At 34.7% G+C, this 144,179-nt stretch overlaps 7 protein-coding genes, 1 long non-coding RNA gene and 1 pseudogene across 9 annotated transcripts; 5 read left to right on the top strand and 4 right to left on the bottom strand.

The window, feature by feature from the left end:
- The first annotated feature begins 12,381 nt into the window (after positions 1 to 12,381).
- LOC142636247 (CSC1-like protein ERD4) lies at positions 12,382 to 17,773 on the top strand. The gene is made up of 6 exons (XM_075810399.1): positions 12,382 to 12,775; positions 14,480 to 14,625; positions 14,974 to 15,255; positions 15,637 to 16,481; positions 16,846 to 17,101; positions 17,208 to 17,773. Exons 1-6 carry the CDS (start codon positions 12,505 to 12,507, stop codon positions 17,547 to 17,549), a joined length of 2,142 nt encoding a protein of 713 aa, XP_075666514.1. The 5' UTR covers positions 12,382 to 12,504; the 3' UTR covers positions 17,550 to 17,773.
- LOC142636248 (uncharacterized) lies at positions 14,472 to 24,911 on the bottom strand. Of its 2 annotated transcripts, XR_012844284.1 has the most exons (6): positions 24,228 to 24,911; positions 23,621 to 23,734; positions 22,399 to 22,471; positions 20,708 to 20,813; positions 19,673 to 20,208; positions 14,472 to 14,560 (listed from the first exon to the last, which is right to left on the bottom strand). It is a non-coding gene; the product is annotated as an uncharacterized LOC142636248 (long non-coding RNA). The 2 variants fall into 2 exon arrangements; XR_012844283.1 differs by lacking the exons at positions 14,472 to 14,560; positions 19,673 to 20,208 and having other exon boundaries at positions 20,271 to 20,813; positions 24,228 to 24,900.
- Positions 24,912 to 31,964: 7,053 nt separating this feature from the next.
- Positions 31,965 to 33,967, bottom strand: LOC142634402 (phospholipase A1-Igamma1, chloroplastic-like). The gene has a single exon (XM_075808689.1). It carries the CDS (start codon positions 33,845 to 33,847, stop codon positions 32,270 to 32,272), a length of 1,578 nt encoding a protein of 525 aa, XP_075664804.1. The 5' UTR covers positions 33,848 to 33,967; the 3' UTR covers positions 31,965 to 32,269.
- A 21,936-nt stretch (positions 33,968 to 55,903) lies between these two features.
- On the top strand, positions 55,904 to 56,749 carry LOC142635443 (putative protein phosphatase 2C 80). The gene has a single exon (XM_075809596.1). The coding sequence runs from the start codon at positions 55,904 to 55,906 to the stop codon at positions 56,747 to 56,749; it is 846 nt and encodes a 281-aa protein (XP_075665711.1).
- A 13,197-nt stretch (positions 56,750 to 69,946) lies between these two features.
- On the top strand, positions 69,947 to 72,398 carry LOC142635444 (CSC1-like protein ERD4). Its single transcript, XM_075809597.1, has 4 exons — positions 69,947 to 69,953; positions 70,914 to 70,992; positions 71,674 to 71,934; positions 72,254 to 72,398. Exons 1-4 carry the CDS (start codon positions 69,947 to 69,949, stop codon positions 72,396 to 72,398), a joined length of 492 nt encoding a protein of 163 aa, XP_075665712.1.
- A 5,601-nt stretch (positions 72,399 to 77,999) lies between these two features.
- On the bottom strand, positions 78,000 to 79,820 carry LOC142636896 (phospholipase A1-Igamma1, chloroplastic-like). The gene has a single exon (XM_075811180.1). It carries the CDS (start codon positions 79,704 to 79,706, stop codon positions 78,135 to 78,137), a length of 1,572 nt encoding a protein of 523 aa, XP_075667295.1. The 5' UTR covers positions 79,707 to 79,820; the 3' UTR covers positions 78,000 to 78,134.
- A 25,610-nt stretch (positions 79,821 to 105,430) lies between these two features.
- Positions 105,431 to 106,276, top strand: LOC142635445 (putative protein phosphatase 2C 80). Its single transcript, XM_075809598.1, has one exon. It carries the CDS (start codon positions 105,431 to 105,433, stop codon positions 106,274 to 106,276), a length of 846 nt encoding a protein of 281 aa, XP_075665713.1.
- Positions 106,277 to 109,794: 3,518 nt separating this feature from the next.
- On the top strand, positions 109,795 to 120,690 carry LOC142635446 (hyperosmolality-gated Ca2+ permeable channel 3.1-like; annotated as a pseudogene).
- On the bottom strand, positions 117,224 to 119,224 carry LOC142636968 (phospholipase A1-Igamma1, chloroplastic-like). The gene has a single exon (XM_075811256.1). The coding sequence runs from the start codon at positions 119,104 to 119,106 to the stop codon at positions 117,535 to 117,537; it is 1,572 nt and encodes a 523-aa protein (XP_075667371.1). The 5' UTR covers positions 119,107 to 119,224; the 3' UTR covers positions 117,224 to 117,534.
- Positions 120,691 to 144,179: the final 23,489 nt, after the last annotated feature.

Genomic DNA, 144,179 nt, shown 5'->3' on the forward strand with positions numbered 1-144,179 from the left:
GATGCAGCTTCAATACAAGGACGAATGCTGGCGCGGCTTCATGGTAAAGACTCTTGATGTGGCTACGTTGCAAAGATTCTTAATATGGCTGCGTTGCAAAGACAAGTGTTGATACGGCTTAAATTGCCAACACTAGAGCTAGTACGACTTCAAAGATGAGTACTGGCGATAGCATTCTTGCCTAGCTGAATATCCTTATGGAAACGTTGTTGCATAGACAAATATTCTAGAAGATCGTTAATGCAAGAAAAGAATGTAACAACATGAAGCCATACATCACTACAAGAACGTTGCTATCAATGAAGTACAAAGCCACCAAATGAATGCAAACACTTCTATGGGAACGGCAGCGTAAAGTTTGATGTCAAAACCCAAAGATCAAGGAAATTGTGCTGCAAAACAAAAACAAGCAACCACAAAGAACTTGTCAGAACAAAATCTCATGGCACGTCTAAAAAAAAAAAAAAATCAACAAAGAGAGAGAGCTTCAGTTCCAATCTCTAGCCTGTCAAAAGAAAAAAATAAATAAATAAATCAATCAATCAAAAAGTGAAAAAAATAACAACAATTAAATAAATTAAAAAAAAAGAAGAAGATCTCTACACTTGTATTGTGTTACCCGGGAGATTATGCTTTGATAACTTCATGCATGCCCGGGGGCTTTATTTAGAAAACTTCTGAGATAACAGACAAAAAAAAAAGGAGATTTGGCAAGCCATGAAAATGCTGCCACCAAACGGATATTATTTGAAGTCAGATTTTGCAACTCAAAAGTATTCAAAGTCAAAAAAATACTGCACTTAGTACCCAAAAGAAGATCATGTTGTCAGAAAGAATTTATTGCATTAGACTTGGGATAAAGTTCTAGTCCGCATATTGTTCAAGAGTAATGCTACCGCCACAAATTATTTTACAACATTTTTTTGATGTGGTCAATTTCTTGTTGGTTTGTATAAGCCTACCATTAATATTACTTTTTCATACCAACAAACTACTTACCACATTAGCATTTTGTAAAATTATTTGTATCTCTAGCATTATTCATGGTTCAAACTGACTGTGCTACCGACTTGAAAGTCTGAGATTTCAACTATGTCAGAACCACAGAGAAGACTAAGATGGCAACCAATCCAACAATGCCCGCCGTCTCCTCTTCTGAATTTCTAAATTCTCTGACAAGATGCCACAAAAATCCTCTGAGGACTTCAAACAAACAAGAAGATAGTAACAAAGTCCAACAATGCTTGCTGGCTTCTCTTCCAAATTTCCAAATTCTCTGACAAGATGACCCAAAAATCAACCCTTGAGAACACTAGAGGCACTCAGTGGTTACCATGAACCTACGTCCTGTCTGAGTTTCTACATGCTGTCAGAACGACCACCGCCAAAATAGACCAAGAGGATTACAGGTCCAACAATGCTAGCGGACTTCTTTTTCAAACTCGTGGGAATCCAGACCTCATTTCACAAAGCTGAATCCACCAAGATCTCAAACCAACAAAAATCGACAAAACCCAAAAATTTCAGGAGCAAACACTCTGCCACGTGCCTCCACAAGCTTCAAAGATCGCGGCCTACTCCTTCATATTTATACAAATCCAGACTTCATTTAAAAAAAGTGGCGTTACCATTCGATCCAGCGGCCTTAGATCGACAAGACCCAAAAATTTCGAGACCAAAGAAGTTGCCACGTGCCTCCACGCGCCACCTGATGCTTCGGAGATCCAAACATCAAGATCACGCGCTCCCACGCGCCACCCTCTCCTTCCACGCGCTCACACGCGCCGGCAAACTCTCACGCGCGTGCACGAGCCACGCGTTGACGTGCACTCCAGCTCTATGACGTCATGGATGATGTCATCCTCCACGAACCGGTTCGACCCGGTTTGACCCGAAAAACCGACCCGGATTCGGACCGGCTGAAAAAAAATGCTTTGACAAGTTGGAACTTTGACTTCGACCAAAAAGTCAAAATTTTCAAAACGGGCCTGTCCCACTCAGTTTTTCGCGTACTTTCCAATTTTGGGATCCGTTTCTTCAACTGAGACTTGAAAATTGCACAACAGTCCAATTTCTAAAAAGTTGACTTTTCTACAAATCTTGACCAAAAGTCAAAATTTTTGAGATAGACCTGTCTTGCTCAATTTTTCACGCACGTTCCAATTTTGGGGTCTATTTATTCATTTGAGAATCCAAAATTGTTCAAATAGTGTGATTCTACAATTATTGGCTTTGATGTAAACTTTGACCGAAAATCAAGATGTTCGAGCAAAGCTTGTCCTATCAGGTTTTCACAAAGATTTTGATTTTGAAATCTACGTATTTTTTTTGGACTTAGAAACTACCAATCTAACCCACTTCTCCGAAGTATTAGCAGTGTCCAAAATTTAAGCTCTCAAGATCATAATTTGAGATCCATCCATTTGGTCTGGATTCCCTTAAAATTATCCTCCAGACTTGATCAAGGCTCCCCTTTCAAAGAACAGATGAACTCTCACAAGTATGTCTTGAAATTGAAATTACATTGGGTCACTACTTCAGCCTACCATTTTCGTCGATGCCTACCAGTCTCCAACCCACCATTCCCATTCGGTGCCTACCGTTCTCATCCACTATTCTCACCAAAAGGTCTCGTCCGCCGTTCTTAACTACCGAACTACCGTTCTTCATCTCTTCGCTATAAATAGAGGGGCCGGATTCACTAAAGCCCACCATGAGAAAAAAAAACACACACACATACACTGAATCATGAAATGAAAATTTGCTTCTTTCAAATTTTCAAATCCTCCTTCTCACAGCCAGTTCTCACTATGGCCTCGTCATTCTCAATACCTAGCAACCAAAATCGCTTCATAATCAGTTTGAAATCAACCCCTTCATGGTTCAGTAGTAACCCTTCTCACAACATCATCACTGTTTTAGGATTCAAACAAATTTTGTTTCCTTACATAATGACCACGTTTGTTCATAAAGTTACTCATAACAAGGTCTGCATCGACCTTCCATGCTTCCTTGGACTTGGTTGGCCAGGAAATCCAAGTCCAGCAGAGACACCTGTTCCTAAAATTAGGGTTTCTGTAGTCTCTCTTCAACTGTTTGGTCTCCCATCAGAAGCAGTGGTTCGGAACAAACAGCAGCTTGGCTGGTTTCTAAAACCAGGATCACAAGTTAGCTCCACCTTTCATTTGTTGTGCTTTCCCAACAAAGTTGCATTAGGTGAAGGTGGTAAAAAGTGTTGGGGGTATCCTACAAATTGTCTCCCATCCAACACTTATGATGACCTCCAAGGTACCAGCTCATCAGAAATTAGCCTGTGGTGTCGACGAATGGTCGCCAAAGCCTCATTCCATGTTTCCACCAACGCGGAGCCCAAAGGTCATCATTGTTGCTACCACAAAACACACTTTCTGGAATTACTCCAACTTAAGATCAGCTTGAAGAATTTCAGAAAATATACTTGTGAAATTACTTCAACTTAATGTCCGTCAGCACGGTCCAGTTACACAAGCACATTCAACGACTTGCTGTCGGACCTCATTCAGCATGCAGCCAGTCCCACATCTCAAGGTGTACTTCCCAGAGACATCTACGCCAGAGAGTCCCCAACATGCATGGTCAGGGCCATGGTGTCATATGTTTCACACATTCACTTTGCTTCATCACCATCTTCTTCACCATCAATATCAACAAACCCAAAATACTCTTCTGAAATTACCTCAACTTAACCTGAGTGATGCAATAACACATGCACATTCAACCACACTCCCACATGTTCTATCTGTGATCCGAAGTATACCCTTCAGATATAACTTCACCAGAAGTTCTTAAAAATAAGAGGCTAGCTCCAGAGCTCTGCATGCTGTACCCAGCCAACATTCTCACATCTTCTCCATCTTCAACACCCTATGATTGCCACCAACAATCCAAAATACTCTTCTGAAATTACTTTGACTTAACCTCTGCTGAGAAAGCTCGGTCACACGAGTACATTCAAATACTCGCAGACCCCTTCTCGGTCTCATCAAAGCCTTTCATATGGGTGGGTCTACTCTTTTGCAATTACTTTATCCTGTTAAAAGCTCCACCACCTTCAACTATTTCACTAGAAGAGTCAAGTATAAAAAATCCATTTTCTTTCAAGACTCATTCACTCACCACACTCCAAAACTGTGTGCATGAACGAGTCTTGAGGGGGCATTTGTAGAGAGGGAAAATTCCCGACCTATCACAAGCTGACACATTATACTACCAAATCCACAAAATACAACCAATTACAAAGCGCCATGCACTGCTGCTAGGTTTTGCCATCACTATTTAGAAACCAATAGAAATTTGCCAAGTGTCATTGAAATAAAGGCATGAAACTGTATCAGCATGCGTAAGCGATGACACAAGCAATCCAGCACGTGTAAGCGATGACATAAGCGGACCAATCAGGCTGTGACATGTGTCACCAATCAGACGCCGCCACGTGTCACTCACCCACCCCTAAACTCCTATAAATAGAAGCCTTACTAAGACATTTAGGAGGACACAGATAGACGGAGGACAGACGGAGGAAAAGTGATCTTAAGTTCAGAAATCCAGAAGCTCTGCCGAAATCAAACCCCGAAGCCTCCAAGAATTTCAAGAACTTCAACCTCGAATACAGACAACATTCGAAGCAAAATCATCCAAACTACTCGTCCAGGTCTCAAAGGTCATTGGAATCAAGCTCAAAAGCTTCCAGAAACCTCAACAAACCACAAATTGGTGAAGCTCTACGGATTCAAGCCTCCAAAGCCCCTAAGAACTTCCACCACAAACCTTCAAATACGAAGAACAATCAAAGAGGAATCATCCAAATCATATTCCTAAATCTCAAAGTTCACTAGAATCAAGCTCAAAAGCCTCCAAGAACCTTAACACACCATAAATCAACGAAGCTCTATGGAATCAAGCCTCTAAAGCATCGAAGAACTTCCACCACAAACCTTCAAACACGAAGAACACGAAGAACACACGAAGAACACAAAGAACAAAGAATTTCTAACAAGCACATAGCCAGGGATTCGTTGTAATTCCGTTTCAAAGATCTTCGATCCATTCCTCAGCCCAATTGAAAGATATCTTGTGTTCAAATCAAAATTACATTACCACAATTCCAATCAACAAATCTTTTAAGGAGATCGAATAAGAGGATTACTCTTTTGTAATCATAGAGAATTGTACCACATATTCATCAATACAAATTCGCATTTGTGAAACTATTTTACTTGTTTGATTTATTTCGAACTAAGAATTTAGTCGTCTACAGCTAGTATATACGATGAGGACCAAAAAAATGAACACATCCCATGCACATACAAAATAATAGTTTTGGTGTTCATTTTTTTTTGCTAGTTTCATATTTTTTTGGATGGATTTGTTTAAAGAATTTTTTTAATTCAAAATAATAGTAATTATTTTCTGACTTTTTAAAATAAAAAATGATAGTGGTGAACGTGGGTAAGTATCCCATGAGATCGAAGTGAGAGTGAAAAAAAAAAATTGTAATAATAGTATAATATTGTACTTCCTTTTTTTTTTTTTTTTGAGAAATAGTATAATTCTATACTTAGTTAGTTACTACGTGATAGAAAAAAAAAAAAAAAAATCTACTCCGCATTTCAAATTATCTAAAAAAAAGCATTCTGTTATCAAAAAAAAAAAAAAAAGCATTCTATTTTTTTATAATAAAAAAATTGTTTTATTTTTAAATTTGAATTTGAAAAAAAAAAACGGTTTTCAAATTTATCTAAAAATTAAAAAATAATTTTACAATCCAAGGCTATTGTTTAAATTTTTAAATAACCACCCACTAGTATCGGAATGCTGATACAGTTTTTTTTTGGAAAGCGCTGATACGGTTATTTTGCATGTATCTCTCAATCATTGGATTTTTTTTTATAACCAACTGCTATTTTATTCGGTACCAAATATTTTTTTCCCTCGAAACGATCGTACTTTTGCTCAACTCGATCGGCTGCACAGAAATTTGCAATGTCAGAGTCCTCTGCTGTTCCTAAGATCTCTGAGAAGCGGGACTGTCAAAATGGTTTGTGTTTACTGCAATTATATGTTCTATTCGTGTTTGTTGGGCATGCAGCGGTTGTTTCTTCTTCTTCTCAAAAGCTATATTTTTCATCATGAATTATGGTGACCGTTTCATGTTTTACCTGACAAAAAGTTTTGCCATTTTGAAACAGATGAATTGATGGAAATCGTTAAAAATGAGAGCGTGGAGAAGATGACTCCAGATTCGTGCAGTCATAAGGACAAAACTCAAGAAATACAGGGTCAAGGTTTATGTTCAAGTCATGTTGTTTAATAACTAAGGCTTGGTTGTAGTTGTTTGAGTAGGCACTGGTTGGCTTTTCTTTTTGATTATTAGTATTTTTCACTTTATAACTTGGTTTGTAATAAAATGCAGGTAAGGAGTCAAAGGTGATCAAGGAGGAGCATATTCAGAGTGCTGACACAAATGTTGGAGATGATGACAAAGGTCATGTAGCGGTGAAAGATGAACCTGTTGACCCAATTGGGGTTCTCTCACAGAGTACACCAAGACCCACTGTCTCCAGTTTGGTGGCCACAGAAGATCAATCTTTTCTTGTATGTTATTCATTGATTAGCCTATTGAGTATTAGCATTTCTTTATGTTGTTACTATCTACTTTTTAACTGGTCTTACATAACTAATTTGATCTTGATCAACCATATATGTTGTCACAAATAGCAGTCGTTGCGTTTTGTTTCAGTTATCCTGTTATTCTTCCTAAATATTGTCATTCCTATTGCTGATAAGGGGCATCTGGAAGTTATATGCTTCTTTATAATCAATTTTACTGTTTTGACAGAATTATGTAACTGACTTTTGTTTTATAGGTTGAATTATGTAATTAAAAAATGAAAAATTTAAATCTTGTTGGTGGCATGCTTTCTGGAATTTAATTAGAAAGATTTAAATCATACCTTTTAGTCAATAAATGGAAACATTAACACTATCATTTGAAGAACACAATATGTAAACGAATGCGCACATACAAATGTGCGCGTATTGATTTGAAAGTTTTAAATACAACCTTTTGATCAGTATATGGCATGGTGTTGGTGAGTCTTTCTGTATCTACTGATTTATTTTTACCTTCCTCAAACACATAATGCAGGAGTTGCCCACATGCTTGCCAAGTTCATACAAGGGAAGAATGAAAATGGAAAGGAAGGTTGTCTATCTGCGAGATTCAGCTACGAGAATGTGGCCAGTCCTCTACCATGAGAGACCCAATTTCAAGATATTGACAAGCGGATGGAAAGATTTTAGCAAGGCAAATCTCATTCAACCTGGAGATGAGTGTGTTTTTAGCCTTGAAATTGACCTTGAGGCTATTTATGGTGTCCATATTGCCCGAAGGTGAAGAAAGCTGGAGTTGTTTCAAGCCTCACATTGTATAAATTCACCCACTATGTTTCATTTTGTGAAGAACTCTAGGAATTATATTAAGTTTGTTTGTAGACCCTTAAACCAGAATTCAGTCTAATTTTAATGCTCGTGTCTTATTGAGTAGTCATATTTTTCATCTTTGGATTTTGAGCGTTAATTTTTAAGATCTTTTTATAATGTGTCTGGAGCAAAAGCTTGGTTTATGATGTTACAAGAATGGTAATTGTAAGTTGTAACTCAGAATGTTATTGGATAATAGGTGGCAACATGAATAGGTTAAGAGTAGGATTTTGTATATTTTCATAGGCACTCCAAGCATCTTTCATGGTTCATAGAGAAGCGGCATTAATAAAATTTGAGAAACTGCACTTTAGCTTTTCCACAATTTTTCCCCTTACAAGAAACCCAATAACATTTCCTCCATAAATGGACTTCCTGATCAATATATCTACACAGTACACACACTTTTTGCACTGAAATCATGATTTGAAGTGAAAAATATATATATATATATATATATATATATATATATATATTATAAATGCTTCTAAATTATGAGTTATATATGGCAAAAACAAATAAAAATTAAAAGAAAAAAAAGACCCTAATACTTTTTCTTTTTAATGAGAATAAGCCCTTAATACTTTAAATGAGTGTTTGTATATTTTATTTGTTTGTTTGTTTTTTTTTTCAGCAAAAAAAGTAAACTGGGTACGAATGTGAACCAACATTTTAGAATTCGTTGTACGAATGTGAACCAACATTTTAGAATTCATTTTTTAGTTTTCTTTTTTTTCCGCAATTAATTCACCAAATCTTCAAATTTGTTAGTTTTCCTTATGGTCGCCTAAAAAAAAAAATCCTTGTGGTTGAGTCATGAGTGACACTATTGGACTCTTTCACGGAGAAAATTCAAAATTTGGCATTGAAGTTGAACCCCCTACTCGATGTAAAGTGGGGGAAAAAACATTTTTTTTTTGGGTAACATGAAATTTTTTTTTTGAGAGATGCTACGTCCACAACATTTTTACAAAATTTTCCCAACAAATCACAGGTGGTTAGTTGTTATTGGTTCAAATTTGAACCTAACACTAAGATTACTATTTTGTCCCAACAATAACAATCAGTAACAACTTGCCACTTAGGATTTGTTGTAAAAATATTATGAAAATGTTGTAGACATATCATTTCTCATTTTTTTTCAACCATATAACAAGGGGAAAAGTGATATTTGAAATTTTAGTGTGAAGAAAACGGATTTGATTCGCAATTGAAAACCATATAACACATTGACGAAAACAATTTCAAGGAAACTGTTGCAATTTAATTTAAGGTTAGGTGTCATGCTGGCTCTGTGACTTCGATTTGGTGAGTCTTAGAGCTTGTTTGGTTTCTAAGTTCAAACTCACATTTTTACATTTTAAACAATTATACACACATTTTCGCACACTTTTTCACTTACACGTATTTTAAAAAACTATAAAAATTTCATCTCAAACTACTCTACCAAACATCCCTTAATTTCCTAAGTTTTAAAATTTTCTTTTTAGCCCCTGAACATTTTCATTTTAGAAAATAAAAATAGATTAGAGTTTCTTGCTCATGATCTGACAAAGAATCTGAGTTGTCTGGTTATCATTAGGAGGAATTGAGGCCTAGTTCAGAGAGCATAAATGTTCTGCCATGGTGAAGGTATTTTATGAAACGGTCTCATGAGATATCTTTCTCAACACATATGATACTCACATGTGCGAGACCCACACATATAGGAGTAAATTTATAGTAAAATTCACCATGAATGTGAGAGGAAAAAACACTATGACATGGTGCTTTAGAAACATCCAATAATTTTTCTATATGTTGTGAGAGAAATATCTTATAAGACTGTTTCATTAGATAAGTTTTAGTAACCCATCACTTTGGATACACCATACTTGACTTTTTGTTTCTCTATGAACGTGGCTGAGTTATCACCCCTAAACAAGGGCGGCTCCACTTGGAGCCCAGGGGTTCAAATGAACCCCTTGCACTGAAACCAATCTCTATATATGTATATAATGTTTTATTTTATTTTATTTTATTTTTTGGTTTTGGCCCGTAAAATAAAAATTTGAACATCTTGACCCTAGATTTTTTTAAGCCCAGCTGAAATAAGTTTGAATATGATTCTCTTAACAATATCTTGGTATTTTTAAACACAAAAGGAAAAAAAAAAAGGAACTAATTTGGTATAAAATTTGGAAAAAAATTAATAAGTCCAACAATAAAAGTAGAGTTAAATTTGTTAATCTTAAACCTTAGAAAAAACTCATTTAGATCTTATTAAATTTGAAATAAAATCAATCAAATGGGAGATCAATTGATGAATGTTTGTTTGGCTGTGTACATTGAAAGAGATGTAACTTGTAAGATTGATAATAAGGATGTCATGCAAAAATTTCAAAATATGAAACATCATAAAATGCAATTGTAAAATTTTATATATTTCAGTTTTTTTTTTTTTTTTTTTTTTTTTTTTTGGTTTTGGCCCGTAAAATAAAAATTTGAACACCTTGACCCTAGATTTTTTTAAGCCCAGCTGAAATAAGTTTGAATATGATTCTCTTAATAATATCTTGGTCTTTTTAAACACAAAAGGAAAAAAAAAAAAAAAGGAACTAATTTGGTATAAAATCTGGAAAAAAATTAATAAGTCCAACAATAAAAGTAGAGTTAAATTTGTTAATCTTAAACCTCAGAAAAAACTCATTTAGATCTTATTAAATTTGAAATAAAATCAATCAAATGGGAGATCAATTGATGAATGTTTGTTTGGCTGTGTACATTGAAAAAGATGTAACTTGTAAGATTGATAATAAAGATGTCATGCAAAAATTTCAAAATATGAAACATCATAAAATGCAATTGTAAAATTTTATATATTTCAGTTTTTTTTTTTTTTTTTTTTTTTTTTTTTTTTTTTTTTTTACGATGATGATATATTCAAGTTCTCTTTTGTTTAAAATTTTATATAATTTATATTTCTTATTGACTCCCTTAAAAAATAATCCTGGAGCCGCCACTACCCCTAAAACTGTAGTTGATATATGCATTCTATAATGTCAGCTACTATACCTAAAACTACATTCACATGCCTTCTATAATTTCCGTCAGTTAATTATCATCAGTACAATAATAGACAGGGCACTTTAAAATTCTGTTATTGCTTTTATTTAGTGCATCCAAAGGATTTTTTGCTAATTTCTTCATGTCACCAGCCTCCGTTGTTGTATACTTGTATGCTTTCAAAGCCCAATCAGCAGTCATAACAGCATGGGCAAAGCTAGTAATTTTTGTTTGGAGATTGAGTTGTGATTTATGGAAAATTAAATCTCGCTCAACCATGTTTTTGAATTTAAATGAAAAAACTACTATATGACACAACACATAAGGAATTGTATGTAAATTTTACTCATACATATATATATATTTATTAGAAAATTTTATAAGAACTTATTATGTTTTAACAACTAGTATAAAAGAAACCTGTTTAGTTTGATATTAAACATATACAAAAGTATGTATAAAAAGAAACTTAGTGTCTCATATTAAAATTATATTTGATCATGATCTTTCACGTGGAGTAATATTAATCTTTTACTATCTTTACCGTGAAACTCTTCAGATTTTTATTTTCAATATAAACTATCAAAATGTCTACTAAATTTAACTATAATAAAAAACAATAATATTTATGAATTCTTCAAAGAAATAAATGAGATACAGTAGCAAATTTTATAACAAAAAATGAAAATTGAGACAAAAAAAAGTGCAATTGGCCAGTCTATTTTTTAAGAGCAGTATGTACTAGCTCAAATTAATAATTTGGTGAGAGGGAACTCCTGTTTTTGTAGGTAGTTGTATATTTTAAAAAGAATTTTTAAAATGATAAAAGTTAGGTAGGTGCTACATCCACAATATTTTCACAGTATTTTTACAACAAATTATAGGTAGTTAGTTGTTATTGGTTCAAATTTGAACTTAACACTAAGATTACTTTTTTGCTACAATAATAATAACCAATAAGAACTTGCCACTTAGAATTCGTTGTAAAAATATTGTGAAAATGTTGTAGACATATCATTACTCATTATTTTTTAGGTAAAGTAAATTTGGCAATTAAATTCAAACTTATAGTTATGTGAGTAGTATGTACTAACTCAAATTAATAATTTGGGGGAGGGGGAACTCCTTCTTGTAGGCTTGTATAGTTGTATATGTTAAAGAAGAATTTTTAAAAATGATAAAAGTTAGGTAGTAAAATTTTCAATATTATCTTTATTATTTTTATAAGAGAATTATCTATATTATAATTAAATTCAATTTATCTATTTAAATTTATTTGAAAATGTAATGTACACTAGTGTATTAACTATTAAGTATAATCTATATCATGCATCTGAGACTAACTCCGACCTCCACGGCTCCACTTAGCTCGATCCTCGTCCAACCTCTGCAACATATATGTCCTCCATCAATGTCATGTACCTCAGGGGTGTCTTCGATTGCGGCCGATTTATCTCCATGACGACCTGGCCAACGCGTTCTTTGCCATTAGTTTTTATCGCATCACTCTCCATCGATCCTTCTGCAGAGTCTACTGCTTGCTAGTCACCTCCACGTACCTTTACCTCCACAAGACTGAAAGAAAAAAAGCCTGAAAAAGCAAAGCAAAGCAAAGAGTACCCCACATCTCCACAACCAGCAAATCATCCTCAAGGCATTTTTTCTTTTCTTGAGCTCTTTATCTTTCAAAAGAAGAATATGGCATTGCTTTTTTTGGCAATGAATCGTAACTGCAACACCTCCTCCAGTCAATCTTCATACTTACAGTACAGTATCTTCTTTCCTCTTTATCTTTTGCTTTCCTTCTTTAATGATGATCAACCCGCTTTTCCCATTTCCAATACACTCGTAAACCTTCTTTTTATTTTTGTGAGAGAGAGAGAGACAGAGACAGAGGCAAATTTAGATTGTTTGTTTGAGTTTTAGAGAGAGACCCAGATGGATTTCAGTTCGTTCTTGACGTCCTTAGGGACGTCCTTTGTGATATTCCTGGTTTTGATGCTGTTGTTCACATGGTTGTCGAGGAAGCCAGGGAACACCGTGATTTACTACCCGCGTCGGATCTTGAAGGGTTTGGGTCCATACAAAGGAGGGTCCAGTACCCGGAACCCGCTTGCTTGGATCCGGGATGCTATGTCCTCTACGGAAAAGGAAATCATCGCCATCTCGGGATATGACACTGCTGTCTACTTTGTGTTCTTGAGGGCTGGTTTGTCTCTGCCTCCCTCTCTCTCTGTCACTTTCTGCATGTAATTTTGGTAAAGTCCTTGTAGGACTACAACAGAATTCTATGATCACAATCTTTTCCACGATTATTCTATGGGACTGTTTATGAATGATAAAAAAAAAAAGTTGTAGTTTAATGTGAAAGTGGTAGATTATTAGATAAGGTAGTTACGGAAAGAAAAAGTGTGACAATAATTGTGGTCATAAGATAACTCGTAAAACTACTGTCAATCGAGTTTTCCTTTTAGCAGAATTCATGTGAATTCTTTTTCTTCTTAGAACCATGTTTGAGTTAAATTGTAGACAAATTAATTACGTTGGTTTTTGTTTATTTTTTTGGGAAGGATTGTTATAAAGCTATTGTTTAATATTTAATATTATATGATTTTAAAATTAGAAAAAGTTTAATCTACTATTCGGTAATTGAAGAGATCATTCATATGCAGTGTAACTTGTTTAAAAAGTTCACATAGATAGTCTTATAATTTGTCATGTAATGAGTTGAAAAAGATGTATTAGACTAGTTTGTAACCAAACTCTGTCTAACAATAAAGCAATAGCATAGGGATGTTTGTGGGAGGTGATTCAAGTAAGGTTGCAAAAGATATTTTTGGAGAAGTCAAAGTGTGCTATAGTTGCAGATGTCTACCTAGGATTACAAGATACAATCTTTTGATAATTTCCCTCAATATCTTAGTTTGACTGTTCAGATTTTTAGCGGGCACAAATGTTGTGATCTGTATTGATATTTGAGGAATTGGAATGGTAGAATAGCTTGCAAAAGCACATCATTGTGTATGTAATTTTAGAATGTGTCATGGGTTTAAGTCAAAATTAGTCTCTTAAAAATTGAGGATAAGATTGCCTACCAACCACCTTTTCCAATCCCATAAAACTAGAATCTTTTACATTGGTATGACATTTAGTATTTGGTTATATTATTATCTTTTCAAACAAGAAAGGGATAAAGGAATTTCATTTTCAAATAAGAAAGGGATGAAGGACTTTTATTTTCAAATAAGAAAGGAATAAAGGAATTTCATTAGTGGTTAATATAATCTATCCTTTTGAGAGGTGCTATGAAGTGCAGAGCCTCCTCCATCAAATCATAAAAATAAATAACCGAGTGGCAAGTGGACATGTTTAATCATAAACTTGTCACTAGAACGTTTGTCTTGGCGTGTGACACTATTGCAATTAGCCTCACTGAATTTTTTTTCTTGTTAGAATGACATACTTACAGACATACATTTGTGTGTAATATAGGTTAGTACGTATATTTTGAAATCTTTAAGTAAAACCACATTGTATACCCATATTTTAACAAATGAATGACTAAAGTTATTGTTAGTTTAATTGAATAAATGATAATCTGAAATCTTTGAAACATACAAATGATATGAAAAATGAAAATCCTTAAGATAAGATAGATAATGAAGCATGTAGTTTTTCAATGTTATGCAATGGTTAGGTCATTTTATGGTAGTGTTAAACATCAGTTGTTCCTAATTCCTATACAACATTTCAACTTAATGGGAATGAGTGAATGTCGCTTTTGCTGTCCAAACCTTAAACTAAAGGTTGTATTGATATGTTAGCCATACATTACTTATGTCTCAAAACATGTTACCTTTTCCAGAGAAAAGAACAAATTTCTTATATTCACCTTTTCCCAATTAATCTGCAGTGTTGGGAATCTTGGTTATATCTGGCATAGCGCTGCTGCCAGTTCTTCTACCAGTTGCTGCCACTGATGATAGCTTGAAGTCTACAGCAGCCAAAACCAATGGGACTTTCACCAATCTTGACTATTCATACATGGGAAATGTTAAAGTATTCTACACTACCTTTCATGATCTGGATGAATAGTTCTATTTCTTTTATTCTCTCAGCCTCAGGACATAGGATATCAAATGATCAAGAGGACTTAGATATTTATTAATCTTGTCAAAGTCCAGATAGTAAATTTCTCAACCACCAAATAATATTTCATGCATGTCAAATGAATACGTTCAGGGAATCAGGGGCACAATTTACAGAGCTGGTGGTGCCATCAAACTAATCTATCGTTTCTTAATGAATTCAAACTATTAATGGCTTTCTATTTTGTTTGTTAGTTAGCTATCTATTCCTGATCATTTCTTCTGAATTCAGTTTTCTGTGTTTCATTGTAAATGGCAGGCGAGGAGTCCTCGCTTGTGGGCATTTCTGATAGCCACTTATTGGGTATCATTTGCCACATATTACCTGCTGTGGAAGGCCTATAAGCATGTCTCTGGACTGAGAGCTGATGCTCTTATGTCTCATGACGTGAGACTGAAACCAGAACAATTTGCCATTCTTGTTAGAGACATACCTCCAATCCCTGCTGGTCAAACAAGACAAAAACAGGTTGATTCATACTTTGAAAGTATCTATCCGAAGACGTTTTACAGATCAATGGTGGTCACAGACAACAAAGTGGTAAGGGATTGAGTTGCTATATATATATATATATATATTTTGCATTAATTTGACTGTTAAATATTGCACAGTACTTATAGAATTGTTTACATCTATGCACTTTTAAGTGATATATTTGTCCGGGCAATTTACTTTACCATAATTTATCAGCTTTCGGTGATACTAAGTAAATTATTATTATAATATATGGATATATCATATTTGAAGGTTCAAATTTAAGACAATATTTCATTTGAAACTGAATTGTGCTAGCATTCAAGATGAATTAGAATATATACCATGGGTCAGATGATTAATCTCATTTGACTTGAATAGTTTATGGTGTGTTTTTACATTTTTGGTGGTGGTATATGCTATTATAACATTGATTGATTCTGTTAGGTGAACAAACTTTGGAAAGAGTTAGAAGGGTACAAGAAGAAGCTTGCCCATGCTGAAGCAGCATATGCACAGTCAAAGAGAGCTGGCAAACCAGAAGGAGCAAGGCCCACTAACAGAATTGGCTTCCTTGGTCTGATTGGTAATAAAGTTGATAGCATAGAGTACTATACTAAAAAGATTAAAGAAGTAACCCCAAAACTGGAATCAGAACGAAAAGTCACTCTCAGAGAGAAGCAGCAAAATGCTGCTCTGGTCTTCTTCAAGAGCAGGGTGATTGCAGCTTCTGCAGCTCAGAGTCTACATTCTCAAATGGTTGACAAATGGACAGTTACAAATGCTCCTGAACCTCGCCAAGTGATATGGACTAATCTTAAAATCAAGTTCTATCAGAGGCAAGTACGACAATATGTCGTTTATGTTATTGTGGCCTTGACGATAGTTTTCTTCATGATTCCAATTGGATTTATTTCTGCTTTAACAACATTGGAAAATTTGAAGAAATATCTACCATTTTTAGAGTCAATTGTGAATTTGGACGCGATCAAGACAGTGTTGGAAGCTTACCTCCCTCAGCTTGCACTCATTATTTTTTTGGCTTTGCTGCCCAAGTTCCTTCACTTTCTCTCCAAGGCTGAGGGAATACCCTCTGAGAGTCATGTAGTAAGAGCATCTTCAGGGAAATATTTTTATTTTATAGTGTTAGATGTGTTCATTGGAGTGTCGGTGGGTGGAACATTGTTCAGTACATTGAAGACCATTGAGAAGGATCCTAACTCTATAGTTTCCTTACTAGGGAATAGCCTGCCACTTAATGCGACGTTCTTCCTGACCTATGTGGCTTTGAGGTAAGATTATGATTTTTGCATTTCTTTTGTTTATGGTTTCTTTTGTATTCTGTAACACCGAAAAAAAAAAGGTTCTTGTTGATGAGAAGGCTGTTCTTTTGATCATGATCTAGAGGAATAACCATTTTTTGTGACTCAAAGGTTATGGAAAATAAATGGAACTATATTATTTCTACTGGTGCCAATGCACCCTTTGTATCAAAATCTGGCTTATCCCATTTTTTGGGATCAGGATTTTGATGAGATAGATTGTCTTCCTGATTTTTTTTTTCTTTTAATACATTATTTGGTCTTTTATTTTTGCATACCTATCTGCTTGCAAGTGGTCACTTTTCATTTAATTTAATAATTCTTTGTTTCCCAGGTTCTTTGTTGGCTATGGTCTTGAATTGTCCAGAATAGTTCCTCTAATTATATTCCATTTAAAGAAGAAGTATCTTTGTAAGACCGAGGCAGAGGTGAAGGAAGCTTGGCTTCCAGGAGATCTTAAGTATGGAACTAGGGCACCAGGTGACATGTTGATTTTCACAATTGTCCTCTGCTACTCTGTTATGGCTCCTATTATTATCCCATTTGGTATAGTTTACTTTGGCCTGGGATGGCTAATTCTTAGAAATCAGGTAAAGTTAATTTATTTTTTTTACCAATCTCTTTGCATGCTCAACTATTTGCTTTTTTTTTTTTTTCATGTCAATTTAGTTTTCTTTCTTGTGTTTTATTTGACAGGCACTCAATGTTTATGTTCCATCTTACGAAAGCTATGGAAGGATGTGGCCACACTTGCATACACGCATCCTTGCAGCTCTAATATTACACCAAGTTACTATGTTTGGTTACTTTGGGGTGAAGAAATTCTACTATGCACCATTCCTAATTACACTCATCATACTGTCCCTGATATTTGGCTTTGTCTGCCACAAGAAATTCTACCGATTTTTCTGTGATACACCTCTGGAAGTTGCTCTCCATGATTCAAAGGAAATTCCTAATAATAATATGGAAGTAATTTTCAAATCTTACATCCCACCAAGCTTAAGTTCTGAGAAGATTGATGGTGTACCAGTTTGAAGACGCCTTGTCAAAAGTTACAAGATCAGGGTCATTAGTTTGATGTACATTTGTGTTTGTTGGTGTTTGTAATCTGGTTAGCAAAACTTTTTTAAATTTAGCATATTTGTTTATATGTTAAGCATTGGGAATCATGACATTGGGTTGTCTGTAATATATTATGTTAATTTGCACCAGTTGTGTGGAGTTATATTATTTAGTCCTGTTTAATCTTTCACTGTCAACTCAAAATGATATCATTGAATTTTCCTGGATTAGCAACTGTTGCTTACATTTTAGGTTATTGCATTATTCTGTCATACAATGTCTTCGATTTGGTGAGGCTTATTTTCCTAGGTTTTAAAATTTCCTTCTTAGCCCCTGACCATTTTCATTACATGAAATAAAAATAGATTAGAGTTTCTCGCTCACGATCTAACAATGAATCCAAGCTGAGTTGTTATAATTACTAAGAATCGAGGCCCAGATCAGAGAGCAGGAAACCAAATTGTTCACCTAAACTACATGTTCTGCCATGGTGTGCCATCACTTGGATTTACCAGACTTGACTCTTTGTTTCTCTATGGCTTAGTTGTCAGTTATCTCGCCTAAAACTACAGTTGATGCGCATTCTATAATGTCAGCAATCATATCTGAAAATACAATCACATGCCTTCTATAGTTCTATATTGTCGTTGTCTTCAACTAATCATCAGTTTAATACTAATGACTTTCTATGTACATTATGACACTTGATTTCTATGTGAATGTGAACAATGACATGGAATTGTCTTCAAGTGGAAAGAGTTATTTTCTTTATCTTTCAAAATTTTAGAGTGTCTTATAATAATTTCTAGTTTGGTTGAATCTTATATTTCTGTTATTGTTTTTCTTTGGTACTTTCAAAGGAATTTTTGCTCATTTTTTCATGTAAGCAGCCTCCATTGTTGTAAGCTTTCCAAATCTAATAAGTTAGTCTAGACAAACCCCCCACACACATACAACAATACATGCATATGTGTACATAAACCATAATATTTTTTAATACTATAATTAGTCATAATTCATTGAATAGAAAATTAGGTATTTTTTTAGGTACAAGATAATAGGTAATTAAATTCAAATACATAAGAGTCTGTTTGGGAACTGCTTATTTAGTTGAAATTGAAAATTTTTTGTTAAAAGTATTGTAGATAAAACTAAAAGGTAGCTGAAATAGTATAGTAAAACCATAAATAGTACAAAAAAGTATAATTGGATCAAATAATAGCAAAAATAAGTTGAATAGTAGCAAAAATAAGGTAAATAGTAAAAAAAACTGGCTTTTTAAGTCAATGCCAAATACAACTTAAGTGTATGTATGTGTGTATATTTGCTTAAGTGATGTTGTATTAACCAATGAAGAACAAATGATATATTTTTTTTCCAAGGACAATTAAATTTGATACAACTATGTGTTTGAATTCAAATAGAGAACCTATATTGTACCTAAGTTAGTTTGATATGAGACATGTATATATATATATATACAAAAAATTTTGTGATACAAAAATTCTTTTACAATATTCATAATGAAATTCTTAAATTTTTATTTTCAATTTAAATTACCAAATTAATCGTCTACTAAAGTGAATAAAAAAAATAATGGAATCAATGAAGTCTTCAAAAAAGACATAAACAATTCAAAATTTTAACAAATACAAGAAAAAAATATTTACAATTAAAAAATTAAAATTAAGAAAACAAAAAGTATCAATTGGTCAATATATTTTTAAGAGCACTATGGAGTACGGACTAACTCAAATTAATAATTGGGAGGGAGGCCAACTCCTATTTTGGTAGCCTATATTTTTAAACTCCTTAATAATTGTATATGTTATAAAAAAAAATTGAATAATTTTATGATAATATTACTATTTGACTCATATTTTAAAAAAATATGTTTGCATATATAAGGGTATTTTGGGAGTTTTAGTTTGAATATAGACACAGTGTGAGATATAGTTTTCTAAGTGCACTATATTAATTTATTCAATTGAATTTGGATACATGATTACATTGATTAATAAAGTATAAACAATATTAGTTTGTACTAAGAACAGTTAAATTCAATTAGTCTAAATTAATTTAATTGGAAATCTTACCTCAAGAACTCTATTGTACAGGTGAGACCTTGCATAGCTAGACCTCCACTGCAATCCCTCTAGCTCCAACTTTTGCAACATTTGTCTTCCATGAATGTCACGTGCCCCAAGGTTGTCTTCGATTCATCTATCACTACAAAAAAAAGGTTCTATAGCCGCGTTTTTAAAACGTGGCTATAGCTTAGAAAAACGTGGTTATAGGACAATTTGGTCTATAGCCGCGTTTTTTTAGGCCACGTTTTTAACAGTGGCCTAAAATGCGTAACTATAGGTTTGAAGGGTCTATGGCCACATTTTTTTAAACGCGGCCACAGTTGTGGGTTAAAGCCGCGTTTCAAAAACGCGGCTTTAGGCTAGGATTATAGCCGCGTTTTAAAAACGCGGCTTCAGCCCATCACTATGGCCACGTTTTTAAAACGCGGCTATACCCCTGAATACTTCACAGCTGCTCTACACCGTCAGGTCCTCTCTTGCCTTCAGCTATACCCCTGAATACTTCACAGCAGCCTACTCTACACCCTCAGCTTCTCTCTTGCCTTCAAGAAGATCAAAAGGAACACAATTACACTAGGAACATTTTTTTCCTTTGACTTTCCTACACTTTCTCAGCAATGAAACACAAAATTGATGCCCAGAGTTCAAACAGCAGGATATAACAGTCATAATAACAACAATATTTCAAAACATAGAGACTTTCTAGTTTCCACAAAGCATCTATACACTGAAATTCCAAAAATTTATTTGCCTACATCACAACAATAATGCTATTTTTGTGAAGGCAAACAGCCTCCCAATGTACCAAACCTAGCATAACTCATCAACTTTATATGAGAGGCAACTTGAGTTCTTTTGTATCTATTATTATTTTTATAGGCAGGATTTTGGAAGACATCCACAATCACTTTGGCATCTATCTCAACAATAAGACAAGTGATATTTAAGGTAATTCCAACAAATATAAAGGTAATTCCAATCAGCACTGAAAGCCAATAATCACAGATCTGACAGTATAACAGTATCAACTATTATCCTTACCTCCAAAGTGATGACTCCACAAAAATGTCTTTCCTCTTGCTTTTTGGTGTACCCAAGCTGTAAAATAAATGAGAGTCCAAGAATGCGTATGGATAAACCTGCTCTCCTATGCCAAGAATGATTTTTCAGCCAATCAAAAAGAAAAATATGCTCTCTATGTAGTTATATGTTCCCCAAGAATAAAACCCAGTGATATAAGGCATATCTGATTCGTGGAGAAGAGTTTTTTTCTTTTTATATATTTTTTTATAAGTAATAATGAATTTCATTAAAAGAACTCTGAAATGGTTTCCAAAAGAATTACAATCTAAGATTTACAAGATCCATGAAAACTACTAAAGAATTTACAAGTTATCCCACCAATTATAATACAACATTCAAATAAAGAATGCAAAAATCATTTTGAATTATACCAAGTTACAAACTAAAATCTGAGAAATATAAAGCACGGCTTTTATATTTGACACCTTTCTTTATAGCACCTGTAGTTTCAGGTGCTTGTTTCTTCTTTTTCAAAAGGTCATAAAGTTATCCCGTTCTTCCCTTGTTTCAAGTGCACTTAATTTAAATACTTCCAAAAACTAGAGAGTCCAAACCTAAAAGAGACAAGTAAAACAAATTGATGTCATCTATAAATTATACACCTTGATAATATTTTAAGTTTTACCTCAACAGCAAAACTAAATTTATTTCTGTATTACAAGACCAACTTAAAAGTAAACATCCTACAAAATAGAAACCAGTGTCATTGGACATAACAAACTACCAAGCTGATTAATTCTTTTGAAGGATAAGCAACAAGTTTTTTATTGGTTTGCTGAAAGTGGGTAAAAGTACAGTTGTATCAAGAAAAAAAACAAGATTTCAAAAAGTTGTGCATAAGCAATGGAACTAAAAAGCTAATCTAGATGCAAGCTTAAGTATTTACTAAAGAAGCAGAAAATAACCAACATTTACTCAACTCTATCTCTATCAAGACAAAACCACTCTGCATAATAGAAATTTGAGTACTGAATAAGCCAAAATGGACCAAATATTCTAAATTGGACCGAAGTGGCTGAATTGGTCCGAATAGACAAAATGAACCCAATGGACCAAATTGAGTCACCAATGCAGTTAATAGAAAATTCTAATGTAGAGCCATATCTAGTCACTTGCCATTGCAACCAAAAGAGCCAATGGTGCCTCTCCAAGTGGCATCTTTATTGTTTTCACCAAAGCATTAGCAGATTTTTTGGTGTGAGCTAGAAAACATTCAAAAGAACTATGAGATTTTTGTTTTCTTTTTGATAATTAATTTGTTATAAGGATTGGCTTTTGTCATCTGGTGCTAACAGTATAACTAAAATTCTTTGAATCTAGAACATTCCTTCTACAATGCCCACAAGATTTTGCAAACGTTCAAAATAACAAGACAACGGCAAAGTCAAAATAAATATATAACAAGAATTAGAGAAAAAAACAATGTCCTCAGGACAATACCAACATGCAAAATAATGAAACAACGTATGGTTACTATAAGTAAGACTTACAGGTTAAATATTCAACTGAATTCATTCAGAATAGTGAAATGAGTAACAAAGAGAGCCTCCTTAGATGATAATGGGGGGTTAAGCTACACTCCTAACTCTTAATGCAGTACATCAACTTTACCAAACACAAAAAGAAGTTCTGAAGAATCACAAACTTACCCATACACCTCTCTTGTGTGCTCCATGTCTTTGGGCCGTCAAGCTCTTCGTATCTGGCAGGGCATAACTAATCCTATAAAACAAAAGGCCAAAGGCAAACAATCAGCAACAAAGTTTAACAATATGAAATCCAATTAAGTGAATTTCAATCCAAATTCTCAAACAGCAAAATGGACAATAAGTAAATATATCGCTTCCAATACGATTTCTCTCTAGTAAACCTCTCTAATTCTCTCCTTAAATCATTAAAAAAAAAAAGCATAAATTCCTACGTCTAAAAAAAGAAGCGTAAAGATAATAGTGGTTTGTTATCAAAGAGTTTGTGTTTGATTTAAATTGGGAAACCAAGTAGCATAATCCCCTAAAAAAAGAAGAGTAAACTCCTACCCCTAAAAAAAAAGCGTAAATTCTTATTACCTAACTGCCATTGAAGTTTAATGCCAACATTGACTCAGCCAAAGGAAAAAAAAAAAAAAAAATATATATATATATATATATATATATATATATATGTATGTATGTATGTATGTATGTATATAACATAAAGTAAAAATAAATCTCACAAAAAAAAAAATGATACATGGCATATTTACTTGATTGCTTCAATTAAATTTCACCAAGAGACTTCTAATATTAATGAGAAACTTAAAAACAAAAATCAGGTAGCACAACAATCAGCTCCCTTCAGTTGGCTGGTTGGCTCCAAGAGGTTGATAGCAGCACCTATTTGAAATTCATTGAGAAGTTTTCTCAAGCACCTGGCGTACATTCCTTTTAAACCCAAAACAGAGCCACCCATTAAAAGAGCAAGCCACCACCATTACAAACAACCAAATAAAATCATACAAAATCACAAAATCCAACAAGACTATCCCATATTTTGGTTCTCAACGCAACAAGACTATCAAACTACCCATTGAATTCCAACCACCCAATAAGCTATCTATCCACTCCTGCCACCACCAGCACTGCCAAAATCTGATTTGGACAACAAATCATTTATTTGTTGGGAAAAATAAGAAAGCATTTGAAACCATGATTTCAATTTCCTACCATGAAATGCAGGCATTTGAAAGCATTCACCTACTATTATCAAGCACATTAATGAAGCTAACGTATTGAAGTAAATAGAGAGCATTGTCTAGATGGAGACAAAAGAAAAATAAGTAAAAAATCATGTGATTTAAATAAATATATAAATAAAATAAAATATCATACCTACCTTTTCTACATATTCAACTACGGTAGAGTTAATCACCTCCTTGATTACTTGCATGGTTAGAGCATGTGGAGGCCCCTCCATAAAAACCACAAGTACATGGAGTGCTGTTCTAAACTAGTCAACCACAACAAAGGATAGTTAAATAGTCATTAAATGATTGGAAGCCACTTCTGTTGACTACTGTAACTCTTCATGGATGACCATATGCAGTTAGAAAACAAAAACAAAAACAAAAAACAAAAGAAATGAGCTTCTCTCCATGATAAAATATACACCTTTTGCAAGACCTCAGAACTCAGACTCAGTGACTATTAAAGCAAACCCCAAAACCCTCATACAATATATGAACGGATATATATATGACCCAAATTATTTAAACTAATCTATAGTACTTATGAAGCACTTAAAAATAAGCCCATTTTAAACAGAGACATTGAAGAACTCCAATCAATGATATAATAACTCATAAATCACATGAATTAATTCAAAGTGGCCAAACCAAACATAAAACCTCCATCACATTACAACAATATGATTCCTTAAATCTCAAATAATTGGAGTAGTAAAAAAAAAAACAAAAAATGTAAGAATCAAATAGTATACATACCAAGGTTATTGTCGAGGGTTTTGGTGAACTGGTTGAGAGTTGGGGGGACCTTGAGCCTCTGCTTGAGGATCCGCTTCTTCCTCTGAAGCTGAACAGTCTTAGGCCATTTGATGAATCGGGTCAGATCTCTCTCCGGTGACAAAGCCCCACCGATCTCAACATCTCGTCCAGATCGACGACCTTCTTCAACAACCACCACCGCTCCGCCTCACCGCCACGCGTCAACATGTACAACGTCTCCCCTCTGTTGTCTCCTTCGATGCGATTCTCCATCGACCACGACCGCTCGATCTCTCCCAACAAATCCATCTCCGTCTCCCCACACGGCGGCACGTCCGGCACTGTCAGCAACCCTCACCACCACCACCAGATCGTGAAGCGCACCGCTCCTCAGAAATGAACCTGTATATGCTCTCCTACCACTCACCTCGAAATTTCCATATACACCCCTCTACCTGGATATATAAAAATCATATATAATCTCTCTTATCAAAGCCAGAGGGTTGAGATCGGAGATGGAGGATGAAGGTTGAGAGATGGAGGCTTGGAGGGTGAGGGTTGAGATCGGGCTTGAGAGGTAGAGGCTGATGTGCGATTGAAGAGGCTAGGGTTGAATTTAGACAGAGAAAGGTTCGAAGGGCTTAGATCAATGCCTTAGGGATTTTTTTTCTTTCCAATTTATAGTAGGGGCTGTAGCCCCGTTTTTCCAAACGCAGCTTCAGGGATGCTTTAGGCCGCGTTTACAAAAACGCAGCTTCAGGCTGACTATGGCCGCGTTTTTAATAAACGCGGCTTTAGGACAAACCTATAGCCGTGTTTTACAAACGTGGCTTCAGCCCATTCTAGAAAAACGCAGCTGTAGAACCAACAAACGCGGCTATAGACCTGGTCTTGGGCTGCGTTCAACACACGCGGCCACAAATCTGGTGCTGTGGGTGCGTTTCAGGGAAACGCAGCTTAACTAGGGTCTTAGGCTGCATTTTTTCAAACGCGGCTAAAAAAAACGCGGCCTAAGACCTGCGTGTTTTGTAGTGTATCCTTGGAGAAATTATACCGTCTTCATGATGGACTACGTCATTTGTTCATCATTCCCGTAAAAGACTTCCATCTATTTAAAATTACTGAGTTAGTATTTAATTTTTATTTAAAACTCTACAATTTTAAACAGGTGAGAATCTTTTACTTACTTATCCACCATGAAAATTTTATAATTTCTCCTATCCTTGATGACCCGGTCAATGCCTTCTTCATCTTCAGTGGCAGTTTTAGGAATTTTTTTTCTTCTAAATTAGTCATTAAATAAGAATTTATTACTTATAATTTATTGTGAAAATATTCTATACTTAACGATACTTTTTTGTTTTTTTTAAACCAAATTCTTGAAATTTTGATCTCAGTATGTTTAATATTTTTCTTGGGATTTTGAATTCAAGGATTTCTAATTATTTTATTTTATTTTTACTTAGACAAAATAGGTTAGTTGATAGATATATAATATTTTTTTGCTAGTCAGGTGTGAACACCTGACTTCAATGTAGAGCTGCCACTGTTGGCCTTTGCTTAATTTTCCAGAAGTAGCTTGAAACATTGAAATAGCAAAGCAAAGAGTACCCCACAATTACCAGGTAATCTTCCTTGAGGTATTTTTTTCTTTAATTTTTCTCTCTTTTATCTTTCAAACAAGGAATATGGCATTGTGTTATCAAAAAAGAAAAAAGAAGAAAGAAGAAAGGAATATGGCATTGCTTTTTTTGGCAATGAATCTAACTGCAACAACACCTCCTCCTCCTCCAATCAATCTTCATACTTACTTGACACAGTCTTTTTTCCTCTTTGTTAAAAAATATACCATCCTAACGCTTACTTTTGCTTTGAGAGAGAGAGAATGAGTGTTTTAGAGTTTTAGAGAGAGACCCAGATGGATTTTAGTTCCTTCTTCACGTCCTTACGTACATCTTTTGTCATATTCGTGGTTTTGATGCTGGTGTTCACATGGTTGTCGAGAAAACCAGGAAACAACGTGGTTTGTTACCCGGAATCCGTTTGCGTGGATCCGGGAGGCTATTTCCTCCACGGAAAAGGACATCATCGCCATCTCAGGAATCGACACTGCCGTCTACTTTGTGTTCTTGAGAACTGGTGTTTCTCTCTTCTTTTGGCCAAGTTCTAAATTCTAACAGAACTATTGTCGAATATCAATCGAGTTTTTGCCTTCTTGGTGGTTTTTCTTTTTGAAGGGATTATTGTAAGCTACTGTTTAAGCTTTACTTCTATCTCTATCCTTTAATAATACACAAAAAGATTTATTTTATAAATCTAATGAGTCTCACAAATCACAATATTTGGATCCATTTCTCTATAATTCAATACAAATTTAATAAGATAAAATATTATTTTGGTCCCTAAACTTTCTTAAAAATTTGTTTTTCCTCCCTAAATTAAAAAAAAAAAAAAATTCATCCCTAAACTGTGTAAAAAAAAAAAAATTCAATAGTTTAGAGACAAAAGTAAGGATGTAAAAAAAACTTTATTCAATAGTTTAGGGATGAAAAACAAACTTTTATGAAAGTTTAAGAACATAAATAAAATATTTTCAATAGTCTAGGAACAAAATGTGAACTTTTTAATTTTTTAGGAATGAAAAATAAATTTCTTAAAGTTTAAGGATAAAAATCAAATTTTTGGTAAAGTTTAAGGACCAAAATAGTATTTTACCCAATTTAATATTATAAAATCTAAAAATATAAGGGTACGTAATAATTTAAAATTTAAAAAATTATGTGGTATTCTCTATATTGTGAGATCCATGAGATAAAACATTAATAGCAAAATTGAGATGACATTATAAAAATGATAAAATTTAGATGATTGTGCAATGGAGAAAGGTCACCAAATTGCCCATGACGCTCGGGCTAGCAGGCTACAACCCACTTGGATAATGGGTTGTCTAGCCCAATACCATTAACTAAGGACTCATGGGCAGTCTAGTAGCCCAATGGGACAGGCCATGGGTGCCTACTAAACTAAACCCATTAGCCTAGTTTGTTGGATGGGCCTATTAGCCCGGTCGGTTAACCCATATTTTTTAACAAAATATTTTGAATGGAGTGAGGATGTGAGAAAGTAATACTTGAAGACAACACACCACGAGGATACTGGAAGTAATTGAGCTCAATTATTTCTAAATATATATTTTGCTAATAGCCTAGTAACTTTGATTTTTTTTTAAATGTTGTACATTTTGGTTTATTAAAAAGATAGGAAAAAAAACTATTTAAAACCTTAATGAAAATAATTATTAGGTTTTGACAGTAAAAAATTTAAATAAGTTTGAATTCTTTGATTTTATCCTTTATGAAATAATTTGAGTCTTTCCTTAAAAAAAAAAGGAAAGGAAAAAAAATTTTAAAAAACCCTTGGATAGCCCATTTGGCCCCAACTTGCTAAAGACAAAATGGGTATTGCCCATGAGTTAAGATTTTTCCTTTCGGCTTGGCCTATCTACTGGTCAATGACTTGCTTGACCCAGCCCACTAGGCCCATGTGCCTAGTAAAAACAGGGTGGGTCAACCCAACCCAGCCCATTGTTGACCCTAAGCAATGGGCATAATGATTCTTTTTATTCACTGTGATGTTTTTGGATTGCAAAAGTTGGGCCTTGCGGATTTGAATTTGGGTGCTTAAATCAAAATACCTTTTTTGGATTTGTAGTTAACAAATGGAGCGTTGGCATTTGCTTTCTTTTCATAGTTGCCCTCAAATTTGTTGGTTAATGGTTGAAATTATTAGCAAGTTTCACACATATTGTTATCTGTATAGCTGTTTGAGGAATTGGAATGGCAGAATAGCTTTCAAAATGCATCATTGTCTATGTAATTTAGAATCTTCATTATTTGGTTATATAAGAGGTCAGTTCTAGGTGTGATGGTATGGCAAGTACCCTTTGCCCAAGCACGGTCATTAGTGGTTAATAGAATCTTTCCTTTTTGAGAGGCAATATGAAGTGCAGAGCCTCCTCCATCCAAATCATACAACAAATAACCATGTGGGCATGTTTAGACAATGTACGTGCCACTATATTTCTTACTGGTATTTTCATGATTGATGCTGCACATCCCGAGCACCAGCCTGATAATGATAAGGTTTGCATCCGCAGTGATTATGCCCATAGAATCTAACTACTTTAATAAAGGGGAAAGTATGGATTACAACTAGCAGAGAGAGAGAGAAAGAGAGAGCGAGCAAGAGAGAGAACCTATAACACATGCAACTATGTGCAAATGCTTAGCTTAAATGTGAGATTCCTCTATGGCAAAACACTCAGAGAGAGGCAGATATAGAGCCTGGAAACCTCTGTGCGAGTGCTTAGCTCAGTAGTGAGATTAAGGACTTCAATTGAAAATCTCTACCAAAATGCTTAACAAAATTGTGGAATCAAGCACTTCAATACATGAAGGGAGATCTGCCACTTCAATTAATCATAAACTTTTCACTAGTATGTTTGTCTTGGTGTATGAATCTCCCACCGCTGAATTGTTTTTCTTGTCAAATTGGCATGATTACCGACTTATACATGTGTGTAATATAGGTAGTATGTGAATTCTGAAATCTTTAAGCAAAGCACATTGTATAGTATACCCCTAGTTTAACAAACGAATAACTAAAGTTATTAGTTTAATTGAATATATGTTAATCTGCAACAATTTGAAACTTGCAAATGATATCAACATGTGAATTCCCTTCTTTATCAAGAATGAAAATCCTTAATATAAAATAGATAATGAAGCATGTTAGTTTTTCAGTGTTATGCAATGGTTAGGTCATTCGAGAATACTATTAAGTATCAGTTGTGCCTTATTTACAACATTTTGACTGAATGGGACTGAATGAATGTCACTTTTGACTGTCTGAACCTTAAACTAAAGGTACCTAAGTATGCATGGATATGTCAAAACATGTTACTTTTGACCTAAGCATGTTAACTTTTCTGGAGAAACACAACAAATTTCTTATATTCTCTTTCCCAATTAATCTGAAGTGTTGGGAGTCTTGATTTTATCTGGCACAGTGCTGCTGCCAGTTCTTCTACCAATTGCTGTCACTAATGATAGTTTGTAGTCGACAAGAGCAACCGCAAGCAATGGGACTTTCAGAGATCTTAACAAGTTATACATGGGACATGTTAAAGTATTCTACCCTACCTTTCATGATCTGGATGGATAGTTCAATTTATTTCATTCTCTCCGGACATAGGTTGTCAAATGATCAAGATGACTTAGATATTTGTTAGACTTGTCAAAGTGCATATAGTAAAGTTTCTCAACCACTAATTAATATCTCAAACATATCAAATGAATATGTTCAGGGGCACAATTTGCAGAGCTGGTGGTGTCATCCAACTAATATATTGTTTCGTAATGAATTCAAACTATTAATGGCTTTCTATTTTGTATATTAGTAAGCTATCTATTCCTGATCATTTCTTCTGAATTCAGTTTTCTGTTTGTAAATGCAGGCGAAGAGTCCTCACTTATGGGCAATTCTTATAGCCACTTATTGGGTTTCATTTGTCACGTATTACCTCCTATGGAAGGTTTATAAGCATGTCCCTGGACTGACAGCTTATGCTCTTGTATCTCCTGAAGTGAAACCAGAACAATTTGCGGTTCTTGTTAGAGACATACCTCCATTCCCTGTAGGTCAAACAAGAAAAGCACAGGTTGATTCATTTTTTAAAATTATCTATCCCGAGACATTTTACAGTTCGATGGTGGTCACAAAAAACAAAGAGGTAAGGCATTTTTTTGCTATGTACTTTTGATTTTGTGCTTTAATTTGACTGGTAGAGATTGCATACTACTTGAGGGATTCCTTATTTTTTATGCACTTTGTTAGGACATATGTGATTTATGTTAGGAACATATGTCAATATTTTATGTAATTGACTAATCTTTTGACAAAACGCACTTTACTTGTATTTGAGTAGATTTAGGATGTGTTTAATGCTTCAAGAAATAAGGTTTCAAGTTCAAGTGTTAAAGTCATGTAATTTTGTCCAAGAATTAAGTGAAGAAGTACTGTTCATTAAAATTCGACAGCTAGCTCGTCAGCCAGTATCTATCGAGGCTTAAAAAGCTGTTTCAGTCTGTGGCTCAACAGTTGCTCGATAGATAGGGTATTTGTCAAGATTTATGAAAAACAGATATTCAGTTCTGATTTTCATCCAATTCGTATGTGTTTGGGTTTTCTTTTCTCACAACCTTTAACATATATAAGGATTATTTTGAGGGCTGTCACAGTGAGCACAATTGCACAAGTGCGAAGCAAAATGTTGTTCATGTAAATTGTGACCGGAAACCTAGTTTGCTCTAATTCATCTTGAAGAAGCTGTTGTGTTTGTACACCGTAGGGTTTTGTGATCAAACAATTTCGAGATCTTCATCGTGTGATGAACTAAAGCACTTTGCAGCTAACATCCTTCTCAAGTTGGTGATCAAGTTGCGTACTGGGATCCGCGCATCTATTGGTTAGTCATGTACTAGGGGTCATGCAATACAAGGAGAGATTGTCATTACAGAATAAGTCCAATTGGATATTGGGGTAAGGGTTCAACTGTAGGTTGGTATAAGGTACTGAGATTTCTTTACTTGTAACCACTTGTTGTGATAATAGTGAATTTTCAAGAGTGGTGACCTTAAAATCACCTGGTGGGTTTTTGCCTTGGAGGTTTTCCCCATTTGAAAACAAATTACCTTGTCAGATTTATTTTTCGCTACATTTTACTTTAGTTGGTGATTTGTTTGTGTTGTCATGTACATTGCATGTTAATTTGATTAATTAATAAATTTGGCTAATTAATCAATTAATTAATCACAAGGGTCAATATATTCTTGGCCTATCACACTTTAAGTAATATATTTGTTCGTGCAATTCATTTTCTTCTTTTAAGTAATTTCTTAGCTTTTGATATGCTAAATTATTAATATAATACATGGATATTTCATATTTAAAGGATCAAATTTAAGACAATAGTGCATTTGAGACTAAAATGTGCAAGCTTTCATGATGCATTAGGAAAAACTACCATATGTCAGATGATTATGTCATTTGATTTGAATGGTTTATGTTGTGTTTATACATTTTTGGAGGTGCTATATGCTATTCTATTTACATTGTTTGATTCTGAAATATTGGATTTGTGCTAAAAACACAAGAGGAGTTTAGACCCTCAAATTAAAAAATTACGGCTCGGTTGATTTATTCTAACTTAACTATGTGTGGAATAGAGTAAATGCAAACGAATAAACAATAAAACTACTCTAAGCCATATTCATCATCAACAATAAAATGAAAGCTAAAAGAGTAGAAAAGAAAGATGCAAACACAAGATAACACTAAGACGTGTTATTGAAGAGGAAATTGAAGAACTCGACGAAAAATCTCTCCGCCGCCCTCCAGGTGGTAAATCGATCCACTAAACAATAAGTTGGGATACACGAATAGCAAGAGACCCTTTAAGCCTAATTTACTCAATGCACTTAAGCCCTCCAAGCTCCTACTCCAACAAGACTTCTCGGAATTCTGTCTTGTCTAGCTTTTTGGATCCCTCAATTTAGCCCGATTGCATCTGCCAACGCTTGGCTTCTTCCAATGCTTCCCAGCAGTACCAAAACCCCACTTTACACTTAGATTGGGTGTGGTAAGTGTTTGAGCTATTAACCACTCAAGGATATGGATTTGGAGAGGTAAGAGTTTGAGGAAAACCATAAAGTATTGTATAGAGGATTGTGGGTATAACAATTTCTAACTTTCAAGTGAGTCTGCTAGATAAGTTTTCTCTCTAAAAAGCACACCTTACAATATGTTGATAATGAAGGTATATATAGTGTGGGCGAAGACATGGTGTAGTAAATATGCCAAAATAGCAATTTAGAATACAATGTCACAAATCGTTATCAATTCAAGTGCCCAACATCCTCAACGAAACTCAGAAGCTTAAAGCTCAAAACTGCTTGATATTATAATTTGAAACATCTATGTATCTACAAATTAATGCAGTTCTTCTCAGATACTACAGATAATGGAGAAGGAACATCTTCAGGTTCTCTACACGGTTTAACCCACCTTCCATGTTTGTTAAGCACAAGCCCCTTGTAAGGCAATTGATACCAAAACTTAGGGATCCTCAACTCCTCAATTAGCATATCTGTTGTCTTGTTCACCAATGCAACATCTCTCCGAGCATTCCACCTAAACTTGCGCTGCTTGCCAAGAAATCCATCTAAGAGATGGAGGTATATCTCCAAATTATGGCTGCCTATCAAATCAGACTCACGCTTTAAATAAGGTGACATGAACATGTCAATTTTCAACTGGCTTCCTACATGCCTATAAACCCAATTGAATTTTTTAGTAACAAAATTAAGCTTATGAAGAATATTGTTACATATGAACCCTGGAAATTTTGGGACTATATCTTGCTTAACTACAATGCGTAGTGTTTTTACCCCTATTTCATCAAGCTTTTCCTTAAATGCCAAGTTCCCAACCCTTGGTGCTCCAAAAGAAATGACACTAATGGGAAGGCCAGGGATTGAAGTTGCAGCTTCATAAGCATTGAGGAGAGCTAAAGCACCACCAAGGCTATGCCCAGTGATGGTGAAGCTTATTTCTTCGCCTTTTGCTTTATAGAACTTGATGAGTCTATTCACTTCTTCCATGACTTGCTCAGAAGCACTCAACTTGTTATACCTTGTGAACTCACTCTTTGATTTATAAATACTACGAAACCCATGTTGGACCTTTATTTTCCCATCCCCAATACGCTCAAGCATTGCCTTAAGATCGGTGAACCATTCAGTTGGAGCAATTGTACCTCGCCATGCCATGACTATGTCTCTTCTTCCAATACTTTCTGATTCTTCATCGTTGCTAACCGCTACATAGCCCATCCAATTGGAATCTTTGCTCCATGTTTCACCTAGATGTGACCTCTCAAACCAACTCGGAACATCTACATGTGACATGGCGTAGATGTACTTGGTAACCTCGTAACCATGATTTGTTAGGCCTAATTCTTCGAAAAGCTTGTGCCGGTTGTATCTACAACTCCCACAAAACTCGGACAAAGGATCAAAGTCAAATCCATCATAAGTAGCCTGCGCAAATTCTCCATATTTAATAATTTCGCGTCGAAGCCAAGGATGGAGAGGGTCAAGAAGATTGTCCCAACTGTGCAAACCATGAATTTCACGCCATTTTGTTGATCTGTTTTCCTTTGGAGACTTGGTGGGAGTCATTAGATCACCCCAATCTATAAAATCTGAAGCTGTGTATGGCAATTGGAGGAGGGATAATAGTGATTTTGTGACATGATGAGAAGCTTTTTTCTTTGCATGTGCTTGTTGAATTGGCTTAACAGCCTCCTCTGCTTGAACCCGGACTAGGGAGAGTTGTTTCATGCTTGATGCACAAGTTAGATGAAAACGATTAAGCTTCATAGTGGATGATGATGCCTTTTTGATGGCCTTCCAAGTTACACCAAACTTCAACTTCAATACCCATTTGGTTTTCTTTGCTTCTTTTTCTTTTCTGACTTGCCTCAATGGTGATACCTCCATGATGGTCTTAAGGGGGTTATGCAAGACAACTTGTAATATCAAATTAAGGAAGAAGATTGAACTGATCAAAAGAAAGAAAGAAAGATGAAGATTGAAGGAGATTAATATCAGCTTGTGTTTTGTTTTTGAAAATCAATGTTAACTTATGTTGGGTATGAATGAGACTTATATATACACAATGATAGTAGGTTGAAGTTTGATAGAAGCCTTCAGTTTGAATTGTTCAAGCTCACGCCTTTGACTGTGAAATGTAGACCTTGACTGTGAAATGGTAGACCTTGGTAGTTGAGACTTGGAGAGGTAGTTGAGACTTGGAGAGTTGGACTGGGTTTTTCCTTTGTGACGAGGTCATGTTCATTTCAAAAGCCAATTGTTATAATATTAGATTTTTTTTTTCTAAATAAAGTAAGTCATCTATATATAATATAAAATCAAATCCTTTGACTTTTTGTTGACAATTTTAAATTTTGACACATCAATTTTACAAGCCTCATCAATTTACGCCTCATTATAATTTATTTTAATTAATTGATTAATTTATTAGTTTAAATTTTTTTGGGGACTCTTCCATATTAGTTTTACATAAGCCCAAAGTAAACTAAACAAACCAATTAATACACAACTATGGGGGGTAAAAATTCCCGAATAAACATTTGAGCTTTAGGCTTTATTAACAGGTATCAGTTTGTTTTTGGTTAAGGTCTCCAAGCCCACAAGTCAGTATGCACCATAAAGGTCCGAGGAGTTGTCCAAGGAGGAATGTCTCCTCAGACTGGCCCGGCAATGACCCTGATACTCGTCAAGAAGGTTAAAGGCAGACTTCTGGAAAAACTGATGGGTAAGAGGGTGATCCAAGCACCCTCTAGACGCAAGGATGTGATAGAAATATCTAGGGAAAAGGCTGCTACCTCCACATTAAAGACCCTGCATCTACCTCCCTGGCCGCATTAATGGGAAAATGACCTCTGAACAATAGAATTGAACCTTCCTGCTATTATTTAAAGACTTCAAGAAGGTGGTGGATGGGACAAGTATCTAAGGGAAAGATTTGTATGACACGTGGATGAACAGTGAAGAGGAAGAAGTATATAAGGAGACGAGAGAGGAAAGAGAAGGGGATCGGCTCCTAAACTAAAAAGAGAACTAAGAATTGTAAACTTTGGCCTAGAAAGAGAGTATTTATACAAATCGTCCTCGACTTACGTCCGAGAAGATCTATTTGTCATATTCGTTCATCATTTGCACAGATTGTAACATTCTAGCTTGCTAATCAAACCTCCAACATCCCGAACCTAGATTTCAAACCCATACTCTACAAATTATATTGTATAAGGCTCATTGGGCCTGAGCCCAACATTCGTCTTTGGGTCCGGGTACAATTGTGCACTTACAAAAACTACTATTAAGTAGTAACATATAAAGAATCTTAAAACCTAAAGCTAAACTCAAGTGAGTAAAGAGCCGCCAAGAGAGAGAGAAAATAGTCAAATACTCTATAATTTTTTTTAATCAATGTTTTTTAGTTCATACTGATGAGTTGGCCTCTCTCCACAAAGATATTGATATTTTTTTCTAATTAATTGTTATCAATTTTTTAGTGTTTCTTATTTTTAGACTACTTCTCTAGGTCGGCTTTTCAATGGGTCCATTTAGTGGACTCATAATCTTAATAATTTTTCATAGATTATGTTATTGTATGCTAAATTTACAGTGTTTTCTTTTGTAGCATGCAGCTTATCCAAATTTGGACGGTTCCAACCCTTTCTATGATAGTCGTGGAGGTTAGCATTTGGCTTTTATTTATTGGTCTATATTTTCTTCCCATCCCATTACAATTTTCTTTCCATTAAAGTTGGATGTCGAATTGAAGTTTCAGTTAACTAATTGAATTTTTTTCTCTCTTATATATATTTTTTATTGTGTCGTCATATATATATATATAGGCACTGAATCTTCTAATTTAGGCCCAGATTCAATTTTCGGTAGGCATATTGGCCCAATTTCGTTGCGTATAGCAAAATCAAAGTGTAATGCAAGTGGCTAGAATACGCTACGCACCAATGAGAAAGGTCACGAAAATCACCACCCAGCTTAGGCAAGGGCCTCGCAATAACTAACTAATATACTTTTCTTTCATGTCTTTATTCGCTCGTGGTTCAATATTTTAGTGTCTTTTTTTTTTTTTGAAACACAATATTTTAGTGTCATAGAGTAACCACACCAATTCATCTTGAACTTGGTGGATAAAGTATACTGTGATGACACTATCATAGAGGAGGTCCTCCGAAGAAATAGCTCAATTCCAAGAGTTCAATTCATGTTATCAACCCATGACCAACGAAAGATGGGTTGGTCCCATTCGATGATAAATTTGAGCAATCGGTGATAAATTTGAATATTCAACCGTAAGATTTTACAAATTTTTTGAATAACTAATATATATATATATATATATATATATATATATATATATATATATATAATTTGGATTCAAATTATACCTTGTATAACTCTAATGCTATGTTTGGAAGTTTTGAGAGAGAGGAGAGTAGAGGGAAGAAGAGTAGTGGAGAAGAGAGTAAAAGAGAATGATTATTCTTCATCTTATTTGAATATTTTTAAAATTAAGTAAGGGAAAGAGAATAATTAGTCTTTTTATTTGTAATTTTGTTAATATAGTAAGGGCAAATTTGGTAATTCATTTGGTTAAACATTTTTATACTCCACTCTTCCTTCAAATCTCTCCAATTTGGGGGAATTAAAAATGAGGGGTTAGAAGTAGTTCAAACCCCTCTCCCTCGTTCCATAAAAAACATCCAAACAAGTAATATAATTACTCTCCCTCTCTCTACTCTACTCCCCCTTCTTCTCCCAACATCTAAACATAGCATAAGTAATGTTACACTATCCAATATTTTTTTAATTAAATGTGAATTTTGATAAATTCACAGTTAGATATATTATATTCATATATTCTCCAAAAAGATTGTTTGTGAAAATATTTTAAGCCAATATAAATATTATGAATGAACAAAGTTAATCCAAAAGAAAATAGATATAAGAAAAAAAAAAAAAAAAACTACAAAACATATCTGCATCTAAACACAAAAAAATTACAGCACTGCCAAGACGAAACAACAGGCACAAAGCAAACAAACAACTAAGCCGCAATAAACCCAAAAGAGAGCCTTCAACAAACACTCTATCCCTCAACACCACATATACATGCATTGGAGACTTAAGTCGGTTAACCTTGCATGACCTTCAACCAAAAGAAATTTACCATACAAAGGGTCTGTTTGGATAGAACTTATTGCTGAAAATTGAAAACTGAAAACACTGTAGCAAAATAATTTTAAAATGTGTGAATAATACCACGTGACCCATTTTTAATGAAAAAGTTGCTGAAAAGTGAAATTTGTGGGTCCGTGAATAGTGCACGGATGCACTGTTCACAGAAGACTGGGTCAAAAACTACGGCTGGAAAAAAAAAAAAAAAAAACTGAAAACGCTGAAACGCAAAACGCAATTTCAGTGGAATCCAAACGCCCTCAAACAATATTAATTTAGGAGGCATGTCCATGTGCACAGTACTACTCCAAGCAAACCACCTCCTATGCTAAGTAGAACTCCAAAGCCAAGACAATGTAGGACTTATATCCTACAAGTATACAAACTTGCTTAATCAAATAAAGTGCCACTTTGGACTCCAATAAATATTGAGTCCACGTGAATTAATTCCACGTGACCATCAAATTGAAGCCACATCAACAAATCTTTACATTAAAGACATGATGCCTACTTCCAACTTCCAAGAGAAGAAACCTTAGTAGGCCCCCACACATCTTTGTGTACAAAGTCAAGTATACCCTTAGTATGATGACCAAACTTGATCCTAGTTTGCTTCTCCAAGGCAGAAGGCTTACAAAATTCCAATTTGCAGGTTTTGGCACTCTCACTCAAAGTATTTTCACTTGCATGTCCCAAAAGTCTTGTAGTATTTGATGCAACCTCCCTAGTTGTATTAGAAATTGTGGTTGCTCCATCTGCAACTGTACTCCCTTTGAGGAAATACATGTTTCTTCGACGTGTGGCTATCAACAATACCAAAGCACCACTTAATACCTTCAAAATTCCATTTTCCATAACAATCTTGAAGCCCTTGGATTCTAATGAACCAAGTGAGATGAGATTACTCTTCAAGTCTGGAACATAAAGAACCACATTTAGAACACGAACTATTCCGTCATGCAACTTTAGCTTAATTTTACCTATCCCTGAAATCTCACAGGTTTGATTATTACCCATGCGGACTGAACCAACTTTTGATTCAACAAGTTTGTAAAACCATTCCTTCTTTGGACACATATGGAAAGTGCAAGCTGAATCCATAACCCACTCATTTGAAGAACTAGTCAACGCAAAGTTAGAGTCCTCATCAACACTATCATGTGTTATATTTGCAATTATATCCTTCTGGTCCATATTTTTCAACCAAGGTCTATTTTTCTTCCAATGCTCTTTTTTAATTATCAAATTTGAGAGAATACAAATCACTCTCTCTCAAAAATATCGGATTGCACCTAAATCAATACCCTCAAAGAGATTTTACCACACACCGTATCCCACAACACCGGTTAGACTTATATAGAAGAGTTAAGTCGGTTAACCATGCGTGTCCTTCCAGCGAAAGGAATTTGCTAATAAACAATTCTCTTTGGAATAAATTTCACGTGCACACTATCCAATGCAAACCGACTCCTATGATAGGTAGAAATCCGAAACCAAGACAAATAAGGACTTCAACCCTAGTCAAATTCGGCCAACTCTCCAAAGCAATGTTACGACTTACATTCTTGCAAGTTCACAAAATTGCCGAACCAAATAAAGTGCCCCTCTGACTCCAACACCAATATTGAGTTCATGTCATGGGAATTAATCCCACGTGACAATTAAATTCAAGTTACGTCAACATTATTAATAGACTGAATTCTTGGGGAAAAGAAAAGGTCATCCCTCTAACAATACTTGAGGACCCTTCTTTATTAGTGCAAACCCATACAAGAGCCATAGCAACTTTGTTACATAGTGAGGATGACAATCTTCACATAGTCCTCTATACAAGCATCCACTAACACGATCCACAATCAGCTCAAAAAACTAACCTTTTTTCCGAAAATGAGAGCTTTACACATGCCACCAACATTGAGTAACTTCCAAGTTAGATGGGAGTCAAGCTTACAGTAGAAAACGTTTGTCCCTAGATTCTATAATCTCCGTAGATGAACTTATAGTTGAAACCTTCTATTGCTTCAAAACCTCTGAACTCTTCAATATATGAACGCCACCAATCTGATGCACAAATCCCAGTTCGTGACTAACTCTTTTGCACAAATCTCAGTATGTGACTCACTCACCAACTTGAGGAAGAAAAATGTTGGCTACAAAGTTCTTCACTTCATCAACAATGAAGATCAAGAAGCACTTGGTTACAAAACCCTAAGGCGCAAAGACGCAGTAGCTTCTTTTAGAGAGAATAAGGTTTCAATCACTTTTTGCATGTGTTCTGCTTATATTCTCATATGTGACGACCTCTAAAATAAGCCATATATATTTCTAGGGTTGTGAGAAAAGAAACCCTACACATACATGTCAGCATGGGCCGAAAATCAGATCTGAAAATTCTGATTTCGTAATTCTTGATAGATAGTTATCTGTCTACAGCTGTCGAAACTTCGATAGATAGCTATCTGTCGGTAGCTGTCGAGCTATTTGTCCAGTTTTAATGAACAGCTTCTCTTCACTTGTTTCTTGGTCCAATCTTCATGGCTTTAATACTAGACTTGAACAACATATTTCTTGAAGTATTAAATCCATTCTAGATCTATCCAATTACAACTAAAGTGCGTTTTGTCAAAGGATTAGTGAATTACATAACATGTTGACATATGTTCCTAACATGAATCACATATGTCCTAACAGAACACTTAAAGAAGTTATGTGCCCAAGTTTGAGAGAGAGAGAGAGAGAGAGAGAGAGAGAGAGAGAGAGAGAGAGAGAGATAGAGGACATTTAAGGGCTTGTTCGATGGGTGGTGAAATTATTTATAAACTTGCCATCATCTTTTGGAGATAACAAAGAATTCACATTAGAAAACATCATTTTGGTATCTTCTAAAAACTTTGCATTTGAGACATGAGCCATTTATCCAACCAATATTTTTTAGTAGGGTCCACAAGTTTTTGTTTTTAAGTATTAAAAACATAATTTAAAAATACTTATCAAACAATTTTACTTTGACACTTAGAACACCATTCCACTCTCAAATGAAAACTGTAAAATGAAGAGAATCATGTTTAAAAGAAAAATGCTAAAACTACAATTTTTTTACAAATTGTTGATACGGTGAGTAGTTATTGACAAATAAAATGGTGATATCAATTGTAAGCTTAAATGAAAACCAATATAATTTATCACCTCAACAATTTGTAAAAAGGTTTGTGGTTGTAGCATTGCTTTTGTTCAAAAACAAAATTAGGGAAAAAAATTGTAATGAGCATTTTTGTTATTGCTTTGTTATTTCCTCTTCTTCTTCTTCGGAAATTGTAATCTCAATTAGAATACAGCAAGCTTTTGAGATGAATTTAAAAATTACATTTATGAAGTTACTTTTTTTTTTCTTCACTTAGAATCCGTTTGGTTGGGGAATGGAAAAATTGAAGAATTGAGAAGGAGATGGAAAAATTAGAGGATAGAAGAGATTTTAGTTTTTTCCCATAATATGTTTTTGGGGTGGAAAAGAAAATAAAAGTAAGAGACTAGAAAATGTAGATTATTTAAATTTACTCCTATGCCCCTAGTACCAAGAAGAAAAAAAAAAGTAGTAGTATATAAGAAAAAATGAAACTAAGAGTTAAGGAAAAAAATAAGAAAACAAAAATATAAAAATGTAACATACCTAAAAGGGAAAACAAATGCAACATTTAAATGGGGGAGAGCAAATGGGTAATTTTCCATTGAACCCACCCCTCCCCCACTTTTCTCCTCAATTTTCTCCTCAATTTGTGGAGAAAACTATATTCTTTGACAATTCTTAAGTAGTTTTGGAGTAGTTTTCTAAGCTCTAACATGAGGAGTGGGCCCTACACATGGGACACACTATAGGCCCCACCCTTATATGAGAGCTTGGAGCAATTTTCTGGGCTATATATCTAAATTTTTTCAATTTTCTCTCAAATGGTTGGCCTAAAGAGAAAACTTCTAAATCCCACCATTTTCTTTCCTCCCTCCCCTCCCCAACCAAACACCATATTCTCTTCTCCTTGCATTTCACGCCAACCATACGGATCGTTAAGAACATGAAGGATAAAAGAAAATTATTACAAATGAAATGACACAAAGTTTACAGACTTGACCCCTTTAACAATCAAGTTAAAAAGACAAGGAATGTTGTGCAAAACAAATCAAACACATCCAAATTCAAAACCCAGCACTATCTTTTTGTCTACTATCTATTCTACTATTCTCCACCAAACTTCTCCAGCAAAAAAATAAAATCAAAAGCATCATCAAACGATACACTTTGTGAAAAAAAAAAGACCAAAACAAGAACAACTATGTGAATAATATCCTTGACAAGTCCACTAGAAATCGTAGTAAAAAACTGCTTCTTAAGATTCCTCATGTGGCAGTCTATTCCCATACCCTTATTAATTATGCTACTTTTTCGGTCGTAGATCATAACATTATTTAATAGTTTTTCTAATCAATTAGTTATACCTCAAGTATGAAGTTTCCTTTATTAGTGGTGATTGGAGTGTTGTGCTAAATTGGGAGACACATGAGATTCTTGAAATTTGTAACCCTTGAATGTCCCAGATGTAGATTTGTTGTTGGGGTTGCATTTCTTAGGAGGACTGTGACTTTATGTTGATAGGAGGCTTCGGTTTGAATTGTTCAAGCACACGCCTTTGATTGTGAAATGGTAGACCTTGGTGGTTGAGACTTGGAGAGTTGGACTGGATTTTCCTTTGAGGTGAGGTTATGTTCTTTTCAAAAGCCAATTGTTACAATATTTGATTTTATTTTTCTCTAAATAAAGTATATCATAATATAATATATAAATATATATTATATAAGACCAATGGCGGCTAATATACAATTTTTTTTTTTTTTTGCCTTTAAAATGGCTACTAAAATTAGTATACATTGACCTTTCAAAAAAATTATTAATATAGATTATATATTATATGTAAAATATCATACAACATAATATCAGATAATATGTCATATATAAGATCAACAGGCCATGTAGGGATAGACCCTGGGAGGCTCGGCCCCCTGAGTCCAAGAAGTTTTTTCTTTTTTAAATATTTTCTGAAATTTTTGGTACTTAGCTTCTTTCCCCATTTTTTAAGCTTCAGTCACTAAGCCCACCACCAGTGAGATACTATCAGAGTCGAACTCGCTATCTTTACATCGCGTTTCTTCTTTTTCTTCGTCCTTTTTGCTCTTTGCCATTGTTTCTTTCCTTTTGCATTTCTACCTGCTAAGAAACCAATGGATTTTGCTGCCAAGTGCCAACTTCTACTATTTTTCTTCTTAAATTTCCTTTATTTTACTTTTTTTCTTTAAATGCTGAGAAACCAATGAGTTTACTGTCAACCACCAACTCTATTTCATCTTAAAAAAACAAACTTAATGGGATGACATTGGACAAGTCTTCAGCCTTCTCTATTTTTCTAATTCATGAATAATTTGGACATGTTTGCATAAAAAAATTAAGAAAATAGATTTTAATTAAATATATTAATTTATATAAGTTGAATATATGTCTATATAGTATATACACAATTTTTTAGGGATCATTGAGCTAATATATATATATATATATATATATATATATATATATATATATATATATATATAAAACTATGGTAATTCTGAAATAGTACACCGGTACAGCATTGACTCTCTCTTCCAAAACCTTAGAACTCTCCTCCTCTCCAATCAACCTAATCAACCCAGCCTAACAGGCAATTGCTCAACTCAAAAAATTAACAAATACAAAAAATAATGATACCAATTTTTTTTTTTTTTTTTGCCTATACTCCGGTTCCCCTTAATTTGAAATCCTAAGTCTATCCCTAGGCCATGGCTACTAATATTGATATATATATATATACTACTTAGTGGGTTGTTTTAGTCAAAGACAAATATGGAAGAGGTCTTGCAAAGAAATAGCTCAATGCCAGAAGTTCAATTCATGTTCTCAACCCATGACCATCGAAAGATCGATGGGATGGTCGCATTCAATGATAAATTTGAATATTCAATCGTAAGATTTTACAAAATTATTGAATAACTACTAATAATATATATATATAATTATTAAAATATTTCATCTATATGCTTGTTTGGTTAAGGCTTGTGAGAGAGACATGGTTCATATTACTTGTTCCATAATTTACAAAATTAGAGGTTACCTACCTCAATGTGACAATTGGAGAATATTCAAACGTTGACCTTATGGAGCAACTAGTTCTAATTAAAATTTGAAATGAGTGCAGTGTGCACCTACCGACACTTCTTTCTACGGATGGAAGGGGGCGGGGTGAGTTTGGATCATGGAGGCCCTGTGTCACACCCTAAACCCAAAAGACTCCCAAGCATGAGAAAATATCTCAAAGGTACCTGTTGATTTTTCCTTTTTGGCAATTCAATCTATAATTCATTATCAAAGTACCAACATCAAGAATTATTATAAAAATTTCATTAATGATACTCCCAAAGTAAGTCAAAACTCTATGCAATAATTACAAGGACTATTGGCTATAAAAGAATGGAAGTTTGAATAAATACAATTACATATCATTAACTTGTCCCATCAGTAAAAATAAAGTTATAACCACTATTAGATATAAAAGAATTAGTCAAGCTTATTCTAGTGTGTTCATCTAATGAGCAACATAACAAAAGTCCAGCCTTCATCAGTAGTTGGTCTAACTATTGCTAGCCACAAAAACCTGTCTCAAAACGATCGTTGCCTACTCTGAAAAGTTTGTAAAAGAATGGGATAGGACATAGCTCAGTAAGTAGCATAATTAATATAGGTGGGGAAAATGCAAGTTTCATGATAATGAGCATTTTACAAAACATACTATTATTTGGAAATTTCCATTTAATTTATGCAAAATCAAAATCATTAACCCAACAGGAATGAAAGAAATAATATAGTAATAAGCTTCCCAAAATAACTATGAAACTATATTTTATTCACTGTGAGCCACAAAAATGTCCAATACCATCTCAAAACCTAAAACCTCACTCAAGGTGCAACCAAGACATCATGCCGCCACAAACAGGTCGGAACCCAAACACACTGGCATGATATGCACCTCTTTTCGCATGTGGTTTATTGGCACTGCCTAGCCTCACCCACACCCACACCCTCAAGGATTTAACTATCCCCCTCATGGGTAGTAGGGGATGATGCACCATGTAGTACATCTTTTGCATGTGGTCTCTTGGCCCTGCCTAGCCTCATCATTACCTGTGTCATGCAAAGTGAGAGCCTCCAACCTGGCTTGTCATCATGAAGACGGGGTAATCACACGTCACAAAGACATTGTCACAAAAATAGGATAATCACACGTGACAAAGACGTTGTCACAAAGATGGGATAATCACCAACATCATAGCACAAGGGCAAACCCACATCAAAAACTCACAAGTTAAATGTATTCAAATACATAGTTTACTTCCAAGTAATTTCATAAGATATTTTAATAACCAAATATCCACAATATTCTCAAAGTTCTCAAAACCATTTCTTGTCAAAAATGTTTTGCATCAACTTTCCCAATTATCAAAGCATATTTAAATTTTCCAATATATCATAAAATCCATGAATTCCATTCTCAAGAATTTAGTCAAAGATGTTAGTATTTTCCTTGTTAACAAATCATGCATTTCTCCATATGCAATAACAAATATGATGCACTTTCAATGCCACATGCATTTTCCATAAATGATAAACAATAATAGTACAAATAGTAAATTTTAGTAAAACCATGAATAATGTTCTAAAATGGTTTTAACCATAAAACAATTGAGTGCAATAATGACTCATTTTCAAAAATCTCATTAAAAAGCCACTTACCTTGGAATCCGCAAAAGCCTTATTCTCCAATCTCTAAAGGAAATTAGCTAGAACTTAAACAATACCAAGCAAACCTATCCCGATAAGCATAAACCTTGACATTATGTCTAGTTATGAGTTAGAGATTGCTAACTAAGCAATTAATTAGGCAATCCTAAGTATTTAATTTCATCAATAATATATTCAACTTCCAAAGTTTTTCAACAAATTAATTTACAACGCATAGACTTCAATTTGTAGACTTAAATCATTCATAGTATTTTCCTTAACATCAAAACCTCAACACTTTATAAGTGGTTCCCACAAGATTTACACCACATCAACAAGAGGCCCATGATATCAAAAATCACAATATCCTCCAAGACTAACAATTTAAATCTTTAACTAGTTCCAAATAAACAATAAAAATTACATTCACCATCTATTTCATATTAAAAACCAAAACCCCCAAATCTTCACCACTTAGATAGCCACCATTGTAAAAACTATAAACCCACTCATCAAATAATTTCACCAACACAAAATCCATATATATAAACACATGAATATCACTTCCAAATCTCATAAATCACATGGGTTTCATTATCAAAGCTTAGATAAAGAAAGCCTCTATCAAAAGCATATAAACCCACCAAAAAGATTAGAAATTTTACCTCAAATAAAAGAGATTTAGATGCCTTAGAGATTTCTAAAGAGTTTTATGGTGATCTTGCCATGAAAAGATGCTGGAGATGGTGGAGGATGAGCACCAGTGAGAGAGTGAGAGAGAGAGAGGTAGAAAGAAGTGTATATGTGAGTGTGTTTGCAATTGTGTTTGAGAGTTAAATAAAAGAAATGAGGCACCCGGCCAAGAGGTAGAGATACTTTGCATAATGTGTAGTTGAGGGGAGTGAGGTAGATGGGGTCACAGGTGTGGCTCTCCAAAAATCTGATCCTTTTTTGTGGGTATTGTGTCGGGGCGTTACACCCTATCCTTATCTCGTCTCCTTTTTGGGGTGATGAAAACCCTTACAAGATGGTGGATGCAAGGGGTCGTTTAAAGGAGTCACCACCTAGTTTTTGCAATAGTCTAGGAACCATATATATATAGCATCCTTTCGAAGAAGGACCTTTTAATCTTAATACCAAATATATAAGTATGGAGTTAAAGTATGGTCTTGGGAAGGTGTTATGCACCCAAAACTACCTAACAAAAGGTTCGCTTCCCATCATTGTGTCTTATGTCTTAACCCTATTAAAGGTACACTCAATACTTGTATCTAACTCACACGCACACTAGCATACATTTAGCAATCAATATGACATCAAACATCCCTAACCATGCATCTATCATGCTTACAAACAAAGCCTACCATACATCTAATCATGTATATCACTTCATCCTAGCATTCATCTAGCATGACATAACATTATCATCATCAAATAGCAACTTATGAATCATCAAATCATAGAAAGGATATAGACAGCAAGCACATCATATCATCATTAAAAGCATTGCATGTACACTTTGGAAACACTTAACCAAACAAGCATGTTCATCTCTATCATCAAAGCAAGACCATAAATGCATGAACATTACAAATGCATGACTTACCCTTATTTACCTTGTAGCAACTCAGCATCTATGGCATCATGCATGAGCATGTGAATGCATGTTCATATCATTGAAACAACAAAACCCTAATTCTAACATGTAAGACAAAGCAAGCAATTAAACATGTGAAACATGGACTTTAAGAGTATAAAAACATGGAAAGAAAAGCTAAAGAAAATAAACATGTGCAAGCAGAAGCAAAATAAGAGAAACAAAATTAGGGTTTTTAAGCAAGTTCATACGTACGCATGAACAAGCACCCGTGCGCATAATCAAGCCTGCGTGCACAAGCAAGATTATGTGCACACAAGTTCCAACCCAGAAAACCCTAAAACACAAACAAACAGAGTAAAACACTTAAACACACATTCTAGCAACCTAATAGACTTTTAAAACATACAAAAATGTAAATCTAGGCTAGATAAACAATGTTAAAGCATATTGCAACAAGAAAGCAAGACAAATATAAGGATTAAAAGCATGAAAAGAGAAGAAAAGGAAAAAAGCAAAGTTTGAGCTAATGCCTCAAATAAAATCTCTTCAAGCTTGATTTTTTACCGTTCTCCTTAGTCAAATCTATTCACAACCCAATAAGAAGGTGATTAGTAATATTAAACTCAAAGATCATGGCTAGAAAAGGCCATAATTAAAAGAAAATTGACTTGAGGATGTTTTGTGAAAAACTCCCTCTTTGATTTACTATTTCTAGTAAATTTTAGTATTTTCCCCTGAAATTTTTGTGTGTTTTAAAAATATACCATGCAAGGCTTTTTATAGTGTGAAAAAGGGTTTAGAATGATCCCCAAATGATATGGGATTTGTTCTAAACCTCGACATAAATGTAGAAAACTTGTCTTGTATAGTTTTTGGAAATTGTTATGAGTGTGCAAGATCTGTCTTGCGTACGCATGCAAAAAGCTGTGTGTGTAGGCTGATTCTTACATATGCAGGCTGATTCTTGCGTGTGCATAGTAAGGGTTTCCTTTGATTTTATTTTTCAAAATTTGATTTATTTGTGTATTAAAGTTATATTTTTTTATTTTAACAATTCTCAAGTCAATTTAACTTTTGATTGGGCCTTAAACCAACATTGGGCTTAGAATTCAGCATTGTTGGTGTAGGGACATTGGGCCCAGTAATTTATAAAGGATGGCCCAAAAAATCTCTTGGGCTAAAAACCCAATCCGAGGACCTCAAATGAGCTAGGGGTTCATGAATGTACCTCGTAAAGAAAAGGCTAGGTGAAGATGTGATAACGTGTGGACAAATTATGTCCGAGGAAAACTTTGTCCTCGGATAGTAAAGCCGAGGTAATAGGAAGAGAGATTTAATATCCCCAGGGTATGTTATAGAAATTCCTATGGCTACGGGAAGACACGGTACACGTGGAGGATAATAGAAAAGGTGGTGGGATGTCTAAGGTAAAGCTGCTACCACCGCCCATACATTAAAGACTCTGCAATTGATATACTGACTACATTAATGGAGAAATGGGATCTGAGCATGAGGTTTGGAACTTGGCCCTTGATCCTAGAGGATTTCAGGGAAATTTGATGGGACAAGTATCTAAAACCAGCGTTATAACCATGAGGTGGAAGATGAGAATGGAAGAAAGAGGGAGTATAAATAAGAGAAAAGACTTTCGGAAGAAGGGGGCTTTTCTTGGAGAAAGAGAAAGAATAGTATAAACCATTGTAATCGACCTTAAGAAGCAATATTATAAAATATCCTCGGATTGTGTCCGAGGAGGAGTTTTCATTCATATTATTACAGATAACTCCTTATTTGTGCCATTGGACCCAAAGCCTTTTCTTTCTTTGTTGTTTAAATCACCTTTGAAATCTAAATATCAAGACCACTCTCTACAAATTTATTGTAAAAAGGCCTTTCAAGCCCTTTCCCTTTTGATTGTGGATCGGGAGTTCGAATTGTGTCCTTACAGTTGGGGAACAGGGGCCTAAGTCGTAAGGGATGCAAAAGCGGTGTTTACAGACGATTGTAGGGCAAGTCGGGTAAAGGATGAGTCGAAGATTTTTTAATATTCCTATTGAGATTATTATGACATATATTGATGAGATAAAAATTAAATATAAATGAAAACGGCAATCATAAGAGTATTGGGAGAGAAGTAAAACACAAGTGTTTTGAAAATATAAGTTAAGTCCTTTCGGTCGATTCGCTCAGGTGGTCTTCCCTTATCTTCCCTAATGTTTAGAGTAATTCTAGTTTGAGAAAGGAGCACAGGCTGAGATTGGTTGGTAAGATATAGGGAATAATTTAGAATTGCACAAAAAAAAAAAAAAACTAAATTATATGTATAAATAAGTTAAACATATATTAAATAAAAGATGGTAAGGTGGGGTGGGTTGAACAAAACCCATCCTCGTCCCATCCCCTATTGAGGTTGGGAAAATCTGCATGGAAAATATAAAAGATAAAGAAATACAATGTCTCACAATTACTAGAAAGATTGTTACAGAATCTTTTCGAGAAAAGTACATTGAATATGACACTATTAAGTACATATTGAAAGTATTTATACTACACAACATTCTCAGAATGATGAACATAAACATCAATATTAACATATACATATACACAAACTAACAAATTAATTTTTAACAATTAATAATTTGTAGAAACCAAAAACAACTATACACACACACACACACACACACACACACACACAAACACACATTAATAACTTAAATTTATATGTTTATATACAAACATTATCAAATAACAAATTTAATGAGTTTTTAATATAATTTTGAATTTTTTTTCTATTTTTAAAATAGTTGATGTAAAATACTAATTCTTATTTACCTTTTGTTTCCATTAACTTATTAGTATAACTATTAGTGGTGTATCAATATAAAAGGTCAATGTTATAGTTACCAAAATCCTATAATTGTGAGCAAAAATATATCAAAATAAATAAATAAGGTTGCAATAAAAGAAAGATAAAGCAAAGCAACTAATAAAATTGTTCGTGTTGGAAAACACAGTTTTGCACCTCATACAAAAACACATAGCAGAAATAAAATAATCTACATCATTCATGTGAGATAACATGGAACATCTATATTTTAGAAACATCACCACCTCCTCAATTCATGTCCTCAGTTCATTGATTTTCTCCTTAATCATCTTATATATATATCTTTTATACTCTTACTGCTACCTTTAATGAATTCATTTGTCAACAGTAGCTTGTAATCCTTTCCTAGCTGGTAATTTGGATTACCATGATGGATTGGACCAAGTGATACCAACTATGGCTCATAATACTCACGGAAATCGTCATGATCTCGTTGCAAGAAGGCATACCTTGATGCAGTAAAATTAAAAAACAAACGAAGATTAAACTTGGGAAGGCTTTCAATCTTTACCCCAATTCCATGTATGCCCAAGATGTGTGGTCTTTTAATCATTTGTATACGTACTTGTTCTCGAGAGTAAGAGAGTGACTTGATAAAATCTATCTGCTTTTCTTTTAATCGTATATATATTACTGCACTTATAGTTAGTTTATTCAATAACTCTTATTAAATAAACAACTGATTATATAATTGGGTTAACCCTTTAAACCAGCCCAATTGCGTTTTAGTATGTGACTTGGGGTGGAACCAAAAGGGACAAATAAAGCTCTAACTCCAATGGGTTTTGGACTAATCTGTCAACTCTTGACAAGTCCAAAGTTACCATTAATTATATTTAATATCACTATATAATTATAATTACATTCTAAGCCTTATTAATAAATCATATCTCAAAACTTTATTATCTAAACATTTAATCCCTTCATGACAATATTCGTAGTAATACAATGTTCAAATGTTCATGTTACTATTATTTTAGATAATAAAACAACTTTATTACTTATAACATAATGTCATACATAGTATTATACAATAGGATTTTAGGGCACTAATCCTAACAGATCAAACGACGTATTCATTGAAAAAACTGTCCGAATGATTTATTCATTGCATATGCACCGCATGGCATTATCTATAGTTTATCCTTCTTATTTATTATTAAAGTTAATTGAATTTTGGATAATGCATACCATGGTAGAAAAATATTGAAGGTATGTTTTACAGGAAGCTTGTTCATTATCAATAGCATTTACGTCTTTCTAAAAAAGAAAAAACTTCAAAGCCATGACATTGTGGAGTTTTCGTAGTTAATATTGGGAGTTTTATTCATGGATTTAATGCAATTACATTCATTTATTTTTTATATTGCACTTTTAAATGAACCATTTCCTTTTTTGTCTTTTTTAAAATCAAAATTATCATATTGAGACATTTTAATATTTTATTGATCTAGTGTAAGTACAGTTCATATGGTTTTGATTGATACAAGCAATGACTTTGCTAATTCTATAACGAAGATGGCTCCAAAGATTGCCCAATATTCTTAGAATGATGGTCATGTTATTAGTCTTTTTCCTCTAAAGAAACACATACAAATGGAAATACATACAATCACACACCTAAACATTAAAAAAAATATAAACATAACTGTTAACATATGTATACACAAACTAACACACTATAACCAATAACAATTAATTTATAAGGACAAAAAATTGAATAAATAAATACATACGTCAATAAATTATATTTAAATGTTCATATACAAAAATTCACGAAGTAAAGAATTGAATGAGTTTTGAAAGTAATTTTATACTTATTTTATTTTCAATATGTTATCTGTGATTTAAAACACTACTACTTATCTACTCATTTGCACAAACTTATTAACATAATTGTTCATAGTGTATCGATGTGAGAGGTCAATGTTTTAGCTAATAAAAGCCTATAATTTTGAAGGAAAAAAAAGAAGAAAAGAAATTAGGGCAAAGGCATGCAATGAAAAAAGATAAAGTAGAGGGACTAATAAAATAGTATAAATTGTTGGAAAACTATTTGCATCTCATACAAATCATGTGCAACATAAAAGAAAAACCAACATCTACTTTTATTATGCTTGAACATATGAGCTTTTGAATTTTCTAATTAGGGTTTATAGAGTCATACCTTTTGTGCATCTACTTTGCATCTACTTTGAAAAAAATCACCAAGAACAAACTCATCAAGAACACTTAATTCATTGATCTTCACTTCAATGACCACATAATTGTCTGTAAGAGTGGACTCTCTTCCTTGACTTCAAAATTCTAGTTGTGTGCTGCTTGGAGAGTTGAAAAATATGATATTTCTTCTCTTTTTCAGTCATGTAGCCAAAGAGGGTGAGAGAGAACTTTTCTCACTTAAACCTGTAGTGTGAAGACTTAGGTTTTCATTAAATGACTAATCTTTTTTTATTTGTTTTTAACGCATAATGGATTAGCTAATGAACCAGCCTATGTGGGCTTTTTGGAGCGTGGCTTGAAGTGGGGTCGAAGGGAATTAAAAACACTAGTTCCAATGGGTCTTGCAACTCCTGTTATCTTATGATAGGCCCATAGATATCATTAACCACAATTTATATATTTCACTATAAAGTTTTGGTTGCACTCTAAGTTTCTATATAATTTTTTAATCTCCCCAAGACTTTATTAAATAGCAATTAATGTGGGGATTGAAAAGGCCAAAAAAATCCTAAGTGTTGTGGGGTGAGAGAGAACCAAATCCTAGCTAAATCCCACATCACCTAGTTAAGGGCAGGGTCTTGTGCCTTATACGGAGACCTTGGACTCCAACTGGTATGAACCTTCTAAAACCATAAGGGGCAACCCAAAGTGGACAATATCATGTCAATGATGAGCTAGGGCGTGACAATTAAACTTTCCATGAAATCATCCATAGTGAAATAAATTTAATGGTTACTATCACTTTATAAATCCCTTCATCTTAAGTTCTTGAATCCTTAGTTTAATCTCTTGATTATTTTTATATTCTTATGAAGACTAACTCTATTGAATATAAATTATAGTAACTCCTTACTAAAATGATTAGACATAATACTCTAAGTAATTAGTTCCAATTAAATCTTTTACAAGGGGATGTTTCATGTCCCTTTTTTCAAGATTATGAATTCCTCTTGAGGAATAATGCTTCCAACACGCTACATGTGATTATCCAATATACAAAGGTATTGACCGAACAAGATCTCACTTTGAAATAGAAGCAATGAAATTTATTTGTTCAAGTAACAGTAACTAGTTGAACAAAAAATCTCATAGTAGCCCAATTCAATGTATCCCAAGCACTTGAGACACATCAACATATCAATCAAAAGTCTCTAATTTCACGATCAAAATAATTATCATAATTGACATGCTATTGTATTTGTAGATGGAATGCCCAAATTTCATAGACTATGAGCTAAGATTTATGAGTTTACAAAGAACTTTTGATCTTCTATATGTGAACATCGTTCTCATACTTAAATCACACATAATGCATCTTATGAAATGCACGTAATGTCCAATAACTTATGCACAAGTAGTCTAAAAAAAAAAAAAACTTTCTTAAGTCCTAACATAGAAGTCATTATAATGGACTAAAAATTCAGATATAAAGCCATACAAAATTTTCCCAAAATAATTTGAAATTGTAATGATTTTAGATTCACATGAAATGACTTCATTTACTTGTGTAGCAAGGTCGAGGAAAGTCATTATTGAGTCAATTTTAAGAGTGATTCTAGGAAGATGATTACGAAATCATTTGAGAAACTACATTGAAACTGAATACGCTCTCCAATGTTAATGCGTTTCATGTTTTTTTTAAGTAGACATGTGATTGAATTTTAAAACAAGTACCTAAGGAACAATACCTAATTAGGTATTTTCTTCTTCTTCTTTTTCCTATGTATGTGTTAAACCCCATTTAGAAAACAAGTGAGAAACTGCGGAACTACAACCACTCCCACTTCTTAATTCTCACCCTTAATTTTAGACTTCTAAATGTTTGAAGAAATTAAATCAAGCTTCTCTCTCTCTCTCTCTCTCTCTCTCTCTCTCTCTCTCTCTTTTCACACGAACTCTCATACTTGTACTAGTACGTGGGCAGAATAGGGTCAGTGATTCCTACTGCTTTGTTGGCAGGCACTGAAATCGGTGTTAAAGAGATTCAATCAGCAGCTGCTTTTTTTGATCATTACAAGCTTTCCATTTACATTGTATTGGTTAGCTCGCCCAAGCTTGATCCTAATGGTACACTTATGTATATCCATTGTTCCTTTAGCAAATTCTGATTTAGGTTTGTGTTATTTTGATGATTGGTAGAGTTTTTGTTTGTCAAGGATTAAAATCATCCATGCTGGTAACCTATTTTCCATGCCCTCTTGGATATTAAGAAAGCTAAAAGTTTTACGTACTTGGATTTCATCGAAGTTGTAGAGTAATGCAAAGTGGGAGTTCACCTGAGTTTGAAATTTTTTTAACAGCTTCATGGATACTCTGGAATTATATGAACACAAAATGGAGAGGAGAAATGCTCCCACAAGCTAAACTAGCTTGGAAGAACACTACAGCCTGCAAGTATGTTGAAGGAAAGCTCTTGACAGAAGCTCATCCTGGTAATATCTACCTACAAACAAATTTACTTAGTAGGGATTGCATTTATTTTTCACAATAATAACGGGTCAGTGGTTGTAACTGATAATGAGAAAGTTACATGACTAGAAGAAAATCAATGGATGATAGCCCAAGCTCTTATTTAGACTTTGCTTTTTTGCCCTGAATTGGGTATTATATGAAATCTTCAGGTGGAATGCTCCAATGCTCAAGTATTGGCATGAATTAACTGAGATGACAATGTTCTCAACGAACTTGGTGACTTAATGAAGATGATTCAAGATCAAGAGTTGAGACAAACTTTCAATAATATTATTTTAAACTACAAAATTCATGTGAATTGGATGTTATTTGCCATTTAATTCATAAATCTATCTTTTATGCATTATTTTAAATTACAAAAACTTGAATTTAAATAATTAATTGATGACATAACTATTTATCTTTGATCACCTTGAAATTTTGCAAGTATGGAGAATAAACGAAGATAATGTAATCTAACGGTGAATTTGTCAAAATTTGTATCCAATTAAAAAATATTAAATAGTGCAACATTACTTAAAGTTACATTAGGTGTAACTTTAACCCATCTTTTATATATATATATATATATATATTCTTGGGGCAAGATGAGTCTCTAACATTCCTTCCATAAGAGTCTACATGATACATATAACCAAAACCGTAGTTTATTTCTACTTCCTCTTTACACCTCCAAAAATGACATTTTCGTGGACTTTTAATCTTGCTCTTATTTTTTCATGGGCTTTTAAGCTTGCTCTTATGTTTTTTCCTGTTTAGGTCCAACATGATCTCTCTCTCTCTCTCTCTCTCTCTCTCTCTCTCTCTTTTCTCTTTTTAATTTTTTTTTAAATTATAAAATTCAAGCATAATTTATCACAAAAATCCAAATCAAATTCTATAATCACACACATATAAAAGAAGGAGGCCGTAATTCTCAATTAATTCCACAAAACTATATTAAATGAAAGTTTGAAAACATATTTAAACAATAATCCATTAATCTTTAGCATATATAATAGTCACAGAAATCGTATAGATTTCCAATAATTAAGAGACTAAAACTCTTATTTGACGACAACAAGAAGACGTTATCAGAAAACAAAGAGGAAAACACTTGAGGAAGAGAAAAAAAGAGATACAGACCACAAGAAAAAAGAAATTAATTTGAGTGTAGTACAAAAAGTTCATGAAAGCACACTTGTCACACCTCGTTATTACAAACTTGTAATAAGACCTTTGGGGAGTATTAGTCCCATAGCATTCCCATTTAAGTGCGGTAACCCACCAACTCTATTTTCTCCACTTTAATTGGAGTTTATCTGTTTTTGACTTTATAGTTTATATTGCGAGGTAAAAAATAAAATGTTAAAAAAAAAAAAAACAAACAAAAGGTTGAGATAGTTTAAAAAAAAAAAAAAAAAAAACTTAAATTGATTGGAAGATTTCCGAATCCCAACAGAACAAGAGTACATGAAAATACAAACATCAAAACCTCATATAAATAAAAGAATAATTTCAATCTAACCGGTCCAATTAAAAACACATTAACATTATCTATTTATATTTTTTGGCTAAATATTAGGAACATTATCTAAATATCAGTAATACTTAGTCTGACTAAAACTAGTCAAGAGAAGGAACAGTCTATATAATTTTAACTCAAACCCTCTATTTCTACCTTTTATTTCTACCTTCTCTACAACTTCAAAATTTCTCGTTGGTTTTTCTCTATTTGCCTCCAACATGATCTTCAAGAAACAATGTGTTGATGGAAAAGTGGTGTTAGTTCCTGTGGTGTTAATTCCTGTCCTGCAGGAACAAGAAAGAGGATGCATGAGGATGAGTTTTGGTGCGCACTACACCCCTAAGGACAAAGCAGGAAACCCTCAATCTGAAGGCGATGACGCTCACTTTATCTGTGCGGAGAAGAACACTATTGGCGTGGCCGATGGTGTTGGCGGTTGGGCTAGATATGGCGTAGACGCTGGAATATACTCACGCCAACTGATGTCGAATGTTGTGACCGCAGTCCAAAAGCAACAAACACCACTCAATCGTATCGTGGACCTAAGACAAGCTTTGGAGGAAGGTTTCTTGAATACCAAGGCTATGGGTTCATCCACGGCTTGTATTGTGACTTTCAAGGATTATTATTTACGTGCTATCAACGTGGGAGACAGTGGGTTTATGATTTTCAGTAACAGTATATGTGTGTATAAATCGCCGATACAACAACATGGTTTTAACTATCCGTACCAGTTGGGAAATATCATGACATGTGATAAGCCATGTTCAGCTATTGTAACAACAGTGGAACGTTTATTACCTGGAGACATTATAGTTCTTGGTACTGATGGTCTTCTAGACAATATGTTCACTGCAGAAATCGAAGATATTATCAGTAAGGGCACTTTGGAAGGTGTAAACACAGAGAAGTTGGCTTCCACTATTGCACACTTGGCATTGTTTAATTCCATGGATAAAAATGTCGATAGCCCATTTGCACTAGCTGCTCGGCTGGCTGGACTGAAGCACATCGGAGGAAAGAGAGATGATATTACGGTTATTGTTGGCCATGTTATTGCATAGATTGAGTTTAGGTGTGTTATTCATCCAAAAAAAAACAAAAAAAAGTTTAGACCTTCCGTTTTGTTTTAGTACTGTTCTTATTTGTAAAAAAAAAAAATGTTCTGCATTGAAACAGTGCTAAGCCTTTTGGCTCTTACCTCAGCTTTGTATTATGTTTTGATCATCAATAATATTCCATTCTTCACTTTGTTGGGCTCGTGGAGTTTAGTTTTATGAATGTTACAGTTTTAAATGGGATATTTTTGTTAACTTAGATATTATACAAGTTAGATGTTAATTTGAAATTTTTTTACTAGAAAAGTTAATTTCAGATTCTGAGTTTGTTAATGTAGAAACTAGAGATTGCATGTTTTATTTTTTATTTTTTTGGAAGTGGTAGAAACAACTATTCTCATTGCTTGTTCCATAATTTATAAAAAGGAAAATCGTGTTACATATTATCATTGTATATTTTGTACGCACTCTTTGCGAAATAGTGAAATCGTGTTTTGAAATAACGAATTAATAGTTTTAATTGAAATTGTGTTTGTGAAAGTACAATTTTAGCCCACGTGGCAATGTGAATTCCACAAGAGCAACTACAAGCAATGGGAATTTCAGAGACCTTAACAAGTTATACATGGGACATGTTAAAGCATTTTACACCTAGGAAGCACGGGTGCAGGGGTGCCGTCGGCGTAGTTGCACGCGCATCTGTGGCTGAGTCCTTATTATTATTATTTTCAATTTGGGTGCCGAAATATGCCTAAATACGTGTCAAAAACAAAAACTTAAAGACTCAGGAAAACTTGTACAACTTACATTGGTGAGTTTGATCTAGCAGTGATTAGTTATTTTGAGGGATTTGAGAGTGAGAAGTGGAGAAGAAATACAAGGTGGCCAACGTAAAATGAAGAACAGAGACCCAGAGAAAAGTGATTTTTTTTTCTCAAATAACATTAAATATCAAAAATTTAGTTAGTTGTCACGTTTCAAAACAATGATGGAAAATAGCATCTCAAGTGTCTAAAACTCGAGTTTTTAAGTCTCGGTTTGTAAGCGGTGGGAGCTGGTGTGGATGAAAAATCCACGTGGAAGCTTTTAAGACTCAAGTTTTAAAAACTTGAGTTTCACCATTCTTCGTCTCTGGGTTTCTTCATCTGCTGGCTTTCTTCAACGTTCTGCTGGGTTTCTTCTCCTTCTTCTTCCTTGCGTTTTATTTTTTCCTTCTTGTTCGTTCTTCGATGGCAGATTTGAAGACTAGATTGTGCCTCTTCAAATCGTCTCTTCATTCTTCCTCTTCAGATCAAATCGTGCCTCTTCAAATCATCTCTTCGTTCTTGCTCTTTAGATCAGATTGTGCCTCTTCAAATTCAAATCGTCTCTGTTCTCCTTCGGACACGAGGTTCTTCAAGTACAAAATCGAGTCTAAGAGACTCGGTTTTGCTTTTTGGAAGTCGACTCTCTAAGACTCGAGATCTATGTAGCATTATATTGCCAACTCACCAAGTGGGAATCGAGTCTTTAACCCTCGAGTTTTAGATTGAAATCGAGTTTGTGAAACTCGAGATGCTAGTTTGCAACATTCTTTCAAACCCATCATAACTTACGATATGCTTCCTCCTCACACTTCTACTCTGAAAATATCCCTAGAGAAAAGTAGAAAGCAAAGAAAGTGGAAGATGAAGACGAGAGATTATAAAGGGGAAGTGGAAGTGTTAGAAAACGTGTGGAGTAGAAAAGGTAAAAAATAATAAAATATATATAAACGTGTGAATGGGTGAATGGTAAAGAGAAAACGAAAAAATAATATAGAATACAAAAAAATGTTGGAATTATATATATATATATATATATATATATATATATAAAGCAGAAACTTCATTCAGAAGATTATGAGGTCCTCCTACCAAGTGGTGCTCTAATTTTGCATTTAACATTTTTTTTACATTTACATCTTTCATTACGTTTTTTTTTTTTTTTTAACCCAAATGTTCACATTAACTTATTTTACTGTTATCTTATTAATATCTGATTAATTGCTTGAGCTTACACCACACCTTTTTCTATTCTTCATATCTTTTAGTACACCTACAATTTTAGTATTTAAAAGAAAAAAGCAAAATAAATAACAATAATTAAGGACTAATAATAACTAACCACATAAGGCCTTGAAGAGAGATAGAGAGACATAAAAATGTTATAGATTGTCAAATAAAACGCACTATTTCACTATATATTACCAAAATAAAATACTTGAGACTGAAAAAACATTTGAAAGAGAGAGAAAGAGTAAGAGTCAGGGTTATCACATCTGCTATACTGGCCTTCCACCACCATCAAGATGCTGGAACCTCTATGGGTAATTTTTTTTCTTTAATCTACTTAAAATTAGGGGCTTAAATATGATTTAGGTTTGGGTAATTTTGTTGGATTGATATTTTTTGTTTTGGGTATATAATTAGAGAGAATATTTGGAGCACCATGCAAAGCCATATTCTACCATGGTTTAATTTTAAAGTATCTATAAGACACATGAATATACACTTGCCCATGTCATGTCTTAATGTTGCACTATCGATGAGTAGAAGATCATGAGAGAATTAGGCATACTTTCATTTGAAAGAGAGAGAAAGAGTAAGAGTCAGGGTTATCACATCTACTATACTGGCCTTCCACCACCATCTAGATGCTGGAACCTCTATGGGTAATTTTTTTTCTTTAATCTACTTAAAATTAGGGGTTTAAATATGATTTAGGTTTGGGTAATTTTGTTGGATTGATATTTTTTGTTTTGGGTATATAATTAGAGAGAATATTTGGAGCACCATGCAAAGTCATATTCTACCATGGTTTAATTTTAAAGCATCTATAAGACACATGAATATACACTTGCCCATGTCATGTCTTAATGTTGCACTATCAATGAGTAGAAGATTGTGAGAGAATTAGGCAAACTTTCATTTTATGATATGAAATATGTGAACACAACACAATTTAGTTGAATTTCATGGTCTTGTTACTTTTTCCATTTATCTTTGGTTTCATTATTGAAAATAAATAAATAAATAAAATAAAAAACTTACCTTGAGAAGGCTACAAATATGCCGTGAACATACTAAACTAATTTTTAATATTTCAAAATGTATATGTTTTTTTACTCTAATTTAGTTTACTTTTTTTTTTTTTTTAAATATATGTATAACATTATCCAAAAACATCTTACATAAAAAAAAAAGCTTGAATGACGATTATATGAAAATATAATTAATAATTTATAAATAAAAATATATTTAATAATTTTTTGATAAATGTATCCTGCCGCATCCGCACCCGCACCCGTACTCTACTTTTTCAAAAATTGACAAGTTGTTGCATTGCACCCGAACCTGAACCCAAATCCGCAAATCCGCACCCGTGCTTCCTAATTCTACTCTACCTTTCATGATCTGGATATAGTTCTATTTCTTTTATTCTCTCGGGACATAGGTTATCAAATGATCAAGACGACTCAGATATTTATTGGACTTGTCAAAGTGCATATAGTAAAGTTTCTCAACCACTAAATAATATCTCAAACATATCAAATGAATATGTTCAGGGGCACAATTTGCAGAGCTCGTGGTGCCATCCAACTAATATATCGTTTCGTAATGAATTCAAACTATTAATGGCTTTCTGTTTTGTTTGTTAGTAAGCTATCTGAATGGTTTATGTTGTGTTTATACAGAGGTGCTATATGCTATTTTGTTTACATTGTTTGATTCTCTTAAGTGAAAAAAATTTGGGAAGAGTTAGAAGTGTACAAGAAGAAGCTTGCACATGTTTGAACAATTTGAAGCAATATATGCAGAGTCTAAAACAACTGGCAAACCAAAAGGAGTAAGGCCCACTAATAGAATTGGCTTCCTTGGTCTGATTGGTAAAAAAGTTGATAGCATAGAGTACTATAATGAGAAGATTATTGAACCAAACCCAAAACTGGAAATGGAACAAAAGGACACTCGTCGAGACAAGCAGCAAGATTACGCTACTGGTCTTTTTCACGAGCAAGGTGATTGCAGCTTCTGCAGCTCAGCGTCTACAAGCTCAAAATGTTTACAAATGGACAGTTACAAATGCTCCCGAACCTGACCAACTGATATGGACTAATCTTAAAATCAAGCGTTATCAGAGGAAAATACCGCAAGATGTCATCTATGTTATTGTGGCCATGACCATAATTTTCTTCATGATTCCATTTGGATTTAATTCTGATCTCATGACACTAGAAAATTTGAAGATATATCTACTGATGGGGATAAAACAAACATGACGGTACCACTACATGTAAAAACCGTTGTGAGAAGGTGACGGGTGATATGACTAAGGAGGACGGATTTGTCGTGGACAGACAGGTAGAGTGGATGCACATAATTTCCCCTGTCCTTCTCCGTGTTACCCCAAGTCATATTATATGATTAGGGCTGACGTGGCCTTGATTGTAATTCACGCCAACGTGTATATGAAGAACTCTTGCGTTACACGTTAAGCCTTAATTGAAAATTCATATAAGGAAAAGAACTCTAAGAGATCCGGATTTTCAGGAGTCACTCTCCTAGAAGGAAAGGATCACTTGACCAAGGCGAGAATCTCGGCCCTACGCTACTATATATACTCCAAAACCCTCACCAAGCGAGGTAGGCACATTTGACTCAACTCTAATACTTTAGGGTTGAAAAGAAATTCTAACTTGACCTTCGGAGGGTTTTTGGCCGGCACCACACCAGTGCTCTCTTTTAGGTCTCTTTGCTTTTGTTTGCAGGTCTGGTTCCAGTTGGAGAGTGCTCGCAACTAACTGGTGACATTTTCGACATCATCAGTTGGCGCCGTCTGTGGGAATCGAGAGTGAAAGGAAAACTGATTCAGCCTTTGCTCTATTCCAAAGACAAAAAGTTGCATGGTACTCACCAGATCAATGGCGACAGTCAACAATCAGAGCGAAGAACCGCATGCTACAGCGCTAGAAAGACAAGTTCAGACGCTTGCTGCTGCTGTTGAGCGCCTCACTAAGCAGAATCACGATTTGGAAGAGCAACTACGGCAGATGACTGGGCGCCAAAGTGCACCACAGGAGGACCAGGAAGCCGCGAGCCCGGAGGGGAGGAATGCCGTCAGGCCTGAAGGTAGCACCGTACCGACAAGACCGGAGCAGCCGGAGACAAACCCGCCATCCGCCTCGGACTCCCGGCCACCTTATATCACAGCCAAGATGCAGGAGATGAAGGAACACATGGATGTGATGATGAATGCCCTTAGAGGACGGGTATCCAGCAACTTGGATGACCTAGTCCATAGAATGGATTCACCTTTCACAGCGCTGGTGAACTCATGCCCCGTTCCTCCAAAGTTTCGCATGCCCCATGTGAAAAACTATGACGGATCCAAAGACCCGTTGGATCACCTGGAGTCTTTTAGAACCCTAATGCATCTTCAGGGTGTACCAGATGAAATCATGTGTAGGGCTTTCCTTACTACCTTGAAAGGGCCTGCGAGGGATTGGTACAGTAGGTTGACACCTAATTCTATCGTCACTTTTAAGGAACTGGGCACACAGTTCGTATCGCACTTTATTGGAAGTCATCGGCACAAGAGGTCTATTGCGTGTATACTGGGCATTAAGCAATGAGAAGACGAGACATTAAGGTCTTATATAGCCCGCTTTAACAAGGAATCCCTCTCGATAGACGAAGCAGATGATAAGATACTTGTGGCGGCATTCACAAACGGGCTACGAGAAGGTAAGTTCTTGTTCTCTCTATGCAAGAATGACCCAAAGACTATGTCCGATGTATATTACAGGGTGATGAAGTATATGAATGCGGAGGATGCCTTGCTGGCCAGAGACGACTATAAACCAAGAAAAAGGGAACGACAGGAAGACACGAAACCAGACAGCAGACGAAAAATGCCAAGAACCAGAGATCGACGAGAAGACCGAAGATCCAAACCACCTTCGGGAAGGTTTACAAGTTTCACCCCCCTCACAGCCCCAATCGACCAGGTGTTAATGCAAATCAAGGATGAAGGAGCCTTGACGTTCCTGGGCAAGTTGAAGGGAGATCCAAACAAGAGGCCCCGAGATAGATACTGCCGTTTTCATCGTGACCACGGCCATGATACGACGGACTGTTATGACCTGAAGCAACAGATCGAAGCCCTTATAAGACAAGGAAGGTTGCAGAGGTTCGTGAGGAAGGAGAGAATGAATCAACACCAGGAGCAGAATCCTAGACGGGAAAATGAACGTCCCAGACCACCAGTAGCAGACATAAGGATGATAATAGGGGGCAGCACTTCAACGGGGTCGTCTAAAAAAGCTAGAAAGACCTATTTGCGGGCGGTACAAAGCGTCCAGTTGAAGGGCTCTTCACAGGAAATAATACGACGGAACAGCTCCAGTATCGAGTTTTCTGAAGAAGAGGCCTGGCGCCTTCACCACCCCCATGACGACGCACTTGTGGTAAGTATACAGGTAGGAGACTTCAACGTCCACCGAGTTCTAGTGGACAACGGGAGCTCAACGGACATCCTTTACTACCCCGCGTTCCAACAAATGGGGATTGCAAAAGAGCGCCTAATCCCGGCGTGCACGCCCCTCGTGGGCTTTGGGGGAACCAGGGTCCATCCTTTGGGATCCGTCACGTTGGCGGTGACAGTAGGAGACTACCCGCAGCAAGTAACCAAGGATGTTTCCTTTCTAGTGGTTGATTGCTCCTCAGCGTATAATGCCATACTTGGACTTCCTACTCTCAACGCATGGAAGGCCATCACTTCTACCTACCATTTGATGATCAAGTTTCCCACTGAACACGGAGTTGGAGAACTGCGCAGAAATCAGGTGGCTGCGCGGAATGCTACGTGGCCATGATGGAAATGGATGACCATGTACAGTCATTGAACATCGAAGAACAGAGAACAGTGGCAGAACCCGTGGAGAAATTGGAAGAGGTACAACTGGACGACTCGAGGCCCGACCGGACCACCAGGATAGGAACCTCGGTCGACCAAACTGTTCGACATGCGCTCCTACTTTTCCTCAAAGAGAACCAAGACGTGTTTGCATGGAGCCATGACGACATGCCAGGAATAGATCCGACAGTCATAATGCACAAATTGAACGTATCACCTTCATTCTCTCCAGTTCGACAAAAAAAGCGCGTGTTTGCCCCCGAACGGGATCGAGCCGCAGCAGAAGAAGTGCAGAAGCTACGGGAAGCAAACTTCATACGAGAGGTGTACTATCCAGACTGGCTGGCAAATGTGGTAATGGTCAAAAAGTCAAATGGGAAGTGGAGAATGTGCGTTGACTTCACGGATCTGAATAGAGCGTGCCCTAAAGACAGTTACCCGCTCCCACGCATTGATGCCTTAGTGGACTCCACTGCTAGACATGAGTTGTTGAGCTTCATGGACGCCTTCTCAGGATATAATCAGATTAAGTTAGAGAAAACAGATCAAGAGAAAACATCATTTGTGACAAGCCAAGGGCTTTTTTGCTACAAAGTGATGCCATTCGGGCTCAAGAATGCAGGAGCCACATACCAGCGATTAATGAACAAAATGTTCGCGCACCAAATCGGCCGGAACGTCCAAGTCTACGTAGATGATATGTTGGTAAAAAGCGCAAAAGTATCAGATCATTTGAGGGACCTCCAGGAGACTTTCAACACCCTTCGAACGTATAAAATGAAGCTGAATCCGAACAAATGCGCATTCGGAGTGACCGCTGGAAAATTCCTAGGGTTCATGGTGTCCCAGCGGGGCATTGAAGTCAACCCTGAGAAAGTGAAAGCAATTATGGAGCTATCTCCTCAGAGGACGGTGAAGGAAGTGCAAAGCTTGACAGGAAAGATAGCAGCCCTGAACAGGTTTGTATCAAGGGCAACGGACAAGTGTCTACCCTTCTTCAGAACACTGAGAAGATCTTTTGAGTGGACGGATGAATGCCAAAGGGCGTTTGAAGAGTTAAAAGCATATCTCTCTGCCCCGCCATTGCTTAGCCCGTCCACTCCGGGGGAGGAGTTGTTCCTATACCTTGCCGTCTCATCAGCAGCGGTAAGTGCAGCTCTCATTAGAGAGGAAGGAAAGATACAAAGGCCCATGTATTTTGTAAGCCGGGCGCTAAGAGGCGCAGAGGAGAGATACCCACGGATGGAGAAACTCGCCTTGGCACTCATAACTGCAGCTCGAAAACTGAAGCCCTATTTTCAAGCGCATACAATAATAGTCCTGACGGATCAGCCCTTGTGGAGAGCAATGAACAATCCTGAAACTGCCAGACGGATGGCTTTGTGGGCTATCGAGCTGAGTGAGTACGATATCCAATACCAGCCACAAACAGCTGTGAAAGGACAAATACTGGCAGACTTCATCGCGGAATTCACTACACCTAATGAGCAGGGGGCAGAAGAGACGCCCACATGGAGAATTCACATAGACGGATCCTCCAATAAGTATGCAGGGGGGGTCGGAGTTGTACTCCACTCCCCGGAAGGAGATAAGGTTGAATGCATGATCCGTCTGGAATTCCCCACTATAAATAACGAAGCGGAGTATGAGGCCCTGGTGGCAGGGTTGGAATTTGAGATAGCGGCTGGGGCTGGGAAGGCAGTAGTCTACTCCGATTCTCAAATCGTAGCCAACCAAGTTAATGGGAGCTATGATTGCAGGAATGAACGAATGAGAAGGTACCTCGGAGAAGTGAAGGGTCTAACAAGCGACCTCCAATTCATAATAGTTTAGATCCCAAGAGAAGAGAATCAAGAAGCGGACCGACTCACCAAGGCTGCTTCGGCCGAACCCATGATCGTTCCAGAACAGGTATTGCCCTTCGTCCAACGTTCATCGCTATTAGATAACGTTCGTATGCAGGAATTAAGCACTAAGGACGATTGGACGGCTCCAATTGTGGCGTACCTTAAGGACGGCAAGCTGCCAAACAGCAAGGTAGACGCAAGGAAATTGAAGGTTAGAGCTGCCCGATTCATACTGATTAAAGGCATCCTCTACAAAAGAGGATTCTCCCGACCGTATCTAAGATGCCTTGGCCATGACGAAGCAGACTACGTGATGAGGGAAGTTCACGAAGGAATTTGTGGAAACTACTCGGGGTTAAGGTCTCTGGTGCACAAGCTACTCCGAGCAGGGTACTACTGGCCGACAATGCAGAAGGATGCCCATATGTACGTTAGAGCCTGTGATAAGTGTCAACGGTTTGGCAATCTTATTAGACAGCCAACGGAAGAACTCACACCCATGACGGCCCCATGGCCGTTCGCGCAATGGGGGGTTAGACATCATGGGTCCATTTCCGATAGCGGCAAGACAACTGAAGTTCTTGGTGGTTGGAATCGACTACTTCACCAAGTGGGTGGAAGTAGAAGCTCTCGCTACTATCACAGAGAAAAACATTCGCAACTTTGTGTGGAGAAGTATTATTTGCCGATATGGGATCCTGAGAGTGCTCGTTTCAGACAATGGGAAGCAATTCGACAACGATGCATTCTGAGATTTTTGTTCTCAGCTGGGAATCAAGAATCACTACTCGTCGCCCGCCCACCCACAGGCCAACGGACAAGTTGAAGTCACGAACCGGTCCTTGTTAAAGATTATCAAGACCCGGCTCGAGGGGGCAAAGGGCATATGGCTGGACGAACTACCAAGTGTCCTATGGGCGTACAGAACAACGGCAAGAACGCCAACGAGAGAGACACCTTTTCGATTGGCGTTTGGTGCTGAGGCCCTTATACCGGCAGAAGTGGGGTTGACGAGCTACCGCGTGGAAAGCTATGACGAGAGCAAGAATGTTGAAGCATTACGTCTAAAGCTTGACCTTGTCGATGAAGTTAGGGCAGCAGCAGCCCAGAGACTGGCACGGTACCAAGACATGATGGCGAAACACTACAACTCCAAGGTCCGGCACCGAGACTTCAAGGTTGGAGATCTGGTGTTACGAAGAGTGCTTGGCGCTATGAAGGATGCATCCCTTGGAAAGCTGGGTCCTAACTGGGAAGGCCCGTACAGAATCATCTCATGGCACAGGAAAGGAACGTACTACCTGGAGACGTTAGACGGAAGGAAGTTGGGCCATCTCTGGAACACGGAGCACCTGAAGAAGTACTACCAATAGTGCAGCAATCAGAAGACGATACCTACTGCCTAATTTTTTGTTTAATTTTTAGATAGTCATAGCTTTTACTTTTCAACTCATGTTTTCTTTTCCATTGACAATCTGGTTTGTTGAACTTATGAGAGGAATTTTTATTTAGAAAATACGGAATGCATGCTGTTGAAAAACCTACGAGTCCACAAAGTGGACGGATCAACCAAAGGATGAGAGACCTACGAGTTCACAAAGTGGACGGATCATCCAAAGGATGACAAACCTACGAGTCCACAAAGTGGACGGATCATCCAAAGGATGAAAAACCTACGAGTCCACAAAGTGGACGGATCATACAAATGATGAAAAATCTACGAGTCCACAAAGTGGTCGGATCATCCAAAGGTTAAAAAACCTACAAGTCCACAAAGTGGACGGATCATCCAAAGGATGAAAAACCTACAGGTCCACAAAGTGGACGGATCATCCAAAGGATAAAAAACCTACAAGTCCACAAAGTGGACGGATCATCCAAAGGATGAAAAACCTACAGGTCCACAAAGTGGACGGATAATTAAAAGAATAAAAATATACGAGTCCACAAAGTGGACGGGTTTCTCAGAAGGACAAAAACCATCTGTGGACGGATCCACTGAAGAGCTGAATAAATAAGCAAAAAAGCGAAATTCAATCAAAATGAACGGATAGTCCAAGACATACTGAAGGTATCATGCAAAGCATAAAACGACGGGTCAAAATATAAACGGATTACCAAAGAAGTATCAATAATACAGTGCAGTTCAATGACAAAAGTTGAACAAATACAGAAAGTGAAATTGTTCCCTATCGCTACAAATTACATTAATCTTTAATTGTGACGGGTTCCTCAGGGCCTTCAGGCAACGGCTGGAAAGAGTCAGTGACGGTTGTCTCCTCTGTAGCTTTACGGACCCCGTCATCATCTGGAACCTCACCAAAGAGTTCCTCTGTCCCTTCAGAGTCGACGGGGTGAGCAGGGGTTCGGGCCTCAGCATCTATGGTTATGTGAGCTAAGTCCAAGTCAGGGAAGGACGCCTTCACCTGACGGATGCAGTCATCGAACCCGTCGCTAAAAGAGGAACCAAGCTCCGTCAGAAGGGCGTCAGAATCTCGGTACTCCCTGACGGCATCAATTTTTGCTTGAAGGATATTGTCGTCATGGGCTTTCACCGTCTTCTTGAGCAGCTCCACCTCCTTCTCTAAGTTTTCGCGAGTCTGCTCGGAGAGCGCCAGCTTCTTCTCATGACGGACCCTCCATAGCTTCATCTCGTCCAGTTCTTCCGCCGTCGCCTTTGCCTTGGCACGTACCCGTTCAAGGGCTCTTTCCTGGGCCAGGCAACGGTCTGACAGGCCCTTGGCCATTAATACACCCTGCAACAGTTCGCATAAAAATAAGTTTAGGACGAATAAGAACGAAACGAAGTGAAAAGGACGGAATGGGCCTATGACGGGAACTAACCTGGGCTAAGCTGTACAGACATGTCTCTCCCATGGTCTCGGTGGCATGGTTCCCCAGGTCTTCATAATCTTCATCGGTTATGATGGAACCAATACGACGGAGAGCGTATTGGGGGTCTTCACGAAGCAGGACGGGGGGCTTCTCCTTGACGGGGTCAGGGTTGGTCATCAAACCCTTACCCTTGCCAATTCCTAGCTTGGGCGTTGGTTTTGCCGTGCCGGACCCCTGACCGGCAGGTAGACCCGTCACAAGTTTTTGCTTCATGGAGTGACGGTCCAACCTCTCAGAAGATGGCCTTTTAGGAGCCGTTTGTGACGGATCCACCTTTGAAGCATCGCCCCCCTGCTTCTTTTTTGCTGCTTGTTGTTTGATGATAGCCCGTCTCTTGGAGTCATCCATTTCTGCAAAAGAAGACGGTCAACAAAGGAAAACATAAAGCCAGGTTATTGACAGAAGGATTCCAGAACTTACGTTTGCGAACACCTGTGTCGTATCTTCTGGCGACGGATGTAGGTTCAGGACCGTCACAATACCAATGTAACGTGTCCAATGTGACAAGCTTCGACCAGGTCCGTTCAGACAACTTTGTCTTTTGGAAAATTCTCTCCAGAAAACCAAACTGTTCGGTTGAGATAGGTGGACGGTCCCTCGCTGTATAAAAAAAAAAAAATAATAAAAAAAAAAAAAAAAGAAGAAGGTTAAGAGAAAATCCATGAAAATGAGTGACGGTTAATGAGTAGACGGACTCATACCAGACGGGGGCATTATACCCCACGTTTTATCAACAGGCATGTAGTCGTCGTCGCCTGGACGACACATCCAGTTATCTCCGCGAAGGAAGAAGTAATGACCCTTCCAGTTACGATTGGAATCTGGGGTCTCGGATACTAGCCTAAGTACCGGACTCCTCGGCACAAAACTGTACATTCCCCTTGACTTTGTAATTTCGGACGGACGGTAACAATGAAAAAATTCTTCCACTGTTAACCGTCTAGCTCCGTCAGACATAACGCCGTACAATACCTCGACGCTCAGGAAAACCCTCCATGCGTTCGGAGATATCTGGGTGACGGCCAGACCCAGGTACTGGAGGAGACGAAGGTGCAATGTACTCAGGGGAAATTGGAGACCCGCTTTTAGCATCTGCTCGTAGACACCAACGTCTTCAAGACCGTAGTAATAGCATTTTTCTGATTTGAATGGTAGACGGATGGATATGGTGTCGGGTATTTGGTATTTTTGCCTCAGCGTGTTGAAGTGTGCTGGTTTGATGGTTGACACAAAGTCATTCACCGTCCATAAAGGGAGCAGGATGAACTCCCTGAAGCCGTCAGGACCAATGACGGATTGGACCGGGGGGTCGACACTATCCAGATTGTCAGTCGAGTCATACTCTGACCCGTCCATATCTTGCCCTTCATCTTCCCTATGGGAAGGAGAGCTAGCCGACGGTTACCTCTCCCCGCTGGAGGTGTCTTGGTCTGCTTGACCTGACGGGAACACCTCTTCATAACCCGCTCCTTTGCGGGCACAAGATTGACTACTTGACGCCTCACTAGACATCTGACACCTACATATGACGGGTAAAGGAAGCCTAAGGCTCTAGATTTATACCGACGACGGGACCAACAAGGGAAATAAGGAATGAAACGTTGTATAAGAATAGCTTACAAGCAGACGGTGAGAAAAACTTACAAGTAGACGGCGAGACGCGCACGACGGAGAAAGTTATCACCACGTTGTTTCCCGGCTTCCAAAGGAGACGGTTGCTCTCTGAAAAGAGTTGACAGTTGCGCTCTGATTAGAAAATTCTCTAAAAAGTGTAAAAATGAATACGGTGGATGATATATATATAGGGGGAACGGCGCGGTAAACGAAGGGACGCCTCAATTCCAGCAAACGACCATTAAATTTCCTCCACGTGTCCTTGAGCATTTAGGACAGCATTCCAGCCTGTCCGTCAGAAATTATAACCGTCATTCCATGAGACCGCTTTGGCGAGGTGACGGTATCATGGAATGAGGGGGCAACTGATGGGGATAAAACAAACATGACGGTACCACTACATGTAAAAACCGTTGTGAGAAGGTGACGGGTGATATGACTAAGGAGGACGGATTTGTCGTGGACGGACAGGTAGAGTGGATGCACATAATTTCCCCTGTCCTTCTCCGTGTTACCCCAAGTCATATTATATGATTAGGGCTGACGTGGCCTTGATTGTAATTCACGCCAACGTGTATATGAAGAACTCTTGCGCTACACGTTAAGCCTTAATTGAAAATTCATATAAGGAAAAGAACTCTAAGAGATCCGGATTTTCAGGAGTCACTCTCCTAGAAGGAAAGGATCACTTGACCAAGGCGAGAATCTCGGCCCTACGCTACTATATATACTCCAAAACCCTCACCAAGCGAGGTAGGCACATTTGACTCAACTCTAATACTTTAGGGTTGAAAAGAAATTCTAACTTGACATTCGGAGGGTTTTTGGCCGGCACCACACCGGTGCTCTCTTTTAGGTCTCTTTGCTTTTTTTTGCAGGTCTGGTTCCAGTTGGAGAGTGCTTGCAACTAACTGGTGACATTTTCGACATCATCATCTACCTTTTTCAAAGTCAATTGTGAATTTGGATGCAATCAAGACAGTGTTGGATGCTTTCCTCTCTCAGCCTGCACTTATGATTTTTTTGGCTTTGTTGCTTCAGTTCCTTTTGTTTCTCTCTATGGCTGAAGGAATTCTGTCGGAGAGTCATGTAGTGAGAGCTGCTTCAGGAAAATATTTTTATTTTATAGTGTTTGATGTTTTCATTGGAGTGTTACTCAATGCAACATTCTTCCTGACCTATGTGGCTTTGGTGTAAGATCATGATTTTGAAATTCTTATATATATTTTTTTGTTTCTTTTTTATTTTGTAACCCCCCCACCCCCCAATAAATTATGTTCTTGTCAATGAGAAGCCGGTTCTTTTGTTCATGGTCCGTAGTGATGACATATTTCATGATTCAAGTCTAAAAGGTGGATGTGCACCCTCATATGATATAGAATATAAATGGAACTATTTTATTTTGTGTCATACACCCTTTGTATCAAAATCTTCCCATTCTTCCTGAGCTGGATTTTGATGATATAGCTGGCCTTCATATACTATTTGGTCTTTTACTTTTGCATTACTATCTGTTTAGATGACGTTAAATTTTTGCTTGGGCATTAGACACATTCTTGTCTAATTATCATCACTATCCATGCATTATCCTAACAATTTTTCACTCTTCATTCAATTTAATAATTGTTTGATTCCCAGGTCCTTTGTTGGCTATGGTCTTGAGCTATCCAGAATAGTTCCTCTAATTATATACCATTTAAAGAGGAAGTATCTTTGTAAGACTGAGTCCGAGTTGAAGGAGGCTTGGCTTCCTGGAGATGTTGGGTATGGAACTTGTGTTCCTAGTGACATGTTGGTCTTCACAATTGTCCTCTGCTACTCTGTTATGGGTCCTATTATTATTCCATTTGGTGTGGCTTACTTTGGCCTCGGATGGCTAATTCTTAGAAATCAGGTGAGGTTCATTTATTTTTATAGAGTTTCTGATTTTTATTTGACCAGGCTATTTTCTAAGCTGTCTCATGCTCAATTATTTGCCCCACTTTTTTTCATGTCAATATAGTTTTCTTTCCTATGTTTTATCTGACAGACACTCATAGTTTATGTTGCATCCTACGAAAGCTATGGAAGGATGTGGCCACACATGCATAAACCCATATTAGCGGCTCTGATACTATACCAAGTTACTATGCTTGGTTCCTTTGGGATGATGGAATTCTACTATGCACCATTCCTAATTCCACTCATCATACTGTCCCTGATATTTGACTGTCTGCAGTAAGAAATTCTACCGATTTTTCCATGACACATCTCGAGAAGTTGCTTGTGATAATTTGAAGAAAAGTCCTAATATGGAACAAGTTTTTAGATCTTACATCCTACCAAGCTTGAATTCTGAGAATAATGATGATGATCAGTTTTAGAAAGGTAGTTTAAGTAATGTCACACGAGTTTAGTAGGCATCCTGGCTCTGTGACTTTGATCTGGTGAGGCTTGTTTTTCTAAATTTTAAACTTTTCTTCTTAGCCCTTGACTATTTTCATTTCAGAAAATAAAAATAGACTATCATGATCGGACAATTAAATCCAAGCTGAGTGGCTAGGAATTAAGGCCGGAGACTATAAAAGCAAGTCGTTCACCAAAACCAAATGTTCTGCCATGGAGTGGCCATCATTTGAATATACCATAGTTAACTTTGTGTTTCCCTATGACCATGGCTCTATCACCACTAAAACAATAATAGTCTGCCTTATATAATGTAAGCTATCATCTCTCAAAATATAGTCACTTGCCTTCTATAATTTTGTTATCTTCAGCTTAATAGATGACTTTTCTAGGCACATTTTCATGAGACATCGGATTTGTGTGTGACAATGACATGGATTTGTGTTCAAGTGGAACAATTACATTAGGTAATAACAAGAATGAACCCTTTATGAGTTAGCCAAGATGCTGGTTAGAACCTCATGAATCTTATGAAGCCTTGGGACCCACTATACCAAACCCAACCATTATTTTTATTTTCACAATTTGAGTATGTCCTATACTTAACTAGTTTTGTTGGGCAGCAAGCGTTAGAGAAGAGTTGGGCTTTGTGGAGCTTAGTTGTGTTTGATTTGGTTTACATCCGAAATAATGTTGTGTGGTTTTTAATCGGAGATTTTTTGAGACTTAGGGTTTCTAGTTGTTTTTGTGAGAGTGAAAAATTGTATGACGCACTTTGTAATTTTTCCCTAATAATAGTGAAATCTCTGCAACTCTGAGGACGTAGGCAAATTAAACCACGTAAGTACTGTCTTGTGCGTGTGATTATTTTTTTTTCTTTATCGTTTGTTTTCTCCATTTTTGTTTCTCACAGGTTTGAGAATTTCGTGTTAATTTCCCTAAAAGAAGGGCAATCACTTATTCATAAAATCAGCATTTTTAAGACTAAGGAGTTGGGTAGTCTCAATGAATCTTAAACTTCTGTCATTGCTTTATGGGTTTGATCCATCCAAAGGAATGTTTGCTAATTTTTTCATGTCAACAGTGTCACGCCCCAAACCCAAAAGGGTCCAAAGCATGAAAAACCGAGCCTTAGATAGATATTGTAGGGGATTTATTTATTTATTTATATAAAGATAAATAAACATTGTGAACTCTCCACGATATAAGTCAGAGCTTTATGAGACATTTACAAACAATACAAATAACAAATGATGCCTCCAAATATGAATGAAATTTCTAAACTCCAAATGCATCAACATATAATCACAATTCTTCCTAGGATAGGCAACCTCAACAATAGAATCTAGGCTTACGATGCCCAAGGCTAAAAAATCTCAAGAGCCCAACCTCCGATAGAATTAGCTATGGCCTCGATAAATTTAGTAAGTTGAGTCACCAACCAATCATAGCATAAATCTCTCAATTAGCATAATGCTCCAGTCACCACCAATAAAACAAGCTCCATGCTCGACGTATGGCAAATTTATCTGAAAAACTGTTAGAGAGTGGGATGAGCTAAAGCCCAGTATGTAACATAATTAATGGGGGTGGGGGAAATGCAAGTTTCATTTTCAATAATAATAATATAATATGACAAGAATCATTGAGTAATGAAGCACAAAGTTTCTCAAAGTAAATACCTTAAAACTATATACTATAATCTGTGAGCACTAACAATATAATTTTCAATACCATAAAATTAACATACGGTAATTTATCAGAAATATACCACACTACCACATAGACTGGTCAGGGGATCCACCCATTCACAACTGGTATGATATTTTCCTCTCTGGTATGCAGTCTCTTGGCCCCATGGACAGTAGCCTCACCTATACCCTCAAGGTTTTTCTCTCCCCCTATGGGCAGTAGGGAGAGTGCGTTAAATAGGATCTCTTTTGCATGTGGTCTTTTGGCCCCATGGGCAGCAGCCTTAGCCACACACAATCAATGAACATCTTCCCCCCATGGACAGCAAGGAAGAATGTGTCATCTAAAGTGAAAGGGCACTGACCTGGATCTGATTTTGTTGTCACAAAAACTACGGAAACCAAATCGGGTGATCATTGGGAAATCACACATGGCATAGGGTTAAAACCACATAAAACTCACAAGTATACATTTCCTTTCAAATACATAGTTTATAACCAGGTAATTTCAGAAAAACCTTAAATAATCTAACTTTCACAAAGTTTGTAAGGTTTTCAACTTCATTCTTGTCAAAAAGATTTTCTATCAATTTCCCAAATAACAAGACAAGATAAGCATCTTTAATTTTTCCAATATACCATAAAATCCATGATTTCCTTATCAAAGATTAAACAAAAGATACTCATTTTTCCATGTCAACAATTTATGCATTTCCCCAAATACAATACCAAATATGATGCATTTTCATATATAACAATATATAATAGGGTCACGACACAATACTTTTAAGAAAACATATATCCATATATATATATATATATATTTTTTTTTTTTTTAAATGTGTTTGACCCAAAAACAACATTTATGAAAAATGGTTTTTTTTCCAAAAATTCCATTTAAAAGCTACTTACCTCAGCAGTCCGATCCAAATTTACCTCAACTGGGCATCGCATTCAACCAATCAAGTTACTAGTTCCATCACCAAGTACCTTGGAACCTAGAAACACAAGTATCAAGCCTATTAATAACAAAGCCTATTAATAACAAGGCCTACTACAAAATTACGCTATCAAATTTGTCTCCATAAATCGGAAAGGATTCCCTCAAAAATCAAACTTGAGGCCCTAAAGCCTAATTTGACCATCCCAAGACAAGTACCCCTACCCAAATGGGAAGCAGACAAGCATACAAAAAACTCATAGGACTACAACACATCCAAAGCCTTTAATTTCCCTTCAGCAAACAATGTGCATTTACCAACTTGATACAACGTATGTCACTACCAAACCATGATAAAATTAGCCAAAGTAAAACACTTTTCAAAGAAAACACATATAAACTTACAAGCTAAACCACACAATAAAAGCCTTGAGTAAATTCCTTAAAGTCTCAGCATCCTAATCACACTTTCAGATAACTTCTATCAGGTCAGCCCTTTTAATAAAATTCATTTGGTCCACTTAGTGTTATCCAAAAAGCTTGAAATTAAATAGGGAGAAGCCTTTATATGTCTAGTATGTACCACCAAAAATTTAACTCAAAATGTTTTTTCTATAATGTATTAAAAATCACGTAATTCAGCTTACTCAAATCTGTTAAGGATAGATTTACAGTCCCAAAAGAAAAATCATTATAATTATTATACTAGCCAAAATGCTTTGAGACTTGAATCAGGTAAAAGATATGTGTATTAGCTTTCATTATAGCCATCTTAGGCTTCCAGATTCAATCTATGGTAGTTATTATGAACTTTTAACTACAATGTGTGTAGAGTTTCTACAGAAAATAAATTGAGTATTAAGTATGGTCCAATGGCCTTTTTGAACACCAAAGACCATATCCCCTTATCATATGTTCATCCTCAACAAACCGTTTTATCATTGGTACTATACATAAACACCAAAATTTTAAGAAATTAACACAACAAGCGATCACAAAACAAAGTTTAGCAAAACTCATACAAAACCATAAATCGTACAAAACTAAAAGAAACATCTCACACAACCCATATCTGAAGCTTGAATTACCCACTTTTTAAACATCCTCAAGAAGAAATGCCCATATCAAAATATTATCCCCACCCAAGAGATTGACTCTACACAAGCTTTAGACCATAACCAAAACAAATAAGGAAGTGGATCCAAAAAATTTCACCTTTACACCACTGTTTCAGCAACTCAAGGAGCACTTGCTGCATCCATTAAAATGGAGCGGTGCTGGTAGGGGCGGCGCCACCTTATGGCCAGGGTGGTCTCAGGACCACCCTGACCTGAAAAAAAATTTATACATAATAATTTAAAATTTTATATTTATCTACTTTTAAAAAAAAAAATGTGAGAACACCCTGAATTTTTTTTTATGCCAATAAAATTAAATTTTGGTCCATAATTTGAGCAACTTAACAATATATTAGGGTCTTTCAAGCAAAAGAATCACATGTTTTTATATTCTTTTAAACCTATACTACGGCTTTACTTTTAGTTTTTGCTTTACCTTACATACTGTCATTGTACGACTACTTTTTATCAAAAACATTATAATATATATTATACAATTAATTAGTCAAAGTCACGTAACTTTAGCCTTTTTCATTGTACAACTACTTTTTTTTTTTTCTTTCTATTTCCGATAATTTTGAGTAGAAAAAAATAGTAGCTTTAGTTAATTAAGTGAATAAACTTAAAAAGTTACTTAATTTTATATAATATCAATTAATTCATTATATATATATATAAAATAAAATTTTTATTTTTATGATTATAATTAAACATGTGGTTGTCCATTCTAAGGAAATTTGATTAAATTTACACGAAAAGTGTCACTAAATATTATGTTTTTACATTTTGCTATCATATTATTAGTAATAAAATTATTATATTTTTATTTATGTAATTTAAAATTTTATTAATTATATTATTTATGATGTCACCGGTTCAACCATTGGTCAGATCTCGGTCTGACCAAAAAACCAATAACCGATCTCTTTTTCGGTTCATTCACCATACTAGTTTATAAAACCATGGAAACCCCCCCCCCCCCCCCCCAAAAAAAAACTTGAACAAAAATCTGGAAAAAAAAATTATAATAAAACCGATAACAAGGCCCAAACCAAATGCAAATGGAAAAACCCAGTACAAGATCAATCTCATCTCAGACTAAGACTATCACTACTCCAACACCAACACGATTACATTTTTAATTCACAGATTCACAAGTCATTAAACAATTTAAACTAAAACTAAATCAAACCTAAAGGCTAAAAGGAAATAAGAAACTCACTTACTCTCTCCAGCTATCGCCGTCCATCCCTATTCAGCAATACTAACAACAACCACAACGGAACTCTACAAGCTTTATGTTGTAAAACTTTATGTATTTGCATGTTTTTTACTGCTGCTGTTGTTGTTGTTGTTGTTGTCAATATATAAAATTTTCTTTTTATTAGATTGTGTAATTTATACTTCTTGAGAAACACCCTGAAAAAAATTCCTAGAGCCACCACTGGATGCTGGTATGGTTTAGGTTGCTTTAAGTGGTGATAATGGGTGGTTGTGAGTAGAAGAAGCTCAAAGAAAAATAGAATTATTAACTATCTTAAAAAGAAAAATAAAATTCATTTGAGATATTATTCACATCTAAAATTTGCTTAAGAAAAAGGCTTGGGGTGTTACAAGCAGCCTCCATTATTGCCTGTTTTCCAAAGCCTAATAAACAGTAATAACGGATTGACTACTTGTTGAAAATTTTATGAAGGTGACAGCTGGGTGGTGTCTGTTCCAGCATTAGTGAATCATTTGTTAGATTCTAAAAGGTGCCTGTGGTATAAAAATGGTTTGCGGAACATGGTGACAAACATGATGCCGAAGGATTGAATAAACAAAGGATTTAGTTTGGAGTGCAATTTAGAATACAATGTCACAAATCGATATCAATTCAAGTGCCCAACATCCTCAACGAAACTTAGAAGCTTAAAGCTCAAAACTGCTTGATATTACAATTTGAAACATCTATGTATCTACAAATTAATGCAGTTCATTCTCAGATGCTACAGATAATGGAGAAGGAACATCTTCAGGTTCTCTACACGGTTTAACCCACCTTCCATGTTTGTTAAGCACAAGCCCCTTGTAAGGCAATTGATACCAAAACTTAGGGATCCTCAACTCCTCAATTAGCATATCTGTTGTCTTGTTCACCAATGCAACATCTCTCCGAGCATTCCACCGAAACTTGCGCTGCTTGCCAAGAAATCCATCTAAGAGATGGAGGTATATCTCCAAATTATGGCTGCCTATCAAATCAGACTCACGCTTTAAATAAGGTGACATGAACATGTCAAGTTTCAACTGGCTTCCTACATGCCTATAAACCCAATTGAATTTTTTAGTAACAAAATTAAGCTTATGAAGAATATTGTTACATATGAACCCTGGAAATTTTGGGACTATATCTTGCTTAACTACAATGCGTAGTGTTTTTACCCCTATTTCATCAAGCTTTTCCTTAAATGCCAAGTTCCCAACCCTTGGTGCTCCAAAAGAAATGATACTAATGGGAAGGCCAGGGTTTGAAGTAGCAGCTTCATAAGCATTGAGGAGAGCCAAAGCACCACCAAGGCTATGCCCAGTGATGGTGAAGCTTATACCTTCACCTTTTGCTTTATAGAACTTGATGAGTCTATTCACTTCTTCCATGACTTGCTCAGAAGCACTCAACTTGTTATACCTGGTGAACTCACTCTTTGATTTATAAATACTACGAAACCCATGTTGGACCTTTATTTTCCCATCCCCAATACGCTCAAGCATTGCCTTAAGATCTGTGAACCATTCAGTTGGAGAAATTGTACCTCGCCATGCCATGACTATGTCTCTTCTTCCAATCCTTTCTGATTCTTCATCGTTGCTAACCGCTACATAGCCCATCCAATTGGAATCTTTGCTCCATGTTTCACCTAGATGTGACCTCTCAAACCAACTCGGAACATCTACATGTGACATGGCGTAGATGTATTTAGTAACCTTGTAACCATGATTTGTTAGGCCTAATTCTTCGAAAAGCTTGTGCCGGTTGTATCTACAACTCCCACAAAACTCGGACAAAGGATCAAAGTCAAATCCATCATAAGTAGCCTGCGCAAATTCTCCATATTTAATAATTTCGCGTCGAAGCCAAGGATGGAGAGGGTCAAGAAGATTGTCCCAATTGTGCAAATCATGAATTTCACGCCATTTTGTTGATATGTTTTCCTTTGGAGACTTGGTGGGAGTCATTAGATCACCCCAGTCTATAAAATCTGAAGCTGTGTATGGCAATTGGAGGAGGGATAATAGTGATTTTGTGACATGATGAGAAGCTTTTTTCTTTGCATGTGCTTGTTGAATTGGCTTAACAGCCTCCTCTGCTTGAACCCGGACTAGGGAGAGTTGTTTCATGCTTGATGCACAAATTAGATGAAAATGATTAAGCTTCATAGCGGATGATGATGCCTTTTTGATGGCCTTCCAAGTTACACCAAACTTCAACTTCAATACCCATTTGGTTTTCTTTGCTTCTTTTTCTTTTCTGACTTGCCTCAATGGTGATACCTCCATGATGGTCTTAAGGGGGTTATGCAAGAAAACTTGTAATATCAAATTAAGGATGAAGATTGAACTGATCAAAAGAAAGAAAGAAAGATGAAGATTGAAGGAGATTAATATCAGCTTGTGTTTGAAAATCAATGTTAACATATGTTGGGTATGAATGAGACTTATATATACACAATGATAGTAGGTTGAAGTTTGATAAAAGCCTTCAGTTTGAATTGTTCAAGCTCACGCCTTTGACTGTGAAATGTAGACCTTGACTGTGAAATGGTAGACCTTGGTAGTTGAGACTTGGAGAGGTAGTTGAGACTTGGAGAGTTGGACTGGGTTTTTCCTCTGTGACGAGGTCATGTTCATTTCAAAAGCCAATTGTTACAATATTAGATTTTTTTTCTAAATAAAGTAAGTCATCTATATATAATATAAAATCAAATCCTTTGACTTTTTGTTGACAATTTTAAATTTTGACACATCAATTTTACAAGCCTCATCAATTTACGCCTCATTATAATTTATTTTAATTAATTGATTAATTTATTAGTTTAAATTTTTTTGGGGACTCTTCCATATTAATTTTACATAAGCCCAAAGTAAACTAAACAAACCAACTACTACATAACTACTATTAAGTTGTAACATATAAAGAATCTTAAAACCTAAAGCTAAACTCAAGGGAGTAAAGAGACGTCAAGAGAGAGAGAAAATAGTCAAATACTCTATAATTTTTTTTAATCAATGTTTTTTAGTTCATACTGATGAGTTGGCCTCTCTCCACAAAGATATTGATATTTTTTCTAATTAATTGTTATCAATTTTTTAGTGCTCTTTATTTTTAGACTACTTCTCTAGGTCGGCTTTTCAATGGGTCCATTTAGTGGACTCATAATCTTAATAATTTTCCATAGATTATGTTATTGTATGCTAAATTTACAGTGTTTTCTTTTGTAGCATGCAGCTTATCCAAATTTGGACGGTTCCACCCTTTCTATGATAGTCATGGAGGTTAGCATTTGGCTTTTATTTATTGGTCTATATTTTCTTCCCATCCCATTACAATTTTCTTTCCATTAAAGTTGGATGTCGAATTGAAGTTTCTGTTAACTAATTGAATTTTTTTCTTTCTTATATATATTTTTTATTGTGTAGTCATATATATATATATATAGGCACTGAATCTTCTAATTTAGGCCCAGATTCAATTTTCGGTAGGCATATTGGCCCAATTTCATTTCGTATAGCAAAATCAAAGTGTAATGCAAGTGGCTAGAATACGCTACGCACCAATGAGAAATGTCACGAAAATCGCCACCCAGCTTAGGCAAGGGCCTCGCAATAACTAACTAATATACTTTTCTTTCATGTCTTTATTCGCTCATGGTTCAATATTTTAGTGTCTTTTTTTTTTTTGAAACACAATATTTTAGGGTCATAGAGGAACCACACCAATTCATCTTGAACTTGGTGGATAAAGTATACTGCGATGACACTATCATAGAGGAGGTCCTGCAAAGAAATAGCTCAATTCCAAGAGTTCAATTCATGTTATCAACCCATGGCCAACGAAAGATGGGATGGTCCCATTCGATGATAAATTTGAGCAATTGGTGATAAATTTGAATATTCAACTGTAAGATTTTACAAAATTTTTGAATAACTAATATATATATATATATATGAGTTGGGTTCAAATTATACCTGGTATAACTCTAATGCTTTGTTTGAAAGTTTTGAGAGAGAGGAGAGTAGAGGGAAGGAGAGTAGTGGAGAAGAGAGTAAAGGGGAATGATTATCCTTCACCTTATTTGAATGTTTTTAAAATTAAGTAAGGGAAAGAGAATAATTAGTCTTTTCATTTGTAATTTTGTTAATATAGTAAGGGCAAATTTGGTAATTCATTTGGTCAAGCATTTTTATACTCCACTCTTTCTCCAAATCTCTCCAATTTGGAGGAATTAAAAATGAGGGGTTAGAAGTAGTTCAAACCCCTTCCCCTCGTTCCATAAAAAACATCCAAACAAGTAATTTAATTACTCTCCCTCTCTCTACTCTACTCTACTCTACTCCCCTTCTTCTCCCAACATCCAAACATAGCATAAGTAATGTTACACTATCCAATATTTTTTTTAATTACATGTGAATTTTGATAAATTCACAGCTAGATATATTATATTCATATATTCTCCAAAATAAGATTGATTGTGAAAATATTTTAAGCCAATATAAATATTATGAATGAACAAAGTTAATCCAAAAGAAAATAGATATAAGAAAAAAAAAAAAAAAAAACTACAAAACATATCTGCATCTAAACACAAAAAAATTACAGCACTGCCAAGACGAAACAACAGGCACAAAGCAAACAAACAACTAAGCCGCAACAAACCCAAAAGAGAGCCTTCAACAAACACTCTATCCCTCAACACCACATATACATGCATTGGAGACTTAAGTCGGTTAACCCTGCATGACCTTCAACCAAAAGAAATTTACCATACAAACAATATTAATTTAGGAGGCATGTCCATGTGCACAGTACTACTCCAAGCAAACCACCTCCTATGCTAAGTAGAACTCCAAAGCCAAGACAATGTAGGACTTATATCCTACAAGTATACAAACTTGCTTAATCAAATAAAGTGCCACTTTAGACTCCAATAAATATTGAGTCCACGTCAATTAATCCCACATGACCATCAAATTGAAGCCACATCAACAAATCTTTACATTAAAGACATGATGCCTACTTCTAACTTCCAAGAGAAGAAACCTTAGTAGGCCCCCACACATCTTTGTGTACAAAGTCAGGTATACCCTTAGTATGATGACCAAACTTGATCCTAGTTTGCTTCTCCAAGGCAGAAGGCTTACAAAATTCCAATTTGCAGGTTTTGGCACTCTCACTCAAAGTATTTTCACTTGCATGTCCCAAAAGTCTTGTAGTATTTGATGCAACCTCCCTAGTTGTATTAGAAATTGTGGTTGCTTCATCTGCAACTGTACTCCCTTTGAGGAAATACATGTTTCTTCGACGTGTGGCTAACAACAATACCAAAGCACCACTTAATACCTTCAAAATTCCATTTTCCATAACAATCTTGAAGCCCTTGGATTCTAATGAACCAAGTGAGATGAGATTACTCTTCAAGTCTGGAACATAAAGAACCACATTTAGAACACGAACTATTCCGTCATGCAGCTTTAGCTTAATTTTACCTATCCCTGAAATCTCACAGGTTTGATTATTACCCATGCGGACTGAACCAACTTTTGATTCAACAAGTTTGTAAAACCATTCCTTCTTTGGACACATATGGAAAGTGCAAGCTGAATCCATAACCGACTCATTTGAAGAACTAGTCAACGCAAAGTTAGAGTCCTCATCAACACTATCATGTGTTATATTTGCAATTATATCCTTCTGGTCCATATTTTTCAACCAAGGTCAATCTTTCTTCCAATGCTCTTTTTTAATTATCAAATTTGAGAGAATACAAATCACTCTCTCTCAAAAATATCGGATTGCACCTAAATCAATACCCTCAAAGAGATTTTACCACACACCGTATCCCACAACACCGGTTAGACTTATATAGAAGAGTTAAGTCTATTAACCATGCGTGTCCTTCCAGCGAAAGGAATTTGCTAATAAACAATTCTCTTTGGAATAAATTTCACGTGCACACTATCCAATGCAAACCGACTCCTATGATAGGTAGAAATCCGAAACCAAGACAAATAAGGACTTCAACCCTAGTCAAATTCGGCCAACTCTCCAAAGCAATGTTACGACTTACATTCTTGCAAGTTCACAAATTGCCGAACCAAATAAAGTGCCCCTCTGACTCCAACACCAATATTGAGTTCATGTCATGGGAATTAATCCCACGTGACAATTAAATTCAAGTTACGTCAACATTATTAATAGACTGAATTCTTGGGGAAAAGAAAAGGTCATCCCTCTAACAATACTTGAGGACCCTTCTTTATTAGTGCAAACCCATACAAGAGCCATAGCAACTTTGTTACATAGAGAGGATGACAATCTTCACATAGTCCTCTATACAAGCATCCACTAACACGATCCACAATCAGCTCAAAAAACTAACCTTTTTTTCGAAAATGAGAGCTTTACACATGCCACCAACATTGAGCAACTCCCAAGTTAGATGGGAGTCAAGCTTACAGTAGAAAACGTTTGTCCCTAGATTCCATAATCCCCGTAGATGAACTTACAGTAGAAACTTTTTACCACTTCAAAACTTCTGAACTCTTCAATATATGAATGTCACCAATCTGATGCACAGATCCCAGTTTGTGACTAACTCATTTGCACAAATCTCAGTACGTGACTCACTCACCAACTTGAGGAAGAAGAATGTTAGCTGCAAAGTTCTTCACTTCATCAACAATGAAGATCAAGAAGCACTTGGTTACAAAACCCTAAGGCGCAAAGACGCAGTAGCTTCTTTTAGAGAGAATAAGGTTTCAGTCACCTTTTGCATGTGTTCTCCTTATATTCTCATATGTGACGGGCTCTAAAATAAGCCATATATATTTCTAGGGTTGTGAGAAAAGAAACCCTACACATACATGTCAGCATGGGCCGAAAATTAGATCTGAAAATTCTGATTTCGTAATTCTTGATAGATAGTTATCTGTCTACAGCTGTCGAGACTTCGATAGATAGCTATCTGTCGGTAGCTGTCGAGCTATCTGTCCAATTTTAATGAACAGCTTCTCTTCACTTATTTTTTGGTCCAATCTTCATGGCTTTAATACTAGACTTGAACAACATATTTTTTGAAGTATTAAATCCATCCTAGATCTACCCAATTGCAACTAAAGTACGTTTTGTCAAAGGATTAGTGAATTACATAACATGTTGACATATGTTCCTAACATGAATCACATATGTCCTAACAGAACACATAAAGAAGTTATGTGCCCAAGTTTGAGAGAGAGAGAGAGAGAGAGAGAGAGAGAGAGAGAGAGAGAGAGGACATTTAAAGGCTTGTTCGATGGGTGGTGAAATTATTTATAAACTTGCCATCATCTTTTGGAGATAACAAAGAACTCACAATAGAAAACATCATTTTGGTATCTTCTAAAAACTTTGCATTTGAGACGTGAGCTCTTTATCCAACCAATATTTTTTAGTAGGTTCCACAAGTTTTTGTTTTTAAGTATTTAAAACATAATTTAAAAATACTTATCAAACAATTTTACTTTGACACTTAGAACACCATTCCACTCTCAAATGAAAACTGTAAAATGAAGAGAATCATGTAATCGGTGTAGACTGTCATTATTTTCCATAATAAAAATGGAATATTAATTCGGGTCATTTACTCACCAACGGATATAGTAATTACTCTGAATGGGCTGTCAAGTAGGAGGATCCAATGTGCTGATTTATTTCCAAATTTGACACCTCCACCCTTCACCTCCCCCTTGCGCACGTATCTGGCCCAATATTTGAGACAATTCATGTTAGCCCATTAATCACCACAGTTAAAAAGAACAAAATAGTCTCTCTCCTTTTCAATGTGGGATTAAACATTTTCACTAACTCCTCATCTTCCATATTCACTCCCACATCTTTACATTTATGTTATAAAATTTATTCATTTTAATTATTTAATATTAAAATGTTTCAACAATCCCCCACTCATTTTAATATTAAATTTTTAGTTAAAGAGAGATTACCAGGCAAAGATGGGTCACTATGCATCATGAAGGTGTGCTCTGCATTGAACCTTCACTTAGCAAAACAATGATCTCAACTCTAGAGTCGTAGTGGTCTCCGACTTGAACTAGGACTGCTTCAGGAAAATTAAGCGTCACTGCTTACACATAATAACCCAGGTGTTGACATGAGCTTTTATAGCTAGCACTTTACCGCCATATGCTGATCCCGGTTTCATGAGTGTATTTGAGATTAAGTCCAAATCTCATAGGGAGCGGCCCCACCCCCACACTCACATAGGTGAAATTTTGTCAAGGGTGCTCCTGTAATTCTGACACCCCACTCATACGAGCTACAAATTTCATTAAGAGTTTTTTACTCAACCTCTCCACATTACAGGATAAATGCACTTACATTATAGGGATTAGCAATTAAAAAATTATTTACAAAATAAGTAATTAACAAAATTAATTGTGCATTTCTTACGACCATCATATGATTTGTTTTTCCAATTGAACCCAATTCTCAAGATCTCTGGTCTTTGGGTTGGGTATCTTCATACATGGCTCATGATTCTATGGACTTTAGTTCCATCCCCCTCGATGTATTCCAAACTCTATCTTTTGCCAAGGCCTTGGTAAATGGATCTGCAAGATGATCATTAGATTTAATATAATCCACAGTTATGATGCCACTACTCAAATAAGATCACACGGTACTGTGCTTTCTTCTTATAGATCTGGATTTACCATTGTAATAACGATTTTTAATTCTACCAATTGCAGCAGTGCTATCACAATGAATTAATATAGGTAGAATTGGCTTTTCCCAAAGTGAAATTTCATATAACAAATCTCTAAGCCAATTTGCCTCTTCACTAGCTGAAGCTAATGCTATTAATTCAGCTTCCATTGTTGAATTAGCAATTATTGTTTGCTTTTTAGATTTCCAACAAATGGCACCACTACTTAAGGTAAAAATATAACCAGTGGTAGAGAGAGAATCACCTAACAAAGTATTCCAATTGGCATCACTAAAACCTTCAATCACAGCAGGGTATTTTTTATAAAACAAGCCATAACTTTTGGTACCAATTAAATATCTCATGACTGGCTCAATAACTAGCCAATGATCTTTACTAGGCTTGCTAGTAAATATGCTTAGCACTCCTACTGCATATGCAATGTTAGGTCTAGTACAATCAGTAGCATAACGCAAACTACCAATGATACTAGCATAATCCTTTTGATTAAAAATTTCATCATCATTATTCACAGGAAATAAATGAACACTAGAATCAAAAGGAGTAGCTACATTTTTGTGATCATAAAAATTATATTTTCTCAATATTTTATCAACATAATGTGATTGATCAAGATATATTCCATCACATGTTTTTGTAATTTTCATGCCCAAAATAAAACTAGCCTCACCAAGATCTTTTATATCAAAATGGTTTTTAAGCATATTTTTTGTCTCATTTATAACATGCATATTTGAGCCAAAAATCAACATATCATCCACATAGAGGCTAATAATAACATGTAAATTATTCCATGATTTAGAATAAATACATTTATCACATTCATTTGATTTATAATCATTCTCAATCATGCAAGAATCAAACTTTTCATGCCACTGCTTAGGTGCTTGTTTTAAGCCATATAGGGATTTAGTTAGTTTACATACCTTGCTTTCTTGTCCAGGCTCTACAAAACCTTCAGGTTGATTCATATAAATCTCTTCCTCTAGGTCCCCATTTAGAAAAGCAATTTTTACATCCATTTGATGAATTTTCAAATAAAAAATTGCAGCAATAGCAATTAACAATCTAATAGATGTAATTCTTGTTACCGGAGAAAATGTATCAAAGAAATCAAGATCAGCTTTTTGTTTAAAGCCTTTTGCAACAAGTCTAGCTTTAAACTTATCTATTGATCCATCCGGTTTCAACTTTTTTCTAAGGACCCATTTACAACCTATGGTCTTACAACCCGGTGGAAGATCTACTAATTTCCAAGTTTTATTAGAAATTAGAGATTCCATCTCATCATTTACAACCTCTTTCCAAAAAATAGCATTAGGTGATGTTAAAACCTCTTTTAAATTTTGGGGATTTTCCTCAATATTAAAAACATAATAATCAGGACCAAAATCCTTTTCAACTCTAACTCTTTTACTTCTTCTAGGTTCCATTTCAAGATTTTCTTGATTTTGTAGATGTAAAGTAGAAGAACTAGGTTGTGACAAAATATTTTCTTTACCCCCACTATTTTTCAATTTAAAATAAAATTTTTCTTCATGAAAAATTGTATCACCGGATTCAAAAATTATTTTGTTTTCAAGATCAAAAAATCTATAGGCTGCACTATTAAATGCATAACCAAGAAAAACACAGGTAGTAGCTCTTATACCTAATTTAGGTATTTTAGGGTCAGTAAGCCTTACATAAGCAAGACAACCTCATACTCTCAAATATCCCAAATTTGGCTTATGTCCTTTCCACATCTCAAAAGGTGTGGTGTGTGACTTTTTATGTGGCACCCTATTTAAAACATGACATGCAGTTAAAATAGCTTCATCCAAAAAATGTAAAGGTGCACCAGATTCAATTAACATGGCATTTGTTAACTCAATTAAAGTTCTATTTTTTCTTTTAGCCACACCATTAGAAGCAGGTGAATATGGTGCAGTAGTTTCATGAATAATTCCCAAAGACTGAACAAATGAGTTGAATGCACTTGATTCATACTCACGGCCTCTATCACTTCTTATTCTTTTTATTTTTCTACCGAATTGATTTTCAACTTCCTTTAAAAAATCTTGAAATTTTTCAAAAGCATCACTTTTATTTTTCAACAAATAAATAGTTGTATATTTTGAGAAATCATCAATAAAAGTGATAATATATCTATTTCCTCCACGAGTTAAAATTCCCTCAAATTCACATAAATCGGAGTGAATTAACTCAAGCAATTCGGTATTTCTTACAACACTTTTATGAGGCCTTTTTGTAATCTTAGTTTGACTACAAGTTTCACATTTTTCAAAATCTTTTGACAGTCTTGGAATTAATCCTAAACTACTCATGATTCCCACATATCTACTATTTATATGACACAAACGAGCATGCCAAAAATTAATAGAAGAAAGCATATAAATTGAACTAGTAGATGCTTTATTATTCTCAACATTCAATTTAAACATTCCATCACAAGCATAACCCTTGCCTACAAATAATCCCTTTTTAGTGATTACATAATTATCAAATTCCATAGTTTGCTTGACCAGCTTTGTTAAGCAAAAAACTTGACATCAAATTCTTCCTCATGGATGGAGTGTAAAGTACATCTTTCAATGTTAGCACACGTCCAGAAGTGAATTTCAATTCAACCTCACCACTCCCAAGAACCTTGGTTTTGCTAGAGTCACCAAGCATAACAGTTTTTTCTTCTTCAAAAGGAGTGTACAATTTGAACCAATTTTTGTCACAGCAAACGTGCCTATTAGCACCAGAATCTGTCCACCACCCTTCAACATATTGCACCATATCGATGTTTGTAATCATAGCCACTAAAGGCTCTTCGGTTACGTTAGCCTGCGGGACAGATTCACGTTTCCGAAATTTGCAAAATCGAGCAATATGCCCACTCTTGCCACAAACAAAACAGGATCTATTAAATTGATCTTGTGAAGGGGGTCCTTGGTTCTTATTGCAATTTTTATTCGGGTTTCCCCTTCATTGAGGTGATCTATTATTGTTTTTAAAGGCTTTCTTTTTTGGCTTCAATTGACCATTTCTAGGAAAATGATTTTTGGGCATATTATTATTAGATGAAATAATGTTTACCTTTGTGGTGGAATTATCATTGCTCTCTTGTGTCATGAGTGCATCTTGTCCTCTAGCCTCCTCCTCCACACGGATGCGTGTGATCAAGGTCTCCAAGGATGTCTCATTTTGTTTGTGCCGCAAAGTCTTTTGGAACTCCCTCCAAAATTGTGGTAGTTTGTCAATTATGCCAGCTACCACCAAATTGTCTCTGATCTTTATGCCTTCGGATCTCAACTCTGCTACAATCATTTGGAAGTCTTATGCTTGATCCACCACCGATTTTCCATCCACCATTTGGTAACAGAAAAATCTACTAGCAGCATACTTCTTTGCATCTGCCTCTTCAGTATCATACTTGCTTTGTAAAGTTTTCCAAATTTTTTTAGCAGACTTGTAAGTTGTATCATAATAATCATAGAAATGATTGGCAAGACAATTCAATAGATAAGAGTGACAATTATATTCATCTTTTGTATACTTATCTATTTTTTCTTGATGAAGAATATATTCTTCATCACTCATCTCATCGGTAGGAACCTTTGACGGATTCTTCTCAGTGAGGATGTAGGCAACTTTGAGAAGGCTCAAGTAGAAGAGAACCTTTCCTTTCCACCTCTTGAAGTGGGCTCCCTTAAAGCGAAAGGGCTTGTTGAGATCTCCAACAGGCTCATTTGGTTTCTCTTGTGTAGACTCCATGTGTTGAATCTCCTTAAAATTGTTGGTGCAAACACAATGATAATGAAAATAACACGAAGAGAAAATGAATAATACTTTTGAATTTTTTTTAATTTAAAGAAAGAGATTACACAACACTATTTGGACTGAGGCGCGACACTCGCTTTCTTTAAGGAGATTCAAGCCCTTGGTTGGCTAAACTTTATAACCGGTGCAGACTGTCTCTGACTTGTCTCCCCTAGGATACAACAGCCCAACAAGTGTCGTATGGCTAGAACAACCTCTGCACAAAGTGTTCAAGCCCAAAGCTCAACTAGAAAGAGCACCCTTCCTTGCTAAGAATCTCTCTATTTTTTTTATAGTGTATATTGCAGTCACTTGAATTGTGTTTGAATGGGTCTATTTATAGGCTCAGTGGGCCTCACGAAATTATTACCCAAATTAATCTGATTAATTAGGTCCATTATTCTAATATAGTGGGTGTTACAAGATTAATTTTGGATATTATTCTGATGGGCTAGAGTTACACAATTAATGGTGAGATAACCTCCACCCTTCACCTCCCCCTTGCGCACGTATCTGGCCCAATATTTGAGACAATTCATGTTAGCCCATTAATCACCACAATTAAAAAGAACAAAATAGTCTCTCTCCTTTTCAATGTGGGATTAAACATTTTCACTAACTCCTCATCTTCCACATTCACTCCCACGTCTTTACATTTATATTATAAAATTTATTCATTTTAATTATTTAATATTAAAATGTTCCAACAAATGCTAAAACTACAAATTTTTTACAAATTGTTGATGCGGTGAGTAGTTATTGACAAATAAAATAGTGATATCAATGGTAAGCTTAAATGAGAACCAATATAATTTATCACCTCAACAATTTGTAAAAAGGTTTGTGGTTGTAGCATTGCTTTTGTTCAAAAACAAAATTAGGGAAAAAAATTGTAATGAGCATTTTTGTTATTGCTTTGTTATTTCCTCTTCTTCTTCTTCGGAAATTGTAATCTCAATTAGAATACAGCAAGCTTTTGAGATGAATTTAAAAATTACATTTATGAAGTTACTTTTTTTTTCTTCACTTAGAATCCGTTTGGTTGGGGAATGGAAAAATTGAAGAATTGAGAAGGAGATGGAAAAATTAGAGGATAGAAGAGATTTTAGTTTTTTCCCATAATATTTTTTTGGGGTGGAAAAGAAAATAAAAGTAAGAGACTAGAAAATGTAGATTATTTAAATTTACTCCTATGCCCCTAGTACCAAGAAGGAAAAAAAAAAAGTAGTAGTATATAAGAAAAAATGAAACTAAAAGTTAAGGAAAAAAATAAGAAAACAAAAATATAAAAATGTAACATACCTAAAAGGGAAAACAAATGCAACATTTAAATGGGGGAGAGCAAATGGGTAATTTTCCATTGAACCCACCCCTCCCCCACTTTTCTCCTCAATTTGTGGAGAAAACTATATTCTTTGACAATTCTTAAGTAGTTTCGGAGTAGTTTTCTAAGCTCTAACATGAGGAGTGGGCCCTACACATGGGACACACTATAGGCCCCACCCTTATATGAGAGCTTGGAGCAATTTTCCGGGCTATCTAAATTTTTTCAATTTTCTCTCAAATGGTTGGCCTAAAGAGAAAACTCCTAAATCCCACCATTTTCTTTCCTCCCTCCCCACCCCAACCAAACACCATATTCTCTTCTCCTCGCATTTCACACCAACCATACGGATCGTTAAGAACATGAAGGATAAAAGAAAATTATTACAAATGAAATGACACAAAGTTTACAGACTTGACCCCTTTAACAATCAAGTTAAAAAGACAAGGAATGTTGTGCAAAACAAATCAAACACATCCAAATTCAAAACCCAGCACTATCTTTTTGTCTACTATCTATTCTACTATTCTCCACCAAACTTCTCCAGCAAAAAAATAAAATCAAAAGCATCATCAAACGATACACTTTGTGAAAAAAAAAAAAAAAAAAAGACCAAAACAAGAACAACTATGTGAATATGATCCTTGACAAGTCCACTAGAAATCGTAGTAATAAACTGCTTCTTAAGATTCCTCATGTGGCAGTCTATTCCCATACCCTTATTAATTATGCTACTTTTTGGGTTGTAGATCATAACATTATTTAATAGTTTTTCTAATCAATTAGTTATACCTCAAGTATGAAGTTTCCTTTATTAGTGGTGATTGGAGTGTTGTGCTAAATTGGGAGACACATTAGATTCTTGAAATTTGTAACCCTTGAATGTCCCAGATGTAGATTTGTTGTTGGGGTTGCATTTCTTAGGAGGACTATGACTTTATGTTGATAGGAGGCTTTGGTTTGAATTGTTCAAGCACACGCCTTTGATTGTGAAATGGTAGACCTTGGTGGTTGAGACTTGGAGAGTTGGACTGGATTTTCCTTTGAGGTGAGGTCATGTTCTTTTCAAAAGCCAATTGTTACAATATTTGATTTTATTTTTCTCTAAATAAAGTATATCATAATATATAATATATAAATATATATTATATAAGACCAATGGCGGCTAATATACAATTTTTTTTTTTCCTTTAAAATGGCTGCTAAAATTAGTATACTTTGACCTTTCAAAAAAATTATTAATATAGATTATATATTATATGTAAAATATCATACAACATAATATCAGATAATATGTCATATATAAGATCAACGGGCCATGTAGGGATAGACCCTAGGAGGCTCGGCCCCCTGAGTCCAAGAAATTTTTTGTTTTTTAAATATTTTCTGAAATTTTTGGTACTTAGCTTCTTTCCCCATTTTTTAAGCTTCAATCACTAAGTCCACCACCAATGAGATACTATCAGAGTCGAACTCGCTATCTTTGCATCGCGTTTCTTCTTTTTCTTCGTCCTCTCTTGCTCTTTGCCATTGTTTCTTTCCTTTTGCATTTCTACCTGCTAAGAAACCAATGGATTTTGCTGCCAAGTGCCAACTTCTACTATTTTTCTTCTTAAATTTCCTTTATTTTACTTTTTTTTTTTTTTTAAATGCTGAGAAACCAATGAGTTTACTGTCAACCACCAACTCTATTTCATCTTAAAAAAACAAACTTAATGGGCTGACATTGGACAAGTCTTTAGCCTTCTCTATTTTTCTAATTCATGAATAATTTGGACATGTTTGCACAAAAAAATTAAGAAAATAGATTTTAATTAAATATATTAATTTATATAAGTTGAATATATGTCTATATAGTATATACACAATTTTTTAGGGATCATTGAGCTAATATATATATATATATATATATATATATATATATATATATATATATATATATATATATATATATATATAACTATGGTAATTCTGAAACAGTATACTAGTACTGCATTGACTCTCTCTTCCAAAACCTTAGAACTCTCCTCCTCTCCAATCAGCCTAATCAACCCAGCCTAACAAGCAATTGCTCAACTCAAAAACTTAACAAATACAAAAAATAATGATACCAATTTTTTTTTTTTTTTTTTGCCTATACTCCGGTTCCCCTTAATTTGAAATCCTGAGTCTATCCCTAGGCCATGGCTACTAATATTGATATATATACTACTTAGTGGGTTGTTTCAGTCAAAGACAAATATGGAAGACATCCTGCAAAGAAATAGCTCAATGCCAGAAGTTCAATTCATGTTCTCAACCCATGACCATCGAAAGATGGGATGGTCGCATTCAATGATAAATTTGAATATTCAATCGTAAGATTCTACAAAATTATTGAATAACTACTAATAATAAATATATATATATATATATATAATTATTAAAATATTTCATCTATATGCTTGTTTGGTTAAGGCTCGTGAGAGAGACATGGTTCATATTACTTGTTCCATAATTTACAAAATTAGAGGTTACCTACCTCAATGTGACAATTGGAGAATATTCAAACGTTGACCTTATGGAGCAACTAGTTCTAATTAAAATTTGAAATGAGTGCAGTGTGCACCTACTGACACTTCTTTCTAAGGATGGAAGGGGGCGGGGCGAGTTTGGATCATGGAGGCCCTGTGTCACACCCCAAACCCAAAAGACTCCCAAGCATGAGAAAATATCTCAAAGGTACCTGTTGATTTTTCCTTTTTGGAAATTCAATCTATAATTCATTATCAAAGTACCAATATCAAGAATTATTATAAAAATTTCATTAATGATACTCCCAAAGTAAGTCAAAACTCTATGCAATAATTACAAGGACCATTGGCTATAAAAGAATGGAAGTTTGAATAAATACAATTACATATCATTAACTTGTCCCATCAGTGAAAACAAAGTTATAACCACTGTTAGATATAAAAGAATTAGTCAAGCTTATTCTAGTGTGTTCATCTAATGAGCAACATAACAAAAGTCCAGCCTTCATCAGTAGTTGGTCTAACTACTACTAGCCACAAAAACCTGTCTCAAAACGATCGTTGCCTACTCTGAAAAGTTTGTAAAAGAATGGGATAGGACATAGCTCAGTAAGTAGCATAATTAATATAGGTGGGGAAAATGCAAGTTTCATGATAATGAGTATTTTACAAAACATACTATAATTTGGAAATTTCCATTTAATTTATGCAAAATCAAAATCATTAATCCAACAGGAATGAAAAAATAATATAGTAATAAGCTTCCCAAAATAACTATGAAACTATATTTTATTCACTGTGAGCCACAAAAATCTCCAATACCATTTCAAAACCTAAAACCTCACTCAAGGTGCAACCAAGACATCATACCGCCACAAACAGGTCGGAACCCAAACACAATGGCATGATATGCACCTGTTTTGGCATGTGGTTTATTGGCACTGCCTAGCCTCACCCACACCCACACCCACACCCTCAAGGATTTAACTATCCCCCTCATGGGTAGTAGGGGATGATGCACCATGTAGTACATCTTTTGCATGTGGTCTCTTGGCCCTGCCTAGCCTCACCATTACCTGTGTCATGCAAAGTGAGAGCCTCCAACCTGGCTTGTCATCATGAAGACGGGGTAATCACACGTCACAAAGTCGTCATCACAAAAATAGGATAATCACACATCACAAAGACGTTGTCACAAAGATGGGATAATCACCAACATCATAGCACAAGGGCAAACCCACATCAAAAAATCACAAGTTAAATGTATTCAAATACATAGTTTACTTCCAAGTAATTTCATAAGATATTTTAATAACCAAATATCCACAATATTCTCAAAGTTCTCAAAACCATTTCTTGTCAAAAATGTTTTGCATCAACTTTCCCAATTATCAAAGCATATTTAAATTTTCCAATATATCATAAAATCCATGAATTCCGTTCTCAAGAATTTAGTCAAAGATGTTAGTATTTTCCTTGTTAACAAATCATGCATTTCTCCATATGCAATAACAAATATGATGCACCTTCAATGCCACATGCATTTTCCATAAATGATTAACAATAATAGTACAAATAGTAAATTTTAGTAAAACCATGAATAATGTTCTAAAATGGTTTTAACCATAAAACAATTGAGTGCAATAATGACTCATTTTCAAAAATCTCATTAAGAAGCCACTTACCTTGGAATCTGCAAAAGCCTTATTCTCCAATGTCCAAAGGAGATTAGCTAGAACCTAAACAATACCAAGCAAACCTATCACGATAAGCATAAACCTTGACATTATTTCTAGTTATGAGTTAGAGATTGCTAACTAAGCTATTAATTAGGCAAGCCTAAGTTTTTAATTTCATCAATAATATATTCCACTTCCAAAGTTTTTCAACAAATTAATTTACAACACATAGACTTCAATTTGTAGACTTAAATCATTCATAGTATTTTCCTTAACATCAAAATCTCAACGCTTTATAAGTGGTTCCCACAAGATTTACACCACATCAACAAGAGGCCCATGATACCAAAAATCACAATTCCTCCAAGACTAACAATTTAAATCTTTAACTAGTTCCAAATAAACAATAAAAATTACATTCACCATCTATTTCATATTAAAAACCAAAACCCCCAAATCTTCACCATTTAGATAGCCACCATTGTAAAAACTATAAACCCACTCATCAAATGATTTCACCAACACAAAATCCATATATATAAACACATGAATATCACTTTCAAATCTCATAAATCACATGGGTTTCATTATCAAAGCTTAGATAAAGAAAGCCTCTAGCAAAAGCATATAAACCCACCAAAAAGATTAGAAATTTTATCTCAAATAAAAGAGATTTAGATGCCTTAGAGATTTCTAAAGAGTTTTATGGTGATCTTGCCATGAAAAGATGCTGGAGATGGTGGAGGATGTGCACCAGTGAGAGAGTGAGAGAGAGAGAGGTAGAAAGAAGTGTGTATGTGAGTGTGTTTGCAATTGTGTTTGCGAGTTAAATAAAAGAAATGAGGCACCCGACCAAGAGGTAGAGATACTTTGCATAATGTGTAGTTGAGGGGAGTGAGGTAGATGGGGTCACAGGTATGGCTCTCCAAAAATCTGATCCTTTTTTGTGGGTATTGTGTTGGGGCGTTACACCCTATCCTTATCTCGTCCCCTTTTTGGGGTGAGGAAAACCCTTACACAAGATGGTGGACGCAAGGGGTCGTTTAAAGGAGTCACCACCAAGTTTTTGCAATAGTCTAGGAACCATATATATAGCGTCTTTTCGAAGAAGGACCTTTTGATCTTGCTACCAAATATATAAGTTTGGAGTTAAAGTATGGTCTTGGGAAGGTGTTATGCACCCAAAACCGCCTAACAAAAGGTTCGCTTCCCATCATTGTGTCTTATGTCTTAACTCTATTAAAGGTACACTCAATACTTGTATCTAACTCATATTCACACTAGCATACATCTAGCAATCAATATGGCATCAAACATCCCTAACCATGCATCTATCATGCTTACAAACAAAGCCTACCATACATCTAATCATGTATATCACTTCATCCTAGCATTCATCTAGCATGACATAACATTATTATCATCAAATAGCAACTTATGAATCATCAAATCATAGCAAGGATATAGGCAGCAAGCACATCATATCATCATTAAAAGCATTGCATGTACACTTTGGAAACACTTAACCAAACAAGGATGTTCATCTCTATCATCAAAGCAAGACCATAAATGCATGAACATTACAAATGCATGACTTACCCTTACTTACCTTGTAGCAACTTAGCATCTATGGCATCATGCATGAGCATGTGAATGCATGTTCATATCATTGAAACAACAAAACCCTAATTCTAACATGTAAGACAAAGCAAGCAATTAAACATGTGAAACATGGACTTTAAGAGTATAAAAACATGGAAAGAAAAGCTAAAGAAAATAAACATGTGCAAGCAGAAGCAAAATAAGAGAAACAAAATTAGGGTTTTTAAGCAAGTTCATACGTACGCATGAACAAGCACCCGTGCGCATAATCAAGCCTGCGTGCACAGGCAAGATTATGTGCACACAAGTTCCAACCCAAAAAACCATAAAACACAAACAAACAGAGTAAAACACTTAAACACACATTCTAGCAACCTAATAGACTTTTAAAACATACAAAAACGTAAATCTAGGCTAGATAAACAATGTTAAAGCATATTGCAACAAGAAAGCAAGACAAATAGAAGGATTAAAAGCATGAAAAGAGAAGAAAAGGAAAAAAACAAAGTTTGAGCTAATGCCTCAAATAAAATCTCTTCAAGCTTGATTTTTTACCGTTCCCCTTAGTCAAATCTATTCACAAACCAATAAAAAGGTGATTAGTAATATTAAACTCAAAGATCAAGGCTAGAAAATGCCATAATTAAAAGAAAATTGACTTGAGGATGTTTTGTGAAAAACTCCCTCTTTGATTCACTATTTCTAGTAAATCTTAGTATTTTCCCGTGAGATTTTTGTGTGTTTTAAAAATATACCATGTAAGGCTTTTTATAGTGTGAAAAAGGGTTTAGAATGATCCCCAAATGATGTGGGATTCGTTCTAAACCTTGACATAAATGTAGAAAACTTGTCTTGTATAGTTTTTGGAATTGCTATGAGTGTGCAAGATTTGTCCTGCGTACGCATGCAAAAAGCTGTGTGTGCTGGCTGATTCTTACATGTGCAGGCTGATTCTTGCGTGTGCATAGTGAGGGTTTCCTTTGATTTTATTTTTCAAATTTTGATTTATTTGTGCATTAAAGTTATATTTTTCATTTTAACACTTCTCAAGTCAATTTAACTTTTGATTGGGCCTTAAACCAACATTGGGCTTAGAATTCAGCATTGTTGGGGAACAAGGGCCTAAGTCATATGGGATGCAAAAGCGGTGTTTACAAGCGATTGCAGGGCAAGTCGGGTAAAGGATGAGTCGAAGATTTTTTAATATTCCTATTGAGATTATTATGACATATATTGATGAGATAAAAATTAAATATAAGTCAAGTTCTTTTGGTCGATTCGCTCAGGTGGTCTTCCCTTATCTTCCCTAATGTTTAGAGTAATTCTAGTTTGAGAAAGGAGCACAGTCTGAGATTGGTTGGTAAGATATAGGGAATAGTTTAGAATTGTACAAAAAAAAAACTAAATTATATGTATAAATAAGTTAAACATATATTAAATAAAAGATGGTAAGGTGGGGTGGGTTGAACAAAACCCATCCTCGTCCCATCCCCTATTGAGGTTGGGAAAATCTTTCTCACAATTAAAAGATAAGGAAATACAATGTCTCACAATTACTCGAAAGATTGTTACAGAATCTTTTCGAGAAGAGTGCATTGAATATGACACTATTAAGTACATATTGAAAGTATTTATACTACACAACATTCTCAGAATGATGAACATAAACATCAACATTAACATATACATATATACAAACTAACAAATTAATTTTTGACAATTAATAATTTGTAGAAACCAAAAACGACTATATATATATACACACACACACACACAAACACACATTAATAACTTAAATTTATATGTTTATCTACAAACATTATCAAATAACAAATTTAATGAGTTTTTAATATAATTTTGATTTTTTTTTCTATTTTTAAAATATTTGATGTAAAATACTAATTCTTATTTACCTTTTGTTTCCATTAACTTATTAGTATAACTATTAGTGGTGTATCAATATAAAAGGTCAATGTTATGGTTACCAAAATCCTATAATTGTGAGCAAAAATATATCGAAATAAATAAATAAGGTTGCAATAAAAGAAAGATAAAGCAAAGCAACTAATAAAATTGTTCGTGTTAGAAAACACAGTTCTGCATCTCATACAAAAACACATAGTAGAAATAAACAAATCTACATCATTCGTGTGAGATAACATGGAACATCTATATTTTAGAAACATCACCACCTCCTCAATTCATGTCCTCAGTTCATTGATTTTCTCCTTAATCATCTTTTATATATATATATATATATATATATATATATATCTTTTATACTCTTACTGCTACCTTTAATGAATCATTTGTCAACAGTAGCTTGTAATCCTCTCCTAGCTGGTAATTTGGATTACCATGATGGATTGGACCAAGTGATACCAACTATGGCTCATAATACTCACGGAAATCGTCATGATCTCGTTGCAAGAAGGCATACCTTGATGCAGTAAAATTAAAAAACAAACGAAGATTAAACTTGGGAAGGCTTTCAATCTTTACCCCAATTCCATGTATGCCCAAGATGTGTGGTCTTTTAATCAGTTGTATATGTACTTGTTCCCGAGAGTAAGAGAGTGACTTGATAAAATTTATCTGCTTTTCTTTTAATCGTATATATATTACTGCACTTGTAGTTACTTTATTTAATAACTCTTATTAAATAAACAACTGATTATATAATTGGGTTAGCCCTTTAAACAAGCCCAATTGTGTTTTAGTATGTGACTTGGGGTGGAACCAAAAGGGACAAATAAAGCTCTAACTCCAATGGGTTTTGGACTTATCTGTCAACTCTTGACAAACCCAAAGTTATCATTAATTATATTTAATATCACTATATAATTATAATTACACTCTAAGCCTTATTAATAAATTATATCTCAAAACTTTATTATCTAAACATTTAACCCCTTCATGACAATATTCGTAGTAATACAATGTTCAAATGTTCATGTTACTATTATTTTAGATAATAAAACAACTTTATTATTTATAACATAATGTCATACATAGTATTATACAATAGGATTTTAGGGCACTAATCCTAATAGATCAAACGACATATTCATTGAAAAAACTGTCCAAATGATTTATTCATTGTATATGCACCGCATGGCATTATCTATAGTTTATCCTTCTTATTTATTATTAAAGTTAATTGAATTTTGGATAATGCATACCATGGTAGAAAAATATTGAAGGTATGTTTTACAAGAAGCTTGTTCATTATCAATAGCATTTACGTCTTTCTAAAAAAAAAAAACTTCAAAGCCATGACATTGTGGAGTTTTAGTAGTTAATATTGGGAGTTTTATTCATGGATTTAATGCAATTACATTCATTTATTTTTTATATTGCACTTTTAAATGAACCATTTCCTTTTTTTGTCTTTTTTAAAATCAAAATTATCATATTGAGACATTTTAATATTTTATTGATCTAGTGTAAGTACAGTTCATATGGTTTTGATTGATACAAGCAATGACTTTGCTAATTATATAACGAAGATGGCTCCAAAGATTGCCCAATATTCTTAGAATGATGGTCATGTTATTAGTGTTTTTCCTCTAAAGAAACACATACAAATGAAAATACATACAATCACACACCTAAACATTAAAAAAAAATATAAACATAACTGTTAACATATGTATACACAAACTAACACACTATTACCAATAACAATTAATTTGTAAGGACAAAAAATTGAATAAATAAATACATACGTTAATAAATTATATTTAAATGTTCATATACAAAAATTCACGAAGTAAAGAATTGAATGAGTTTTGAAAGTAATTTTATACTTATTTTATTTTCAATATGTTATCTGTGATTTAAAATACTACTACTTATCTACTCTTTTGCACAAACTTATTAACATAATTGTTCATAGTGTATCGATGTGAGAGGTCAATGTTTTAGCTAATAAAAGCCTATAATTTTGAAGGAAAAAGAAGAAGAAAAGAAATTAGGGCAAAGGCATGCAATGAAAAAAGATAAAGTAGAGGGACTAATAAAATAGTATAAACTGTTGGAAAACTATTTGCATCTCATACAAATCATGTGCAACATAAAAGAAAAACCAACATCTACTTTTATTATGCTTGAACATATGAGCTTTTGAATTTTCTAATTAGGGTTTATAGAGTCATACCTTTTGTGCATCTACTTTGCATCTACTTTGAAAAAACTCACCAAGAACAAACTCATCAAGAACACTTGATTCATTGATCTTCACTTCAATGACCACATAATTGTCTGTAAGAGTGGACTCTCTTCCTTGACTTCAAAATTCTAGTTGTGTGCTGCTTGGAGAGTTGAAAAATATGATATTTCTTCTCTTTTTCAGTCATGTAGCCAAAGAGGGTGAGAGAGAACTTTTCTCACTTAAACCTGTAGTGTGAAGACTTAGGTTTTCATTAAATGACTAATCTTTTTTTTATTTGTTTTTAATGCATAATGGATTAGCTAATGGATGAGCCTATGTGGGCTTTTTAGAGCGTGGCTTGAAGTGGGGTCGAAGGGAATTAAAAACACTAGTTCCAATGGGTCTTGCAACTCTTGTTATCTTATGATAGGCCCATAGATATCATTAACCACAATTTATATATTTCACTATAAAGTTTTGGTTGCACTCTAAGTTTCTATATAATTATTTAATCTCCCCAAGACTTTATTAAATAGCAATTAATGCAGGGATTGAAAAGGCCAAAAAAATCCAAAGTGTTGTGGGGTGAGAGAGAACCAAATCCTAGCTAAATCCCACATCACCTAGTTAAGGGCAGGGTCTTGTGCCTTATACGGAGACCTTGGACTCCAACTGGTATGAGCCTTCTAAAACCATAAGGGGCAACCCAAAGTGGACAATATCATGCCAATGATGAGCTAGGGCATGACAATTAAACTTTCCATGAAATCATCCATAGTGAAATAAAGTTAATGGTTACTATCACTTTATAAATCCCTTCATCTTAAGTTCTTGAATCCTTAGTTTAATCTCTTGATTATTTTTATATTCTTATGAAGACTAACTCTATTGAATATAAATTATAGTAACTCCTTACTAAAATGATTAGACATAATACTCTAAGTAATTAGTTCCAATTAAATCTTTTACAAGGGGATGTTTCATGTCCCTTTTTTCAAGATTATTAATTCCTCTTGAGGAATAATGCTTCCAACACGCTACATGTGATTATCCAATATACAAAGGTATTGACCGAACAAGATCTCACTCTGAAATAGAAGCAATGAAATTTATTTGTTCAAGTAACAGTAACTAGTTGAACAAAAAATCTCATAGTAGCCCAATTCAATGTATCCCAAGCACTTGAGACACATCAACATATCAATCAAAAGTCTCTAATTTCACGATCAAGATAATTATCATAATTGACATGCTATTGTATTTGTAGATGGAATGCCCAAATTTCACAGGCTATGAACTAAGATTTATGAGTTTACAAAGAAATTTTGATCTTCTATATGTGAACATCGTTCTCATACTTAAATCACACATAATGCATCTTATGGAATGCACGTAATGTCCAATAACTTATGCACAAGTAGTCTAAAAAAAAAAACTTTCTTAAGTCCTAACATAGAAGTCATTATAATGGACTAAAAATTTAGAAATAAAGCCATACAAAATTTTCCCAAAATAATTTGAAATTGTAATGATTTTAGATTCACATGAAATGACTTCATTTACTTGTGTAGCAAGGTCGAGGAAAGTCATTATTGAGTCAATTTTAAGAGTGATTCTAGGAAGATGATTACGAAATCATTTGAGAAACTACATTGAAATTGAATACGCTCTCCAATGTTAATGCGTTTCATGTTTTGTTTAAGTAGACATGTGATTGAATTTTAAAAGAAGTACCTAAGGAACACTACCTAATTAGGTATTTTCTTCTTCTTCTTTTTCCTATGTATGTGTTAAACCCCATTCAGAAAACAAGTGAGAAACTGTGGAACTACAACCACTCCCACTTCTCAATTCTCACCCTTAATTTTAGACTTCTAAATGTTTGAAGAAATTAAATCAAGCTTCTCTCTCTCTCTCTTTTCACACGAACTCTCATACTTGTCCTAGTACGTGGGAAGAATAGGGTCAGTGATTCCTACTGCTTTGTTGGCAGGCACTGAAATCCGTGTCAAAGAGATTCAATCAGCAGCTGCTTTTTTTTATCATTACAAGCTTTCCATTTACATTGTATTGGTTAGCTCGCCCAAGCTTGATCCTAATGGTACACTTATGTATATCCATTGTTCCTTTAGCAAATTCTGATTTAGGTTTGTGTTATTTTGATGATTGGTAGAGTTTTTGTTTGTCAAGGATTAAAATCATCCATGCTGGTAACCTATTTTCCATGCCCTCTCGGATATTAAGAAAGCTAAAAGTTTTACGTACTTGGATTTCATCGAAGTTGGAGAGTAATGCAAAGTGGGAGTTCACCTGAGTTTGAAATTTTTTTAACATCTTCATGGATACTCTGGAATTATATGAACACAAAATGGAGAGGAGAAATGCTCCCACAAGCTAAACTAGCTTGGAAGAACACTACGGCCTGCAAGTATGTTGAAGGAAAGCTCTTGACAGAAGCTCATCCTGGTAATATCTACCTACAAACAAATTTACTCAGTAGGGATTGCATTTATTTTTCACAACAATAACGGGTCAGTGGTTGTAACTGATAATGAGAAAGTTACATGACTAGGAGAAAATCAATGGATGATAGCCCAAGCTCTTATTTAGACTTTGCTTTTTTGCCCTGAATTGGGTATTATATGAAATCTTCAGGTGGAATGCTCCAATGCTCAAGTATTGGCATGAATTAACTGAGATGACAATGTTCTCAATGAACTTGGTGACTTAATGAAGATGATTCAAGATCAAGAGTTGAGACAAACTTTCAATAATATTATTTTAAACTACAAAATTCATGTGAATTGGACGTTATTTGCCATTTAATTCATAAATCTATCTTTTATGCATTATTTTAAACTACAAAAACTGGAATTTAAATAATTAATTTATGACATAACTATTTATCTTTGATCACCTTGAAATTTTGCGAGTATGGAGAATAGACGAAGATAATGTAATCTAACGGTGAATTTGTCAAAATTTGCATTCAATTAAAAAATATTAAATAGTGCAACATTACTTAAAGTTACATTAGGTGTAACTTTAACCCATCTTTTATATATATATATATATATTCTTGGGGCAAGATGAGTCTCTAACATTCCTTCCATAAGAGTCTACATGATACATATAACCAAAACCGTAGTTTATTTCTACTTCCTCTTTACACCTCCAAAAATGACATTTTCGTGGACTTTTAATCTTGCTCTTATTTTTTCATGAGCTTTTAAGCTTGCTCTTATGTTTTTTCCTGTTTAGGTCCAACATGATCTCTCTCTCTCTCTCTCTCTCTCTCTCTCTCTCTCTTTTTAATTTTTTTTTAAATTATAAAATTCAAGCATAATTTATCACAAAAATCCAAATCAAATTCTATAATCACACACATATAAAAGAAGGAGGCCGTAATTCTCAATTAATTCCACAAAACTATATTAAATGAAAGTTTGAAAACATATTTAAACAATAATCCATTAATATTTAGCATATATAATAGTCACAGAAATCGTATAGATTTCCAATAATTAAGAGACTAAAACTCTTATTTGACAACAACAAGAAGACGTTATCAGAAAACAAAGAGGAAAACACTTGAGGAAGAGAAAAAAAGAGATACAGACCACAAGAAAAAAGAAATTAATTTGAGTGTAGGACAAAAAGTTCATGAAAGCACACTTGTCACACCTCGTTATTACAAACTTGTAATAAGACCTTTGGGGAGTATTAGACCCTTAGCATTCCCATTTAAGTGTGGTAACCCACGAACTCTATTTTCTCCACTTTAATTGGAGTTTATCTGTTTTTGACTTTATAGTTTATATTGCGAGGTAAAAAATAAAATGTTAAAAAAAAAAAAAAACAAACAAAAGGTTGAGATAGTTGAAAAAAAAAAAAAAAAACTTAAATTGATTGGAAGATTTCTGAATCCCAACAGAACAAGAGTACATGAAAATACAAACATCAAAACCTCATATAAATAAAAGAATAATTTCAATCGGTCCAATTAAAAACACATTACCATTATCTATTTATATTTTTTGGCTAAATATTAGGAACATTATCTAAATATCAGTAACACTTAGTCCGACTAAAACTAGTCAAGAGAAGGAACAGTCTATATAATTTTAACTCAAACCCTTTATTTCTACCTTCTCTACAACTTCAAAATTTCTCGTTGGTTTTTCTCTATTTGCCTCCAACATGATCTTCAAGAAACAATGTGTTGATGGAAAAGTGGTGTTAGTTCCTGTGGTGTTAATTCCTGTCCTGCAGGAACAAGAAAGAGGATGCATGAGGATGAGTTTTGGTGCGCACTACACCCCTAAGGACAAAGCAGGAAACCCTCAATCTGAAGGCGATGACGCTCACTTTATCTGTGCGGAGAAGAACACTATTGGCGTGGCCGATGGTGTTGGCGGTTGGGCTAGATATGGCGTAGACGCTGGAATATACGCACGCCAACTGATGTCGAATGTTGTGACCGCAGTCCAAAAGCAACAAACACCACTCAATCGTATCGTGGACCTAAGACAAGCTTTGGAGGAAGGTTTCTTGAATACCAAGGCAATGGGTTCATCCACGGCTTGTATTGTGACTTTCAAGGATTATTATTTACGTGCTATCAACGTGGGAGACAGTGGGTTTATGATTTTCAGGAACAGTATATGTGTGTATAAATCGCCGATACAACAACATGGTTTTAACTATCCGTACCAGTTGGGAAATATCATGACATGTGATAAGCCATGTTCAGCTATTGTAACAACAGTGGAACGTTTATTACCTGGAGACATTATAGTTCTTGGTACTGATGGTCTTCTAGACAATATGTTCACTGCAGAAATCGAAGATATTATCAGTAAGGGCACTTTGGAAGGTGTAAACACAGAGAAGTTGGCTTCCACTATTGCACACTTGGCATTGTTTAATTCCATGGATAAAAATGTCGATAGCCCATTTGCACAAGCTGCTCGGCTGGCTGGACTGAAGCACAACGGAGGAAAGAGAGATGATATTGCGGTTATTGTTGGCCATGTTATTGCATAGATTGAGTTTAGGTGTGTTATTCATCCAAAAAAACAAAAAAAAGTTTAGACCTTCTGTTTTGTTTTAGTACTGTTCTTATTTGTAAAAAAAAAAATGTTCTGCATTGAAACAGTGCTAAGCCTTTTGGCTCTTACCTCAGCTTTGTATTATGTTTTGATCATCAATAATATTTCATTCTTCACTTTGTTGGGCTCGTGGAGTTTAGTTTTATGAATGTTACAGTTTTAAATGGGATATTTTTGTTAACTTAGATATTATACAAGTTAGATGTTAATTTGAAATTTTTTTACTAGAAAAGTTAATTTGAGATTCTGAGTTTGTTAATGTAGAGACTAGAGATTGCATGTTCTATTTTTTATTTTTTTGGAAGTGGTAGAGACAACTATTCTCATTGCTTGTTCCATAATTTATAAAAAGGAAAATCGTGTTACATATTATCATTGTATATTTTGTACGGCACTCTTTTTGAAATCGTGTTTTGAAATAATGAATTCATAGTTTTAATTGAAATTGTGTTTGTGAAAGTACAATTTAGCCCACGTGGCAATGTGAATTCCACAAGAGCAACTACAAGCAATGGGACTTTTAGAGACCTTAACAAGTTATACATGGGACATGTTAAAGTATTTTACACCTAGGAAGCACGGGTGCAGGGGTGCCGCCGGCGTAGTTGCACACGCATCTGTGGCTAAGTCCTTATTATTATTATTTTCAATTTGGGTGCCGAAATGTGCCTAAATATGTGTCAAAAACAAAAACTTAAAGACTCAGGAAAACTTGTAAAGCTTACATTGGTGAGTTTGATCTAGCAGTGATTATTTATTTTGAGGGAATTGAGAGTGAGAAGTGGAGAAGAAATACAAGGTGGCCAATGTAAAATGAAGAACAGAGACCCAGAGAAAAGTGATTTATTTTTTTTCAAATAACATTAAATATAAAAAAATTTAGTTAGTTGTCACGTTTCAATACAATGATGGAAAATAGTATCTCGAGTGTCTAAAACTCGAGTTTTTAAGTCTCGGTTTGTAAGCGGTGGGAGCTGGTGTGGACGAAAAATCCACGTGGAAGCTTTTAAGACTCGAGTTTTAAAAACTTGAGTTTCACCGTTCTTCGTCTCTGGGTTTCTTCATCTACTGGGTTTCTTCAACGTTCTGCTGGGTTTCTTCTCCTTCTTCTTCCTTGCGTTTTATTTTTTCCTTCTTGTTCGTTCTTCGATGGCAGATCTGAAGACTAGATCGTGCCTCTTCAAATCGTCTCTTCATTCTTCCTCTTCAGATCAAATCGTGCCTCTTCAAATCATCTCTTTGTTCTTCCTCTTTAGATCAGATTGTGCCTCTTCAAATTCAAATCGTCTCTGTTCTCCTTCGGACACGAGGTTCTTCAAGTACAAAATCGAGTCTTAGAGACTCGGTTTTGCTTTTTGGAAGTCGACTCTCTAAGACTCGAGATCTATGTAGCATTATACTGCTAACTCACCAAGTGGGAATCGTGTCTTTAACCCTCAAGTTTTAGATTGAAATCGAGTTTGTGAAACTCAAGATGCTAGTTTGCAACATTCTTTCAAACCCATCATAACTTACGATATGCTTCACCCTCACACTTCTACTCTGAAAATATCCCCAGAGAAAAGTAGAAAGTAAAGAAAGTGGAAGATGAAGACGAGAGATTATAAAGGGGAAGTGGAAGTGTCAGAAAACGTGTGGAGTAGAAAAGGTAAAGAATAATAAAATATATATATATATATATATATATATATATATATATAAACATGTGAACAGGTGAGTGGTAAAGAGAAAATGAAAAAATAATATAGAATACAAAAAATGTTGGAATTATATATAAAGCAGAAACTTCATTCGGAAGATTATGAGGTCCTCCTACCAAGTGATGCTCTAATTTTGCATTTAACATTTTTTTTACATTTACATCTTTCATTACGTTTTTTTTTTTTAACCCAAATGTTCACATTAACTTATTTTACTTTTATCTTATTAATATCTCATTAATTGCTTGAGCTTACACCACGCCTTTTTCGATTCTTCATATCTTTTAGCACACCTACCATTTTAGTATTTAAAAAAAAAAAAGAAAAATAAATAATAATAATTAAGGACTAATAATAACTAACCACATAAGGCCTTGAAGAGAGATAGAAAGACATAAAAATGTTATAGATTGTCAAATAAAACGCACTATTTCACTATATATTACCAAAATAAAATACTTGAGACTGACAAAACATTTGACAAAGAGAGAAAGAGTAAGAGTCAGGGTTATCACATCTGCTATACTGGCCTTCCACCACCATCAAGATGCTGGAACCTCTATGGGTAATTTTTTTTCTTTAATCTACTTAAAATTAGGGGCTTAAATATGATTTAGGTTTGGGTAATTTTGTTGGATCGATATTTTTTGTTTTGGGTATATAATTAGAGAGAATATTTGGAGCACCATGCAAAGCCATATTCTACCATGGTTTAATTTTAAAGCATCTATAAGACACATGAATATACACTTGCCCATGTCATGTCTTAATGTTGCACTATCGATGAGTAGAAGATCGTGAGAGAATTAGGCATACTTTCATTTTATGATATGAAATATGTGAACACAACACAATTTAGTTGAATTTCATGGTCTTGTTACTTTTTCCATTTATCTTTGGTTTCATTATTGAAAAAATAAAATTAAAAAAAAAAAAACTTACCTTGAGAAGGCTACAAATATGCCGTGAACATACTAAACTAATTTTTAATATTTCAAAATGTATATGTTTTTTTACTCTAATTTAGTTTACTTTTTCTTTAAAATATATGTATAACATTATCCAAAAACATCTTACATAAAATATCACAAAACTATCCGTGCATCGCACTGACAACTTACTAATTTTTATAAAGCCACTGCCCACTAGCCACCTTTTCCATCATTTGGTAACCTGGAAGATTTTTATACAGATTTTTTTTTTAATCAGTTTTATACAGAATTATAGGATACACTTATGTTTTTTAATTATCTATGCTACACATAAAAGCACGGACTCCTTAAGGTGAAGTTTGAATGACCATTTAACCCAAAAAAAAAAAAAAAAAAACTTGAATGACGATTATATGAAAATTAATTAATAATTTATAAATAAAAATATAATTAATAATTTTTTGATAAATGTATCCCGCCGCATCCTCACCCGTACCCGTACCCTACTTTTTCAAAAATTGACAAGTTGCTGCACTGCACCCGAACCTGAACCCAAATCTGCACCCGTGCTTCCTAATTCTACTCTACCTTTCATGATCTGGATGTATAGTTCTATTTCTTTTATTCTCTCGGGACATAGGTTATCAAATGATCAAGACGACTCAGATATTTATTAGACTTGTCAAAGTGCATATAGTAAAGTTTCTCAACCACTAAATAATATCTCAAACATATCAAATGAATATGTTCAGGGGCACAATTTGCAGAGCTGGTGGTGCCATCCAACTAATATATCGTTTCGTAATGAATTCAAACTATTAATGGCTTTCTGTTTTGTTTGTTAGTAAGCTATCTGAATGGTTTATGTTGTGTTTATACAGAGGTGCTATATGCTATTTTGTTTACATTGTTTGATTCTCTTAAGTGAACAAAATTTGGGAAGAGTTAGAAGTGTACAAGAAGAAGCTTGCACATGCTGAACAGCTGAAGCAATATATGCAGAGTCTAAAACAACTGGCAAACCAAAAGGAGTAAGGCCCACTAATAGAATTGGCTTCCTTGGTCTGATTGGTAAAAAAGTTGATAGCATAGAGTACTATAATGAGAAGATTATTGAACCAAACCCAAAACTGGAAATGGAACAAAAGGACACTCGTCGAGACAAGCAGCAAGATTCTGCTCTGGTCTTTTTCACGAGCAAGGTGATTGCAGCTTCTGCAGCTCAGCGTCTACAAGCTCAAAATGTTTACAAATGGACAGTTACAAATGCTCCCGAACCTGACCAACTGATATGGACTAATCTTAAAATCAAGCGTTATCAGAGGAAAATACCGCAAGATGTCATCTATGTTATTGTGGCCATGACCATAATTTTCTTCATGATTCCATTTGGATTTAATTCTGATCTCATGACACTAGAAAATTTGAAGATATATCTACCTTTTTCAAAGTCAATTGTGAATTTGGATGCAATCAAGACAGTGTTGGATGCTTTCCTCTCTCAGCCTGCACTTATGATTTTTTTGGCTTTGTTGCTTCAGTTCCTTTTGTTTCTCTCTATGGCTGAAGGAATTCTGTCGGAGAGTCATGTGGTGAGAGCTGCTTCAGGGAAATATTTTTATTTTATAGTGTTTGATGTTTTCATTGGAGTGTTACTCAATGCAACATTCTTCCTGACTTATGTGGCTTTGGTGTAAGATCATGATTTTGAAATTCTTATATTTTTTTTTGTTTCTTTTTTATTTTGTAACCCCCCCACCCCCCAATAAATTATATTCTTGTCAATGAGAAGCCGGTTCTTTTGTTCATGGTCCGTAGTGATGACATATTTCATGATTCAAGTCTAAAAGATGGATGTGCACCCTCATATGATAAAGAATATAAATGGAACTATTTTATTTTGTGTCATACACCCTTTGTATCAAAATCTTCCCATTCTTCCTGAGCTGGATTTTGATGATATAGCTGGCCTTCATATACTATTTGGTCTTTTACTTTTGCATTACTATCTGTTTAGATGACGTTAAATTTTTGCTTGGGCATTAGACACATTCCTGTCTAATTATCATCACTATCCACGCATTATCCTAACAATTTTTCACTCTTCATTCAATTTAATAATTGTTTGATTCCCAGGTCCTTTGTTGGCTATGGTCTTGAACTATCCAGAATAGTTCCTCTAATTATATACCATTTAAAGAGGAAGTATCTTTGTAAGACTGAGTCCGAGTTGAAGGAGGCTTGCCTTCCTGGAGATGTTGGGTATGGAACTTATGTTCCTAGTGACATGTTGGTCTTCACAATTGTCCTCTGCTACTCTGTTATGGGTCCTATTATTATTCCATTTGGTGTGGCTTACTTTGGCCTCGGATGGCTAATTCTTAGAAATCAGGTAAGGTTCATTTATTTTTATAGAGTTTCTGATTTTTATTTGACCAGGCTATTTTCTAAGCTGTCTCATGCTCAATTATCTGACAGACACTCATAGTTTATGTTGCATCCTACGAAAACTATGGAAGGATGTGGCCACACATGCATAAACCCATATTAGCGGCTCTGATACTATACCAAGTTACTATGCTTGGTTCCTTTGGGATGATGGAATTCTACCATGCACCATTCCTAATTCCACTCATCATACTGTCCCTGATATTTGGCTATGTCTGCAGTAAGAAATTCTACCGATTTTTCCATGACACATCTCGAGAAGTTGCTTGTGATAATTTGAAGAAAAGTCCTAATATGGAACAAGTTTTTAGATTTTACATCCTACCAAGCTTGAGTTCTGAGAATATTGATGATGATCAATTTTAGAAAGGTAGTTTAAGTAATGTCACAAGAGTTTAGTAGGCATCCTGGCTCTGTGACTTTGATCTGGTGAGGCTTGTTTTTCTAAATTTTAAACTTTTCTTCTTAGCCCTTGACTATTTTCATTTCAGAAAATAAAAATAGACTATCATGATCGGACAATTAAATCCAAGCTGAGTGGCTAGGAATTGAGGCCGGAGACTATAAAAGCAAGTCGTTCACCAAAACCAAATGTTCTGCCATGGAGTGGCCATCATTTGAATATACCATAGTTAACTTTGTGTTTCCCTATGACCATGGCTCTATCACCACTAAAACAATAATGGTCTGCCTTATATAATGTAAGCTATCATCTCTCAAAATGTAGTCACTTGCCTTCTATAATTTTGTTATCTTCAGCTTAATAGATGACTTTTCTAGGCACATTTTCATGAGACATCGGATTTGTGTGTGACAATGACATGGATTTGTGTTCAAGTGGAACAATTACATTAGGTATTAACAAGAATGAACCCTTTATGAGTTAGCCAAGATGCTAGTTAGGAGTTTTGAACTCAAAACCTCATGAATCTTATGAAGCCTTGGGACCCACTATACGAAACCCAACCGTTATTTTTATTTTCACAATTTGAGTATGTCCTATACTTAACTAGTTTTGTTGGGCAGCAAGAGTTAGAGAAGAGTTGGGCTTTGTGGAGCTTAGTTGTGTTTGATTCGGTTTACATCCGAAATAATGTTGTGTGGATTTTAATCGGAGATTTTCTGAGGCTTAGGGTTTCTGGTTGTTGTTTTTGTGAGAGTGAAAAATTGTATAGCGCACTTTGTAATTTTTCGCTAATAATAGTGAAATCTCTGCAACTCTGAGGACGTAGGCAAATTAAACCACGTAAATACTGTCTTGTGCGTGTGATTTTTTTTTTCTTTATCGTTTGTTTTCTCCATTTTTGTTTCTCACAGGTTTGAGAATTTCGTGTTAATTTCCCTAAAAGAAGGGCAATCACTTATTCATAAAATCAGCATTCTTAAGACTAAGGAGTTGGGTAGTCTTAATGAATCTTAAACTTCTGTCATTGCTTTATGGGTTTGATCCATCCAAAGGAATGTTTGCTAATTTTTTCATGTCAGCAGTGTCACGCCCCAAACCCAAAAGGGTCCAAAGCATGAAAAACCGAGCCTTAGATAGATATTGTAGGGATTTATTTATTTATTTATATAAAGATAAATAAACATTGTGAACTCTCCACGATATAAGTTAGAGCTTTATGAGACATTTGCAAACAATACAAATAACAAATGATGCCTCCAAATATGAATGAAATTTCTAAACTCCAAATGCATCAACATATAATCACAATTCTTCCTAGGATTGGCAACCTCAACGACAGAATCTAGGCTTACGTTGCCCAAGGCTAAAAAATCTCAAGAGCCCAACCTCCGATAGAATTAGCTATGACCTCGATAAATTTAGTAAGTTGAGTCACCAACCAATCATAGCATAAATCTCTCAATTAGCATAATGCTCCAGTCACCACCAATAAAACAAGCTCCATGCCTGACGTATGGCAAATTTATCTGAAAAACTGTTAGAGAGTGGGATGAGCTAAAGCCCAGTATGTAGCATAATTAATGAGGTGGGGAAAATGCAAGTTTCATTTTCAATAATAATAATATAATATGACAAGAATCATTGAGTAATGAAACACAAAGTTTCTCAAAGTAAATACCTTAAAACTATATACTATAATCTGTGAGCACTAACAATATAATTTTCAAAACCATAAAATTAACATACGGTAATTTATCAGAAATATACCACACTACCACATAGACTGGTCAGGGGATCCACCCATTCACAATTGGTATGATATTTTCCTCTCTGGTATGTAGTCTCTTGGCCCCAGGGACAGTAGCCTCACCTATACCCTCAAGGTTTTTTTCTCCCCCTATGGGCAGTAGGGAGAGCGCGTTAAATAGGATCTCTTTTGCATGTGGTCTTTTGGCCCCATGGGCAGCAGCCTCACCCACACACAATCAAAGAACATCTTCCCCCCATGGACAGCAAGGAAGAATGTGTCATCTAAAGTGAAAGGGCACTGACCTGGATCTGATTTTGTTGTCACAAAGACTACGGAAACCAAATCGGGTGATCATTGGGAAATCACACATGGCACAGGGTTAAAACCACATAAAACTCACAAGTATACATTTCCTTTCAAATACATAGTTTATAACCAGGTAATTTCAGAAAAACCTTAAATAATCTAACTTTCACAAAGTTTGTAAGGTTTTCAACTTCATTCTTGTCAAAAAGATTTTCTATCAATTTCCCAAATAACAAGACAAGATAAGCATCTTTAATTTTTCCAATATACCATAAAATCCATGATTTCCTTATCAAAGATTAAACAAAAGATACTCATTTTTCCATGTCAACAATTTATGCATTTCCCCAAATACAATACCAAATATGATGCATTTTCATATATAACAATATATAATAGGGTCATGGCACAATACTTTTAAGAAAACATATATTCATATATATATATATATATATATATATATATATATATATATATATATATATATTTTAAATGTGTTTGACCCAAAAATAACATTTATGAAACATGGTTTTTTTTACAAAAATATCATTTAAAAGCTACTTACCTCAACCGGGCATTGCATTCAACCAATCAAGTTACTAGTTCCATCACCAAGTACCTTGGAACCTAGAAACACAAGTATCAAGCCTATTAATAACAAAGCCTATTAATAACAAGGCCTACTACAAAATTATGTTATCAAATTTGTCTCCATAAATCGGAAAGGATTCCCTCAAAAATCAAACTTGAGGCCCTAAAGCCAAATTTGACCATCCCAAGACAAGTACCCCTACCCAAATGGGAAGCAAACAAGCATACAAAAAACTCATAGGACTACAACACATCCAAAGTCTTTAATTTGCCTTCAGCAAACAATGTGCATTTACCAACTTGATACAACGTATGTCACTACCAAACCATGATAAAATTAGCCAAAGTAAAACACTTTTCAAAGAAAACACATATAAACTTACAAGCTAAACCACACAATAAAAGCCTTGAGTAAATTCCTTAAAGTCTCAGCATCCTAATCACACTTTCAGATAACTTCTATCAAGTCAGCCCTTTTAATAAAATTCATTTGGTCCACTTAGTGTTATCCAAAAAGCTTGAAATTAAATAGGGAGAAGCCTTTATATGTCTAGTATGTACCACCAAAAATTTAACTCAAAATGTTTTTTCTATAATGTATTAAAAATCACGTAATTCAGCTTACTCAAATCTGTCAAGGATAGATTTACAGTCCCAAAAGAAAAATCACTATAATTATTATACTAGCCAAAATGCTTTGAGACTTGAATCAGGTAAAAGATATGTGTATTAGCTTTCATTATAGCCATCATAGGCTTCCAAATTCAATCTATGGTAGTTATTATGAACTTTTAACTACAATGTGTGTAGAGTTTCTACAGAAAACAAATTGAGTATTAAGTATGGTCAAATGGCCTTTTTGAACACCAAACACCATATCCCCTTTCGAGAAATATCATATGTTCATCCTCAACAAACCGTTTTATCATTGGTACTATACATAAACACCAGAATTTTAAGAAATTAACACAACAAGCGACCACAAAACAAAGTTTAGCAAAACTCATACAAAACCATAAATCGTACAAAACTAAAAGAAACATCTCACACAACCCATATCTGAAGCTTGAATTACCCACTTTTTAAACATCCTCAAGAAGAAATGCCCATATCAAAATATTATCCCCACCCAAGAGATTGACTCTACACAAGCTTTAGACCATAACCAAAACAAATAAGGAAGTGGATCCAAAAAATTTCACCTTTACACCACTGTTTCAGCAACTCAAGGAGCACTTGCTGCATCCATTAAAATGGAGCGGTGTTGGTAGGGGCGGCACCACCTTATGGCCAGGGTGGTCTCAGGACCACCCTGACCTGAAAAAAAAATTTATACATAATAATTTAAAATTTTATATTTATCTACTTTAAAAAAAAAAAAAAAAAAAAGTGAGAACACCCTGAATTTTTTTTATGCCAATAAAATTAAATTTTGGTTCATAATTTGAGCAACTTAACAATATATTAGGGTCTTTCAAGCAAAAGAACCACATGCTTTTATATTCTTTTAAGCCTATACTATGGCTTTACTTTTAGTTTTTGCTTTACCTTACACACTGTCATTGTACGACTACTTTTTATCAAAAACATTATAATATATATTATACAACTAATTGGTCAAAGTCACGTAACTTTAGCCTTTTTCATTGTACAACTACTTTTTTTTTTTCTATTTCCGATAATTTTGAGTAGAAAAAAATAGTAGTTTTAGTTAATTAAGTGAATAAACTTAAAAAGTTACTTAATTTTATATAATATCAATTAATTCATTATATATATAATAAAAATTTTATTTTTATGATTATAATTAAACATGTGATTGTCCATTCTAAGGAAATTTGATTAAATTTACACGAAAAGTGTCACTAAATATTATGTTTTTACATGTTGCTATCATATTATTAGTAATAAAATTATTATATTTTTATTTATATAATTTAAAATTTTATTAATTATATTATTTATGATGTCACCGGCTCAACCATTGGTCAGATCTCGGTCTGACCAAAAAACCAATAACCAATCTCTTTTTCGGTTCATTCACCATACTAGTTTATAAAACCATGGAAACCCCCCCCCCCCCCCAAAAAAAACTTGAACAAAAATCTGGAAAAAAAAAATTATAATAAAACCGATAACAAGGCCCAAACCAAATGCAAATGGAAAAACCCAGTACAAGATCAATCTCATCTCAGACTAAGACTATCACTACTCCAACACCAACACGATTACATTTTTAATTCACAGATTCACAAGTCATTAAACAATTTAAACTAAAATTAAATCAAACCTAAAGGCTAAAAGGAAATAAGAAACTCACTTACTCTCTCCAGCTATCGCCGTCCATCCCTATTCAGCAATACTAACAACAACCACAACGGAATTCCACAAGCTTTATGTTGTAAAACTTTATGTATTTGCATGTTTTTTACTGCTGCTGTTGTTGTTGTTGTTGTCAATATATAAAATTTTCTTTTTATTAGATTGTGTAATTTATGCTTCTTGAGAAACACCCTGAAAAAAATTCCTAGAGCCACCACTGGGTGCTGGTATGGTTTAGGTTGCTTTAAGTGGTGATAATGAGTGGTTGTGAGTAGAAGAAGCTCAAAGAAAAATAGAATTATTAACTACCTTAAAAAGAAAAATAAAATTCATTTGAGATATTATTCACATCTAAAATTTGCTTAAGAAAAAGGCTTGGGGTGTTACAAGCAGCCTCCATTATTGCCTGTTTTCCAAAGCCTAATAAACAGTAATAACGGATTGACTACTTGTTGAAAAATTTATGAAGGTGACAGCTGGGTGGTGTCTGTTCCAGCATTAGTGAATCATTTGTTAGATTCTAAAAGGTGCCTGTGGTATAAAAATGGTTTGCGGAACATGGTGACAAACATGATGCCGAAGGATTGAATAAACAAAGGATTTAGTTTGGAGTGCAATTTAGAATACAATGTCACAAATCGATATCAATTCAAGTGCCCAACATCCTCAACGAAACTTAGAAGCTTAAAGCTCAAAACTGCTTGATATTACAATTTGAAACATCTATGTATCTACAAATTAATGCAGTTCATTCTCAGATGCTACAGATAATGGAGAAGGAACATCTTCAGGTTCTCTACACGGTTTAACCCACCTTCCATGTTTGTTAAGCACAAGCCCCTTGTAAGGCAATTGATACCAAAACTTAGGGATCCTCAACTCCTCAATTAGCATATCTGTTGTCTTGTTCACCAATGCAACATCTCTCCGAGCATTCCACCGAAACTTGCGCTGCTTGCCAAGAAATCCATCTAAGAGATGGAGGTATATCTCCAAATTATGGCTGCCTATCAAATTAGACTCACGCTTTAAATAAGGTGACATGAACATGTCAAGTTTCAACTGGCTTCCTACATGCCTATAAACCCAATTGAATTTTTTAGTAACAAAATTAAGCTTATGAAGAATATTGTTACATATGAACCCTGGAAATTTTGGGACTATATCTTGCTTAACTACAATGCGTAGTGTTTTTACCCCTATTTCATCAAGCTTTTCCTTAAATGCCAAGTTCCCAACCCTTGGTGCTCCAAAAGAAATGACACTAATGGGAAGGCCAGGGTTTGAAGTAGCAGCTTCATAAGCATTGAGGAGAGCCAAAGCACCACCAAGGCTATGCCCAGTAATGGTGAAGCTTATACCTTCACCTTTTGCTTTATAGAACTTGATGAGTCTATTCACTTCTTCCATGACTTGCTCAGAAGCACTCAACTTGTTATACCTGGTGAACTCACTCTTTGATTTATAAATACTACGAAACCCATGTTGGACCTTTATTTTCCCATCCCCAATACGCTCAAGCATTGCCTTAAGATCTGTGAACCATTCAGTTGGAGAAATTGTACCTCGCCATGCCATGACTATGTCTCTTCTTCCAATCCTTTCTGATTCTTCATCGTTGCTAACCGCTACATAGCCCATCCAATTGGAATCTTTGCTCCATGTTTCACCTAGATGTGACCTCTCAAACCAACTCGGAACATCTACATGTGACATGGCGTAGATGTACTTAGTAACCTTGTAACCATGATTTGTTAGGCCTAATTCTTCGAAAAGCTTGTGCCGGTTGTATCTACAACTCCCACAAAACTCGGACAAAGGATCAAAGTCAAATCCATCATAAGTAGCCTGCGCAAATTCTCCATATTTAATAATTTCGCGTCGAAGCCAAGGATGGAGAGGGTCAAGAAGATTGTCCCAATTGTGCAAATCATGAATTTCACGCCACTTTGTTGATATGTTTTCCTTTGGAGACTTGGTGGGAGTCATTAGATCACCCCAGTCTATAAAATCTGAAGCTGTGTATGGCAATTGGAGGAGGGATAATAGTGATTTTGTGACATGATGAGAAGCTTTTTTCTTTGCATGTGCTTGTTGAATTGGCTTAACAGCCTCCTCTGCTTGAACCCGGACTAGGGAGAGTTGTTTCATGCTTGATGCACAAGTTAGATGAAAATGATTAAGCTTCATAGCGGATGATGATGCCTTTTTGATGGCCTTCCAAGTTACACCAAACTTCAACTTCAATACCCATTTGGTTTTCTTTGCTTCTTTTTCTTTTCTGACTTGCCTCAATGGTGATTCCTCCATGATGGTCTTAAGGGGGTTATGCAAGACAACTTGTAATATCAAATTAAGGATGAAGATTGAACTGATCAAAAGAAAGAAAGAAAGATGAAGATTGAAGGAGATTAATATCAGCTTGTGTTTTGATTTTGAAAATCAATGTTAACATATGTTGGGTATGAATGAGACTTATATATACATAATGATAGTAGGTTGAAGTTTGATAAAAGCCTTCAGTTTGAATTGTTCAAGCTCACGCCTTTGACTGTGAAATGTAGACCTTGACTGTGAAATGGTAGACCTTGGTAGTTGAGACTTGGAGAGGTAGTTGAGACTTGGAGAGTTGGACTGGGTTTTTCCTCTGTGACGAGGTCATGTTCATTTCAAAAGCCAATTGTTACAATATTAGATTTTTTTTCTAAATAAAGTAAGTCATCTATATATAATATAAAATCAAATCCTTTGACTTTTTGTTGACAATTTTAAATTTTGACACATCAATTTTACAAGCCTCATCAATTACGCCTCATTATAATTTATTTTAATTAATTGATTAATTTATTAGTTTAAATTTTTTTGGGGACTCTTCCATATTAATTTTACATAAGCCCAAAGTAAAATAAACAAACCAACTACTACATAACTACTATTAAGTTGTAACATATAAAGAATCTTAAAACCTAAAGCTAAACTCAAGGGAGTAAAGAGACGTCAAGAGAGAGAGAAAATAGTCAAATACTCTATAATTTTTTTTAATCAATGTTTTTTAGTTCATACTGATGAGTTGGCCTCTCTCCACAAAGATATTGATATTTTTTCTAATTAATTGTTATCAATTTTTTAGTGCTCTTTATTTTTAGACTACTTCTCTAGGTCGGCTTTTCAATGGGTCCATTTAGTGGACTCATAATCTTAATAATTTTCCATAGATTATGTTATTGTATGCTAAATTTACAGTGTTTTCTTTTGTAGCATGCAGCTTATCCAAATTTGGACGGTTCCACCCTTTCTATGATAGTCATGGAGGTTAGCATTTGGCTTTTATTTATTGGTCTATATTTTCTTCCCATCCCATTACAATTTTCTTTCCATTAAAGTTGGATGTCGAATTGAAGTTTCTGTTAACTAATTGAATTTTTTTCTTTCTTATATTTTTTTTTTTATTGTGTAGTCATATATATATATAGGCACTGAATCTTCTAATTTAGGCCCAGATTCAATTTTCGGTAGGCATATTGGCCCAATTTCGTTTCGTATAGCAAAATCAAAGTGTAATGCAAGTGGCTAGAATACGCTACGCACCAATGAGAAAGGTCACGAAAATCGCCACCCAGCTTAGGCAAGGGCCTTGCAATAACTAACTAATATACTTTTCTTTCATGTCTTTATTCGCTCATGGTTCAATATTTTAGTGTCTTTTTTTTTTTGAAACACAATATTTTAGTGTCATAGAGGAACCACACCAATTCATCTTGAACTTGGTGGATAAAGTATACTGCGATGACACTATCATAGAGGAGGTCCTACAAAGAAATAGCTCAATTCCAAGAGTTCAATTCATGTTATCAACCCATGACCAATGAAAGATGGGATGGTCCCATTCAATGATAAATTTGAGCAATTGGTGATAAATTTGAATATTCAACTGTAAGATTTTACAAAATTTTTGAATAACTAATATATATATATATATATATATATATATGAGTTGGGTTCAAATTATACCTGGTATAACTCTAATTCTATGTTTGAAAGTTTTGAGAGAGAGGAGAGTAGAGAGAAGGAGAGTAGTGGAGAAGAGAGTAAAGGGGAATGGTTATCCTTCACCTTATTTGAATGTTTTTAAAATTTAGTAAGGGAAAGAGAATAATTAGTCTTTTCATTTGTAATTTTGTTAATATAGTAAGGGCAAATTTGGTAATTCATTTGGTCAAGCATTTTTATACTCCACTCTTCCTCCAAGTCTCTCCAATTTGGGGGAATTAAAAATGAGGGGTTAGAAGTAGTTCAAACCCTTTCCCCTCGTTCCATAAAAAACATCCAAACAAGTAATTTAATTACTCTCCCTCTCTCTACTCTACTCTACTCCCCTTCTTCACCCAACATCCAAACATAGCATAAGTAATGTTACACTATCCAATATTTTTTTTAATTACATGTGAATTTTGATAAATTCACAGCTAGATATATTATATTCATATATTCTCCAAAATAAGATTGATTGTGAAAATATTTTAAGCCAATATAAATATTATGAATGAACAAAGTTAATCCAAAAGAAAATAGATATAAGAAAAAAAAAAAAACTACAAAACATATCTGCATCTAAACACAAAAAAATTACAGCACTGCCAAGACGAAACAACAGGCACAAAGCAAACAAACAACTAAGCCGCAACAAACCCAAAAGAGAGCCTTCAACAAACACTCTATCCCTCAACACCACATATACATGCATTGGAGACTTAAGTCGGTTAACCCTGCATGACCTTCAACCAAAAGAAATTTACCATACAAACAATATTAATTTAGGAGGCATGTCCATGTGCACAGTACTACTCCAAGCAAACCACCTCCTATGCTAAGTAGAACTCCAAAGCCAAGACAATGTAGGACTTATATCCTACAAGTACACAAACTTGCTTAATCAAATAAAGTGCCACTTTAGACTCCAATAAATATTGAGTCCACGTCAATTTATCCCACGTGACCATCAAATTGAAGCCACATCAACAAATCTTTACATTAAAGACATGATGCCTACTTCTAACTTCCAAGAGAAGAAACCTTAGTAGGCCCCCACACATCTTTGTGTACAAAGTCAGGTATACCCTTAGTATGATGACCAAACTTGATCCTAGTTTGCTTCTCCAAGGCAGAAGGCTTACAAAATTCCAATTTGCAGGTTTTGGCACTCTCACTCAAAGTATTTTCACTTGCATGTCCCAAAAGTCTTGTAGTATTTGATGCAACCTCCCTAGTTGTATTAGAAATTGTGGTTGCTCCATCTGCAACTGTACTCCCTTTGAGGAAATACATGTTTCTTCGACGTGTGGCTAACAACAATACCAAAGCACCACTTATTACCTTCAAAATTCCATTTTCCATAACAATCTTGAAGCCCTTGGATTCTAATGAACCAAGTGAGATGAGATTACTCTTCAAGTCTGGAACATAAAGAACCACATTTAGAACACGAACTATTCCGTCATGCAACTTTAGCTTAATTTTACCTATCCCTGAAATCTCACAGGTTTGATTATTACCCATGCGGACTGAACCAACTTTTGATTCAACAAGTTTGTAAAACCATTCCTTCTTTGGACACATATGGAAAGTGCAAGCTGAATCCATAACCCACTCATTTGAAGAACTAGTCAACGCAAAGTTAGAGTCCTCATCAACACTATCATGTGTTATATTTGCAATTATATCCTTCTGGTCCATATTTTTCAACCAAGGTCAATCTTTCTTCCAATGCTCTTTTTTAATTATTAAATTTGAGAGAATACAAATCACTCTCTCTCAAAAATATCGGATTGCACCTAAATCAATACCCTCAAAGAGATTTTACCACACACCGTATCCCACAACAGCGGTTAGACTTATATAGAAGAGTTAAGTCAGTTAACCATGCGTGTCCTTCCAGCGAAAGGAATTTGCTAATAAACAATTCTCTTTGGACTAAATTTCACGTGCACACTATCCAATGCAAATCGACTCCTATGATAGGTAGAAATCCGAAACCAAGACAAATAAGGACTTCAACCCTAGTCAAATTCGGCCAACTCTCCAAAGCAATGTTACGACTTACATTCTTGCAAGTTCACAAAATTGCCGAACCAAATAAAGTGCCCCTCTGACTCCAACACCAATATTGAGTTCATGTCATGGGAATTAATCCCACGTGACAATTAAATTTAAGTTACGTCAACATTATTAATAGACTGAATTCTTGGGGAAAAGAAAAGGTCACCCCTCTAACAATACTTGAGGACCCTTCTTTATTAGTGCAAACCCATACAAGAGCCATAGCAACTTTGTTACATAGTGAGGATGACAATCTTCACATAGTCCTCTATACAAGCATCCACTAACACGATCCACAATCAGCTCAAAAACCTAACCTTTTTTCCGAAAATGAGAGCTTTACACATGCCACCAACATTGAGCAACTCCCAAGTTAGATGGGAGTCAAGCTTACAGTAGAAAACGTTTGTCCCTAGATTCTATAATCCCCGTAGATGAACTTACAGTAGAAACTTTTTACCACTTCAAAACCTCTGAACTCTTCAATATATGAATGCCACCAATCTGATGCACAGATCCCAGTTTGTGACTAACTCATTTGCACAAATCTCAGTACGTGACTCACTCACCAACTTGAGGAAGAAGAATGTTAGCTGCAAAGTTCTTCACTTCATCAACAATGAAGATCAAGAAGCACTTGGTTACAAAACCCTAAGACGCAAAGACGCAGTAGCTTCTTTTAGAGAGAATAAGGTTTCAGTCACCTTTTGCATGTGTTCTCCTTATATTCTCATATGTGACGGGCTCTAAAATAAGCCATATATATTTCTAGGGTTGTGAGAAAAAAAACCATACACATACATGTCAGCATAGGCCGAAAATCAAATCTGAAAATTCTGATTTCGTAATTCTTGATAAATAGTTATCTGTCTACAGCTGTCGAGACTTCGATAGATAGCTATCTGTCGGTAGCTGTCGAGCTATTTGTCCAGTTTTAATGAACAGCTTCTCTTCACTTGTTTCTTGATCCAATCTTCATGGCTTTAATACTAGACTTGAACAACATATTTTTTGAAGTATTAAATCCATCCTAGATCTACCCAATTGCAACTAAAGTGCGTTTTGTCAAAAGATTAGTGAATTACATAACATGTTGACATATGTTCCTAACATGAATCACATATGTCCTAACAGAACACATAAAGAAGTTATGTGCCCAAGTTTGAGAGAGAGAGAGAGAGAGAGAGAGAGAGAGGACATTTAAGGGCTTGTTTGATGGGTGGTGAAATTATTTATAAACTTGCCATCATCTTTTGGAGATAACAAAGAACTCACAATAGAAAACATCATTTTGGTATCTTCTAAAAACTTTGCATTTGAGACATGAGCCCTTTATCCAACCAATATTTTTTAGTAGGTTCCACAAGTTTTTGTTTTTAAGTATTCAAAACATAATTTAAAAATACTTATCAAACAATTTTACTTTGACATTTAGAACACCATTCCACTCTCAAATGAAAACTGTAAAATGAAGAGAATCATGTAACCGGTGTAGACTGTCATTATTTTCCATAATAAAAATGGAATACACCTCCACCCTTCACCTCTCCCTTGCGCACGTATCTGACCCAATATTTTAGACAATTCATGTTAGCCCATTAATCACCACAGTTAAAAAGAACAAAATAGTATCTCTCCTTTTCAATGTGGGATTAAACATTTTCACTAACTCCTCATCTTCCACATTCACTCCCACATCTTTACATTTATGTTATAAAATTTATTCATTTTAATTATTTAATATTAAAATGTTTCAACAATCCCCCACTCATTTTAATATTAAATTTTTAGTTAAAGAGAGATTACCAGGCAAAGATGGGTCGCTATGCATCATGAAGGTGTGCTCTGCATTGAACCTTCACTTAGTAAAATAATGATCTCAACTCTAGAGTCGTAGTGGTCTCCAACTTGAACTAGGACTGCTTTAGGGAAATTAAGCGTCACTGCTTACACATAACAACCCAGGTGTTGACATGAGCATTTATAGCTAGCACTTTACGGCCATGTGCTGATCCCGGTTTCATGAGTGTATTTGAGATTAAGTCCAAATCTCATAGGGAGCGGCCCCACCCCCACACTCACATAGGTGAAATTTTTTCAAGGGTGCTCCTGTAATTCTGACACCCCACTCATACGAGCTACAAATTTCATTAAGAGCTTTTTACTCAACCTCTCCACATTACAGGATAAATGCACTTACATTATAGGGATTAGCAATTAAAAAATTATTTACAAAATAAATAATTAACAAAATTAATTGTGCATTTCTTACGACCATCATATGATTTGTTTTTCTAATTGAACTCAATTCTCAAGATCTCTGGTCTTTGGGTTGGGTATCTTTATACATGGCTCATGATTCTATGGATTTTAGTCCCATCCCCCTCGATGTATTCCAAACTCTATCTTTTGCCAAGGCCTTGGTAAATGGATCTGCAAGATGATCATTAGATTTAATATAATCCACAGTTATGATGCCAGTACTCAAATAAGATCACACGGTACTGTGCTTTCTTCTTATAGATCTGGATTTACCATTGTAATAACGATTTTTAATTCTACCAATTGCAGCAGTGCTATCACAATGAATTAATATAGGTGGAATTGGCTTTTCCCAAAGTGAAATTTCATATAACAAATCTCTAAGCCAATTTTCCTCTTCACTAGCTGAAGCTAATGCTATTAATTCAGTTTCCATTATTGAATTAGCAATTATTGTTTGCTTTTTAGATTTCCAACAAATGGCACAACTACTTAAGGTAAAAATATAACCAGTGGTAGAGAGAGAATCACCTAACAAAGTATTCCAATTGGCATCACTAAAACCTTCAATCACAGCAGGGTATTTTTTATAAAACAAGCCATAACTTTTGGTACCAATTAAATATCTCATGACTGGCTCAATAGCTAGCCAATGATCTTTACTAGGCTTGCTAGTAAATCTGCTTAGCACTCCTACTGCATATGCAATGTTAGGTCTAGTACAATCAGTAGCATAATGCAAACTACCAATGATACTAGCATAATCCTTTTGATTAAAAATTTCATCATCATTATTCACAGGAAATAAATGAACACTAGAATCAAAAGGAGTAGCTACATTTTTGTGATCATAAAAATTATATTTTCTCAATATTTTATCAACATAATGTGATTGATCAAGATATATTTCATCACATGTTTTTGTAATTTTCATGCCCAAAATAAAACTAGTCTCACCAAGATCTTTTATATCAAAATGGTTTTTAAGCATATTTTTTGTCTCATTTATAACATGCATATTTGAGCCAAAAATCAAGATATCATCCACATAGAGGCTAATAATAACATGTAAATTATTCCATGATTTAGAATAAATACATTTATCACATTCATTTGATTTATAATCATTCTCAATCATGCAAGAATCAAACTTTTCATGCCACTGCTTAGGTGCTTGTTTTAAGCCATATAGGGATTTAGTTAGTTTACATACCTTGCTTTCTTGTCCAGGCTCTACAAAACCTTCAGGTTGATTCATATAAATCTCTTCCTCTAGGTCCCCATTTAGAAAATCAGTTTTTACATCCATTTGATGAATTTTCAAATAAAAAATTGCAGCAATAGCAATTAACAATCTAATAGATGTAATTCTTGTTACCGGAGAAAATGTATCAAAGAAATCAAGATTAGCTTTTTGTTTAAAGCCTTTTGCAACAAATCTAGCTTTAAACTTATCTATTGATCCATCCGGTTTCAACTTTTTTCTAAGGACCCATTTACAACCTGTGGTCTTACAACCCGGTGGAAGATCTACTAATTTTCAAGTTTTATTAGAAATTAGAGATTCCATCTCATCATTTACAACCTCTTTCCAAAAAATAGCATCAGGTGATGTTAAAACCTCTTTTAAATTTTGGGGATTTTCCTCAATATTAAAAACATAATAATCAGGACCAAAATCCTTTTCAACTCTAACTCTTTTACTTCTTCTAGGTTCCATTTCAAGATTTTCTTGATTTTGTAGATGTGAAGTAGAAGAACTAGGTTGTGACAAAATATTTTCTTTACCCCCACTATTTTTCAATTTAAAAGGAAATTTTTCTTCATGAAAAATTGTATCACCGGATTCAAAAATTATTTTGTTTTCAAGATCAAAAAATCTATAGGCTGCACTATTAAATGCATAACCAAGAAAAGCACAGGTTGTAGCTCTTATACCTAATTTAGGTATTTTAGGGTCAGTAAGCCTTACATAAGCAAGACAACCTCATACTCTCAAATATCCCAAATTTGGCTTATGTCCTTTCCACATCTCAAAAGGTGTGGTGTGTGACTTTTTATGTGGCACCCTATTTAAAACATGACATGCAGTTAAAATAGCTTCATCCAAAAAATGTAAAGGTGCACCAGATTCAATTAACATGGCATTTGTTAACTCAATTAAAGTTCTATTTTTTCTTTTAGCCACACCATTAGAAGCAGGTGAATATGGTGCAGTAGTTTCATGAATAATTCCCAAAGACTGAACAAATAAGTTGAATGCACTTAATTCATACTCACGGCCTCTATCACTTCTTATTCTTTTTATTTTTCTACCGAATTGATTTTCAACTTCCTTTAAAAAATCTTGAAATTTTTCAAAAGCATCACTTTTATTTTTCAACAAATAAATAGTTGTATATTTTGAGAAATCATCAATAAAAGTGATAATATATTTATTTCCTCCACGAGTTAAAATTCCCTCAAATTCACATAAATCGGAGTGAATTAACTCAAGCAATTCGGTATTTCTTACAACACTTTTATGAGGCCTTTTTGTAATCTTAGCTTGACTACAAGTTTCACATTTTTCAAAATCTTTTGACAGTCTTGGAATTAATCCTAAACTACTCATGATTCCCACATATCTACTATTTATATGACACAAACGAGCATGCCAAAAATTAATAGAAGAAAGCATATAAACTGAACTGGTAGATGCTTTATTATTCTCAACATTCAATTTAAACATTCCATCACAAGCATAACCCTTGCCCACAAATAATCCCTTTTTAGTGATTACATAATTATCAAATTCCATAGTTTGCTTGACCAGCTTTGTTAAGTAAAAAACTTGACATCAAATTCTTCCTCATGGACGGAGTGTTAAGTACATCTTTCAATGTTAGCACACGTCCAGAAGTGAATTTCAATTCAACCTCACAACTCCCAAGAACCTTGATTTTGCTAGAGTCACTAAGCATAATAGTTTTTTCTTCTTCAAAAGGAGTGTACAATTTGAACCAATTTTTGTCATAGCAAACGTGCCTATTAGCACTAGAATCTGCTCGCCACCCTTCAACATATTGCACCATATCGATGTCTGTAATCATAGCCACTAAAGGCTCTTCGGTTACGTTAGCCTGCGGGACAGATTCACGTTTCTGAAATTTGCAAAATTGAGCAATATGCCCACTCTTGCCACAAACAAAACAGGATCTATTAAATTGATCTTGTGAAGGGGATCCTTGGTTCTTATTGCAATTTTTATTCGGGTTTCCCCTTCCTTGAGGTGATCTATTATTGTTTTTAAAGGCTTTCTTTTTTGGCTTTAATTAACCATTTCTAGGAAAATGATTTTTGGGCATATTATTATTAGATGAAATAATGTTTACTTTTGTGGTGGAATTACCATTGCTCTCTTGTGTCATGAGTGCATCTTGTCCTCTAGCCTCCTCCTCCACACGGATGCGTGTGATCAAGGTCTCCAAGGATGTCTCCTTTTGTTTGTGCCGCAAAGTCTTTTGGAACTCCCTCCAAGATTGTGGTAGTTTGTCAATTATGCCAGCTACCACCAAATTGTCTCCGATCTTTATGCCTTCGGATCTCAACTCTGCTACAATCATTTGGAAGTCTTATGCTTGATCCACCAACGATTTTCCATCCACCACTTGGTAATAGAAAAATCTACTAGCAGCATACTTCTTTGCATCTGCCTCTTCAGTATCATACTTGCTTTGTAAAGCTTTCCAAATTTTTTTAGCAGACTTGTAAGTTGTATCATAATAATCATAGAAATGATTGGCAATACAATTCAATAGATAAGAGCGACAATTATATTCATCTTTTGTATACTTATCTATTTTTTCTTGATGAAGAATATATTCTTCATCGCTCATCTCATCGGTAGGAACCTTTGACGGATTCTTCTCAGTGAGGATGTAGGCAACTTTGAGAAGGCTCAAGTAGAAGAGAACCTTTCCTTTCCACCTCTTGAAGTGGCCTCCCTTAAAGCGAAAGGGCTTGTTGAGATCTCCAACAGGCTCATTTGGTTTCTCTTGTGTAGACTCCATGTGTTCAATCTCCTTAAAATTGTTGGTGCAAACACAATGATAATGGAAATAACACGAAGAGAAAATAAATAATACTTCTGAATTTTTTATTAATTTAAAGAAAGAGATTACACAACACTATTTGGACTGAGGCGCAACACTCGCTCTCTTTAAGGAGATTCAAGCTCTTGGTTGGCTAAACTTTATAACCGGTGCAGACCGTCTCTGACTTGTCTCCCCTATGATACAACAGCCCAACAAGTGTTGTATGACTAGAACAACCTCTACACAAAGTGTTCAAGCCCAAAGCTCAACTAGAAAGAGCACCCTTCCTTGCTAAGAATATCTCTATTTTTTTTTTAGCGTATATTGCAATCACTTGGATTGTGTTTGAATGGGTCTATTTATAGGCTCAATGGGCCTCACGAAATTATTACCCAAATTAATCTGATTAATTAGGTCCATTATTCTAATATAGTGGGTGTTACAAGATTAATTTTGGATATTATTCTGATGGGCTAGAGTTACACAATTAATGGTGAGATAAGGAGTTTTCTGAATAATGAAAGGCCCAAACGGATAGTCCATTAAGTAGGTTAATGGCTCATTATTTTCCATAATAAAAATGGAATATTAATTCGGGCCATTTACTCACCAACGGATATGGTAATTACTCTGAATGGGCTGTCAAGTAGGAGGATCTAAGGTGCTGATTCATTTCCAAATTTGACACCTCCACCCTTCACCTCCCCCTTGCGCACGTATCTGGCCCAATATTTGAGACAATTCATGTTAGCCCATTAATCACCACAATTAAAAAGAACAAAATAGTCTCTCTCCTTTTCAATGTGGGATTAAACATTTTCACTAACTCCTCATCTTCCACATTCACTCTCACATCTTTACATTTATATTATAAAATTTATTCATTTTAATTATTTAATATTAAAATGTTCCAACAAATGCTAAAACTACAAATTTTTTACAAATTGTTGATGCGGTGAGTAGTTATTGACAAATAAAATAGTGATATCAATGGTAAGCTTAAATGAGAACCAATATAATTTATCACCTCAACAATTTGTAAAAAGGTTTGTGGTTGTAGCATTGCTTTTGTTCAAAAACAAAATTAGGGAAAAAAATTGTAATGAGCATTTTTGTTATTGCTTTGTTATTTCCTCTTCTTCTTCGGAAATTGTAATCTCAATTAGAATACAGCAAGCTTTTGAGATGAATTTAAAAATTACATTTATGAAGTTACTTTTTTTTTTCTTCACTTAGAATCCGTTTGGTTGGGGGATGGAAAAATTGAAGAATTGAGAAGGAGATGGAAAAATTAGAGGATAGAAGAGATTTTAGTTTTTTCCCATAATATTTTTTTGGGGTGGAAAAGAAAATAAAAGTAAGAGACTAGAAAATGTAGATTATTTAAATTTACTCCTATGCCCCTAGTACCAAGAAGGAAAAAAAAAAGTAGTAGTATATAAGAAAAAATGAAACTAAAAGTTAAGGCAAAAAATAAGAAAACAAAAATATAAAAATGTAACATACCTAAAAGGGAAAACAAATGCAACATTTAAATGGGGGAGAGCAAATGGGTAATTTTCCATTGAACCCACCCCTCCCCCACTTTTCTCCTCAATTTGTGGAGAAAACTATATTCTTTGATAATTCTTAAGTAGTTTCGGAGTAGTTTTCTAAGCTCTAACATGAGGAGTGGGCCCTACACATGGGACACACTATAGGCCCCACCCTTATATGAGAGCTTGGAGCAATTTTCCGGGCTATCTAAATTTTTTCAATTTTCTCTCAAATGGTTGGCCTAAAGAGAAAACTCCTAAATCCCACCATTTTCTTTCCTCCCTCCCCTCCCCAACCAAACACCATATTCTCTTCTCCTCGCATTTCACGCCAACCATACGTATCGTTAAGAACATGAAGGATAAAAGAAAATTATTACAAATGAAATGACACAAAGTTTACAGACTTGACCCCTTTAACAATCAAGTTAAAAAGACAAGGAATGTTGTGCAAAACAAATCAAACACATCCAAATTCAAAACCCAGCACTATCTTTTTGTCTACTATCTATTCTACTATTCTCCACCAAACTTCTCCAGCAAAAAAATAAAATCAAAAGCATCATCAAACGATACACTTTGTGAAAAAAAAAAAAAAAAAAAAAAAGACCAAAACAAGAACAACTATGTGAATATTATCCTTGACAAGTCCACTAGAAATCGTAGTAATAAACTGCTTCTTAAGATTCCTCATGTGGCAGTCTATTCCCATACCCTTATTAATTATGCTACTTTTTGGGTTGTAGATCATAACATTATTTAATAGTTTTTCTAATCAATTAGTTATACCTCAAGTATGAAGTTTCCTTTATTAGTGGTGATTGGAGTGTTGTGCTAAATTGGGAGACACTTTAGATTCTTGAAATTTGTAACCCTTGAATGTCCCAGATGTAGATTTGTTGTTGGGGTTGCATTTCTTAGGAGGACTGTGACTTTATGTTGATAGGAGGCTTCGGTTTGAATTGTTCAAGCACACGCCTTTGATTGTGAAATGGTAGACCTTGGTGGTTGAGACATGGAGAGTTGGATTGGATTTTCCTTTGAGGTGAGGTCATGTTCTTTTCAAAAGCCAATTGTTACAATATTTGATTTTATTTTTCTCTAAATAAAGTATATCATAATATATAATATATAAATATATATTATATAAGACCAATGGCGGCTAATATACAATTTTTTTTTTTTTTTTTTTTTTTGCCTTTAAAATGGCTGCTAAAATTAGTATACTTTGACCTTTCAAAAAAATTATTAATATAGATTATATATTATATGTAAAATATCATACAACATAATATCAGATAATATGTCATATATAAGATCAACGGGCCATGTAGGGATAGACCCTGCGAGGCGAGGCTCCCTGAGTCCAAGAAATTTTTTGTTTTTTAAATATTTTCTGAAATTTTTGGTACTTAGCTTCTTTCCCCATTTTTTAAGCTTCAGTCACTAAGTCCACCACCAGTGAGATACTATCAAAGTCGAACTCGCTATCTTTGCATCGCGTTTCTTCTTTTTCTTCGTCCTCTCTTGCTCTTTGCCATTGTTTCTTTCCTTTTGCATTTCTACCTGCTAAGAAACCAATGGATTTTGCTGCCAAGAGCCAACTTCTACTATTTTTCTTCTTAAATTTCCTTTATTTTACTTTTTTTTTTTTTTTTAAATGCTGAGAAACCAATGAGTTTACTGTCAACCACCAACTCTATTTCATCTTAAAAAAGCAAACTTAATGGGCTGACATTGGACAAGTCTTCAGCCTTCTCTATTTTTCTAATTCATGAATAATTTGGACATGTTTGCATAAAAAAATTAAGAAAATAGATTTTAATTAAATATATTAATTTATATAAGTTGAATATATGTCTATATAGTATATACACAATTTTTTAGGGATCATTGAGCTAATATATATATATATATATATATATATATATATATAACTATGGTAATTCTGAAACAGTATACTGGTACTGCATTGACTCTCTCTTCCAAAACCTTAGAACTCTCCTCCTCTCCAATTAGCCTAATCAACCCAGCCTAACAAGCAATTGCTCAACTCAAAAACTTAACAAATACAAAAAATAATGATACCAATATATATTTTTTTTTGTGCCTATACTCCGGTTCCCCTTAATTTGAAATTCTGAGTCTATCCCTAGGCCATGGCTACTAATATTGATATATATACTACTTAGTGGGTTGTTTCAGTCAAAGACAAATATGGAAGACGTCCTGCAAAGAAATAGCTCAATGCCAGAAGTTCAATTCATGTTCTCAACCCATGACCATCGAAAGATGGTCGCATTCAATGATAAATTTGAATATTCAATCGTAAGATTCTACAAAATTATTGAATAACTACTAATAATAAATATATATATATATATATAATTATTAAAATATTTCATCTATATGCTTGTTTGGTTAAGGCTCGTGAGAGAGACATGGTTCATATTACTTGTTCCATAATTTACAAAATTAGAGGTTACCTACCTCAATGTGACAATTGGAGAATATTCAAACGTTGACCTTATGGAGCAACTAGTTCTAATTAAAATTTGAAATGAGTGCAGTGTGCACCTATTGACACTTCTTTCTAGGGATGGAAGGGGGCGGGGCGAGTTTGGGTCATGGAGGCCCTGTGTCACACCCCAAACCCAAAAGACTCCCAAGCATGAGAAAATATCTCAAAGGTACCTGTTGATTTTTCCTTTTTGGAAATTCAATCTATAATTCATTATCAAAGTACCAATATCAAGAATTATTATAAAAATTTCATTAATGATACTCCCAAAGTAAGTCAAAACTCTATGCAATAATTACAAGGACCATTGGCTATAAAAGAATGGAAGTCTGAATAAATACAATTACATATCATTAACTTGTCCCATCAGTGAAAATAAAGTTATAACCACTGTTAGATATAAAAGAATTAGTCAAGCTTATTCTAGTGTGTTCATCTAATGAGCAACATAACAAAAGTCCAGCCTTCATCAGTAGTTGGTCTAACTACTACTAGCCACAAAAACCTGTCTCAAAATGATCGTTGCCTACTCTGAAAAGTTTGTAAAAGAATGGGATAGGACATAGCTCAGTAAGTAGCATAATTAATATAGGTGGGGAAAATGCAAGTTTCATGATAATGAGTATTTTACAAAACATACTATAATTTGGAAATTTCCATTTAATTTATGCAAAATCAAAATCATTAATCCAACAGGAATGAAAGAAATAACATAGTAATAAGCTTCCCAAAATAACTATGAAACTATATTTTATTCATTGTGAGCCACAAAAATGTCCAATACCATCTCAAAACCTAAAACCTCACTCAAGGTGCAACCAAGACATCATGCCGCCACAAACAGGTCGGAACCCAAACACACTGGCATGATATGCACCTCTTTTGGCATGTGGTTTATTGGCACTGCCTAGCCTCACCCACACCCACACCCTCAAGGATTTAACTATCCCCCTCATGGGTAGTAGGGGATGATGCACCATGTAGTACATCTTTTGCATGTGGTCTCTTAGCCCTGCCTAGCCTCACCATTACCTGTGTCATGCAAAGTGAGAGCCTCCAACCTGGCTTGTCGTCATGAAGACGGGGTAATCACACGTCACAAAGTCGTCGTCACAAAAACAGGATAATCACACGTCACAAAGACGTTGTCACAAAAACAGGATAATCACACGTCACAAAGACGTTGTCACAAAGATGGGATAATCACCAACATCATAGCACAAGGGCAAATCCACATCAAAAACTCACAAGTTAAATGTATTCAAATACATAGTTTACTTCCAAGTAATTTCATAAGATATTTTAATAACCAAATATCCACAATAGTCTCAAAGTTCCTAAAACCATTTCTTGTCAAAAATGTTTTGCATCAACTTTCCCAATTATCAAAGCATATTTAAATTTTCCAATATATCATAAAATCCATGAATTCCGTTCTCAAGAATTTAGTCAAAGATGTTAGTATTTTCCTTGTTAACAAATCATGCATTTCTCCATATGCAATAACAAATATGATGCACCTTCAATGCCACATGCATTTTCCATAAATGATTAACAATAATAGTACAAATAGTAAATTTTAGTAAAACCATGAATAATGTTCTAAAATGGTTTTAACCATAAAACAATTGAGTGCAATAATGACTCATTTTCAAAAATCTCATTAAGAAGCCACTTACCTTGGAATCTGTAAAAGCCTTATTCTCCAATGTCCAAAGGAGATTAGCTAGAACCTAAACAATACCAAGCAAACCTATCACGATAAGCATAAACCTTGACATTATGTCTAGTTATGAGTTAGAGATTGCTAACTAAGCAATTAATTAGGCAAGCCTAAGTATTTAATTTCATCAATAATATATTCCACTTCCAAAGTTTTTCAACAAATTAATTTACAACACATAGACTTCAATTTGTAGACTTAAATCATTCATAGTATTTTCCTTAACATCAAAACCTCAACGCTTTATAAGTGGTTCCCACAAGATTTACACCACATCAACAAGAGGCCCATGATACCAAAAATCACAATTCCTCTAAGACTAACAATTTAAATCTTTAATTAGTTCCAAATAAACAATAAAAATTACATTCACCATCTATTTCATATTAAAAACCAAAACCCCCAAATCTTCACCATTTAGATAGCCACCATTGTAAAAACTATAAACCCACTCATCAAATGATTTCACCAACACAAAATCCATATATATAAACACATGAATATCACTTCCAAATCTCATAAATCACATGGGTTTCATTATCAAAGCTTAGATAAAGAAAGCCTCTAGCAAAAGCATATAAACCCACCAAAAAGATTAGAAATTTTATCTCAAATAAAAGAGATTTAGATGCCTTAGAGATTTCTAAAGAGTTTTATGGTGATCTTGCCATGAAAAGATGTTGGAGATGGTGGAGGATGAGCACCAGTGAGAGAGTGAGAGAGAGAGAGGTAGAAAGAAGTGTGTATGTGAGTGTGTTTGCAATTGTGTTTGCGAGTTAAATAAAAGAAATGAGGCACCCGACCAAGAGGTAGAGATACTTTGCATAATGTGTAGTTGAGGGGAGTGAGATAGATGGGGTCACAGGTGTGGCTCTCCAAAAATCTGATCCTTTTTTGTGGGTATTGTGTTGGGGCGTTACACCCTATCCTTATCTCGTCTCATTTTTGGGGTGAGGAAAACCCTTACAAGATGGTGAACGCAAGGGGTCGTTTAAAGGAGTCACTACCTAGTTTTTGCAATAGTCTAGGAACCATATATATATATATATATATATATATATATAGCGTCCTTTCGAAGAATGACCTTTTGATCTTACTACAAAATATATAAGTTTGGAGTTAAAGTATGGTCTTGGGAAGGTGTTATGCACCCAAAACCGCCTAACAAAAGGTTCGCTTCCCATCATTGTGTCTTATGTCTTAACTCTATTAAAGGTACACTCAATACTTGTATCTAACTCATACGCACACTAGCATACATCTAGCAATCAATATGGCATCAAACATCCCTAACCATGCATCTATCATGCTTACAAACAAAGCCTACCATACATCTAATCATATATATCACTTCATCCTAGCATTCATCTAGCATGACATAACATTATTATCATCAAATAGCAACTTATGAATCATCAAATCATAGCAAGGATATAGGCAGCAAACACATCATATCATCATTAAAAGCATTGCATGTACACTTTGGAAACACTTAACCAAACAAGCATGTTCATCTCTATCATCAAAGCAAGACCATAAATGCATGAACATTACAAATGCATGACTTACCCTTACTTACCTTGTAGCAACTTTGCATCTATGGCATCATGCATGAGCATGTGAATGCATGTTCATATCATTGAAACAACAAAACCCTAATTCTAACATGTAAGACAAAGCAAGCAATTAAACATGTGAAACATGGACTTTAAGAGTATAAAAACATGGAAAGAAAAGCTAAAGAAAATAAACATGTGCAAGCAGAAGCAAAATAAGAGAAACAAAATTAGGGTTTTTAAGCAAGTTCATACGTACGCATGAACAAGCACCCATGCGCATAATCAAGCCTGCGTGCACAGGCAAGATTATGTGCACACAAGTTCCAACCCAGAAAACCATAAAACACAAACAAACGGAGTAAAACACTTAAACACACATTCTAGCAACCTAATAGACTTTTAAAACATACAAAAACGTAAATCTAGGCTAGATAAACAATGTTAAAGCATATTGCAACAAGAAAGCAAGACAAATAGAAGGATTAAAAGCATGAAAAGAGAAGAAAAGGAAAAAAACAAAGTTTGAGCTAATGCCTCAAATAAAATCTCTTCAAGCTTGATTTTTTACCGTTCCTCTTAGTCAAATCTATTCACAAACCAATAAAAAGGTGATTAGTAATATTAAACTCAAAGATCAAGGCTAGAAAATGCCATAATTAAAAGAAAATTGACTTGAGGATGTTTTGTGAAAAACTCCCTCTTTGATTCACTATTTCTAGTAAATCTTAGTATTTTCCCGTGAGATTTTTGTGTGTTTTAAAAATATACCATGTAAGGCTTTTTATAGTGTGAAAAAGGGTTTAGAATGATCCCCAAATGATGTGGGATTCGTTCTAAACCTCGACATAAATGTAGAAAACTTGTCTTGTATAGTTTTTGGAATTGCTATGAGTGTGCAAGATTTGTCCTGTGTACGCATGCAAAAAGCTGTCTGTGCAGGCTGATTCTTACATGTGCAGGCTGATTCTTGCGTGTGCATAGTGAGGGTTTCCTTTGATTTTATTTTTCAAAATTTGATTTATTTGTGCATTAAAGTTATATTTTTCATTTTAACACTTCTCAAGTCAATTTAACTTTTGATTGGGCCCTAAACCAACATTGGGCTTAGAATTCAGTATTGTTGGGGAACAAGGGCCTAAGTCATATGGGATGCAAAAGCGGTGTTTACAAGCGATTGCAGGGCAAGTCGGGTAAAGGATGAGTCGAAGATTTTTTAATATTCCTATTGAGATTATTATGACATATATTGATGAGATAAAAATTAAATATAAACGAAAATGGCAATCATAAGAGTATTGGGAGAGAAGTAAAACACAAGTGTTTTGAAAATATAAGTCAAGTCCTTTTGGTCGATTCGCTCAGGTGGTCTTCCCTTATCTTCCCTAATGTTTAGAGTAATTCTAGTTTGAGAAAGGAGCACAGTCTGAGATTGGTTGGTAAGATATAGGGAATAGTTTAGAATTGTAAAAAAAAAAAAAAACTAAATTATATGTATAAATAAGTTAAACATATATTAAATAAAAGATGGTAAGGTGGGGTGGGTTGAACAAAACCCATCCTCGTCCCATCCCCTATTGAGGTTGGGAAAATCTGCATGGAAAATATAAAAGATAAGGAAATACAATGTCTCACAATTACTAGGATTGTTACAGAATCTTTTCGAGAAAAGTGCATTGAATATGACACTATTAAGTACATATTGAAAGTATTTATACTACACAACATTCTCAGAATGATGAACATAAACATCAACATTAACATATACATATATACAAACTAACAAATTAATTTTTGACAATTCATAATTTGTAGAAACCAAAAACGACTATATATATATATATATATATATATATATATATATATATATATACACACACACACACAAACACACATTAATAACTTAAATTTATATGTTTATATACAAACATTATCAAATAACAAATTTAATGAGTTTTTAATATAATTTTGATTTTTTTTTCTATTTTTAAAATATTTGAAGTAAAATACTAATTCTTATTTACCTTTTGTTTCCATTAACTTATTAGTATAACTATTAGTGGTGTATCAATATAAAAGGTCAATGTTATGGTTACCAAAATCCTATAATTGTGAGCAAAAATATATCGAAATAAATAAATAAGGTTGCAATAAAAGAAAGATAAAGCAAAGCAACTAATAAAATTGTTCGTGTTAGAAAACACAGTTCTGCATCTCATACAAAAACACATAGTAGAAATAAACAAATCTACATCATTTGTGTGAAATAACATGGAACATCTATATTTTAGAAACATCACCACCTCCTCAATTCATGTCCTCAGTTCATTGATTTTCTCCTTAATCATCTTTTACATATATATATATATATATATATATATATATATATATATATCTTTTATACTCTTACTGCTACCTTTAATGAATTCATTTGTCAACAGTAGCTTGTAATCCTCTCCTAGCTAGTAATTTGGATTACCATGATGGATTGGACCAAGTGATACCAACTATGGCTCATAATACTCACGGAAATCGTCATGATCTCGTTGCAAGAAGGCATACCTTGATGCAGTAAAATTAAAAAACAAACGAAGATTAAACTTGGGAAGGCTTTCAATCTTTACCCCAATTCCATGTATGCCCAAGATGTGTGGTCTTTTAATCAGTTGTATATGTACTTGTTCCCGAGAGTAAGAGAGTGACTTGATAAAATCTATCTGCTTTACTTTTAATCGTATATATATTACTGCACTTGTAGTTACTTTATTTAATAACTCTTATTAAATAAACAACTGATTATATAATTGGGTTAGCCCTTTAAACAAGCCCAATTGCGTTTTAGTATGTGACTTGGGGTGGAACCAAAAGGGACAAATAAAGCTCTAACTCCAATGGGTTTTGGACTTATCTGTCAACTCTTGACAAACCCAAAGTTATCATTAATTATATTTAATATCACTATATGATTATAATTACACTCTAAGCCTTATTAATAAATTATATCTCAAAACTTTATTATCTAAACATTTAACCCCTTCATGACAATATTCGTAGTAATACAATGTTCAAATGTTCATGTTACTATTATTTTAGATAATAAAACAACTTTATTATTTATAACATAATGTCATACATAGTATTATACAATAGGATTTTAGGGCATTAATCCTAATAGATCAAACGACATATTCATTGAAAAAACTGTCCAAATGATTTATTCATTGTATATGCACCGCATGGCATTATCTATAGTTTATCCTTCTTATTTATTATTAAAGTTAATTGAATTTTGGATAATGCATACCATGGTAGAAAAATATTGAAGGTATGTTTTACAGGAAGCTTGTTCATTATCAATAGCATTTACGTCTTTCTAAAAAAAAAAACTTCAAAGCCATGACATTGTGGAGTTTTAGTAGTTAATATTGGGAGTTTTATTCATGGATTTAATGCAATTACATTCATTTATTTTTTATATTGCACTTTTAAATGAACCATTTCCTTTTTTTGTCTTTTTTAAAATCAAAATTATCATATTGAGACATTTTAATATTTTATTGATCTAGTGTAAGTACAGTTCATATGGTTTTGATTGATACAAGCAATGACTTTGCTAATTATATAACGAAGATGGCTCCAAAGATTGCCCAATATTCTTAGAATGATGGTCATGTTATTAGTGTTTTTCCTCTAAAGAAACACATACAAATGAAAATACATACAATCACACACCTAAACATTAAAAAAAAAATATAAACATAACTGTTAACATATGTATACACAAACTAACACACTATTACCAATAACAATTAATTTATAAGGACAAAAAATTGAATAAATAAATACATACGTTAATAAATTATATTTAAATGTTCATATACAAAAATTCACGAAGTAAAGAATTGAACGAGTTTTGAAAGTAATTTTATACTTATTTTATTTTCAATATGTTATCTGTGATTTAAAATACTACTACTTATCTACTCCTTTGCACAAACTTATTAACATAATTGTTCATAGTGTATCGATGTGAGAGGTCAATGTTTTAGCTAATAAAAGCCTATAATTTTGAAGGAAAAAAAAGAAGAAAAGAAATTAGGGCAAAGGCATGCAATGAAAAAAGATAAAGTAGAGGGACTAATAAAATAGTATAAACTGTTGGAAAACTATTTGCATCTCATACAAATCATGTGCAACATAAAAGAAAAACCAACATCTACTTTTATTATGCTTGAACATATGAGCTTTTGAATTTTCTAATTAGGGTTTATAGAGTCATACCTTTTGTGCATCTACTTTGCATCTACTTTGAAAAAACTCACCAAGAACAAACTCATCAAGAACACTTGATTCATTGATCTTCACTTCAATGACCACATAATTGTCTGTAAGAGTGGACTCTCTTCCTTGACTTCAAAATTCTAGTTGTGTGCTGCTTGGAGAGTTGAAAAATATGATATTTCTTCTCTTTTTCAGTCATGTAGCCAAAGAGGGTGAGAGAGAACTTTTCTCACTTAAACCTGTAGTGTGAAGACTTAGGTTTTCATTAAATGACTAATCTTTTTTTTATTTGTTTTTAATGCATAATGGATTAGCTAATGGACGAGCCTATGTGGCCTTTTTAGAGCGTGGCTTGAAGTGGGGTTGAAGGGAATTAAAAACACTAGTTCCAATGGGTCTTGCAACTCTTGTTATCTTATGATAGGCCCATAGATATCATTAACCACAATTTATATATTTCACTATAAAGTTTTGGTTGCACTCTAAGTTTCTATATAATTATTTAATCTCCCCAAGACTTTATTAAATAGCAATTAATGCAGGGATTGAAAAGGCCAAAAAAATCCAAAGTGTTGTGGGGTGAGAGAGAACCAAATCCTAGCTAAATCCCACATCACCTAGTTAAGGGCAGGGTCTTGTGCCTTATACGGAGACCTTGGACTCCAACTGGTATGAGCCTTCTAAAACCATAAGGGGCAACCCAAAGTGGACAATATCATGCCAATGATGAGCTAGGGTGTGACAATTAAACTTTCCATGAAATCATCCATAGTGAAATAAAGTTAATGGTTACTATCACTTTATAAATCCCTTCATCTTAAGTTCTTGAATCCTTAGTTTAATCTCTTGATTATTTTTATATTCTTATGAAGACTAACTCTATTGAATATAAATTATAGTAACTCCTTACTAAAATGATTAGACATAATACTCTAAGTAATTAGTTCCAATTAAATCTTTTACAAGGGGATGTTTCATGTCCCTTTTTTCAAGATTATGAATTCCTCTTGAGGAATAATGCTTCCAACACGCTACATGTGATTATCCAATATACAAAGGTATTGACCGAACAAGATCTCACTCTGAAATAGAAGCAATGAAATTTATTTGTTCAAGTAACAGTAACTAGTTGAACAAAAAATCTCATAGTAGCCCAATTCAATGTATCCCAAGCACTTGAGACACATCAACATATCAATCAAAAGTCTCTAATTTCACGATCAAGATAATTATCATAATTGACATGCTATTGTATTTGTAGATGGAATGCCCAAATTTCACAGACTATGAACTAAGATTTATGAGTTTACAAAGAACTTTTGATCTTCTATATGTGAACATCGTTCTCATACTTAAATCACACATAATGCATCTTATGGAATGCACGTAATGTCCAATAACTTATGCACAAGTAGTCTAAAAAAAAAAACTTTCTTAAGTCCTAACATAGAAGTCATTATAATGGACTAAAAATTTAGAAATAAAGCCATACAAAATTTTCCCAAAATAATTTGAAATTGTAATGATTTTAGATTCACATGAAATGACTTCATTTACTTGTGTAGCAAGGTCGAGGAAAGTCATTATTGAGTCAATTTTAAGAGTGATTCTAGGAAGATGATTACGAAATCATTTGAGAAACTACATTGAAATTGAATACGCTCTCCAATGTTAATGCGTTTCATGTTTTGTTTAAGTAGACATGTGATTGAATTTTAAAACAAGTACCTAAGGAACAATACCTAATTAGGTATTTTCTTCTTCTTCTTTTTCCTATGTATGTGTTAAACCCCATTCAGAAAACAAGTGTGAAACTATGGAACTACAACCACTCCCACTTCTCAATTCTCACCCTTAATTTTAGACTTCTAAATGTTTGAAGAAATTAAATCAAGCTTCTCTCTCTCTCTCTCTCTCTCTCTCTCTCTCTTTTCACACGAACTCTCATACTTGTCCTAGTACGTGGGAAGAATAGGGTCAGTGATTCCTACTGCTTTGTTGGCAGGCACTGAAATCGGTGTCAAAGAGATTCAATCAGCAGCTGCTTTTTTTTATCATTACAAGCTTTCCATTTACATTGTATTGGTTAGTTCGCCCAAGCTTGATCCTAATGGTACACTTATGTATATCCATTGTTCCTTTAGCAAATTCTGATTTAGGTTTGTGTTATTTTGATGATTGGTAGAGTTTTTGTTTGTCAAAGTTAAAGTAGGTCTTATATACATAGATAGTAAAATATTATTTTAAACGTCTACCTTTGACTGATGGATCACCAAAAGCTATAAAAGATTGAGCAAATCTGCCAATGGAAAACAGAAATATGAAATTAGGAATAGAGATATGGAGAGAAATCAGAGGCGCAAGGAATAAAACTGGAGGGGATAAATCAGTACCTGACACCCTTGTCTTTAGTTTCGTTCTTAGCCTCTCTGTGATGAACCGGAGGCCTAACAAAAAACAGGAAATATATAGTAGGATTTGTGCGGGAATTTTCAGCACAAAGTGGCGGCAAAGAGTGAAAATTATGTGAAGCAGCGGCAAAGAGAAAAATAAAAATCAAAGAAGGAAATATTTTAGGAAATATCTGAAAGCTTATTCAAAGATCCTATAACCATATACAAAACCCATTAAAAATAAAATTTAAACCATAAATTAGATATTGAAAAAAAGAAATTCTATTTTTTATAAAAGGAATAAACAATCTGAGGACCTCATAACCAAAAATAGGAGAAATTCTATTTTTTATATCCGTGCAGAAAGTTTGATTCTAGCAAATGATATACTGCAGTGAACGTAATATAACCACTTCTCACATTCTTTTCTATAAAATCAAAAAGGAAGCAAGGTAAAAAACAGAAAGATCTAAACTTTCTTTCCAGGACTTGTGTACATTTTCTCAGCAACCCTAACAAAAGGAAATAAAGTTAACCTCCAAAAGAAAAAAAAAAAAAAAAAAGGTAGCAATCTTTTTCACATTTTGCTCTATTTGAAGTAATGGGTTTTGTTTTCTTGACCGTTTGAAACGATCCAGAATATCTTGAAGACGCAGCAAATAGGCCAATAACACTGAATAGTAAAGAAATAAAAAATAAAAAATAAAAATTTGAAAATCCCAGATATAGAGAGGTGAGATTGAGACAGACCTTGCGGGCACGACCCAAGATGTGTAATGAGAATCGACAAGGTATGGTTTGAAATGTAAAATAGAGGCTGCATCAATTGATTGCCGAAGAACAGGTAGGGGAAAAATGCAAAATAGAGTTTGCTTGTTTCTGTGAGGCATTTTGTCGAACAGGTTGTGAACCTTTTTTTTTTGAATTGGGAAATTTTTTG

This window comes from Castanea sativa, chromosome 5 (assembly GCF_040712315.1).
Source record: "Castanea sativa cultivar Marrone di Chiusa Pesio chromosome 5, ASM4071231v1".
NCBI classification, from domain to species: Eukaryota; Viridiplantae; Streptophyta; class Magnoliopsida; order Fagales; family Fagaceae; genus Castanea; species Castanea sativa.

Bases quoted from the DNA above. Each gene is read 5' to 3' on its own strand.
- LOC142635443 (XM_075809596.1), top strand. From the start codon at position 55,904: ATGATCTTCAAGAAACAATGTGTTGATGGAAAAGTGGTGTTAGTTCCT.
- LOC142635445 (XM_075809598.1), top strand. From the start codon at position 105,431: ATGATCTTCAAGAAACAATGTGTTGATGGAAAAGTGGTGTTAGTTCCT.
- LOC142634402 (XM_075808689.1), bottom strand. From the start codon at position 33,847: ATGGAGGTATCACCATTGAGGCAAGTCAGAAAAGAAAAAGAAGCAAAG.
- LOC142635444 (XM_075809597.1), top strand. The intron at 70,993-71,673 runs GTGAATTTGGAT...TTTGATTCCCAG, and splicing joins TACCTTTTTCAAAGTCAATT to GTCCTTTGTTGGCTATGGTC. The intron at 71,935-72,253 runs GTTCATTTATTT...GACTGTCTGCAG, and splicing joins ATTCTTAGAAATCAGGTGAG to TAAGAAATTCTACCGATTTT.
- LOC142636896 (XM_075811180.1), bottom strand. From the start codon at position 79,706: ATGGAGGTATCACCATTGAGGCAAGTCAGAAAAGAAAAAGAAGCAAAG.
- LOC142636968 (XM_075811256.1), bottom strand. From the start codon at position 119,106: ATGGAGGAATCACCATTGAGGCAAGTCAGAAAAGAAAAAGAAGCAAAG.
- LOC142636247 (XM_075810399.1), top strand. From the start codon at position 12,505: ATGGATTTCAGTTCGTTCTTGACGTCCTTAGGGACGTCCTTTGTGATA. The intron at 12,776-14,479 runs GTTTGTCTCTGC...ATTAATCTGCAG, and splicing joins CTTTGTGTTCTTGAGGGCTG to TGTTGGGAATCTTGGTTATA. The intron at 14,626-14,973 runs GTATTCTACACT...TGTAAATGGCAG, and splicing joins CATACATGGGAAATGTTAAA to GCGAGGAGTCCTCGCTTGTG.